This window comes from Dermacentor variabilis, chromosome 1, assembly GCF_050947875.1.
Source record: "Dermacentor variabilis isolate Ectoservices chromosome 1, ASM5094787v1, whole genome shotgun sequence".
NCBI classification, from domain to species: domain Eukaryota; kingdom Metazoa; phylum Arthropoda; class Arachnida; order Ixodida; family Ixodidae; genus Dermacentor; species Dermacentor variabilis.
Window position 1 is genome coordinate 134304046 of NC_134568.1, and position 144179 is coordinate 134448224.

The 144179-nt window shown below is 46.8% G+C and overlaps 1 protein-coding gene across 1 annotated transcript; it reads right to left on the minus strand.

Moving 5' to 3' along the window:
- Nucleotides 1–1353: 1353 nt before the first annotated feature.
- On the minus strand, nucleotides 1354–100015 carry LOC142584854 (O-acyltransferase like protein-like). Its single transcript, XM_075695164.1, has 16 exons — nucleotides 99756–100015; nucleotides 77742–77934; nucleotides 37699–37904; nucleotides 32284–32398; nucleotides 31547–31634; nucleotides 29443–29552; nucleotides 29180–29359; nucleotides 25592–25682; nucleotides 25404–25496; nucleotides 22494–22659; nucleotides 21057–21136; nucleotides 19011–19133; nucleotides 17937–18057; nucleotides 15866–16052; nucleotides 9673–9815; nucleotides 1354–3099 (listed from the first exon to the last, which is right to left on the minus strand). Exons 1-16 carry the CDS (start codon nucleotides 99939–99941, stop codon nucleotides 2857–2859), a joined length of 2325 nt encoding a protein of 774 aa, XP_075551279.1. The 5' UTR covers nucleotides 99942–100015; the 3' UTR covers nucleotides 1354–2856.
- Between the last annotated feature and the right edge of the window lie 44164 nt (nucleotides 100016–144179).

Consider the following 144179-nt stretch of genomic DNA (forward strand, 5'->3'; position numbering starts at 1 on the left):
CGAACTTCGAAGAGCTCTCCAGACATACGGATGCACCTACCACCTGAGTTACCACGACGTGAACAGACCATGCTGTACCGTCTGTGGCTAGGCGTTGCATTTACGAACTCATATGATTTCCTTACTGGAATGGCGAACAGGCCCACGTACGCCACATGCAACATCGATGAGACACTCGCAGATATTATCTGTGTCTGCCCGCGATATAGTGCCCAGAGACAAATGATGTAAAGAGTACTGGACCAGTTGGACAATCTTCCCTTATAAGAACTCAAAGCTTTCGGTCAGTGCTCCCAAAGAACGTTCGCGCTGTCGCGTTATTAAGGTTCCTACGGTCTACGGAGCTTCACGATAGGCTTCAAGAACGCTGCCTCCTACCGCTCTATAAGCACGCGGTTTGTTCGTGCTCGTCTCTCTTTCTGTTTATCTCCCCCTTCCACTCTCTTTGTCTCTTTATCCCCCTTAACCCTTCCCCCCGTGCAGGGTAGCCAACCGGATTTACGTCTGGTTAACCGCCCGGCCTTTCTATGCATCCTTCTCTCTCTCTCTCTCTCGAAAAGCCTGCAGAAATTATTCAAAGGTGATGTACAATTTTATAATTTCAGACCCCCAATATTTTCGTCATCGCCACAGTATGTATATCCCTCCTACAATTACTCGCAATAATTGTTTTAAATACATCTTTCCGAGAGCAATAAAACAATGGAATCTATTATCAGACTCAATAATAAGGACGTCAGCTATACGCGACTTTCTTGAAAATGTCAAAAGCACATGGGTATGCATACCATAACTCGGCCAAATGTTAATACTGCTATCCCCTGGATATTGTATTACATGCTGTATTTGTCATGGTATATACTATCAGTGCATTCCCCAAAATGTACTACGTTTTCTTTATGCAGTAAATATATTTTTGCTTGTATTGTCACCTACCACTCCTGTAACAGCACAAAGTTTGCCTGACAGTATCAATAAATGAAATGAAAATGAAATTGATGAAATGGTGGGTAAATAGTGTTCTTTTTTTTTTGGTTAAGGACACCAGAAATAGGGAATGAGTCACAGCCGACAAAAAAAAAACTGTTCACTTGTATAATACTGAGGTAAAAGCAAAAGCCTCGGAGATATGACATTTCTGTTGTATTTCCATTTAAAAATATATTCCGCGCACGATGTTAGACGTCATGAAAGTATACACACAAATGTACTTATTTATAGAGATTGTTATCAGCCTCCCTTACCTTTGCATCCAGCCATCGCTGGGGATCTCGCTAGAGGTCGGTCGTTATTGCAAATTCTAAGAATTTTATGTGCCGTCAGTTGCAAAGACACTGCACTGTTATCCGCCAGTGCCCGGAAAGAAAATTTATTTGCTCAATAACAAAAAAGCAGATGAGGACCATCAAAATCACGTACAAATTCACCTGCAGACCCCTGGACAATGAATCGAAACAAATATGTTTAATCACAAATGTCGGGCATAACACAGCCTCAAGGTGATTTTCGGCAAATGATGATAATAATAATAATAATAATAATAAAACACTTCATGTGTAACAGTTTTCCCGAGAGAACGTAGGATGACGATGCCGGCTTGATGGTCTTCCGTCTGTTATGCAACAACCTTATGCGTGCAGTTTCATCGGTGATGAACAGATTGTGACACTTCTCCCGAATATTGCATTGCATACGTAGTGTCTTCTCTTATAGTACAGCCTACTGCAATACCTGAACAGTGTGAGCATCAAGTAAACACATCTTACCTAGGACGTATATTGACAAAGTGTAATCATCTCGGCTTCCTAAATTCCCTTTTCCATCCTCTTCGGTGCCGGTAGCCAACCGGATACCCACCCCTGGCTAACCACTCCCTGCATTTCCTGTTCCCAGCTTTGTCACACACAAATACCACGGTGGTCACGTAGACCGTACAACGAGCCCAGTCTTATTCTTTCGTGGCAAAACGGGATCATGCGGCACCATGCATACAAACAGGCACAAATACGATATAGTCGTTACACGAGGGGCAGGCAGCGTCATTTGCGTTTCCCCATGCTGCCGACTTGGAACAGTCGAGTTGAAAAGATTGGTTGAAGGGCATCATCCTGCAGCTAAAATGTGGTTCAAAGACCAGTAAATAATCAGTGCGATTACTACTAAACAAAGTGACCGCCTAGTGTAGAATATACTGTCTGCAATCACTTATTTTTATGCGGATGAAAGCCTCGTGCTTTCTGTTTAACGCTGTGGATGTCGCTAATTGCAATGTTTTGAGCTACAACCTGGCTTTCCTTTCTCTAGGCTCAACGGTACATTACATGGCAATGTAGGAGAAGGCAGCGACTGCTCTTACCACAAGCTTACACAGATATCACAATGAGGACTGAAAGAGGGCAGTTATTCGCGTTATGGGAAAGCAATAGACTCCGTACAAGAGTAAATATTCAACAGCAGTGTTCTAGACGCTTGAGAGATAATCCTTCGTTGGTCCTCAGTAGGATTGAGCAGAGAGTATCATATGACAGAGCCCAGATATATTTCTTTTTCTTTTTTGTCGTCCATCAAATCCGCGTGCCGTTCTGTGAAGGATCCGTGATATCTTTTAGACGGTGGCGATGCGACAGGTACGTTCAAAACGAGACAGCTTATTGACAGTCATGGTTCAATGTGAAGACGCAAGCACTCCTCCAACTCTCACACGGCTCCATGCACACCGCATTTCTTTTCCCCTCATGTAGCACACATTCTTTCGCGACTTTTCAAGTCGGCGTTCCCTCGATGCAGACGAGTGCTCCCTCGACTACGATGAAGTCAACGACGGCACCTATACAGCCATGGAGGTGAGCGTGGCGCCTACGTTATACAGTTAACGTGTCCGAGCCCGGGCTGAGGCGCTGCGGCCGCTCGGTGCCCGTTAGCGGATCCACACACGACCGCCTGCAGTGGCGCCTGGTGTCCCTTGGCGGCCAGCGCCAGCGAAGCTCGCCGGCGCTGCATCAGCAGTGCCTTGAGATTGGCGAACGGAAGCTCCACCGTCACGTGTGCCACGTACGCTAGCAGCACGGAGACTGTCGTGTGCCCCAAGAAACTGTAGCACTGCATGGCGAAAAAAAAAAAAGAAAGAATGTCACGATATACCGGCACGATTAAAAACAGCGGAACAAATGGGTGCAACATTACAAAGCGTACAAAGTAAAGCTTTTAGAAGTTTGGTAGAGAAAGCTGTACATCAGCTACGCAATCTGCAATGGTAAAGCTCTATCGTTTGGCCACGCGAACACAATCTATACAGGTGCTGATTGTGCAAGAAGTGCAATTAGTAAAATTCATCAAACTACTTTCTGTACATTGCCAGCCATACCTAAAGTGAAAAAGTGAAACAAAATTGAAATAATTTGTTATTATAATTTGTTTGTTATTATTTTGAAATCCAGAAAGGTTAACACGGATGGTGCTCAGCATACTGCTCTACACTGACAGGGAAGGGGAGGAGGGAGGTGAAACGTGGGTTATAAAGGTGATAAGTATGCCGCTAATGAAAGCAACTTTTGAAATACCCAGAGCGTACGTATGTCTTCGTATCGTCTCATTACGCACGCGTGAACGGAAACCGAATTGCGTAGCAAATACCCCGTCCTCTCCCCTCCTTATTTTTTTTTTCAATCTGATTGATGTGTGGGTGACCCGTTGTTTTCCTTAACACTTGATACTGATCAGACGATACCTAGTCGCGATACGCAGTCATTATAGTATGCGTTCACGAAGACAAGAGGCGCCGTTCTAAGACAGGCAATACTACCCCAAATTTTGCTTTATACTTTATGGCTTCTGCAGGACGAGTTAGATAAAAGGGATATAAAATAAGAAAGGCAGAGAGGTTAATCAGACCAGCGACCCGTTTTTGGCCCCGTACGGGAGGTAAGGCAAAGGGGAATATAAAAAGTAAAGGAGGGCTATAGAATGAAAACTGCGAACACGACGAAAGATTCAGGCGAGGACTGTAAGTGGTCAGTCGGGCCAGTGCACTTCAATAATTATTCTAGTGCACGACTTGCTTTTTTTGCGCCAGGAACAGATGTGGCCACGGTCCCAGTATTTTTGACTAAGAAAATGGTCTGGAGTCCAACCGGTTAAAGGTTGTCAGGAGGCAAACGCATTGGACGTTGTACTGAGAACAGGTGCAACACAGGTGCTGGGTGGTTTCTTCGCATCTACAGGTCTCGCAGGTAGGGCTATCGGCCATTCCAGTAGGGTAGGCATTAGCAATCGTAAACGTCCCTCCCAGTCATAAGTGGCACAGCAATTTCCTCGCAGAGGGAGAGACTAGTTGGCAATGTAGCCATAGCAAAGGGTCCAGGTTGATTACACAATACATGTAGGTTTGCCTTCTCGAGAGCTGTCGCCTCCAACGCTTGAATTAAAAACTGATTAAAATTCGCAATTAAAAATTTACTGCCGCCTTTCTTCCTGATTATTGTAACATTAAAGAGTTTTCGTAATCGAATATCGCATTCCTGGCGAAATGGCCAGGCTGCGCTTGTGCAGTTTCCCTGCCCCGTTAGAGCTTCCTCTTTATTTAATTATATAATGCTTAACTTAGAACATCCAGCATGCGTAAGCTGCAAGCCGAAGTTCAGACACACCGATAAGCTCATTCCTTTAATACAGCATCCACTTTACTTGAAATCATCAACCAAACCTACAACCCTTTCAAGCCTCCATTGAGGTTCCTGCCACTGTCCACTTCTGAATCCTGAAACTGGTGTGAAAGTCTGATGCTAAAATGAGATTATAAGAGAATCATCAACTCCTTGGCCGAAATTTGAAATAAAATCGGACGGATAAAAAAATAATATTTTGTGGCGTCCCTCAGATTCGAGCGTGGGTCCTCTGTGTCCGAAATAGAGCGCCTTAATCTCTAGACCGTGAAATATAGCGACGGTGACCATGCACTGCATCACCGTATTCTGCTTCACTCCTCAAGTGGCAGGTTTTCGCACGTCATACATCGCTAATTGGCAGAATTGATGCCTGTGCTCCAAGAGCGCAGCCCGTAATACTGTAAAATAACAAAGGAAGGCTAACCCACCGCATTTTTTAGAGCAAAAATTGCAACGACATTATAAACGATAGAAACGTAGCTGTCGTTGCAGTGCTAAAATAATTTAAGAAGGACAATTAAAAGCTTTAAGTTAATGCATTCCCACCACTCGCGCTTTTGGCACAAATGTCACAGAGAAGTATTGCGTACATTTCACGTTTTAGCTTGGTATTAAACGCAAAGATAATACAGCTCGTTTTGTTTTCTTGTTTGAGAAGTTCGAAGGGCGCCGAGAAGCATTTGTTCTGCGACCCGGCAGCCATCTCGATATGTGGGCAAAAGTTTCGTTCTGCTGTCGAGCTTGCGGCTTGACATATTTTGCATTCGCTGGGCTAATCGAGTAACCGACTTCGACAAAAATGCCAACGTCTCTCGACATCTTTTTTTTCGGAGACATTTGCGACATTTCTTGGGGGCAGTTGCAAAGTTTAACTGATGTGCGACTTTATCGCTCATCAGTCGTTATCAGTGGTGGAAATATCTGCATAATTTTATGCCGAACGATGGTAGTGGTGACATTACTGGCTAGACAGGAAACGGCAGTTTTTTAATACAAGACGTTTAAGAGATATCGGCGTCCTAAGTGGCGCAGGCTACTCTTTTTCCCATAAAATTACATTCAATGGAAGGTCACGGGAAGAGATTATTATGGTGATTATTATTATTATTATTATTATTATTATTATTATTATTATTATTATTATTATTATTATTATTATTATTATTATTATTATTATTATTATTATTATTATTATTATTATTATTATTATTATTTTGCATATGAAACATACCTACGAAAAACAGAGCAGGAAATAAAGGAAGAAGCAGCCCCGCAACTGCCACCGCAAGCGTCACAACGCGCTTGGATGCTCTTTAGGAAGCAGGTAATAGAAACAGGAGTTGAAGATACGAAGAAGAGAACTGAAGAGGAAAGAAAGAACAAGATGACAGTGCACAAAAACTAAAGTAAAGCAACGACAAAGAATAGAGTACGCCTCTTGGTACGAAACGGAAACAGAAAAATGTACAGGAACAGCCAAACAACAAAATATTAAAAAACACGAGAACCCGCAGGTTGCACTAATTACAATATAATATACAAAAATAACGAAATAACAGAAAGATCCCATTCCTCATAAAGAAAAAATGCGCTATAAACATGACGCCTAGTCATTTTCTTGAATAGAAAACGGGAAGGGAAAAATCGCATTAAACGCACTCAAACTTGGAAAAATAAGTCAAATTGAATCAATCTTAAAGTCACCTAATAACGCAATATATAGAAAATAAGCGTCACATAAAAAAAGAACACCCAGTTTCCTTGCAAGTGCACTTGTCACAGTGCTACCAACCACCAAAAGCCAGTTGACCCCCTAACTTAGATACAAAAGTTCCATAGAATTTCCTAGATTTCTGCTAAATGTGGTGGATAATTAGTTTGTCAATATTATTTATGCAAATATAATTTCTGTTAGCATTATAAAAATAGACTACACATTTCATCTGCTAAATGTTTTTCTACGCTCGCTTTAAAATATTCATCTAATGGAGTCACTGTACCCTACTTGAAATGATGTCGCAGGGCAAGTTGTTAGACTAACAAGAATGCCTCCTATTTAAGTCATGCTGCTCACAGAAGACCACGCCAGCCCGTTTATAATTGGCTGTATAAACTTGTTTTTTGCACGCAGATCTAAGTGCCGATATTACACGGAACTGTATTCGAATTCTAAGGAAGTTGTGCGCCGGACGTCCCTTAAAGAATTGCCAATGTCAAAAGAGTGTGGCACTTCGTGACACCAATGTAAAAGATGTGAATATACTTTTTTTCATACCCTGTACTGACGTAGCGCCCCCGGGTTTACGCGCTTACAGGTCATTTGCAAGGAAGCACGCAGATACGTGGTCATATTTAATCTTTTCTCCAAAGCAAAAATCGCCCAAGCACATGACCACTGGAACTAAGTCCAAGCTTGTTCTGCCTATGCGAGGTTCCCGGTAAATTTTTGTTAAGCCTGCATAGCCAGCCGTTTAGCAATATCACCGCATTGTCGTTATCGGCGCTATATCTAGGGTGGTGGTGTTTTTTGCAGCAAATTTTTCAATAATCGCCTGTGGCAGATGCCACAGAGTTTCCTACAAAAATTACTAGAGGGAGCTCTGGCGCTAGTGTCTACGGGAGCTGCAATGGGAGTGGTTGTACCAGCTTGGGAAGTACATGGATTGCCTAAACTTCGTCCTTCCGGCTTCAAACGGCTTTGTGACTTTGCTAATTCGTCATTTGCAACAGTGTATTGCGTAGTAAATGATTAAACAAACATTATTAAAGTTCTCCGACGTCAGGATTCGAACACAGGAACTCTAGCACAAAAGTCTGATATTGAAACCATGAAACCACGGACGCATGTATCGACAAGCGAATGAAACGCCCTTATGAATTTATCGCGGGCATGCCAGTGCTTTGAGACGCTTGGCGCGTTTCGATTTCGCCGCCTGGACGAGCTCAATCGTTGCAACTAATAGCCATTGTGCGTGTTCCCGGCGTCTTCTGCACTTCAAAGAGTATAGATTGCGCTGGAATTTACGACAATAACATTTATATAGTGTAATATACAAAGCCCCAAGAACGTCTGAATCCACAAGCGCCAAGATAAGACAAATCCATGTACTTCCCATATTTCCCATGCTGGTACAATCATATAAAGTTTCTCACTACATTACCTAGAGGGAAATCTGGCGCTGCTGCGCTGTGGTATGCATGGGAATGCCGGTATATTGTGACTTCGGATTGGCATCGTTCTCGTAGAGACAGGACACCTTGAAGACGCGCTTGGCAAGTACCGTTCCGTCTGTCACAATGATTCATTTTCTACTAAAACAGCACGTGAAAAGCTGTTTTAGCTTTATTATTACGCGAAAACATGTTTTGCTTAACTATGAGAACTTGTTATTGTGTGTACGACTACATGTTACGTAAGAAGTATCAGCGGGCCGCTAAAGTTGGAGGAACGACGACAAGGTTAGCGCTCGCTTTGAAACAGTTGGTCGTTTGTTCTTGCTTTTCTTCGCTTGGTCATGCATCGTGTGGGTGAGTAAAGATGTAATATGCGTGAATGGAAACATTTTATGAAGATTTTACTTTGAGAACGCGTTATTTGCGTAGCCATATCCACGTTTTAGACGAAGCCTCTTACAACACCAGCCAACACGAGCCTCGCAGACACATATACCGTCATTCCCATGACGGCACGGTGCCCCCTTAAGAAAATCCCATAGACGGTGGCGCCAGATTACCCTCTAGGTGTTATAGTGAGAAACTCTATGGGTACAATGACTGCAGCGCCAGAGTTCCCTCTAGTAATTTTTGTAGGAAACTCTATGGCAGATACCACAATTCTAACCCTGGAACTAAATTACACTATGAGGAGGACATTACTTCGACGAGCAATCAGATGCGTAATTGGCTAATTACTAAGTTTCACTATTTAAGTGTTTAGTGCATAATTTGCAGTGCATACTGCAATTTACGAATTGTGTTTAGTGAGTTTGCAAGGCATATCGATTTTGAAAGAATTCTGAGAATGGCACCGGTGACGTATTTGCGCCGTGACATTTGCGATGAAATTCCAATATTGTTCCACTCACCTTTAGAGAACGCTGTGTTTTGCAATTAATCACAAAAGTAAATGTAATGTCACAGTTAATGTCGCATTTTGTCACACTTCGAAAATTGTGTATCCCGAAATTGGTGTCATTCTTAGGATTCGTGCGTGGATACGCCTTGCGAACTCACCGACTACAATTCGTAAATTGTAATCTGTGCCACTAAATATTTATTGAAATGTTAGTCAGGGTAATTATGTTAATTGTTCAATTAGGCATTTTGATTTCTTTTAGAACCATTGCCCACCTCATCGAGTAATATAATTCAAGTGTTAGGATTGTGCTCTGTTAGGATTGTGCTATCTGCCAAAAGCGACATTTCAAATTTTGGTGCAGCTAAAGAAAAACATCTGGTATGTGTCATCTAGCTTATGCCCAGATTCGCCCGTGCTTTGTTTTGGTGTTGCGGAATACGTTTGTTTCGCCGATAACAGATAAATGTTTTGTTTAGTATGCGCAGAACTCTACAGCACAGCTAGAGGTACGAATGGCAATATCGCAGTCGCAGTACTTCGTTGAAGAAACCAAGGCATCCGCACACTGTCGTTTACTTGGCGATGTGTATTCGCTGCGCCGAGTACGATCAAATCACAGCTTGTGTGCGAAGTATGACGGTAATCTGTGGTGACGGAAATCGAAAAAAAAGCTGTAACGTCATCCTTTCTAATGTTTCAATGCCTCAGCACGAAATTTCCCTGGATTTGAACAAATGTCCTTATTTCCATAAACTTCGCCTAAAATCCCTAGACCTAGGGAAGTCTTCCTAGCGTTGGCAGCACTACCTTATCATATACTTTTTGTCGCGTTCGGCAGCCATTTAAAACACTCGGAAACTGTGTTTCAGGTTCTACAAAAGCGAACGACTGCACATATGGCGTGAAGGTAGATACAATCACTCAACGTACCATGCTGAACTGATCAAGGTTGACAATTTCTCTGGCCGTGGCGACATGCATGTAGATGACCAGTGGGTGGATCAGGTAGATGAGATAGGAGAGAGTGCTGAGCGGCACCAGGCCACCCCATGCCAGAGTCGTGTTGAGGAGTCCTGCAATGTCGTGCAAAGAAGACGAGAGAGAAAGAGTGCTCAGTTCGCAAGCAGTCGCAAAAGAATTTGCATCGTTACTGCGTTTTCAGTTGTCTTGCATATTCATTTGTTCATTTATTTAAAGATACCTTACAGGTCCCTAGAGACATTAATAAGGGATGATGTGTGTGAGGTGTGATACGCCATTATCATAATAAAATAAACCGGTTGCAGTAAGACTTCGATAAATATGGAAAATTAAAGAAAAATAACAAGACAAGGCAAGTAACGCCCTATAATATCAGCGGCTAGCATAAGTATACCTTATAATAAGCGCAAGAAAGAAGTTTGAGGAGTAAATAGAAAAAAATTATGCGGGCATCAGGCACACACTCATGAAACAATATAACATGGGGAAGAGAACATGAGGCAGAAGATTTCTGCGGCGTCCAGCATAGAAATGTAGTCGATAGTTTGACTGAATACCGTCTGGTTAGGTAAAACCATTCTTAGGTAGGGGCCGAATCCACAAAGGTTTTGTTCGTGAGTGTTCGTTGCCGTTGGCCGGCTGCCTTCACTTTACATATGATCATATGATCATATACATGATAAAATCATATATCTTGATCACATACTGTGAACACTGGTGCCTGGAGAGGAATACGTACTGTTCTCGAAACTATGATCAGTGGCCTGGCCTCGTATTCAGAAAAAAAGTGTTTACGCTAAAACGGTTCTTATGAGCAGATTCCAGCAAATCATCATGAGGGCATACAATCAGCGAAGTCGATCGGCCAATGGGAAACAGCAGTTAAGCAAACCAAGAAGGCTTTGTGACTTTGACCTCTGCTTCTTTCCTAACAATATGCTATACCGTGTGTCCCAGCTAACGTTAACGAAGCTGTTCAAATAAAAAGAAAGACTTAAGAAACTCGGTGCCAGATACTATTACCTAGGGTAGTATTCCAGTAGTACAGCTACGGTATACTAATTTAGGGCCTACCTCTGACTACCAAACACCGCACGTGTTATAATTTTATCTTGAACCGTGATTTTTTTAGTCTATCTTTAACAGATTGTCTAATGGTAACATGTGAAATGCAAAAATTACATAAGAATTCAGTGAAACAAACTACGCGTGCAAAACACAAATTACATATGTGCAGCAATACAACAATGACATGTGCAAAACATAGATCCGTAATGAAAACTACACTCGTCAAATAATAGGTATAATAGTCCACCCACGTCAGGCACACTTCATTTCACCCGCATGTCAACAGGGAGCCCACAGAAGCTCATACGAAGTCTTTTTTTTTTAAACTATCAAGCGTCTCAGCACAAACATATTCAGACAAAAGCAGGTCACGTGTTGCGACATTATTTGGGTGAACATAATTTTTTTGTTAACAAATTAAGGTTTCACAGCACAGCCCCCAGGAATCTGGGACATCGGGTTCAGTTCGCCTGTTCCGCCACTAGGCGTCCCTCCAATATGTTCACCCGCCTTCGTTGGAGTCATCGCATCCCTTGAATATCTCCCCCCCCCCCCCGTGTTAGTTTCTTCTTCATTTAATAGTTTTCCCAGAAACTTGTTTGATCCTTATAAGTTCGCAGCACATCTCCTAAGCGCACTTTACACTGCCTTACGCACGTGCTTGCACTTCGGTGGAAAGTTCTCGTTTTGATCATTTGATCATTAGCTTCGAAATTCACCGTTAATGTCCGAAACTCTTACATAGGTAAGATGACAGTACCATTCTCGGTGTAATATATTTCATTGTTTGCTGTATACAGCTTCTGTTATTTGTATATGCGTACTGGTAATCGTAGGGGCGAGTGGCACAGCCGAAAGGGATCGTTTCTATGTTATTTCCACAGCATCTATTTTTTTTAACTTATGCTTTGAGGCCCTTATTGATTTTTATGTGACCCAATTTGTTATTATGATCACTATGTTAGTTCTTGAGCTCTCTGAAGACGAATAAACATCATTGAGCGCCTTCACAGCCCTCTATAGAGGGGCTACGTATATTTCTTGTTTAGCCGAAGAAAAATATAGTATATTTTTCAGTGTCCATATGTGGGTTCATTTCAGGTCCACGTTTCTTCGCCTTTTCGGAACCATGTTGTTGAAGTTTCGAAGAAAACAACTTCGGTAATTAAGTTACGGGGGTCTAAGGTACCAAAACCACTATCTGATCATGAGGCACGCCTTAGCAGCGCGACTCCAGATTAATTTTTCACCTGGCCCCCTCGGGTTCTGTCACGCGCCCCTAAATCTATTACACAAGCATTTTTTTTGCATTTGTATTTCTTCGAAACACCGCCGCCGCGGCCGAGATCGAACCTGCCACCTCGAGCTCATCAACGCAACGTCATGGCCAGTGAGCTACCGTGGCGGGTCGACGAGTTCTACATGCGAATTCTATATGCGAACGTAATATGCGAAAGACGCTTGATAGAACTTGCCGCACAGTATATTCAAGATGCGGAAGGCCTGCTTCTTTCCTGGCTTCCGGAAAGGCTCATTTGCGTAGCGGCGATGTAAAATATTTGCTGGGTTCTCTGACAACTGACCATCGCACACCGGCTGCCCCAACTAAATGTCGCCACGAATTCAAGAACTACAAAAAGTTTTACGCGACCGTCGCCCCCTGTATGTTGATGGGCATTGTTCACGCTAATCATGAACATTCTTTTTTCATTGTGCACAAATATATCTTGAACTTTATTCAGCTAACTCTTAATTAACTGACTTTATCGATAAGACAATGAATTCCGAGAAAACATAGGGCCACTTGACCGATATTTTGAACTGTTAAGGTAGAAATCGTAAGTATACGCGATATGAAAGTGCACGAAATGATAACGAACTTGCCGCAGGTGGGAGCGGAACTCGCGTCTTCCGTATTGCGCGTGCGGTGATGTGCCGACATTCAGCACACCGCGGCGACCACCCTCTCGTCAACTTTACTGGCTGCTTTTCTGTATGTGTAAAAGATTAGCTTCGAGAGTGTCAAGCAGCACCACAGCCGTGAGCGAAGCTGGCTCACACTCCCAGGTCTAATTGCGACGCAGTTGCTAGACAAAAAAAGGCCCAGGGAGGGTCAATGATCTCGGGGAATGAAACCAAACTCGTCGTGTACAAGGAGCGCGTCATAGCTGTCGAGTAAGTAAATTATTTTGAATCGATGTCAGCGAATTTCTAGTAGAGTGAGGACCTCAACGAGGACCTCAGTGAGGATCGGAAGGTGCGGTTGCGGCTTTTAGTTAGGTCAATCGAACGATATTCCACCTATTTCTGCTCGAATTTCGTGGAGCGGAAAAAAAATATAAGTCCGAAGGAGCTTTTGCGGAAAGCCAATAATTCCAATAATTAGACTACCCGAGAGATTTTGTGCTCGGATAATTCTTGTAATTTTTCATTTTCAATTTTAATGTGCTATTTATTAAACTAATATTTTAACCTTCGAAAAATTTTTAATGATGCTCGCTTTTCTCGCAAGACTCGTAAATTTTTTTCCTACTCGGGCAATGAGTACCTACGTTTGATCAGTGTAATGTTAAGCATAACGAATATTAGACGAAGTCGCACTCCGCCTATCACACGTACGCTGGAAAATCATAGAAAAATCAAAGAATAACCTCAATGCAGCCGAGTGGAAACTATTCCGAAAAGCAGGCAAGAAAATATACTTTAAATAAGGTTAACGCAAGGTTGTCCTTTACGTAGGCACGAAGAGCAGGAAGATGAGCAAAGTGTGCTCCAAAGGCGCGCCCTGAAGACAGACAATGGGTAACCCAGATATGCCAGACGTCGACACAAGAGCGTAGCATAAGAGATGCCGAACGCAAAGCGACAAAACGGCAAGCGGAGACAGGTGGTCAAACACTGAAAGTTGGAAGAACTTCCCGCTTCCGGGAGGAAACTGCCACTTCCCGCTTCCAGCAGTGTGCACGAGCAGCAGTTTACCTCAATTCGCTCGAACGACGTGTGCCGTCCGCGCTAGCCCGTCACCCGCCTCAAAGCGTCGCTTTTAAAGGATGAAGAATGAGCTTTCACGATAACTTACGCCTCTATATTAACGAGCGAAATGAGGGGAAAAAAAGACTGCACTTTCGGCTCTCACAATGCGAAGCAGTGACGCGATATATCTGGCGCAATATATGGCGCAATATAGATGGCGTATTGTGCGCAGCAAGAATTGCACAGTGTCGTGTGGTATCGGTTGGAGAAAACATTCCAAGGTGCGCGCGGGCAATCTGCTTCCGAGAAGAAACCTTTAGTGAGTGATGGTGCAAGTCGTGTTCGTTTTTGTAGGTGGCGCTCTCCAGGGATAAAAGGTGTTACATGCATAGGCAAATTTGCAAGATGATGAAGAGATAGGCAGGATGCTAAGCAAAATAGATATAGTAAAACCTAAGTAAAGTAGGCTAGATAAATACTTAGCGCCAACGGCGTTTCAGAGTATGTGCCATTAGAAATCATCATTATCAAAACTGAGGGAGCCGAATCTTTCTGTCTCCTCTTTCCCATCCTGCCTTTCCCGTCTTGCCACTGGCATCGTTTACTATCTTACACCTCGGCGCTAGTTTATGGACAAGCTGCATATCATGGTGCAACCAAACGCTTTAACGAGCGCCCAAGAGGCCAGGCACCGTATCTTCCAGGTGCAGTATTCTTTGCTGCAGCATCGGCAGAGAGGTTGAGAGGTAGAATCTTCGACTAGCAATTTGTGCGTCCAGAGTTGAAATCATCGCGGAGCAGCGCGACATTTTTCTTTTCGAAATTCTGGCAAAGCACTGTGATACTCCGCCGGCGGACATCTAAAATGGAAAATGAAAAATAAAACGCTCGTACTATTGACTGATCTAGGCGGAATGATTACAAAAACGCTGCGCCGTAAGAATATACCGATCATATTGCCCAGCATAGTGGGCACAGTGCTAGCCTTGAAGTGACTTGCTTCCCGTTGTTCCTACTGCTGGTCATGTCAATTGCGATTATTGGGAAGAAATCGCACCTTCGTAGAGCACAGAGAAGATTATTTTGCCGCCTTTCTTCTGCAAATGAGACTGAAAGGTTAAACAGCACGTGCTGCCCAAATAGGCCACACAAAACGAGCGTTATTACACACTGGCTCTTTCGAAGCACACCTCGACACAACTATTTATTTCGCACAAAATCCAATGAGATACTTCTTACTGGCCAATTTAGTGCATTTGTTGTATACCAACTGCAATATATGTAGCGAAATTCGATAAAGTTCAGTTTGTGTTCTTAAGCTGAACTCTCCTAAAATCGATTTTCTAACTCTGGTCTCTTGATCATTTCAGTAACGGACGGTAAAGCATGGAGTTTCGCCTCACAATCTCGCTACCATTTAAACCCTACCAACACCATTCATATCTTCCATGCATTCCTGAAATGGCGCTGAATATTGATGTTTTATTAGTACCCGCCGTGGTTGCTCAGTGGCTTTGGGGTTGCGCTGCTAAGCACGAGGTCGCGGGATCAAATCCCCGATATGGTAGCCGTATTTAGAAGAGGGCAAAATGCAGAAACACCCTGTACTTAGTTTTAGGTGCATATTAAAGAAACCAAAGTAGTCAAAATTAATCCCGGAGTCCTCCACTACGGCGTGCTTCAAAATCAGATCGTGATTTTGGCATGTAAAATGCCATCACTTAAGTTAATTTTAGTGATCTATTATTCTTAGTAAATACATATATCTCATTCAAGGCAGAACAATTTCGTGAGAGTTCGGTTAACTAAATTACAATGTGAGCGGAGCAATATATATAATGCCATCAGACATATTCTCGAAGTGGAGAAATAAAGAAATGGTTTCAGAAGAAAAAAAGAAGAATGAACAAAACATCTGGGCACATATAGCTGCAACGATATCCGAACCACTAAAACACAGTTGTCGGCGCATGAAACTCACACTGCCCTGTAAAAAGGGCTGCAATGGCTTTAGCAACCTGTAGCTTCTCGGTTTCTCATCAATACGTCGTGCATATTCATTATGGCTCGTCAAGTGCATCGGCGGCAAGAAAGCACGCACCTCCATGTCCAACGTGGCAAGCGACGGTAAGCCAGGCGATGGCAGTGCACCATATGGTCCTGTGCAAGGCGGCGTAGCAGGCCACCAGAGCCGGGTGCACGTCGAAGCCCGCTCGGAACGGGTACACGCCCCAAAGGGACACCAGGCCACACAGCAGCGCACACAGCCAGCCTAACCACAGGGTGACCTGCGAATGGGCCTCCCACAGATTGAAGCAGGCATTCGTGTGTCTTATCCGGGCGTTTCTACGATTCTCTTAATTCACAGCTTAAGCGCTCCGAATAGGCAAAACACTGCGTAGATTTCGTTTTCTTTATTGTTAATTCAGCGTACAACAGTGTGGAGACGCCGCTCTGTGCACCGCTTGGCCACCTTGGGAGCAGAGGTGGCTTCTGTGTTTCGATTGTCTGTTGCCGCGTGAGCAATATGTGTGTGCGTAGAGACGTTTTGGATAACGGTAGTACATCCACACTGGCAGAAAAAAAAAACAGGAGCACGGCATATAGCCGGCGTTGCCCCAGAACAAAGACGCCAATGAAATGCGGTGTATTTTGTCACACAACCCACCAAACTATCGCCTCTCTCGACGTAGCCTGGAATAGGCGCCGATCGCAGTGGAGAGAGCGCGCTAACACCAAGCCTCTCACTTCACTGCCGCGGCAGAAAACGCCGCATAGGCGTCCACCACTATGACTATGCGGCGGACCTCCACGCGCGCTTTTTTTCCGAAAGTGTGGTTATAGCATTAGCGCCTATACGTGGAGCGAGCCGATGCGTCTAAACGCTCGCGTACGTGTAAGCCCTAACAAAATTGACGACGGGAGTTAAATCACGACCATCTGGCGCCTTAGTTGACACTTGCCCACGTTCTCACAGAACGCAGCACATATTCCTGAGTTGTCCAGAGGGAAAGAGAATGTCCTGTTTTACAAGTCTCGCTGAATCCGCGACGCCACGGTCATTGTGCTTATTTAATAAGGCTTACTGTGTCATTCCATCGAGCGAAGGTTACATGGAAGGAATAAATATAAATAGAGTAAACAGAAATAAGACACAAACGCTGCGCTACACATCGCAAACACAAGGAATGAAACTACAGAATGTCAATTATCTGAAAAAGAAACGCTACTTGTTTGTCCACTTGACGTGCTGTCCTGTGTTCTGATTTACATCGACCACCTACTGTACCCCTCCCTGCAACTCCGACCTCCACTCGGACTTCCTCGACGTGAAGCTACGTTTCTCTGTCGCCTTTGGTTAGGAGTTGCCTTCACAAAGGCATACTCTACATTAATTGGAGTGGCTGACATTGCAGCATGCGAGGTCTGTGGCACCGAAGAAAACATCGACCACGTGCTGTGCCATTTTCCAAGATATGCCCTAGAGAGACAAGAACTTGCCAAAGCTTTCCAAAAACTGGACAATCGGCCGCTTTCTGTGCAGGTGCCGCTGGAGCACCGCCCCCATCGCCTGTCGGCCCATAAAGCGGTGAAGGCGCTTTTGTGCTTCTTAAGGACGACGGGTTTGTGCGACTATCTGTGACTATTAATGCAATTTCTGTGAGACCACACGCGTCAGAGAACTCACCGCAATTTCTTTCTTTCCTTCCTTCCTCTCTCTCCCTGTGATCTTTGTTTTCCCCTTTCCCATTCCCCCGGTGTAGGGTAGCCAACCGGACTTTATTCTGGTTAACCTCCCTGCCTTCTACTTTTCTCTTTCCTCCTCCTCCCTACAAGAAATTGTCATTTTAGGCCCCTAATGCGTAGTTTTTTTTTCTTTGCAGCGGGGCACATTGCACATGTTCATACGAAGCATACTAGAATCCTCGTATCATTACGAGAACCCCGCCTTTGCCATAGCTCTCGTGTCTTGACATCACTACATCGAGCTGCCACTTCATCATCAGAAGTGTACGCTGAATAAGTGTACAGAAGCAACAGTGTCGCATAAGGTTCTCAAGACAGCACAATTAGTTTTGTCGCTGCGTAATATTGACTACAGTTTGCATATTCCAAAATGAGGCCTGACATTAAACAACTCTTGGCATTTATAAGAGAAGTAAAACTCTTACCTTGCTCATAGTGATTGTCTTGTTCTTGACGAGGTAGTACCCGCACAGCAAGCCCACACAGAAGGGGCCGAAGTGTGTGAACGGCTGGAAATACAGCAGGTTGAGCTGCTGCACTGCTTTGCTGTGGTTGGAAGAAAATACGACGGAGAACCTTCTGTATGTGGGGCGCATCCACAAATCAGCATGATGTCACCAATGCAACCACATCCAAAAAATAGAAAAAAAAACGTCCTACGCAAATGCTTCTACCGCTAATAACACCAAGTAGACTTTGTGTAGTATATAGAAAGGTCAGCATCAATAGAGAACGGAATGATGAACGGAGATATGAGGGAAAAGAATGAAAGGCAATGACGTGAACCAGAGAGATGTCCCTATGGTTATACCCTACAAGGACAGGGTGCGGGTAGTAACCGACAGAGGGATGAGACCACAGATAAACAGTTCACAAACCAATAAATTGGGAACAGATAGCACAAGATACAGGACACGTATCTAAAACTGATAGATTGCTCATATACAGATAGTTTCACAAAGCGATGAAAGCCACCGGGTTGCCAGTGTTTACAAGTGCTGGCATCCTCTGCATTTAAAAGGGCGTGATAGAAAACGGGGTCCAGGGCTAGTTTACAACAGGCGCAGTAGTCCTATACAGATGGACTTATTAATTTTTCAGTGAACTTGAAGGACGTGCATCCTTCCCTCTGAAAAGAAGAAAGAAAAATATTTGGGACGATAGCAAGAATGTTTACTTGACGGCCTATAGTCGATACAAACGACGCACAAGACCACTGCGGTTCGCAAAATGCCTAGCACGCAAGAAGTCAATTGAAGACGAATAAGAGGCAGTCACGAAACAAAACGGCACGTATAAAACATTTCTGCGCTCTCACGGTTTTGGTGCATTGAATCGACGCGCCTGTTCATGGCATTTATACCGTGCTCCTGTCAACAGCTCAGCGTTTTCAGGGCGGTAGCATCTTCTCAGCAAAACTGGAACCGTCTTTAGCGCACACAGGACAGTCACTGGCAGGTCAGAGACGCGAAGCATAATAGACGAGTAGAAACGCGCACCTCCACTCAGAAGTCATGAGTAGCAGAGCCGGCGGCAAGTCGAAGAAGTAGGTGATCAGGCCCACCGCCACGCATGAGCTCAGGCAAAGTGTCACCAACAGCGCCAGGCCCAGGGTCGAGCACCTGCGTGCACGGCAGGCATCGCGCGTGGCCAAGTATTCGTGCCGTGCAGCACTCGACGCCAAGTATAAGAGGCATGCACAGCAGTGGCGCTGATACAATAGCACCAAAATAGTATTCGTTTCCATGCGCATAGCGCGATCGATCATACGCACAACTTAGAGAGACTCCATATTTGCCGCCGTTGCACCTACTTAGTACTCGAGAGTTATGCCTAGTGCAGTGCTTTACGTTTCACTACTCCTCCAATTCAATGTGTATGTAGCGGCAATGTGCGCGGGATATATACATCTTTAGTGTTTAATACTACAAACGACAGCCACGATACAACTTCGGGAAGTAGTAGCTGCAACAGACGATGGAAATTAATCTATATCTCATTGAAGTATCATACAGGCTTTGTTATTGCCTTTTGCTTTTTTTATTTTATTTTGCTTTGCTTTTCCAAAAATCTCAATATCGCCGACAATTACTCTTTTCTTTTTCTAGAAAACAGACTTGCCTGACATATATCATGTCAAGCATGTCAGTTATGTGATGGTCAAGCCACAACATTTTAGAACTTTCCAAGTACGCCTACTATTCAATGTCTTGCACAACATAGCTGGTTCGATTTTTTTTTTGTCTTGATCATTCGCTGATGTTGCTTTGGCACTGTCTCAACTGCTACATTTCGCAAAATGTAGCAGTGGCGGCAGTTATAATGAAAAGTACATACTTACTAAATTTCTATATAACGGCGCTTTCAATACAGTAAAGGGGCTCTTACGCTGTCTCATACCTTAAAATTCCGTATACTTAGATTAATTGGCCCACGTTGAGAAGAGTTTAAATAATTTGCCAAATCGTTAAGTTGGAAAATTCGCTTAATAAATTAAAAGATGATTAATTTGCCCACTTTGACAAGGTGCTACAAGGCGACCTTCAGTATCACTCCCTAAACTCCTACTTTCAAGATTCCCGTGAGGACGCTAACAACTAAGTAATGAATGTTCTCCACATCGACAAATTTAACTAAATATGAGGTTTAAAAAAGAAGGCCACCTCTCCCGACCAGCTACGGCTCACCCCTTCGTCAATTCAAAGATAGGTATGACGGAGCCGAAATCACTTGGATAACATCAACCGGCTTACTTTTGTTGCGGAAAACTGCTGGGCACGTGGTCACACTGGAAACATGTGCACACGTATCAAAAGGCGCATTTCAGACCGCGATAGTATGCTTGAGGAACATGCTGCTTGAAAGAAAGAAGAGCGCAAGCCCTGGAACTATTATAGGAATTCAAGGTGCTTCAGTTCAGTCTAGCTGTTTTCCTCGGAAATCATTATTGCTCTACGCGAAAGATTTGCCACTTTCCTTCGGCTTCTGTGGTCCGGAACATTAAGGATCAAATTTCGGAAACAAGAAACAGCACCGCTACACCAACTATATGCGACCGCGACTATAGGTGCGCGAAAATCATTTCGTACATGGTTCTCCTAGTTCATGTGATCTGTAAGTAAATATTTGCGAAAGACAGCGTTCCAAGATATCGGCACCCCGGCGCCTATAGTTTCCAGCTGGCGGCCAGTAGAAGGGCTGGTTGTTCATGTCTAGAAAATTCCGACAAACTAATACTGTATATTATCTTATCTGAAGAAATACCTCTTAATGGGTTAAATTTCAATATGACAGAGAGGAAAAGACGCAGGAAAACGATAAAACTTATCGGAACGAAGCAACCTCCCAGTGCCATAGTTTAGCCAGACGCACTTGCTAATAAGCAAGTTCAGACACCACCATTAAATATATACGACTACCGTAAAGAAATAAAAACGCAATATTTAGATTTACCCACATTTGACCTTACAAAAGAGCCAAGGGCTGTGTGCGAAGCGATATACCCCCCCCCCCTCCCCGCCCCCAGTTGTTGGTTCCGCACTTACTTGTACACGAAGAGAATCAGGGGCAGAGCCAAGACGAAGAATTGCATGTTCACCGCTTGAAACCAGGTATGCAGGAGACACTGCGAGAGATAGACTTACCATTTCGATCGGTATTTGAAAAGTGGCATCGTTGGGTTCTTGCAAGCTTGCGCTCAATACTAAAAAACGTTTATTGCTAATATTATTGCTTTCTATAAACCTCGAATGAACAGTTCCACTCTTACAATAATTCCACCATAATGTGATCAAAATCGGCGTCTGCTCGTCACATTCTCAGTATTTACGCACTGAAACTCGCATGCAGTTTTGGTGCGAATTTGAGGCCTATAAGGTAAGATCCACTGAACTTTCGAATTAGGAAGCACGGATTGAAAAGTGCAACCCTAAACTACTATGAAAAAAAAAAGTACATCGATACAGTTTTGACATGCACACTTAGACCACTTGGAAGATACTGATCTGACACGATGGGTTGTTTATACAAATAATGAGCCACGGCACTAACGCGCTTTTTGACAACAACAGTGACATATACACGCAGTATACCAGCTATCATGCATCCCGTTTTTGAAAAAGACGGGTCATTTTGCGCGATGATAACCGAGTGCATATTGTTTACAGTAGAGTAGAGCAGCCGGCGGTAATTGTTTTGTTGATGTTATTCAGTTTAATAATTAATCACAATTAGCTAATATTTTCTTAATTACTGTTCCCAATGGCGTACTGTCAGTGAATAATTTGTAGAAAATTAAAAGAAACCTAAAACTGTAGTGTTATCAGCCAGGTGTCTTTGCACGTAAATTTTTTTCAGGCTAATAAAGAAAGCCCGCGAAAACTGAAAAAGATCACGTGACTAATCCTCCGCATGCGCCAAAAGCAGCGCCCTCAAACAAGCCCCACGGGAGTTAGCGAGCGCCCTCTTTCAACAACGCATCAACCACCAGTTATCGGCGCTCTTTCCTCATCCGCACCAAGGCGCCGCGCTGTCGCGGGCGGGGCGCGCCACTAACTGCTATTGAGCTCGCTTGGGGGCGCTGCTTTTTGATGCGGGCTAGGGTGCCGCTAGTGACGTGATTTTTTTCATTTTCCACGGACTTTCTTTATCAGCCGGAAAAAATAAACGGGCGAAAGGTAACTGGCTGAAAACATGCCAGCTTTGAGTTTCTTTCAATTCCCTACAATTTCTTCATTGACAGCACGGTATTCAGAGCAGTAATTAAAGAAATTAGCTCATTGCAATTGATTATTCAATTGAATGGCATCAAAAACAAAATCAGTAGCGGCTACACTACTCGAGTTGTATTATGACGGATTATGGCCCCCTGTGCAAATTCTGGACGCTATGTCCCACTTTCATTTTATTGAATGGGTGTTCTTCGTGAAAAACAACTGACTTGGAGTTTACACAACTGGTAAAACAATGAAGCACCGGCTTACCATCCTATCGTATGGCAGATAGTTGCTAACGTAGAGCAAGTTTGTCCACCAGGATTTTGCGCAGTTCCTCATCAGCGGGTTCATGATCTCGTGCCAGAGTGGTCCCGATCCAAACAACGGCAGCAGCGAAAAGACAGCCATCACCAGGAGGTACGAGGGTGTCATCCTGCAACACAGCGCACGTCCAAAAACTGTACAGCCAGCGTTTCAGGGCGATCCGTAACTTCCCACTCGAGGTCGCGTTAAACGTTCGGACGCTTCTACAATGAAGCGGTGTTCTTTCATCGCATCATTTTTGAAGCACAGTCACACAAATCGAGAGGCGTTTACGTGATTTCTGACGATACTGTCCAGCCCGCTTTCTGAACAGTCATCTTTTTACTCAGAAGTGGTTTTTCCGCGACGTCCAACAGACTTCTGGATGCAACCAAAATTGCTTCATGGCTTAACAAGGCCGCATCTGGCCCGCTTCAGGCCGAACGCGTAGCCTTTGCTAACACGTTTGTACCATTCACGGACTTTCGCTAAGCTTTGCATTACCACGGCAGCAAAGTTCGGGCGTTATCTCGGTGGTCTTCTTAAAATTGGTTCTCGATATCGAGGTGTGAAGGCTTTGACTATGATCTCACACACGCATTTGCCGATGTCACTGCAACGGAACAGTGGCGCCATCTGTCTTCGCTAAGGTGAAACCCGCCGCTCACTTGGCGTGGTGACAAGATGGCGCGCCACTGTTCCGTTGCTGAGACAGCTTCTTTTGAGCAAACCCGTGTCGCCCCAGAGGACACAGGACGACAAGGGGAGCATACGCCAACGTATATGCTCCCCCTGCTCGCACACCAAAGCCTCGGACGCGTCCAATCGGTTTTATAAAATATATTCAATGACTCGACGCATCCTGCGTGTGTGAGCTTCTCCTGACGAAATTTTATACTTCAGTGACGTGTGTGAGGACCCCTGATGCCTCCTTCAGGAGCGATGGCTGCATCGACGGCAAAGAATTCAACGGAACGCTCTAGGTTGTACACCCAGAGGAAGCGTACGGCTGACAAGCCGGAATATATGACCTTACAAAAAAGCAAGGAACGCTGGGACCGGGCTATTTGCTCATACTATGCAGGTTGGCGGCCACGGAATAATACACATTTCAATACCGTATACTGGCGAACCTATTTGTGGCTACTTTTACTGACGACAGCAGCACCTGCTTGACTCCTCGTTGAAGCTTCAATTACCTCTGACCTCTTCCAGCAGTTGCGGTGCAACACTGCTACGTACCCTGTGGCTTTGAGTGACTGTCTCTCGAAAAAAATTTATGTATTTATTTATTTATTTATTTATTCATTTATGTAAAGCTTTACTCGTCAACTGTTCTACAGCATTTGATTGTCAAATGAGCGGACAGAAATAACACGAGGAAATAAAAAAAAACACGCACACGTACAACGACGAACATTATCGAACAATGACGAACGCTGCAGTGGACGTGTCAAAATACCTGTACATTTCCTGTTTTCTTTCGAAAATGTCTGCTTCTTCCTCGCTGGAATAGGTGACGCTCGTCGTACAATAGTTACGGATGAGTGCTTGACTGTCGAACACTTCTCTCTTTCTCTATTTATTTTTCTCTTTCTCAATCCAACTGTACAGGCACAGCATTTTTGGCACAGCATTTTCGAAAGGCCGTGGTCTGCAGTCACTTTCGTCGTTGGTGAAGAAAGTTTCTGTGAAGCTGGTACAGTTTCTCAAGTCGAGGCGATTCAGTGAACGTGCATACTCGAGCTAGGAATGCTCGCTTTCGCTTTAGGTGTTCGTGTTATCTTTTCTATCCCTTCCTGCTCCAATCCTCTATTTCCCTTTGGTAGAGTAGCAAACCAGATAAGAGTGTGGTTGGCTTTCGAGAGAAAAAAACGATGCCTGCTTTCTTTTTTTTTTCGCTCTCGTTCTTGTTACGCACTTACACAGTTCGTTCAAACTTAAAGAGCAAGCGTTAACTCGGGTGCTCCTGTGTAAATACATGCAAAAGGAGAATTCGTTTTTCTCGGCAATCACTGCACCAAACTTGACGAGGTTTGTTGCATTTAAAAGAGAACATAAAATCTAGTGTCTCTTGGTTTCGAATTTTTGATTTAGGTCGTCAGTTCTTTTACTAAAGATTGCCAAATGTCACAGATTTTAAGAAAACGAAACTATCAAGTTTACAACTCCGTAAATAAGCAATGAAAAATGATATCACAATTCTGTGAATTGCATCTCATAGTGCATCTACAATTTGTCTGTTTTGAATGATCTAATGGATGCCGTTTAGAGAATCGCGATATCTGTTCTTGACGGAGAGCTGTTAATTTGTAAACTTCGGGCTTCTACTTTTTTTCAAACTTTCGAATATTTTGAACATTCTTTCAATAAAATGCAGGCCCTAAGTCGGAATCAAGCTTCCAACAGTCACTATAGAATTCAACTTTCTTTCTCAAATACAGCAAACTTCATTAAAATTGGTCCAGGGGTTATCTCAGAAAAACGTTTTTGCGTTTAACATGTATTTTAATAGACCGCGTCGAAGTTGGGCCCGAACTGAAGCTTCCTCTTAAGAACTTTAGAATTTCGCCAAATGCAAGGATTGTTGAAAACTTATCGGTCAGACCAAGAAGGAAATAGAATGACATGGGGCCATGACAAAGAACGAAGTTTTTATACTTTTTGGGTTCTTGAGAGGGAAAAAAAACTCTTTACGACGCGGAAGCAAATAAGCAAGGTAACACCCGTTTGTCAAATCAACAGGGGCGTACACGTATACAAGACGAACAGCGGCACACATCTCAGCGATCTTCAGTTTTCCTGCGTGTTGCTTTTCTGCTTTGTGAATAACGTATATACGTGACCGTAAAGTATACCATGGGAACCGCTTACCTCCAGAATCGTTGAATGAGAGATGAAATGATGTTTAACTTTCCTTTCTTTTTTTCCATTCTCGGCCAGTTGGAGTACACGATTAGAAGGCCACTGAAAGTGGAAAAATCGATCCGTTAAAGAAAAACAAATGCCGCTTAATTATTTCTTTCTCTGCACTTAAACATCTAGTTTGGTCTGAAACATACCTGATAAAGAAGAACGTGTCCACTGGCAGAAAATTTTCGATGGCAGTAAATGGAACGTCAGTATTCAGCTCTTCCAGTGTTTTTAGCCTCTCTGAAAAAAAAGGATTTCCAAACCATCAGTCCTACCACAACTTAATGAACGGAACCGCGACACAAAAATATTTCTTTCTTAACCAGGGTAATTCGATATATATATTTATAACTGCTGTCATAGACGAGTAAACATAAGTTGAACCCCCGTGTGTGTGTAGTTAACCTTATCCGATAAAGGTGGGACGAATCGCCGATTAAGAACGCGAAAGGAGCATCACGTTACTCGTCGGCATCAGATAATCTCGGGCCTTGGGACGCCGCAAGCAAGCTAGCTGCTCGTGGCGCGAGTCGGCGATTCGGTTCGTCGTGCGTGTCGTCTAAGGAGAGGGTTTAGTACGGTTTGAACGTGCCAGGTGCTGGCCCTGTGTCCAAACTTCAGCAACGACAATCAGGGCTTATACTTACAACGCGCACAAGAACGAGACACAAAGAAAGAAACGCACACTTACACATCGCTTACTCGCTACTAAAGGGTCTATTGGCACTGCACGTGATATAAATACGTGTGCAGTTAGATCATTGCAGGAACAAAATATCAAGCACGCAAACGAGAATCGCAATAGTCAAGAGTGGTCTGCAAGTCGTATCGGTTAACAGCGACGACGCCAGACGATAGAAACATGGAGGCAAGCGGCCCATAAAGCAAATAAAGATCAACCTAGGCCTGCCAGTAAGCTGCGATGGCATTGTAACAAGCAGAACAATCAGTGTAGAAGAACAGCACAGCAGATATACAAAATTTGTAACAGCTCGACACCAGCAAAATCAGGTTCGTTCAGCTAGAAAACGGCTTTCTTTTGGTTAGAGCGAAATTGAGGGTGTGCTGACGCATACGTCTCCGGCGAGTGAAAGTTCAGTGAATTCAACAATTTCTCTCATAAAGTGGACTCTGTTAATGAGAGAACATTGCGCCAACCTCTGCTCGCACCACAGTTGCCGCAATGCCAAAATATCCACTGACAACATCAGAAACATCGTAATTGTGTTCTCTTAACCGATCATTCAAGCAGCGTCCCGTTTGCACCACATATTTTATCCCGCATGAAAGTGGCAAAGAGTACACAACAACTTCTGCGCAGGGGACAAATATATTCCGATGCCTCTTGTCACGAACTGCTTTACCTGCGCCGTCCGGATTCAGCTGCTCAAAGGTAATTAACATTTTTTTTGCGGACCTGAAAAGAAAAGAAAAGCACTTTTACATTGCAATGCCTTCCTGTCTTCTTTATTCTGTGCGCCATTCCCATGCGCGTGAGGCGCCATGACCATTTTTTCTTGCTTGCCTTGTATTTCGGTAACCTCATTTTGGACTGAACGACTATAGCCGTCAAAACCCCAGGGCAGAAATTCCGCCACTAGGCCGGAAAACGGGCAGCCACGAGGCGTACTGTTTGTTCCTGGAAACTGGGAAGGATGGGGTGGTGGCGGGACTTTTTCAGTGCATTTTTGTAGAACGATTTTACGATAGCCGTTTTCACTACTTCCGAAAGCGCGGGATCGAACGGTAGTGAGGGCTTGCTTCCGCGTGGTTCGTATTTCCAGCGGACATGCTTTTGAGCAAGAGGGTTTCAAGGCGAGAAGCCCGACTGAACCTTCCTTCCTGTGGCACTTCATTAGCATCCAGAGGCCTCAATTATTCTCAGAATATGTCTTTTATATCCGGCACCATAATTAGAACTCTGTTGGTTCCGTTTTCACTGGTAATATGAAATCATAAACAAACCAGAAATCCTACATAACCAGCGAGTGCTGCGGGCGGCGAAACGAGGTTACTATGTCAAGGCCGGCAAGGAACAAATCCCTATGAATAGGTACTGTGCACGATCCAATGCACACACACCTTGACTTTACAAATAAGTATCGCCGCTCCAAACTATGACAGTTGATCTCAGATAAAAAGACTACACTTTCATATAGCCGTGAACCGACATAGGGGAGTAATTTCGAAACTTCCGACTGCTCCACGTTTATCGATACATTCTTCAATACACTGAAAACGCTCTGCATGCGGGAAGGAGTAATATCAATATTTAATAGCAAATGGACATGCCCAAAACCCGCTATTTCCATGATTTAAAAGAAATCAGTTATCAGTTGGTAATATCTTATTAGAATATGGTCGGCGCATGGATTCCCGTGAAGAGAGAACCACTCCTGCAAATCAAGCCATCTTTAGGCTCATCAAATATGGTTTCTCTCTCTCTCTCTCTCTCTCTCGACTTGTAGCGGCTTCAAGCTGCTCTGAAGATACAAGGCTACTTGCTTTTGCCATGCTTATTGCTCATAGATAATTACCTGTAGCCGACAATCAATCTTATGCCTTTTTGCTGAGAAGAATATTTTAGGTTGAGGTTGCAATGCTCTTTTTCCCACAAGGGATCGACCAAGTTTCCCAAGATTCAGTTTCGCGCAGAGCCTCTCTGTTTCAACTTGTTCATTGGATAGGTAAACAGCATTGTGGCTTTACAAGTGTGTTACGATAGACTCCTCTGCCATAGAAACTAACAGCTTATTTGTGTGTGCTAAGAACCCCCCTTCTTTATCACTAGGAAGCCCTAAAAGCAAATGTTCTTTCAAATATGACACCACCTTCCCGGCAGTCCAGAGTTCGCAGCTAGGGCGTAGACGTCCTCAGCGTAGACGTCTCCAGAAGCCAATCCGCACACTTGTCTGACAACGGCCGAGGGATCCGGCGGAGACAGTTTTGGCTCGATGGTGAGTTTTTGTGCCCTCTACAAGACGTCTTGAATACACTTCGGGATCGAAACGGGATCGAAAGCGCTGGAAACTTATGCGTCAGCACACCTTCAATTTTGTGGTAGCATATATATATATATATATATATATATATATATATATATATAGACACTGATTGCCTCACCGAACGAACCTGGGCCCGTATTCACAAAACGTTCTTACGCTAAAAGTCTTCGTGCCAGCCAATAGCGATGTAGGACATATTATTAGCGAAGGCGATCAGCCAATGGAAAACAGCGCTTACGAACGAAGAGCTTTGTGAATTCGGCCCCTGATTATGATTTTGCCTGATGTCGAGCTCTCACGCATTTTTTATACCTACTGTGGCGCTTTTTCATGTTGTGCTGTCTGTTAGAATGTTATTGCTGTTAAGTTTGCTGGCGAGCATTTGTTAATCTTCATTTGCCTTTTGGACCGCCTTCACCCCCCCCCCCGTCCTTTTTTGTTTTTCTTTACCGTCCAGCATCGTCCCTGTTAACCGAGACGACCTGCAGATTACTTTTGGCAAGCTGTTAAAAAAGCTAGTACAATATACAATCATGCAACCTATACGATATTAGGTCTTCCGTCCTCTTCTTCCACCACGATCATTTTTGTGGGGCACTTGCATGACTATATAGAAATAATGAATTACCCAATTCTTTTTCAGTTTTTCTTTTTACCGAATAAGAGGCGTGACTTCAAATGAGAAAGTTATTAGTGCGTCATCAAACATCCCATTAAGAAGGGCCCACTCACTGAAGCGCACGAAAGTGGTGATGTCGCCGAGGAAGTACGTGTGCCCCAGGATGATCCAGAGGCAGGACACCACGCGGATGCCGTGCAAAACGCCAAGGCTGGAGCTACGCCGTGCCGGCTGGAGCAGCTTACGCGTGTTAGCCAGGAACGAGAACGACAGAGCAAGGTCCCGTGCGAACTCTGCGCGGCAGATCAAGAGTGCAACGTGTCAGTGCGACTTTCGGGCCGTTGACAGAGTCACGCACTGCCACGATTCCACTCACCTAGGGGTGTTTCGTCGCCGCGCGGCTTCTTAGAGTCGTCACGTGGTCCCCAAATGCGATCCACGAGCGTCCCCACCAATACACAAATTGCCAGCACTCCCAGGATGCTCCTACGACAGGTACGTCACACGATTAGTGATATACGTGCCGCGAGCCTTGTAAAACAACTACATTAAAACACTATAGGCAGAAACGTAATGAACTGTAGGACGTCTTGGTTTTCTAAAGTTCTCTTGGTGTCTCCGTATAATTGCTATCAGAAAAATTCACGGGCGATATAACAGTAAATGCGAGAGAAATGCGTTAATATTAAGCCACACCTCCTTGAAGCCCGGAGTCAATGCTTTAAACCGTGTTCACCACATTACGAAGTGTTGTTCAGGAGCTCACTCGACACACGACCTGCCTCTTCGGGAAGCGAACTGCAACTGACAAGTGACAGTGGTTCGGAGCAAACCACAATCAGTTATACTACATATATATTCATATACATATACACATACACGGTTTTCTAAGCTCTTCCATCCCCTCTCTACCTCTATCACGTGACCGGTTTCCCACACTCCACACGCATACACTTTTTACTACTTTGACACTGTTAATGCAAACGATTTAAAATATAAATTAAAGTCAAATTACGTCCACAGCATGTAGCTGCCATTGTTTTTTTTTTTTATGTCATCCTGCATTGGGGGGGGGGGGGGGGGGCTCCAACGGCATAAAACACACTTCTTCGACAGCGGGCTGCGTCGGCCACATTACGACGGCGGCGCAGTGCAATAATGCTCGTATCGTGTGCTTAAATTTAGGCGCACGTGAAAATATCCCAGTCGGTAAAAGTAACAGGAAGTCCTTCACTCCAGCATCTCTCATAGCCCAGGTGTTGTCTCTGGGACGCTAAACCCATTCAATAACAGACTGAAAGAATACTGATCTTACATGTCCTCCCATCGGAAACACAGACCATATAAATGTCACATAGATATCTTCGTCGTTTATTTTATTGGTATTTATTGAACGATAAAACAATCGGAATGCACTTAGTTTTATTTATTATAAAGTAAGGCGCATATGTTTTATTTACATGGTATGAATTTATTTTTAGCTCGCACATGATATCAGAGTTGCGCCCACAACTATTGAACTCACATCAGCTCACGTGCGAAATCATGGAACTTTTCCACACTTAAGAGAAAAAGTCCTTTATATCTCTTTTCAATTTGTACCAGATCATTGCGGTATCATAGGAAATGATGACGCAGATAAGGCAGCTCGAACGTCAAACTAAGACCGCTCCCTCCCCATTCCTCTCTCAAGGACCAACGCCGCGAGACAACTTCGCATTCTAGCACGCACGATCTCCTTAGCAGAGTGGGATACCGCACATACAAGGCACACAAGACTGCACAGACTAAACCCATCACTGCACATCAGACCTACGGCTGGTCTGCACCGACGCGAAGCGTCTCTTCTGTGTCGGTTGTGGCTTGGAGTTGCCTTCCCGAATGCCTACTCAGCACTAATTGGAATAGCTGATAGTCCTGCATGTGACCTTTGCGGATGCGAGGAGAACATCGACCACTTATTGTGCCATTGTCCTCAATTTCACGCGCAAAGAGAATCTTTATCCAACACATTGAGCAAATTAGATGATCGTCCTCTAAGTGAACAGACAGTACTAGAGCACCGTCCCTACCGATCATCGGCTCAGAAGGCAGTGAAGGAACTTTTGTGCTTTCTCAGAACGTCTGGTTTGCGCGAGCGGCTTTAACTCAAGTATACTGTCTGTACACGTCTCTACACCTTCTCTCCCTCTTCCCCTTCTTCATTCCCCCAGCGCAGGGTAGCCAACGAGACTCTTGACTGGTTAACATCCCTGCTTACCTATATTCCTCTCTCTCTTGCGCGCGCCGACAACCTATTTCGTCGCCTCAATATTGCGAGCAAAGTGGTCTCTATTCTACGGCCCAGGATTTGGTGTTTTGACAAAGAAAAACTCAGAGATTCGAACAAACAAGCAGTAAAAGTTAACACTCACTTTCTGTAATGCCGGATACGAGGCTTGTTGACACAAGTGCCGGCTACACGTACAATGTATACTCACATGACGACTAGCTGTATGGTGTTGGTCTCCTTGGGGCCTTCCACTTCACAGGTTCCAACCCAAGACTTCATCCTTGCCCTCTTCACAACTGCATACGTGCGCGAACAAAGGGTCAAGCAGAATGTACGAGCACAAAAACTGAAGGTTTCGCAACCTTTTCATTATGCTGTTCTTTCCGCCTTGAGAAAAAGAAGGCTTACATACACCTTGAAACTTACTACTATATACCCCACTTGTGATCTTGGGTGAAACCTACAAGAGCCTAATATTCTGAGCGAGCACTCCCTCCAACACGTCCGAGCCCACTCTCTTCGTTTTTGAAGACCTTGAATAGTTTTTCTTTTTTGCCGCCATCTTGAATTTGACGTGGACGCAAGCAAGCGCCCACTCCTTGGCTTTTACTCAGTAATCCGCAAGCTTAGGAAGCACACATGCTCCAAAGCTTATGGTATTCATGCAGCGAATATGATTTTGTCCATGCAACCAAAGTAACGTTTACATCCATTCAGAACTTCCTCAACTGTTGGATCATATATCCTCTTAAATGGCTAAGTAGCCAAATGTGCTTAAAGTGAATTTCTTTATTACGTGCGTACTGCAACTGAGCTACTAGGGCTACTGGTAGCCAACAATAAAGCTTTATTTGCAAGCTTAAAAATGTACGCGTCTGGACTCCCGCCTCCAGCCCCCCTCCTCCCTATCCCCGAGCCCGTCATTTGTCACATGGTGTACTGTACCGAGTCTTCCGAGCTTCTCAAGGTCCTCCTTTTCGCAATGCGATGGCAGGCAGACACCTATGCGGATCGGGAAATACTTGATCCACTTGCCGTAGTTGTAGACCCAGTGCATGAACTGTAACACCAAAGAAGAAAGCAAAAGTACGGTGGCAGTTATTAATAAATTATAGAGTCGTTCCATGCCAAGTCCTCCAGCGTTTCTTCGGCGATCATGAATTACAGCGAAAAAAGCGCGCTCGCGCGCGCGTGTCTGTGTGTGTGTGTGTGTGTGTGTGTGTGTGTGCGTGCGTGCGTGCGTGCGTGTGTGTGTGTGTGTGTGTGTGTGTGTGCGCGCGCGCGCGCGTGTTTTCTTCAGAAATCAGTATGCAGTGGTGGCTATTCCTGCAGTGGTATTTTCTGTCACTTATTTATTATAATGCAGTTTTCCGTAAATATGCGAGTTTCTCCCCTGATACCTAAATTATATTTTACTTCAATTAATGAGTTCTTTCAAGCAATCGTGACAAAGGTCGAAATGGATGATCTCAGTACTTTTTCTTCCCAAAATACTAAATCATTCACGTAAAAAAATTATGGAGTAGTTGATATACTTTCAAGAAAACGATATTTAAAAATATATGCTCTGAAACTAGTGTTGCGATGCAGTAGACACTTAATAGGACAGGTCACGAAGCCAAGACGACGATGTGCTACTCAGTTCTGGCGCCAGCTTGTGCTGGCGCCATCTTGGTTATCGGTAGGGCTAGCGTCTGTGCAACACCTTGCTTTCAAAATTGAGAAACCAAGGAAAATGCAGCATTTCAAGTTTGCTGTCATCTATTATGTCATTATGGACTATTAAAAAAGCTTGGGGATTCTCGCCACTGTATTTCTCCATTTTAATTGGCTGCAAAAAAAAAAAGAAAACGCCGTGACAGGATGAAGGAAGCCAGATGAAGAAACAAAGAAAAAAAGGCAACACAAGTTCCCGTGATTTGACCACACCCCCTTCCTCAAACCCCAGAATACCTATGAAACAGGAAGAGATGAAATTCAGCTTCCCAGTTTCATTGACGCAGTTGTTTCTTCTTTTTTGTTGCTTCTTTTTTTAAGCATGCGCTAAACATGTGCAATCAAGCTATAGAAAAAATCGTTTCGATATCGCAGATTGCATTTATTATATTGTTTTACTATAAACATCTAGACAAAATTTTATCACGGCCCTTACAGTCATGATGAAAAACTAACTTCATTTAGAGTATAACTCGATATGGGAAAGAAGCAAAACACGCTCAAGATGTCCCCTCCAAAAGCCCTAAAATTATTTTTATCGATCACAACCTTCGTTGCCGCGCTGTACTGTTTCTATAGTCTTAATTAGAAGGGTATGGATGCGCAGAAAGAAAAGTATCAAGCATGCATGGGTCGCATTTTGTAAGAATTCTTTTCCTTCGATTCTGTTCATTCTTTACCATCCGTCCCTCCGAGGGGACGATCCGGGCGATAGTGGGGACTAGCTTCGTGCGACCTTCGTGCGAGGAAAGGCGGCCGACCAATTACAAACAGCACTTGTGAACTGAAAAATGGGTAGTTTCGCCAGAAGGACGAAGCATTAGAAAGTTTGAGAATAGGGGCCCCAAAAGTTTGCGGTCCCAAAAAGATAACGTCGAAGCCACTGCCCATGCGCCAGACGCAAACTGCGTTTAATTTTCGCGCCGGGCACACTATTTCATTGATTTAGCGGGTGCCCCAGAAGCTGCGCCAAAAGCTTTGCGTCGACAAACATGGCGGCACCTATCGAAGCTACGGATCTAACCTATAGCACCAAATAGGGCTCGATTCGTGGTAACGCGTAAGGTTCGCAAGCTAGGAGAAGTGACTGCGGTTATCGCTTTCTCTAAACTAGCGTGTGTTATGAAGATTAATTAGACGCCACTGATTCCGAATTCGATTGCCGCTTTCATGGTTCGTAGGCCTAACACGGCTTAGCTTGGGTGGTGAAGGCACGTAATGTTGGGGCCCTATAACGTAAAACTACTCCAATCTGTTTTTATTCCAATCTCTTGACGTCAGATTTACGTAATCACCGACGCAAGCATCGGGCGGTAACCCGCAGCATTGTTTGAAAAGCCCAATGAAACACGCGTCTCGTTTGTAGGATGTGTTTTGCTTTCAAAGCGACTATATATATAGCATGGCCTACATTCAGCAGTTTTTCTTGTCTATCTGGCTAAGAAGAGGCGCGAAGTACGCTCAAGTGCAGAGTTTCGATGGGCCGAGCCAGTACAGTGAAACTAGATAGCCGGATGATGAGGGTGGTGCCGGCGCCTGCGATTGGTCCGCTTCCGCTTACTTAGCTTGCGCTGGCTAGCCGAAAATGGAGGCGGCGTGCAACGAAAGTTTAAAAATATGCCGCTAAAACGGATCCTCAGCAAAGAAGAGTTGGCAGAGTGATGTCGTACACATGCCAAAAGGTCTCGATAACGTTATACGGCCACGCAAAAGCTGATATTATGCGCAAATAAGTACATCCTCCCTGGCAGCTCCGAGTAGCCAGTGCCACAGCGATCGGCGGCAGCCATCTTCTATTCCTTTTGGAACGCGCAGTCTCCGGCTATTCAGAAAATATTTCAGTTTTCTTCGCATATTAATGCGTTTTTAACCCGTGGAGGTCACTTTGAGGCGGTGAGTTTTCGCACTTTTGTGACGTCGCGTGGCAGACACGTGAAGTGGGCGCCGCCCGAAAACGTTTGACAAATTGGCCAAACGATGCCTTTATCGCTAATGGTGAAAAAGGCATCGAATCAGGAATTTTCTTTTGTTCGGTTTAATCATGCATAATCAGTGAGCACATATCTTATCAGAAGGGGTGTTTGCGCGGCTTTCGTGACGTTTCTTGACTGACAGGCGCAAGGGGGATGGGTCGAAAATTTTTTTATGAATAGTGAGGGCTGATTGCAGAATTGGAATAGAAAAAATTGGAATAGCTTTACGTTATAGCGCCCTCAGCTCAAAACTAAGCGCAACTAATTGCTTGTTGCTAATAGAATAACCTCTAAATTGTAACTAAACGGGGAAACACGAATGTCAAAATTACTCTTCCTATCATAAAATCATAGGTTTTATTTAATTATTCATAATATATTTTCTTTGACGCCGTAGTGGCGCTGCAAGCGCAGGACACTATGCCCCCAAACGCAAAGCCCTATTCTAACACTCTTCACTCCGGCGTACCCCAACGCTAACACTCGAAAAGCTCTTTTCTAAAACTCTCTATTGAGGGCGACAGGAAGGTTCAGCGTGGCGCTTGATTTCCTCGGACGATATTTTAACTATACGCGACATGCTGGCGCGACGCACCACGCAAGGACGCGGCTACTCTGCAGAAGGAACAGCGCCGCCCCGGCTCCCACCAGGCGTTTCACAACGCTGGCGTAATGAGAAGCGTCGCCATGGAGTGGCATCGGAAGGCGTCGCACCTCGACGAAACGAGAGCGACGGGAAAACGTCGGCGTTAGTCAGCGCCCAGATAAATGTTAGGTAACGTTAGCTTGGCGTTTGACGTCCGCTCCGCTCAGGCCACTGCGTGCACACAGCAGCTCGGCATGGGTCTAACCCCAGTGCGCTTATAGCGTAGCGCGCGCACAAAGCTCATGCCAGCGGCCGAAGGCAGCCCGCTGTCCTGACTCCGAGCCGTTCGAACGGAGGAGCAGTGACCGCGCGTCGACTCTGCTGCGTCGTTTTTTGCAGCCAAGCGCACTCAGCGTATTTCGAGACCCTCCAACCCTCAGCGCTCGATCCGCGAATGCGCCGTCGATAGTGGGACAGCACGACAGCGGCGAGAACATGGCTCGAGCATCCGTTTAATTGCTATCGCAGTATAAACCTGGGAAAAAGGTTCGTTACTCGGCAGGAAGAAATGCAGACCGAACGAACTTTTCTTGAATATCGTGCGCAAATCGCTACGCTGGTGAGTCACTGTGTTGCCAAACACCCGCCGTGGTTGCTCAGTGGCTATGGTGTTGGGCTGCTGAGCACGAGGTCGCGGGATCGAATCCCGGCCACGGCGGCCGCATTTCGATGGGGGCGAAATGCGAAAACACCCGTGTGCTTAGATTTAGGTGCACGTTAAAGAACCCCAGGTGGTCAAAATTTCCGGAGTCCTCCACTACGGCGTGCCTCATAATCAGAAAGTGGTTTTGGCACGTTAAACCCCAAATATTATTATTGTGTTGCCATGCATTTTAACGCGTCTTCGCGTTTGGAGCAGATATTGCTCAACAAAAGTTGCTGCGCGACTGGCCGCTCGAGGAACTTTGCGTGTATTCGCGGGCTTCTTTCACGCTCAGAAAAACACTTTTATGTGGCACGTATTGAGCAACGGAAAGCTGTATCAGGAGTTTTTCATGTTGCTCTACAATTTTCTCATTGATACTTTTAATCTAATTATAATATTTGATAAGCTGATTAATTATTTAGAATAATTATGTAACTAGGGCGAATGCAAAAAAAAATAATGTCCAAGAGACGGCAAACAACGTTACGTTGCTTCTGTCTAGCTACGTGGCATTATTCTATCTTTAAATCTTGATGCACGATACTTGGGGCACCCTGTATATGTAGTAAGCCGTACAGCCATATGCGTATAACACACAACCCTACAGACACACACGCTGAACAAAAACCGCCTAGCCGGGCTTGGAATTCATGTGCAGTTCGCTCTTTCTGGCTTGCCCTCACTAAGGACAGGACAGACCTTCTTTATGTTCCAGGAGAATAATCTAGTATAGTTCAGCTTAAATTAGAAGAGCTTTTAGCTGGGCTAGTTAGTAATCCATCTTGATAAATTGTTGCAGGGCGCAAGAGAACACACTCACATACGCGCACGCACTCACACACACTAACAGGCAAACAAAGGACGTTCCCCGTTTATCACAGGAGTGCTCAAAGCCCTTAAGACAGCTCAACCCATTATATGGGTTTCCATTGGAAGTTCAAAAGAGAATCACGATTACATCGTCACATCCATTTGTTCGCTATAATACGTTCCGTTATAACAAGCGCTTGCACAGGCTGTGCGAATATAGGGGATTAACGATAACTGTCTTGAAGCACAATGAGTATGCTTAAAGCGTCTCGTTCTAAGATTTGGATTGCCTTCTTCAATAACATTGTCTCCTTTTGTTCAGGCGTGTTGGGCAAAAAGGTTGCCTTTCTTTTTCTTTTCCTTTGGACATAATTTTTTTCTGCTTCTACTGACCGCAAACGTAAGACGCCAAAGATAATCCGCGCTGAGTTTCTTTTTTGCTTGTTATCTTCACCTCAGAGTTATCAAAAATGACATCGCCATGAATTTTCGTCTCAGTGCCCGTCCTGCTAACGCTAAACGCTGCAGCTGACGCCGGTGCTAGTTGCAATGAATTGGAGCACGCTCACCGAATCGGGGTCCTTGATGAGCTCCGAAGAGTTCTTGTACGGCCTGGGCAGCCCCGGGAACTGGATGTTCAGCGTGCAGTATCTGCCCACGATTATGTCTCCATCTTCTTCCTCGTGGCGCACCGAGAGGCACTGGTCAAACGAGCCCAGGGTGGCCAGTGAGCCCGTCATGACACCCATCGGCATCTTGCCGCTCGCGTCGGCCACTGCAAGCGGTGCACAGCCAGCGTGTGAGTCGCGGTGGGCACCGGCTGAGTGCCGAATGGCCATCCTGCACACCGTACACACTTGGCGCAATTTCTGCAGCCGACTGGGGAGTGTCCGCTTCACCTGATCGCTCACGATTAACTCACATTTTCGAATAAGCAGTGGAATATACGAGCTGATCAGACATCGCTTGGATGAAGCATTCTGATCAACGAGTTGCCCCCGCGCTGGTAGGAAGCCCGAAAGAACATTGTTTTTTGGGTATGTATCTATACGGTGGGCTATGCGGTCTTTTGAAAGGGGACGAAAGAGACGTGCGCAAGAGGAAAGAAACCAGGAAGAGGGAACACATAAATTCACTTTCACTTGAATGAATTTACTTTCACGTTTTATTGGATTTTCAGATGTTCTCACAGTTTCTTGCAGTTTGTCGAAGTTGAAGAGTCACAGCATTTATCAAAGAAGATCCGGCTGTTTACAAGGGAAAAGTAAGCTGCGAGGAGAAGGACTCACAGCCGACTTCAAAGCTTGTCGCTGATAGAATCGAATGCTGCGGGACGGTTCTCAAGCACTCGCCAGAACAAAGAGCAGCAAGAACATAAAAGAGTAACTTTTCTCTCCTCTCTATCTCGGTGAGCGCTTTGGACAGAAATCATCACATCACAAGACACCTGTCTCCTTTTTCCGGAAAATATTTAAGGTAATACATAACCTAGGTGCCACATGGCGGCTGCAGCGAGTTTCTTCAGTAAGTGGGACTTCAAATGCATCAAACTGTAATTTGAAGGGATCAGTAACAATTCTGCAATAGAGTTGACAACTACCTTGCGCTCAGTGTCCCAAAATAACCAGGATTGATGACCCTGCGCCTCCCCCCTTTTTTTTCTTTTTTTCTTTTCAGGAATTCAAAAGTACGTTGCATAGGTAGGTAACGCTTAAATGAAACCTGAAGCGACAGCAAAAAGGGTTTTGTTTGTCAGGACTTTCGTTTATGCGGAGTACATAAAAATTAACAATAATCGTTTGACAACCGCCGAGTGTTCTTTTTTTAATTTCTTGCAGTGAAAAAAGAAACACGTTATTGTGTACTGCATCGCATATCGTTTCTTGTGAGCAAGGTACGTGTTCACACGTGAAAAGTTTTTCGAAAATTCTGCGCAGCCCTCGCGTTCAAATTAGCGCTGCAGGCTTTCATTAGCATCTCTTCTGTCTGGTCCGAAACATCAACGCGGATGCATGCAGCAGTAATATCACAGATGTCATTTTCAATAGAATCATGGTCTTCCTCACGAAAGTCTATACGATATTATCTTCAACGCTCTCCTCAGAGCAGGTAACGAAAGCATCAGCTAAATTTTCGTATTCCTGCGGCGTGGTAACCTGACTGTAATGTTCTTCCGTGTCAATAGTGTTGTCTGCCTTCTCTGCGACCACGTATTCCCTATATAACGAAGCCCACACGGTGAAAACACCGTTGCAACGTTGACACATTGATTTGACCTCGTCCGCCACTACCCGAGGCAGATTTTCCTTGACTATTTAGCATCACCATTTTGTATGGTTGTCGTACTATCGTGAGCAATGTGAGCGGGAACACGCGAACGCGTGGCAAATAGCCTCGAAACCGAGTTAGCGCGATACGCGGATGGCGCTGTCGAAAGCAGAGGCTAAAGGGGGGCGCTCTTCCGCTAACTGTTTGCATTCCCGCCTCGCTAGCGTTGCTAGGAAACGGCAGCTGATTGCGCTTTACCGGCCGCTAGCGATGATAAGGTGGTTATAGTACGCAGAGCAATCTTTTGCTTATAGTTCTGCGCAAGATCCCCCCCCCCCCCTCTCTCTATGACACGCACGGAACGTCTGGCAGTGATACCGGCTTGATACTAAAGCGTCTGTAATAGCGTTCACGCTTAGGAAAAAGCAGTATTGTTTTTGTACCTATTTTGCTTTATCCTCGTTCGCAGAATGGAGAGAAGTTGCACGCGACAGTCGGTTGAAAAGTTTTACAGCGAAGCTGTATACCTCTACCGTGCAAGGAAATTTTTGTGTCGTTGTTGTAAGCAAAAAACTCCCCATACGTGAGTCGATCCCGGATGCGTTGCAAGTACACCTATCAACATGAATGCTAGTCGTTACTTATCCGTTGATTGCTCCGATTCAGTTTTTTTGCACCCAACAAACGTTTCAGAAATAATATGCAAGTTCTGTGAACTCAATAACAGCAGCGTTTGTGATGTCAATGATATTCAGATTAAGCCTGTGAAATACGTTTTAGATTTGATTGCGCCTGTATTAATGCACGTCTACAATGTCTGCCTTTCTTCCGGTGTATTTCCACGTCAGATGCAAACTGCAAAAGTTTTGGCTTTATTCAAAAAAGGAGATAAGAAATTGTTGACAAATTATAGACCGATTTCTATTCTCCCCGTATTTTCAAAAGGTTTAGAAAAAATTATCTTTCAACGCATTTCTGATTTCCTCGAAAGCAAAAAGTTTTTAACCGATTGTCAGTTTGCCTTTCGTAAAAATAGGTCTACTCAACTTGCCCTGCTTCAGCAAAAAGAATTCATTTTGGATAATTTTGATAAAGGCCTTCTTACTCTAGGCATTTTTATAGACTTTAGCAAGGCCTTTGACTGTATTAACCACGACCTTCTGTTACATAAAATGAATCGTTATGGTATTCGTGGCATCGCTTTAGACCTGATTAGGTCATATCTGCGTCATAGATGCCAATTTGTGCAAATTAATAACATTTCATCCCAAGTTAAACCAGTTTATATTGGCGTTCCGCAGGGTAGCATTTTAGGCCCTCTTCTTTTTAATATCTTTATTAATGATATTGTTAATGTAGATTTCGCCACCAAGTTTATTTTATATGCTGATGATGCAACCGCGTTGTTTTCCTCAAATAATGCTATAACACTGCTTACAGTTGCGAATTGTGTGCTTAAGAAATTATATACTTGGTCTCTCGAAAATGGGTTGAAAATAAACACAGAAAAAACTAAAGCAATTTTATTTCAAGCCAAGAATAAGAATGGTCTCCTGAAGGATGACATTATACTTGGCTCTTCAAAAATCATGCTCGTGAATTCCATTAAAACCTTAGGTGTTTTCTTTGATCATGACATGTCGTGGAACTGTCATACTAATTTTTTAACAAACAAGCTTTCTCAAGTTTCAGGCCTTCTTTTTACTATTAAACAGATTCCACAGAAGGTAAAACTTCTGCTCTATAACTCTTTATTTGTTTGTCACCTGAATTACGGCTGCCTGGTTTGGGGCACAACATCTGCCACTAACATTAATCGTATCTTTCGTCTACAAAAAAGAGCCATTCGTGTTGTGTGCAAAGTGCCATTTGACTTTCCAACTAATTCATTATTTAAAGACTTAAAGATACTTAAAGCTCCTGATCTCTTGAATTTTCGCTTAGCGTTAACATATGGTAAGGAATGCCAGAAAAACATTAACCACGTCAGGTCTATAGCCAACTTGACACGAAATAGAAGCTATTATGCTACAAGATTTCCGGAATATTGGTTTGTGCCATACCCACGTACCAACTATGCGAAACAAAAGCTCTCATATACTTTACCGCATTTATTAAATAAGTTAATGAACGATGGTATTGATGTCTTTTCTTACAGTAAAAACAAGTTAATAAATTACTTTGGTGCCTATTAGCCTTTAATGTCTGTATAACTAGGCTTCTTTTTATTGAGTTATGTATTTTTTCTATTGCTATCTGCTGTATGTACACTTGTATGAGAACGTTTACTGTTTTCTTTTTTTTTTGTTTTTTGTTTTTTTTTTTGCCATGTGTTTGTTTACTGCTGCTGCTGTCACGAGAAGGATTAAGGACTAGTCAAGTTGCTCTTTTGTAACTTTTTTCCTTATATCCTCCATAAACTTGCATATTTATGGAAATAAATTCATTCATTCATTCAGATAGTGCAATGCCGATCCGACCCGCGGTGGAGGTGAAGCAGGCGTTAAGCACTCCCCATACGTGGGCCGAGCCCGATGATGGTGCAATGCCAGGCCGACCCGCGGCGGAGGTGCAGAGTTCACCATTAAGGGGCCCGCATACACAGCTTCGCTGGTCATCCTTCTTCACAGAGTAGAAGGGCACTGAGATATTTTATTTGGCGCTTGCGACATGATAACAAACTTTGAATGCACATAAAAAAGTACCCCATTATATCAGCATTAGCTTGCCCTTTTCTTGCGCGTTTGGTGGGCTAATAACGAACGGGTCATGGCTTCGCCGGCTTCAATGACGGCCTCCATTCTTTCTGACAGAGACCCGTGGAGAGCCTCGACGAAAGCTGTATCATCTTGAGACGTTTCCACTCCTCGTGCATAGCTTCCGACAGGCCATCTGCGGTCGCCAAGTCCAAGGAGAGCGTGGGAAGGTTAGCCTTCATACGTGCCCAAACATGCTCTATTATGTTCATGTCCGCACCCTTCGCGCACCACTCAAGGCGCATTACCCCTCGTTCATCTAAACGATGTGTCACGAACTTGGCTACGTGCGCAGGAGACAAGCCCGGTTGGAATAGATAGTACCCATCCGGGTGTTGACCATTCAAAGCATATGGGATCACCTCGTGCTCCAGCAATGTGCAATACACAGCATTCGTAAATCTCCCAGAGATTCTTACCAAGGTAAATTAGGCCGTCACGCGAAATTGCCGTCCACGCGTTTACTGACGTGCGTCCGCTTGCGGCCACCTCCTTGATGTTCTGCGGACAGCAACGTGTGTTCTCCATGCGCCACGTTCTTCTCTGCTGGTCCCAGCGGCTCGAGAAAGTAGATTCGTCGGAGATGACATATTTCCAATCCGCCACCCTCCAGCTGCGGTGATCGACAGCGAACTTCAGGCGAGCAGTTTTGGCAGCTGTGAGAAGGGTCTTCTGAGCGGCGATGCGACTTCGGAGTGCCGCTTCCCTTAACCTTCGCCGTACCGTGCTCTCACTTACATGTGCCAGGTCGAGAGTACTGCACACGTCCTTCGCCCTTTTGAAATGGCTTCTCATTGACTGCAGCAACAATTTGTAGGTCTTGGTTCATCGACGTGGCGAGGGGTCGCCTCTTGTGTGACGCATCCTTAATGCGTCCTTCATGTCGGTATGCTTGGACTACCCTGTCGACGGTCTGCAAGTGGCAGCCTGTCAAGGCAGCAATGTTACGCTTCGTGTAACGTTTCTTTGACAATTCGACGACTTATTCCCGCTTATGCAAAAGCACTCGCGACATCGTTAGGCGCTGAAACACAGGTGACTGCTAGGCACGGACAGCCGTGGTCTACTCCCACAAAAAAAAAATTCCTCGAAATAACAAAATAAAACAGGCGTATCAATGCTCAGCCAACATCAGCTAGATATAAGCAAATCTTGTGTATCACGGCAGGTTACGTCACGGCCGATCCCTCAGTAGTTACGTAGCCTGATGGGTCGTTGGATGTGGCTGCGCGCGCTAATATGAACTCGTATCATTGCTAGCGGCCGGTGACACGCAATCAGGTGCTGCTTCGTAGCAACACCAGCAAGGCGGGAGTGCAAACAGTTGGCGGAACCACGGCGCCCTTTCCATTTTGTTTCCGACAACGGCCGCCGCGAATCGCCCCACGTCGGGTTCGAGGCTATTTGCCACGTTTTCGCGTGTTCCCGCTCATATTGCTCACGATAGTACTTCTCCTGTTTCATATGTAGCGCTATGGCTGGTGAGCTAAGTGGTCCAGTTCCGTCTAGCAGAAGTTCACAAAAAGGAGCGTTTCGTCTGGCAGAAGTTTCTAAACATTGTGCCTGTGGGAAGCCAACCAAAGTTGATATCCTTGTCCAGTTTATCCGGCGTTTCAGTTTCAGCGAAAGTCGTTTATCCGGCGTCCACTATATGTCCGTTTCACTCAAGACTACATGTGATCAGTTAGCAAGACAGGAACCGCGTTAATACCTGCATTTTGTGGCTGCTAGTCCCGTTGTAACCATTACGAGGCAGGAAAAGTTGAGAGTGGATAAGCATGTGTGCTGTCCCACGCTTTAGTTCACGGGCCTGCCTGTTACTATTCTAAAACGCTTATATATATATATATATATATATATATATATATATATATATATATATATATATATATATATATATATATATATATATATATATATATATATATATATATATATATATATTGTTTCAGTGCCGTGCATCATTAGGAGTCTTCAACGCGGCCATTCAGGATAAAACTGCAACCAGTTGTGCGCTCCAGGATGCGGGCACCTATACTTCCGCAACAACATTTTCCACTTGGCACCGCACGCATTAGCTATCCATTGAGGTTACCGAGTTCAGTGCCCCTTTTACTTGTGGGTCACCCTGACAAATAACCCACAGTTCCGGAAGCGCGCACAACAAAAATGGGCTGGCTAATTTGGTGTCGCTTTTGCGCATATGCTATGCACGTTATACGACGTCACCTCTTGGTAATCGTGAGCCACAGCCGGGCAGAGATTGTCATCGTCTTATGGTTTTACGATTACTGGGTTACAGAGTGATTTCTACTTATTTTCGTAAGCCGCCAGCGACGCGCTTCACAAATGAACAACAGTCCGACTGGTTTGGAAGGAAGCAACTTCCTGGTCAAAGGGGGCGGGGGGAGGAGGAGAGTTCGCTAACCCGCGCCCTGTCCGATTCCGGCGTTTCCCACAGCTGGAACTAGAGCACTGTGCGTGCTTCGAAGCTACACGCACGCAACTGAGCTATAAAGACACAGCCACGCGCATTTTCTCTTCCTCCCTACACCCGCACGAACGGCGCGCTGTGCAATGTAGGCAAACACTTTCCCAGCCAGACGGTATAGCTCACCGGTGCTAGCCGCCTTCGGCAGGTAGGACAAAACGAAAGGGGCGAAAAAGTGAGAACGAAATCCGCAACGCTCAGCCGCGACTATCCATGCGTATGTCGGCGAGAAATGCGATCGGAAAGCTCCGTAATTACATAAGCCCCGTGGTATCTAGAGCTGCAGCATCGGCCATGGCTTCCGTGTAGCCCTTGGCTGCGAGAAAAGCTACACTTTATTGGAGTCAGTGTTAAGGCCGATTTCTACAAGGCAAGGCCTAGCTTATATGATATATACTGTTGCACACTGCTCAACCACGTCGCCAGACGCGAGGCGGGAACGCTGGCCATTCGCTTACAAATGGATACAGGTAGACAACAAGGTGACATTGTAAATCTACAGAAAAGCCTATTTATTATTGTTGAAAATGGATATGTTATAAATTTTCAGTGTTGGTATATCTCTGAGCTGTTGAAGTCTAATCGGTTTATTTGGGCATTTACAATATATGCGTGTGTTAGTATATGTATGTGGGTATATGTCAAAAGTGATAGAAAGGTTTATCATTGCACCAGGCGTAATGAGGAGCACTGCACCATTACGACGCGCAAGACCGAAAGAAGACCGCCGGCGTCTGTCAGCACCCAAAGAAAAGATTAGACAGAATTAGCTTGGCGTTTACCGCCCGTTACGATCGTATCACTGCCTGCACCAAAGTGTGGTATGCACACAGTTGCTCAGAACGATTGCTAGTGCTCATGTCAGCCGCGAAAACCAGAACGATGCCCTATAGCTCCGGCAGAGCCGTTCGAGCGGAGCGTGACCGTGTGCCCACTTTGCTTCGTCGCTTTTGCAGCCAAACGCACTGCGCGACTCTGGAGACCTCCTAACACTCCATGAGTGGGCCACGCGTGCGCATCGATACAACGCTAGCACGACGGCGCCGGATCAAATGCGCCTTGAGCGTCCGTAATTAGTTGCTATCTCAATAAAGCGGACATATATCTACACGCGTAAGCAGGCGTTGTCAATCCGACGGGTATAGTTTTCAAGTCACACTTCGATGTATATCAGTCTTTATGGTCCTTCAACTCGACGAAGGGCGAGCGCTAAAAGCAGCAATAGTCGTGGTAATAAAAATGTTTCCTTTTGAATACATGCGCAGGTAGGACTTCACTTGTTGCTAGTTACCATCTGGGCAGGAAGGTAAAGGGGATAGGGTTCTCTGGAGGGATACAGCAACTGTTCATGGTTCGCACCGCAGAGCACGAGATAGGCCAGAAGCAGTAACGCTCTTCTGCATATGCTAAAAGGTAAGCGAAAGAAATTCACGGCAACGTGGTTCGCGAGCTCCTAAACCTAAAGCTAAAGAGCAAACGCAGTACCATATTCGTGCCATATTCGTGCCGCACCGTGGTGCACGAGGCTCTCGGAAAGCAGCAATAAGGTGGAAGAAGGCAAGAGATAATGACACCCATTAGAGGGAATTAAATCAAATTAAATCAAACCATGCGGATGCATATATGGTGTCCAGCTACTGTGATTTGCGCTGATCTCCGTGAAGTTCTTTTAAAATGGCCTAACGCATGTTCCTAGGCGTTCGCTCCCGAGTGTCGATGAATTTAACTTTCCCTCGTTGGTAGTAATCGCGGCGTATAGAAAAGGTCTCTGCCAAAGCTCTACTATATCCACATTTCGCGATTGTCACTTTATTGTTTGCTCGATTGTATTAAAGCGTATTTTTATGGAGGCTCTTTCATGGATAAATTATGGCCTGCACGTTCAACACAAATATAGCAAGGTAACTCATTAGGTGGAACACTTTGGAACGCAAATACCTGGGCACATTTCTTGGGGAAGCGAGTACATACTTCCAACTCCCTATTTCTTTGCATAGACTGTAACAGTTAAACTGCAGTCGTAATTATTTTTTTCTACGCCTTAGAAACTGCACGTCTGCTTCGAGTATACTGTATAGTTTAATCGAGCAGCGTCACGTCAAATAACAATTAGCTGGGGTGCTGCTGCGGACAAACGACAAAATATGAAAGACGACCATTCTTTTCATCCCGGAAGTGGCGTAGCAAAAAGAAAGGGAAAAAATAAGCAGGAAAGGGAACTACAGAGCCTTCGCCAAGTCGCTCCCGCGCCCTCGCCTACAGTTTACCTCCACAGAAGCACCGTGCCCACGCTGTAGAGGGCGCTAACATTCGCCGAACGCCACGAAAGCGGACCCCCTTGCTCCTGGGCATGCGGACTTATTTATCGAGCGTCACCCGAGAATTAGAAAGCGGCTTGCATGGCAGAAACTCCTGCTGCCCACTGTAACAAGGACGGAAGGTCAGCGGTGGTGGCGTCCTATCGCTAGCGCTCGTGGCGGCTCGCGGAACAGGAAGGAGCCGGCCGGCGGTACGCGGTGTCAGTGGAACACAGCCGGCAGCTCGCAGCCGGCGCCCGCAGGCGCGTCGCGACGGCGCGACCTCGAATATGGGCGACGACGAGAAGGAGCTTCCACGCGCCGCCGTGTTACCAACTTCCGCACCACTCCGGAACTCGCGAGCAGTGGGCCTCGTACCGCGCTTGTCCAGGGCACGCTCGTCCACCTTAGCGAAAGGACCGCTGGCGGCATTAAAGACAACAATCTGGAGAGGGAAAAAAAACGAAAGAAAAACAAAATCCACGACCACGCGCGATCGCCGCCGTGGATGCTTTTTTGTGAGCACCTCGTTTCGTTGGCCCCAGCCACTGCCTCGCGATCAGCACGCTCCAACGATCAAATGTCACATCGAGGCGATGAGATTTCGTCACCTACGGGAGAGCGGCGCTGAACGCGTTCTCATAGCGTGACGAGTCAAAACGGGAAGTCAGGATTCGACGATCGTGGAAACAGTGGGCGTCTGGTAGAATAGTGTATACACGACGCTGCGATAAGGCGACGCTCCATTGAAAGTTAAAACAGGCGCGCGAAAAGCAACGAGGGGCCCGAATACGATGAGGAAACATGCTATGAATAGTTGCCCCTTTCCATCCCGTTTCTTCTTTCTTTTTTTTAATGCACGCTGCAATACGCTGAGCATAATGACAAAATTAAAGAGCATAGAGGAATTGGCGAAAATATATTTGCGTGTCGATCCAGGTGAGGCGGACGAAAATGAGAAGATGCAGCTGCTTCCAAACAAGAGCCTTTATTCTCGTAGTAAAATTCGAAATCGTGACCCCTCATGCGCCTCCCACCCAGAAAAATATCGAAATAAAATTGGTTCTCAAGTAAGTCGCCTCTTTTCTGGAGTAAAGTGTTCACTGGGCGCTCCATGATGAAACAGAAGAGTACGACAAGCGCTTTCTCAGTGGCCCTATCTCAATTCATCACTGTGATACGAGATTTTGAAAAAAGGTTATGCACACCTTAGATTTATTTATTTATTTATTTATTTATTTATTTATTTATTTATTTATTTATTTATACCAAGGCCGTGGATATATGAATGGATTGCGACACACACTTTCCACTTCAAGCGAAGGGACATGACACTGCCAGTCCTTAAATATTCTGCGTATCCCTGCTATACTGGTAGGGTTCAGGGCGTTAGCCTGCCAGTGCGAGGCATGATCAGAGTGCGCGTGGTTACGCGTAACTTCAGGATACTGGGAGCTTCAACCACCGTGCGTGTTGTTTTCAAGCTGAATCTCTGCAGTGAAAACCCAAAAACCTTCCTCTGCTAAGAGTATATCGACGACCGAACACCAAACACGCTGACGAAATTTTAAATAAAGAAAATGCTAATAGTGTCATTCTAGCTTAGCTTAAACTCCTAAAATAACGGTCGTATAAAAGCGAAGAAAGTTACTTAGGAGCGTGGTCAAGAGTATTAAAACGGCAGATATTAAACGTTGCGCATGTCTAGTGTAAACATTTCGACAGAATAACCGTTCGCAATATAGAAACTTTTGGTAAGTGTCTGTCCTTGTTTTAAAAAAAAAGTAAATTGTAAGCGTGTAATCCCAACACTCTCACTCATTGGCGCACTCGTTCTTAATGAGTGGAAGGTACAAAATCTTTTGTGACAGAATCCCAGGTGGCAGATTCGAGTGCACAACTCACTTAATTGCATGGTTTCCTGAAACTTCTCTGAAAAAATACAGAACTCACAGCTTACAGTAACTACTGGCGAACGAATGGCCGTGTACACATTTCAGCTCCTCGACTGGAGTCGCAAAGCGCGCTGCCTAGCCGCTTATACTCTGACGCTTAGGTTACGCGGCGATGGCGGTGCGAACAGCGGGAACGGCCCCACTAGCGAAACATTTCGATGCGGCGAACAGCGGGTAGCGCTTGCCGGTGCGAACATCGGTTGCCGCGATTCGGTCCTCGGTCACCAGTCGCGATCGGTCGCGCTACCTGTGTCAATCGCTGGTGTGAACGCGTCACAAGCGTGTTGGACAAGTCATGCGTATATTTCAGTGCCGCAGTGAAATGAGGCACCGTCCTGTATATCTGAACCACCGCCGCATGGTAAACAGTGGCTTTGTTGAAGAGCTCTAGCCGTTACACGTTTCCGTAATATGGTAATTGCCTGATAATACGTAAACGGCAATCATCCGTCTCGTACCTGTTACGCCCTGCGGGACAGAAACATTTACCGTATATGGTCAGCCCTTCTCCATACAATATTTACATGGCATGGCTAAAAATATCTATTGGCTCATACGGCTGAACCCGACTGCAGTAGTGTGTGCGCGTTGTCTCATCGGGGAGTCGATTACCACGAAACGTTGCTGCAGAAATACTAAAGGCATGCTTCCACGTCGCCGCTAGTTGTGAGACCTGGGCGCGAATCATGTGCACCACCAAACAACAGCTTGACTGGAACGTTTCAGTTTCCATTCGTGGCTGTCTAGTCGTGCAATATCAGAGGAAGCTTTAAAAAAAGTTGTGACGGGATACCTGGCTCAGTATTATGGTCAGTAAGCCTTGCACAGTATCGTGCGATATCGGTGGCAGAAGCGAAGAGAAACCACTTTCTTCCTCATTTTTATCCAGCCTTTAGCTTCCTGCCACTGGTACCAGTTATATTGTTTCATTTCGGCGCTGGTTTGTGAATAAGCAGTGGAGCGTGGAGTCAGCAAATTGTTTTAAAAGGCGCTCAAGAGGCCAGGCACAGTATTTGTTACGGCGGCAACTGCAGCGTGGTTGAGGAGAAAGACGAAGATGCCTTTGCGATAGGTCGCGTTTTTCATCTTCTCAGTCTCAAAGGATTTATGGGCCTCTGGCCGAGGTGGTGCTCAGGCTTCAGCCAGCAGCAGTGGCTACCGTGTCGTGCTACCTCGTCTTCCTACCGTTAAACTGGTTGTGAACTCCGTTTTCCTGCATGCTGACTTAGCTGGTCGACTGCACAAAGCCCAAGACTTCAGAGACGCCCTTTTGAATGCCATTGGCCTAAAGAAAAGTTCCATCGGCCAATTTTAGATGTCGCACGTGTGGATGGTGAAGTGCCAGTCAACAATGACAAATTCAAAGCTAGTCACGTGCGGGGAATTTCCAGTGAAAGGTATACGCTGCATCGTCATTGAGCCTGCGCCCACAGAAGTAAAAATGAACCTTTTATGGCTTCCTGAGCGTTTGGAAGACGCCTGCATTCCACATGCACTCCAGGCTTACAGGAAGGTGAAGTTTATATCAGCTGAAAGCTAGGGATTATTGAAGATGGAACAAATGCGTACCCTAATTTGTGATATGGTGTTGTCTCTTGCCGAAGGAGTCCGCGTGGGTGACGTTCCACATCTCCTACCTGTCTGTAGAGTACAAAGCCTTGTATTGATTCCAGGCAGGCCCCCGCTCTGTCTCCGTTGTAACAAGGTTCGGTACATTCATCGCAACTGCCAGACCTCACGTTGTGAAGGCTGTTGGCGCTTTGGCGACACGGCTGAAGAATGTGCCGTAACATACGCTGACAAGTTACGAAATAGAACATGGCCTCCAGATGAAAGCTTGATAGATCACATAATGCATGCCACGGTGGTCCTCGACGCGACCGGAGACGTTCCATCTACCGTGTAGACCAGTTGTGCCAGCCACTCACCTCTGGATGTTAAAGACAATCGCATCGCAGAAGTGCCCGAGAAAGGAGAGTACTGAATATACAGAAGATCAATCCAATACAGAAGATCAATCAACAACGCAGTGAGGCGCCCGTAACCGCTCAGCCAGTTGCTGCCCAGCAAGCAAATGAGGCAGCCGTCGACTCATCTGCTACAGCCAAGCGTTTCAACGCGTACCTTATGCGCCTAACAGATCGGAATCAAGCACGGACAGCAACACGACCAGTACAAAAAGAACTGCACGTCACCTCATAACATCGAAATACTCGAGAAAGTGCCATCGATCACGGTTCAGGAGGCCTGGCGGGTGTTCGGAGGGAGCTTCATCATTCCCCTCAAGGACCGACGACATAGCTCATTAAGTCCAAATAGTCAGTAGTCACCACGGCGCTGTCCTAACAGTTTCTCTTCACAACTTTGAACGTACGGGTCCTTGGGCCTTTGCAAACTTTTATTTATTATTTATTATTTTATTCAGACTTTTATTTAGGAAGTGCCCTCCACGTCGTCACCGTGCAGGAGACGAAGATTGAGAGTGATGACAGACAGAAAAGGCCTCGCGACCTTTTCTGTCTGACTATATTAGCCCCGAGAATGACCTAGAGGGGCGCTGCGAGCGTCGCTCGCGTGACATCAGGGCACGGACTCGCGCCTGTCGTCTGCTGCAGTTCGGGCAGTGTCCAGACGCCTTCTGCAGTGTTTCCGTTTGTTCGCTCTCGTTCCCAATGCTTGTATACTTATGAGAGGCCGCCCATATATATATTTTACGATGTCTTTGTTCGCGAAAATGTAATCAAGGAGCTTATTTCCTAGACGACAATACATTTCTCGAAGGCAACGCTATAATTAGTGCCACCCGAGGGAACTCAGACCAGACCATTACGGGGTTTTGATGCGCGAATCTACACTTTCCAGTGGTAGCTCACGTGAATAATAAAAGCATAGACGCGAAAGCACAGCACATAAGAATCTAGTTAAGATTCGATACCCACCATGGTGCTATATGCGTGTCACATGCTAAACGCTGACTATATATAACTTCTACAACGTTTATCTTGATTTTAACCCGCTAAAACATGTTTGCTCATGACGAATAGTTCACGGTATAATATCGATTTTTTCTATTTCTTCACAGAAACCCTCGGCAGTAACACGAGGACTTAAATGCCACTGCAGTTGAGATTCGGTCAGCACCACTTGCGTTTTTAACTGGTTCTCAAAATTAGGCCGTACTTCACCTGTTAAATTTAGGTGGCGGTAACTTGAAGCAAAGCTGACTGAGTTTTACAGCTGTTTGCAGCACACAGAAAGGAATGTAGCAATATTTATTCCCTTTCCGTGCTACACGTTCAACTCAACCCGCCGCGGTTGCTCAGTGGCTATGGTGTTGGGCTGCTGAGCACGAGGTCGCGGGATCGAATCCCGGCCACGGCGGCCGCATTTCGATGGGGGCGAAATGCGAAAACACCCGTGTGCTTAGATTTAGGTGCACGTTAAAGAACCCCAGGTGGTCAAAATTTCCGGAGTCCTCCACTACGGCGTGCCTCATAATCAAAAAGTGGTTTTGGCACGTAAAACCCCAAATATTATTATTATTATTACGTTCAACTCACTTGAGAAATTTACTGGTGCTCCTGCTTGAGAAATAGACATGATGAATCTCTTTGGATAAATGACACAGGCTGCTTCGGTCGAATATTTGAGTGAAATATGCATTTTGGACAGGTTCGCTGCAGAGCAAGAAGCCGAAGGCCCATTCATTAGTACTATTGCACATATTGAAGATATCGTTGTTCCCCAGCGGAGGTCAAGTGTTCATGTGAGACTTGTGGTGTCTTTTTTAAGAGGCGGGTACGCGAGGTTTTCTTTTATGCACTGACGAAGCAAATAGTTTTCAGTCTGTTTAATTAAACAACGCAGGATAGAGACATGTTGAGGCAGAATGTGTTTGCATTTTCCACTTCAACGCAGCCTAAGCTGCGCTGTAGTGCCTCGAGTATGCTATAGGCATTGTAATTGGAGCTGTAAAGAGCTCCTTCATGGTTTCCATTCGAAGTTGTAGTGAACTGCTGGGTTTCGCGAACAATGCGCGCCTCGCCATAACGACAGTCGGTTGCTTCCGTTGCGGGAGGGGTGTGCCATATCGTCGATAAAAGCTGCTGAGGATCACTAAGACACATTTCATCGCATGCATTTGATTGCTTCTCGATCTTAAGACGAATTTTTTTTCGTGTGATTACTGTTATGGTATTCGTAATATATATATATATATATATATATATATATATATATATATATATATATATATATATATATATATATATATATATATATATATATATATATATATATATATATATATATATATATATTATACATGATGCGCCGTCGCGTTCACAGCCAATGCGTTTCTGTGTGCTTATTTCAAGGAACGGTGAAAGTAGTACCAAACCTTTTCATGCAAAATGCGCGCCTGACTCTTCCTTGTAGGCCTTAATATAGTTGCCACATTTGACTAAAACAACTCACCAGAGTAATAAGGATCATGATGAAAACTTCCCTAGGCAGTCCTTCTAACACGGATTTATAATGTTGACACTAAATATCAAGGTAGTTCTTCCATGTAAAATGCTATGTCTCTCATACTTCAGTAATAAGGGAATGTTAAGTGTTTAGAGGAGCATCATAAATAACTTTACGTGTTGAACTTGCAGACGTTATACTTAAGCAAAATTTATGAACAGACAGGGCGCATATATGCATTGCAAGACCAGTAGACCTCTTCAGCGCTACATAGCCTGCGATATGCAAGTCGCAAATTTTCATGACTCACGCGGTTTCAAAGAAGAAACTGCGGTCCACGCATGGCAACAGAAATAATCCGAAATAACCTTCTGCAAGTACGGCTCAAGCCGCCAATACCCCAAGCACGCACCAAGAAAACGAGCGCGCGCGGCATCCGAGCGAGCCGGAGCGAGCGGCGTCCTGGCTGTGACGTCACACGCGAGAGGGCGCCACTCCAGATTCTCGCCGCTAATAATGTATGTTTGTCACATGCTCTTGGTTTAGCCGCGGACTGCTTCCTTTTTTCTGAAAGAGAGCCTAGAATGTCCAGCATTTGGTTATCATGTTGAAACTGAAGGTCAATATATATGACGCGATTTTGTGTGGCAGGAAGTGCCATGGTGAATAGTCAACCTCTATGCATTTAATAACGCTGCTAAACGAGTTCTTTTACTCGATACTGGATATAGCCTAATGGACTGTGAACGCTGCATTGTGTTAATGGGAGATTTCAATTGTATATGTGATCAGAGTGATCGAAGCAGGATTAACATTCAGCGGGAGAGGAGTGGCGAAGTTTTGTCAAACGCAATTGAATAAATGCAGTGCTCATTTGTATAGGCGCGTCGGAACAGTTATCTTGCTCTTATACACGAATTCAAGGTCGCTCTTACGCCTGCCTTAATCTTATTTGTCTCTTCATCACTCCTCTACCGAGGACTGTCCTGTATTACCACCCCAGTTTCGTGCTCTGATCATTGTATGGTTATCGCAAAGATTGGGGTGAGACCTGTAGCTAATTTCCGACCACCGTGGGCACTCTGGGAGCTTGTAGCTTTGAGCGCCTAAATGATAATGAATTTAATGATCGTTTCGTATGGCCCTAACAACTTTTTTTTCTACAGACTTGCCTTTATTTGCTGCTTGGGAACTCTTTAAGCAAGAGGTTCGCACAGTGGCTTTAGAAATAGGATCAGTGAAAGCACTTTATAGAAAGGTGAAGAAAAAACACTTCTTAAAAGCCTATGTCGCCTTTACGAGACGTAATGCGAAATGCCAGGCACTTACATCGATGACAGAGAAAATATTGAATGCGAGTACGACCCACTGCGCCACAGAAGCGCGCATTCGACCTCGAAACAGGCGTGCTCTGCACTCTGAGCAGCCAACACTTCAAGTTTTACTTGATGAGCGACGTCACGCTATTTCCGAAGTAATTCCGGAATTATACTCCAAAGGTAGTTTTCTAACAAATACGAATGACATAATTTCACAGTTTGGAAGTTACTACAATGTGTTGCTTAGTGCCCCTCCCGACGATCACGGTGCAAAAGTCTTTGAGAGTTTTCTGTAGCTTGTAATCCCTTTACTGGGGCCAAAGGGGTCAACGACCTGCGGAATGTTTCAAAGGAAGTACAAATCGCAGCGTGCACGGTGCCAGAAATTGAAAGGCAGGGGTGTGCAATTGAAAGAGCTGTGCTTGCAGTGAACAGGGAAATTTTGACGCTAGCTAAGCCAATTAATTTTACGGTCATTCACATCAACCGAGAAGTGCACCGAGCAGGCCGCGAAGGCGCTTTTGTGCGTGACGGGATACATTTTAGCGAAAGTGCAGCAACACTCGTTGGACGTCGATTCGCGGTGCAGGTTGTAGCTTTTTCAGGCGGGCGCTAGTCAATCAGGAAGGAAGATTAAGTATTTACTGAAGCGACACACCGTGGGGGGAGCGGGGGGGGGGGGGGGGGGGGGTTAAGCGCGGAACCATTCTTTCTTGCCGTGGCTCGCACATGCGTTCTGGTCACAAGAACCCCAGACCACAAGACCACAAGAAGGTAGGAAAAGACGCACAAAAGATAAGAATAGAGAAGGTAAAATTCGTTACATAACCATTCATGCTGGTCGCAAGCTGGTAAAATGGCTGGAAATTCAAACGCAGCTGAACGACGAAGTGATTAGCGTGTACGCCTTGACCGAAACGCATCTACCAGATTTGGAGCAGCCGCCTGTTATCGACAGTTTTGTATGGGAAGGGTGCAGCGGAATGACTGGGTCAAGGAAAGGCGGAGGCACAGGCATGCTGATTAGGCGAGATCTGAAGTGGCAGAGGGTGAAAGAGACATGTAAGGAGCGTTTATGGATTACCGGCACATTACAAGGCAAAAAGATGTGGCTGGGAGTAGCTTACCTATGGGCAGGTAGCGATAGCAGAGATAAAAATAAGTACTTGAATGATTGCATTGGAAGCGATATTAATGAGTTCAAGAAAGCGGGCCAGGTGGTATTAGTGGAAGATATGAACGCACACATGCATGATTTAGACGGTTCTCTAGTGGTGGATCTGTGTAATGAACAGCACCTTATAGCAGTTAGCAAGGAGAATAAGTGTCATGGACAGGTAACGTGGCAATACGGAAACAGGCAGTCAGGCATAGACTACGCCTTAGTCTCAGAAATGGTCTACGAACAACTACACCAAATAATAATAGATGAACATGAAAAAGAATAGCCTCGGTAGCGATCATAAACATTTATAATTAAAGTTTGAGAGATACTAGCGCAAAATACGAACCAACAGCACCAGAATTTCTAAAAATGAATGAGAGCAAATAACAGAGATCGTAAAAGACATAGAGAAGAAAATGGAGGCCTTTCCTACAGCAGTCTGAGAATATAAGGAACTGGTGGACGTTATGCAGCAGGAAATACGGCAGACATGGCCAAAAAAAGAAAATGGTGAGATTGGAAAGAGGAAACCACGTAAGTGGTGGAACAAGGAAATAACGCAAGCTATACAATAGCGTAAGCAAGCGTCTAGGGATCATCGGAAAACCAAAAAGTTGGAATTACACGAGGAAAAAGTGCTCTTTAGATGGAACAACTACCAAGAAAATAAAATAGTGGCGAGTGAGCTCGTTCAGGAGAAAATAAATGCGCAAGTGAACGTTGGGTGCATAAAACTCGCAAGAGAGACAAAGGCACCCCAAAATGTTACTGGAACCATATCAGAACACTCGGAGCACCAAATAATAATTCGCAAACGGCTGTAAGGGATGAAGACTGCAACATCTTCGAAGGAGACGGTACGCTGCGGTAGATCACAGACGTTATTGGAGATACCTTCGGTACGAAATAAAGCCTAATTCAGGCTCAAACAGATCCGGCAACAACAGAGAAGCCTGAGAGATCGAAATTTAGCATAGAAAGATTTTATTAGAAAAAAGCAAAAGAAAATACCCCTAATAACACGGCAGCAGGACCCGATGAAATCCCAACACAGCTCATCAACAACCTCGGTCCAAAGAACAAGGCGCTGCTGACTAATGCCATAGAGCAAGTGATTAGAAGGAAGAAAATTCCGGTCGGATGGCGTGAAAGCAAGATGAACCTCGTCTGCAAAGCCAAAGGTGATAAGGATAAGGCGAACTCGTACAGGCCAGTTGCAGTAACGTCGATGATATATACAATGGTAATACAAGCCATAAAATTGAAAATGTCGAAGTGGGCACAGAAAAATGATGTACTGGGGGAACTGCAAAATGAGTTCGGGCCAGGCAGACGCTTAGGGGATAATATGTTTGTACTACCTCACTGCATAGAGATTTCAGTAGCTTAGAATATACCTTTATCGATAGCCTTTCGAGAGAGAGAGAGAGAGAGAGAGAGAGAGAAGCGGAAGACAGAAGAGAGGGGAAAGGCACGGAGGTTAAATAGATGGGAAGATCCGGTTTGCTACTCTACGTAGGGGAGAGAAGGGAGGGGGAGGTAAAGTGATAGCAAAGTAGAAATGAAGAAAAAAAGGAGCACAGACATACAATTACAGTCGGTCACTGTCACCGCATACCTTCACCGCACAGCACAGTAGCCTATGACGACGTAGACAGGTAATTGTTATGGGATATTCCTAAGCACGAAGAAGAACAAATTTGTTGAATTCCAAAAGTGTGGGCACTTTGCAATTGTATACGTTATTTATGTTAAATAAACTTTCAAACTTTCAAGGCATAGAAGACGATTTCGTGGAGCATGCTGAGGGAGGTATAAGAGACCACCGAGTACAATTTGTATGAGAAGGTCGAAAAGGTACTGAAGTGGTGGGAATTCACCAAGGACTGAAGCAAGGACGTCCTATCTCTCCATTGTTGTTCACGCTTTATGTTAAGGGCACAGAAAGACGACTGGAAAACAGCGAATTAGGATTTGATTTATCCTACATGCGTAATGGACAAAGGGTCAGTCCCTGGACTGATGTATGCGGACGACATAGTGCTACGAGCGGACAATGCAAGAGCTTTACAGACACTTGAGAAGATGTGTGGCAACGCAGCGACAAATCCAGGCCTCAAGTTTAGCAAAGAGAAATCGGGAATTATTATCTGTAACGAAGCAACGAGTAATTACGTGATGTCAATTCAACAACAAGTCATACCCAAAGTCAAGCAATACAAATACCTCGACGCATACATAAACGAAGGAAATACTTACTCAAGCACCCATTAAGAAAATCTCAAAATAGAGGGGAGGCGGAATGCTGCAGTAATAAAACAGAGCACTGTGGGGCCACAATATGCATAAGGCAGTACGTGGAATCTGGAAAGGAGTTATGGAGCCAGCATTAACGTTCGCAAATTACATTCTATGCTTAAAATCGGATATCACGTCAGGGTTGGAAGTTAATCAAAGATTGGTAGGCCGGTTGGCTTTGGGAGCCCACGGCAAAACTACAAATGAGGTAGCGCAGGGTGACATGGGTTTTGAAGTCAGAGAAGCACAGAGCAAAATTAGTCTTGAAGAAAGAATGACGAACATGAATGAAAATAAATGGGCGGCTAAAGTACACAAGTATCTGTACTTGAAGAGCGTGGACAGAGAATGGAGGAAGAGGTCAAGAAAGTTGGCAACCGAGTACAGGGTAGTTGAAACTGTAAATAGACAAACATGAGTCTTCAAAAAGAATGTGAGGGAAACAGGCAGTACATTCGATGCAAATAATGAAAACAAGAAGGGCCGCGGAGATTTACAAGAATGAGAAGAAAGAAGTTAGAAGGAGAAATCTGTACGATAACACAAAGGGCAGTGCAATCCTATTTGAGCATCGAGCCGGTTGCCTAAAGACATGTAGCGCCAGCGACATGTCTTTAGGCAACCTCGTCTTCTTTCATGGTCGCCCTATGAAAGAAGACGAGGTCAGGCGATGGCACGAGCGGCGCGGAAGCTTAATTGGCATACAAGATCAAATATTCAGAAGTAGAGGAGGCATGTGTACGCTGCAGCGAAAATCCGGGGACCACTCAGCACATCCTAAAGGAATGCGAAGGAATTCACCCAGTGATAATCGTATGCAACGCATGCCTTCCCGAAGCGCTTGGGTTTAAAGTGGACAGAAGCGGTCAACCGGTCAGCAGTCGAGATAATCAAGAGAAATTTAGTGTATTGGTGGAAAAAAACGCAGGGAAGATGTTGATACGACCAGATCTCTTTCAGTCATACAGGTACAACAGAGTCGTCATAGCATAGGCTTGAGATTTGCGTGTTACGCGTGACATTTTGTCGAGGCACATCATTTAGGATGTATTCGCCGAGTTACTGCAAAGCGTCATTAAAGCAGGAGGCAACAGTACGCGCTTCACCTTGTCTGTCTTCTTGACCACTCTCAGCAGTCTTTTGTTATGCCTGAAGCAGTGCGTCTCAGCCATGATGTTTCACCAACTAGCTCCCGTCGCAGCATTACTAGCATCAATACCACAGTATACAGATATGTGCTTAAGCGTCGGTTTACACAACAGTCTTTACGCGGTCTCTATCTATAAGCATTGCTGAAGCAGGAAGTGAAAACAAAAAAAAAAAAGAAGGATTCGCAGCGGCGCGTCTCCTACGGCCATTCACTGTATTCGTCCTTTGTAGTACATCATTGGGACGGGCTGCCGTAGTCTTTTTCTCTAATCTCCGAACAAATAGCTGGACTATTCGCTGCGTGTGGACATGTTTGCCGACCTCGAGAGAAATGTCAGAACCGGAAGATACACATCGTCTGGGGGATCACTGCACCGGTGTGGGAATGTGTGGCTCAGTCCCTTAATGGAAAGGACTCAGGCAAGTGCGAACTTCAAGGACTCGCCCTCAAAATGTCCGTCAAGGAACAACAATGGCCATCGCGCTCGCGGTTTCAGATGGCAGAGGACAGTCCGACGCTGCACTAAGCGATGCAATGGCGTCCATTCGGCAAACACGCCGACCAACCACGCGTAACGTCTTGTGTGTGGCCCACAGAGTGGCTAGAGTGGTACCACTTCGGAACTCGGCGTGCATCGGGGGCAAGGACGAGACGGCAAGCATGCTGTCCCACGGAGCGAAGACGAGCTTTTCCTGCCCTGCCCACCCGAGTGGCACGATGCTTCCCATCACAGCACGCTTACGGTTAAAGTTGCCACACTGCAGACTGTAACGGGTGCATGTATGTCGGTATACTGTAACTCGGTATATCTCGGGCAAATACGGCAAAATGGACTTTAAACATTGACAAGGTAATCAGTGAGCTGTCATCGCCCCATAAAAGTACGGGAAACCCACGCCCTGGATACGTGTGTAGCTATGCAGGGTGTCCCACGTAACTTGAGCCAAACTTTGAAAATATGCAAATGCCACGTAGCTGGACCACACCAAGGTATTGTTGTTTGCCGTCGCTTGCAGATACTCAGATTATTTGCTTGCATTCTGCCTAATCAGACGATCAGTCTTACTTAATTAATGAACTTCTCAAATATTATAAGTAGATGAAAAGTGTCAATGAGAAAATTGTAGAGCCACATGAAAAACTCCCGATACAGCTTTGTGTTGCTCCATACGTGCTACACAAAAGTGTTTTTCCGAGCTGGAAAGAAGCCCGCGAATACACGCAAAATTGCTGCGCGACTGGCGGCTCGAGGCACTTTGCATGCATTTGCGGGCTTTTTTCACGCTCAGAAAAACACTTCTATGACGCATGTATTGAGCAACAGAAAGCTGCATCGGAAGTTTCTCATGTTGCTCTACAATTTTCTCGTTGATACTTTTCATCAAATTATAATTAATAATTTGACCATTAATTAAGACTAATTATATTATTAGGCAGAATGCAAAAAATAATCTGAGTATCTCCAAGCGACGGCAAACAACATTACCTTGGTTCGGTCCAGCTACGCGGCATTTGCATATATTTAATGTCTGGCTCAAGTTACGTGGGACACCCTGTATACTGTAAAAACACATGTGCAAAATAATAATATCAAAATATTATCGGTATTGTGCCCCACCCTATTGGTGTTACTTAAGATTGCTGTATTCTTTCTTTATTCTACCATTTATTTGCTGCTCGTGACATCAACTGTCGTGTCTCTAAGAAGTCTTTCTCCATTTGTACGAGTAGCGCATAAAAGCCACTACAAGACGTATGCGAGCAATCTCCCGTCGATAATCTAGCACATAAATGCACATTGCAACAGAGGGAACTTGCCTAAAATTGCCATTTGACCGGCACTTGACCGTCTGTTGAAGAACATTTTGCCCTAAGACCACAGTTATTGCCTTTCTCCGACAAACGTGTCTTGAGCACTTTGTCCAGCCGCTTACGAGCTCTCGTATTTATAGTGTAGTTCTGAAGTCGCAAGTTTAACTTCCCTGTCTTACAGGCAAGACTCTTCGAGCAAGGTTTTCAGCAGTGGCCCTCCAGGTGCTCTTTTGTACCTGCATGATTATCGCGTACAGTATCCGGTGTTCTTATACTATCAACTGCCCCAAAAAGTTGTGTTTACCGCTTGTTTGTCCTCGTTCAAACTCACAAGTAAAAACGATGTTGTGCGCCGACTGTTCTCATCGTGCATCGGTCCTGCGGCACCGCTCACTGACCCGCGGCACCAGTCTATGACCCACGGCACGGGGCATAAATATACGGTGGTTGTTGGACGATTTTCGTCTGTAAACCCCAGTGACGAGGAGAGAAGCTCCTAGCAAATAGTGTCATGGGAAGGTAATACAGACGCTTCAAGCAGCCCAAGCCAAGTCAAAGTGGGCCAGCTAATTGCCAAGCCCGCAACGAGTCAACGCACGTCGACTGAGAGGGGTGGGGGCTCCCCTATTGATGACTTGTGCGCCTTTGTCTTATCCTTCCCATATCTGAGACGACTAAGGAAAGAGCGAACTGGACGCGGAGGCCCTCATGGATTACCAAGGGGCCCGAGCTGCCACGCCTGTCTCTGAGACGAGGTCATTGTATGTCCTCGGTGTGTTTCCCTGCTCATGCATAGTGAAGTGCGTGTGTTTTGGGCTAAGCTCTCCTCGGAGGGAAATGGCTGCAAACTTCCTGATTGGTAGAAGATACACCTTTCATTTAACATTGGATTGGAGGAAGCTGACCTGAGCGATACAGGTTCACGAAGGCAATTCGTGACCTGAGAATGGCACGGCGAACACAGAAGGAAATCCAGCGCCATTTCTACAAATTGCAGGAACAACGCTGGAAGTCCCTTTGTGAATCACTGGACCCTCACAAACCACTTCCATACATCTGGCGGACTGTTAGTGGCCTGCGCTCGTCTCCGCAACAGCGACACCCTTTCATGAACTTAGCCCTACATCACTGCCAGGCGCAAGTTGAGGTGGCGAATGATTTTTGTGCGTGGATCGCTGGCGTGTGTGCCACACCCAACGCCGAAAACGTGAGTGTTGTCCCTGTATCTCGAATACTAGAAATGGAAATTCTATTGACTATGGAAGAAGTGGACGCCTCCTGGGCTGCTTCTCGACGTTCATCCTCCCCAGGGCCCGACGGCATCACTTGTGCAGCTGTTGCCCATCTTGGACAAGAGGACAGGCAAGAGCTGTTAAATTACTGCAAGCGCTCATGACATGAAGGCATTGTTCCTCAGCAATGGAAGATTACTAGTCTCGTACCGCTACTCAAACAAGGAAAGTCACCTTTCAACCTGACGTCATATCGCCCTATTTCCCTGGCAAGCTGCACAGGGAAAGTAATGGAAAAGATGATCCTTATACGCCTGGAATGGTACATTAAACGCCACAACGTGTACCCTGTACCCTTGTCACCCTGACTCCATGACAAGTTTCAAGCGAGGCAGGTCATCAGTAGAAAATTTTATTGACCTCACAACATTTATACAACAAAAATGCCTCAAGCGCATATCAGTGGCGCTCTTTCTTGATAAGAAAGGGGCGTACGATAATGTTAAACAGGAAGCGATGCTCGAGTCATTAGAGGCTGTTGGAATTGGTGTCCGAATGTTTAAGTGGATCCGCGACTATTTGACCAGAAGGTCCTTCGTGCTTTTGCATAGATTTTGCGTATGCATTTTGCATACGGTGGCGTCCCACAGAGCGGGGCATTGAGCCCTAATCTTTTTATCCTAGCTGTGGTTGGCCTTGCTGGAATATTACCGAAGACAATTCACCTCTCAACTTACACCGATGATATTTGGCCTTGGTCTTCTGTGGTGACTCGTTTTCAATTGCGCGCAAGAATTCAGCGGGCAGCCACCCTAATTTCTCCGTATGTCCGCAAACAAGGCCTTACTGTGCCCATCGAAAATGCGCGTTAATCGCGTTTACGCGCAAACCCATGGCGCCGTACCCTGTTGCTCTCAATGGCCAGGCTATCAAACGCCAGAAGTTTCACCGCTTCTTAGGTGTGATTATTGACAGAGACCGTTCATGGAACTCCCCCCGCCCCCTGCATCTACCTGAAGCGGAGACTAATTTCGATTGTACATATACTGAGGTTCCTGTGCGGGGATACCTGGGGCACGTTGGTACGGTCCATGCTGCAGCTGTACAGAGCACTGTTTCTGGGCTTTTTACGGCACAGCTTGCCGGTTTTTGGCGACCCCATGTAAAACAAACTTTCGTACCCTCGAAAGTTTGCAAGGCCAGGCTCTACGGACATGTCTTGGACAACCACGATGCCACTCGACTCACGCAACAATCATGATTGCTAAAGACTACTTGGTTCAAACATATATAACGATTGATAACCTTAGAGCACACATTCGACATCTCCGTCGCGTACTCAGTCACTATATTGCTGTAGCACGAAGACGACAAGCCACATTAAGCCACATTTTTCGAACTTGTTGCGACACATGAAGGCTACCTTCCGTCGGACTTTACAGCAGCAGAACCAATGTTACCCCTGTGGTGCTTACCACAGCCACAAGTACGCCTCACGATTTCGGGAATTACGAAGAGGACCCGTCATTCTACAGTGGCTCTACGTCAGTTCCTGCTGTCATTACTGAACGAGGCACATGAACAAAGCACGCAAATTTACACCGATGGGTATGTCTCAGCCACCAGCTCCACATGCGCTGTTATCCTCCCGGCCTTACAAGTCACAATTACACTCAAAGTGTCCCATATAACAGCCTCTACGGTAACAGAACTTCCTGCTCTACGTGCAACTGTGTTGCCATTCCTCTTTCGAGGGCCGACGCAGCGAAAAAACTTTCCGCACTTGCGCGTGACCTGACATTAGCCCAACATCCGATTTCACAAGTGCACGCCTCCATACCCTGGACCCTAAATTACAGCTCCATATTCCGCTCGAGCTTCCACGACGTGACTACACCCTTCTTGTCCGTCTATGGCTTGGAGTAGCATTTTCAAATGCCTACTCTTTCCTTATCGGAATGGCCAACAGCCCACTGTGTAACTTCTGCGGGAGCAACGAAACGATCGAGCATCTTCTTTGTCAGTGCTCTCGTTTTAACCCACAAAGAGCAGTCCTCTCAGCCACCTTAGACAAACTGGACAAGCGCCCAATGGCCGAAAACAAGATCCTTGGAACCTGGCCTACGCGAACATCAACGCGATCCGCTATGAAGGCGCTGCTCCGATACTTGAAAGACACGGGACTTTCTGAAAAATTGTGAATATACACTGTGTGACGTAGGGCTGTACGGTGACACTGCGTAAGACTAGGAACGCCTTTGCGGGCTGCGTGACAGTGCCCACAGAAATAGTTCGTGTGTACGTGCGTGTGTGTGCTTAGGTTTTTTCCCTTTTTTTATCCTTCTTTCTTTCTCACCTATTGCATCCCCTTGCCCCTCCCACAGTACAGGGTAGCCAACCGGAGATAATCTCTGGTTAACCTCCCTGTCATTCCTTTGCCTTTCTCTCTCTCTCTCTCTCTCTGCTCTACGTGCCTCTGTTAGTTACACCTCACAACTCATGAGTCACAACTTGTTGTGACTCATCAAGGCTACCTTCCGTCGGGGTTTACACCAGCAGCAAGACCACTGTTACCTCTGTTGTTCCTAAGACAACCACAGAAACGCCTCACGATTCAGGGAATAACAAAGAAGACCCGTCATTCAAAAGTCGCTGTACGTCAGTTCACACTGTCATTACTGAACGAGGCATATGAACAAAGAACGCACATTTACACCGATGGATCTGACTCAGCCACCAGCTCCGAAGGCGCTGTTATCACCCCGGCCTTACAAATAACAATTACTTTCACAGTGTTCTATATAACGATCTCTACAGCAACAGAACTTGCCGCTCTACGTGCCGCTGTTAATTACATCGCACAAGCCAAACCTCAAAAGTGGTTCATTTTTTCTGACTCCAAGGCAGCCCTTCAGAGTATGCAGTCAGCCTTACGACGCAAAACCCATGACCAACTGGTGTTTGACACCAGAGAGGTTCTTCATCAAGCCCTCATAAACGGACATGACATCATCTTCCAATGGCTTCCGGGGCACTGTGGCATCGTTGGAAATGACCTTGCTGATGATGCCGCCCTGTCAGTCCACGAAAAATCCCTGACACTTCCTATACCCCTTTCAAGGACAGACGCTGCGAGGGATCTTCGTTTACTTGCTCAAAACAAGACCGAAACTTTGTGGAACACCCCGATTTTCTCCAACTGCCGTCTCCACCAACTAGATGCTACATTGAAGCTGCATATTCCATCAAATTTCTCCCGCCGTGATGCAACTTTACTGCGCCGCCTCTGGTTAGGAGTGCCATTTAAGAAAGCCTACTCATTCCTTATTGGAATACTGGACACACCGATTTGTGACTCGTGCAACTGTGAAATACGATCGAGTACATTTTGTGTTTTTGTAATCTCTGTGAGGTCGAACGCGACGTTCTTCAGAGGGTGTTACACTGATTAGACAGCAGACCATTTTCAGAGACTAAGATTATCGGACCATGGCCCGACGCGTCGCAGGTTTACAAAGCGACACCGGCACTGTTACGTTTGATGAAATCGGCTGGCCTCAGTGACCGATTATAGGCGTGAAGTTATGGACAACCGCACGTATTCACACTGATAGTACCTTCTTCCCTCCCTCTCCTTTCTTTCCTTCTCTTAAACCCCTTCCCCCGTGTAGGGTAGCAAACCGGACGTGCGTCTGGTTGACCTTCCTACCTTTCCTTCCTTCTTTTCTTCTTCCTCCTCTTCCTCCTACTGACCTGAGCGGGAAGACGGAAGGGACATAAGACTAGATGATTGCTTTATTGAGGATCGGCAGCTTGAAATCAAACTGAACTTCTCATGATCGTGATTCCAATATTCTTGTACATATTGTAAATATAAACATCGTGCTTAAAACTTCCTCGACGTCAGGTCAAGACCTATGATCTCGACTCCCTCTTGGTGCGTGAACGTCCCACGTCTTCGGACCCCCGGTCACTACACCACATAGCAATCGGATAAACAAACTGCTGCGGAAATGTGCACATGTTTCGTCGCATGTCGGCAACTGAATGTCCGGACAAACTTAGCAACTAAGCAAAGTGTTATGGAACAATGCGGGAGCGAAACGAAAGTTGAACGAAAACGTAGTAGGGGTTATGCGAAAATCTCCTTTTAAAGAAGATTAGCAAGAAATGCTGCAGAAACTCTGCGAATCATATGCTAATGCGTAAGCATTCTTAAGCTCGGCTGTTATTTCGCTTTTGCTTACTTATGTTGCCAGCTTATTCATGTCTGCCCATCGCTTTATACGGAGTCAAATAATGCTTACGCATTACTGGACAATTCTCAGGATTTCTGTAGAACTTTTTTATCGAGCGGCGCCGTATAACGTCCTTTCCGATCCGCTTCTGAACTTTTCCTTTCTCTTCTTGCTGTTGGTTATCTCTTAGTTCCTGTCGCTGTCCTCGTTGTTCCTTCTGGCGAGTACCACATTCCCCTTGTCGTTCAGCGTTGGTAGGCCGCGTCTTCGTTTCACCGAGCTTACCTTTCTTTGGTGCCATTGCAAGCCTTCGTCCCGGCACATCCGACCCCTTCGAAGCGATCGTATAAACTGAGCCTAAACGCTACCACAACGCGTTTTCTTGCCAAACCACACCTACCGATCGGTTATTGCGATCATTTTATACTTTTTTATTGCATCAATTGACTACGTCGAGGCGGCGACGTAGTGACTACTTTTTGTTTTTATTGATTCCAAAGCGACCAATTGCCTACAGTTACACTATTATAACAATTAAATGTCTTAACTTGATCAATTACGCACTTATTTCCCAATTACACGGCCTCACGAGACAGACACAGTTTATCCGGGGTATTCGCCAAAGAATGCGTACGCATTAAAATTTTGCATTTCGATTTTTAAAATTTTTTTATTATGGTAGCTTTCGACTCCGCAATAACTGTGTGACGCCTCAATTACTCGAGCGCGCAACAAATAAACAAATATACAATGCATTAATGGGGCCAGTCCAAAACGTGCAAAAAGCACAGCGTGGCTTCTAGTTTCAAGCAGGCGTCCTTGTAACAACACGAAGACTGGAGTTCGTGAGCATGCGATATCACAATCCGCTGACCTGTGCGTTAGTCAGCCCGGTACAGTGGTTGCAGGCGACAGCAGGATCGTCATCGTAATGAGTCCTTAAGTGAGCATAAAAAGATAAGGAACCAACAAGGCCGTGATATAAACGGAACTAGAAATATGTATTACGAAAATAAGTTTAGAAGTGTTCCTAAGATCTGGACCATGTGGGAAAAACCTGTTGCCGTGAAATGAGCAAATCACTCTTGCTGAATTTGTAATCGGTGGCGTACATCATATGCATGGATCCTGCTAGGTAATAAGCTTAATAAGTATTTCTCCCCCCTCTGTTCTGTCTCTCTTTTTTGTCTCCCTGCTCCTTCCAACTGTGCAAGGTAGCCAACCGTAACTACCTCTGTTCAACCTCCCTGCCTTTAGTTGCACCCTTTCTCTCTCTCTTCGAATCTGGAGCATCAAAAGTCTTCTACACCAAAATTCTAATTGCAGGTCATTCCTCACACACAACACTATGAAGTCACTTTTCCTCGCGCCGACCACACTGAATGAAGCCACAACCCTATTGCTAAAATTAAAGAGTGCGCGCGCATGTCGCGATGATGGGATAATAGCCGAACCGATAAGAGCGGTGGTTCAATATACCAGCAAGTCTTTGCTGCACTTATGTAACCTTATTTTGTCCATCTGGTGCATTCACTCATAAACTAAAGATCGCGAGAGTATCCGCAATGTTTAAATGAGATGATAGTAATGACATCAGCTACTACACATCAATATGGTTTCTCCCAATTTTTTCATATGTTATAGAGCCAGTTATCAATACACAAATTCTTAATGACTGCACCAAAAATGACGTACTTACATAGAAACAGTATGATATCCAAAAACAATGATTCCGCTGAAATGACGCTTCTGATAAGTAAAAAAAGTGATAATTTCCGAGGATAAATTATATACTGTAGGAGTACTTAACGATTTCAGAAATGTGTTTCACTCTATTAAGCATGACATCCTAGTGTAAAAATTAAACGGGCATGATATTAGGGAAGCTTCTCTCGAACTAATGCGTAGTTATTTATCAGACCACTATCAGTGCACAGACACTCACCCCAAGTCAGTTTTGGGAGAAAGTAAATATGGAGTTCCTCAAGGCTACATTCTTGTCCCACCTCTCTTTCTTTTAGTGTACATAAATGACATTATCAACGTTCCAGTTAGTCTAGACATAATTCTGTACATCGATGATACAAATCTATTTTTTTAGGATAAAGCTTTAATATTCTTCAGCTGTAGGCTATTAAACGGCTAGATAATCTAAGTAGTTTAGTGAAAAGAAACTCAAACTAAACAATAAAAGAACTTAGTAGATAATTTTTTGTCCCCGAAACACGTTTACCGAGAAAAAGACGCTTCTGAAATTCCGCGGTGAAGTCATAGAAATTATTTGCATTGCAGAAGTTTCTCGGCGTTCTAGTAAAAGAAATATGAACTAGTCCCCATCATGTTGACAACGTCAGAAGCCGTATTTCCCGTTCAATCTGCATCATTCGTAGACTAAGGCAACTTTCGCCTCTATGATTAGAAATACATTTTTATACTGCATACTAGGCAATCTAAGTTTACACTAGTGCCTCCTTATGTGGGGCACAACAAAAACGAATGTCAATAAGCTGTGTACACGACGAAAACTAATAATGCGAGCGATTGAAAACGCGCTTTATCGAAGTCACTCTGCACTATTCTTCAAAGCGAACAACGTATTAACGATTCAACACACAATAAATAGAAAAATACCAATTGCGATTTACCGTGAAAGTAGACTAAATAAATATAGTATTTTCCAATTTTTTTTAGGAAACATGGTTAATACACGAAGAAAGTTAATTTAACACTCGAGCTTTATACTTAGCAACTATGGTGCAAGAGCAATCCTACATAATGGCAAATTTCCTAAACCATCGCCCTGTTGTCATCGATATCGTACAATAGTTCATGCACTTAAAATATTTCAGCAAAACAATTGTGCTTACCATTTATCAATTCAGGAATGACTGCTGGTCTGTACTGCGCCACGTCCACCTTTCTTACATTCTTTTTTTTATTGTAGTGAAATAGCAGTCCAGATTATAAATTTGTGTGCATTGTTGCGACCCGTGTAGCGTTTAGGCCAGGATCTACCCGGGACATGGATGAGTACATCCGGTGGTAGGAACGAAAGAAAAAGGGTAATCAGAGACTCTCCGTAGATAGACTTGTGCATAAGCAAAAACAGGAAGGTCATTCCGATACGTCCCTTCTCCGAGACCTGGCAAGAAAGTATCTTCCGGTAGGAAAGGATGAACTACGGGAATGCCCTCAATACGTGGGGGAGGACGCCCCAAAGCTTGATGATCCGTTTTCTGAGGCAGATATCAGGGAGGTGCTCTACAATCTCAATGGTAGGTCGGCCCCTGGGCCGGATGGGTTAACCAACCGGGTTTTGAGGAACCTGGACGACCGGTCCATTAGCACCATTACAAAGGAAATCAACAAGGTATGGGAGGAAGGTAGTGTTCCGGACTCGTGGAAGCAGGCGACGGTGGTACTGATTCCTAAGCCTGGAAAGCCCCCAAGCCTGGACAACCTCCGGCCCATTTCGCTAACGTCATGTTTAGGTAAGGTTGCCGAACACGTTATACATAACAGGATCTCAAAACACATAGAGCGGGAGGGGTTGTTCTCGTACAATATGGTAGGGTTTAGACCATCTCTTTCCACGCAGGACGTCATGCTACTGCTAAAAAGACAGGTTATTGACAACAGGACTAGAGACGTCAGGGGCATTCTTACACTAGACTTGTCCAAAGCCTTCGACACCGTATCGCACGCCTTCATATTAAATAAGATTTCGGCATTGAACTTGGGAGGTAGATTTTTCGCGTTTGTGGAGTCCTTCCTGAGGGGCAGGACGGCGGTCGTCAAGGTGGGGCAGACCAAATCAGAACCATTCCCGCTAGGAAACAGAGGCACGCCACAAGGGGCGGTGATCTCCCCCCTCCTATTTAACATTGCAATGCACGGACTCTCGAAGCGGCTGGCCGCCGTGCCAAACGTGGGACATGCGCTGTACGCCGATGACATTACGATCTGGTGTCCGGGAGGCTCGGAGGCGGCCGTGGAACAGGCACTCCAGGAGGCCTTGGACGTGACCGAGTCCTTCCTGGAGGGCACGGGTCTCCAACTCTCCCCGACCAAGTCAGAGCTCATGTTATACAGACCGGCAAGGCAGGGGGTTCGGGGGCTCGTGCCGCTCGAGCAACTCCCCATAGATGTATACACGCGAGACGGCCAGAAGATCCCCAGGGTGAATTCGATTAGAGTTCTAGGATTGTTGCTCGATGCCAGGGGCTGTAATGCCAAAACCATTGCGCATCTGACCGCCAAAACCGAGAATATTCTCAGATTAATCATGAGAGTCTCCAATAAGAAGGGGGGCCTAGGCGAGGACAACCTACTTAGGGTGCATCACGCTTTTCTTATGAGCCACATCAACTATGTGGTCTCGGCCCTGCAGTGGACAAAGACTGAAAGGGACAAGCTTGACACGTTGATGCGGAAAAGCGTCAAGAAGGTACTGGGTATTCCGATCACGGCGAGCACGGACAGGCTAATGCAGCTCGGCGTTCATAACACGGCCCTCGAACTCATAGAGGCGCAACGAGCGGCGCAGATCACGAGGCTTTCGGGCTCCAGCGCCGGTAGGCGCCTCTTGGAGGCTGCGGGCTTGCAGCCGCGTTTCAGTCACAGCGAGGCGGTTCAGCTGAACGAGAACTCCAGAGGGACCTACGTCGTCAGTCCCTTCCCTAGAAACGTTCACCCGCAACATAATGCGGGCAGGCGAGCAGCTCGTGCCAGGGCGATATTGAAGAAAACGGTCGGCATGGAAGCCTTCGTGGACGCAGCTCAATATGGGCGCTCCGGTAAATTCACGGTCACGGCGGTAAGCGAAAAGGGCGAGCTCCTATCTGCGGCCTCGGTAGGCGCTGTGACGGCCGACGTGGCAGAACAGGTGGCGGTGGCGCTGGCGATGCAGGATTCAAAAAGGCCGTATATCTACACTGACTCACGCGCGGCCGTCAGGGCATTCGCTACGGGAATGGTTGCGAAACAGGTGGAGGTGATTCTGAAAAACAAGTCCAGAACTAATTGTGACCCCGTGCATTATATTATATGGTTCCCAGCTCACATGGGCGACAACGTGCTGCCGGGCCAGTTGAACCCCAATGAAATTGCTCACCGCCGTGCGCGAGAATTAACGCGCCGCGACGGCGATGGGGCTACATTGGATCCGGAGGAGCTCGGCCACAGCGACCCGTTATTAACATTTCACGAGATCGTCTCACATTATAAAGAGGAACGCAGGCGCTTCCCGCCTCCGCATCCAAATCTATGCAGATCACAATCGATCACGCTTAGGATGCTTCAGACGAGGTCATATCCCTCGCGAAGTTTCTTAAGCAGGATTTATCCAGAAATTGACCGACAGTGCCCGGATTGTGGGGAGGTTAGCACTCTACCTCATATGCTCTGGCAGTTTCCTGCGTTACGGGATACGTCCCTCACCAGCGAACGGGACTGGGACGAGGCCATATCTAGCACGCAACTTAAGCTCCAGTCCATGGCCGTCCAGAGGGCCCATGAAAGAGCGGAGAGGCTTGGCCTCCCGATTCCGACATGGGAGCAGCCAGCGGCGAGCCGGGGGCCCCAACGGGTCTCCACCGGCTAGTCCCTCAGGACCTGAATAAAAGTTCATTGTCTGTCTGTCTGTTTTACATTATTCACACTGGCTCCAGCTACAGAAGCCCACTCCATGTAGGAGCATGTTAAAGGACTGAGTTCACATCAGGACACGTCAGCCCAGACTGCGCCAACGGTCTACACATTTAAAGCCGTCGTCGTCGAGAATCTGATGACTGTATCTCGGCCAATCACAATCGTCCAATCGGCTGCAAAATCCCTCCCATAATGTCACAACGTTCCGCAGGACTCCGCCTCCTATGTTGTACCTTCGCCCCCGCATATTGCCCAAGCGCGTAGCAACCTGGGAATCTGAAGTCGACGCTGTTCCCACGGTAGTCCTCGACGTTGGCCCCTTTCATCAAATAGTTCAGCTTGTCAGGGTCAGGTTCAGGTAGAGGGGTCTTCGCGGTAATTACCGCTGCCACGGAGGACGGCAGTTGCCGTCGCCTCGGAGTGAGTTCTTCTGCGCGTCACAGTCCACGCCAGGCCTCGTCGCCGTCTGGGCGCGCGCTGATGAAAGGACGGCCTCGTGGGAAACGTCCAAGGAAGGCTCATCGCCGTACTGAGACGTCACAGTATGCTTGTATTCACATGTATGCGTATATGCATGTATGTAGATATACGTATCATATATTGAAGTGAATTTGTGTATATATTTCCTATCGCTGCTTTTGTGTACTGCTTTGATTAAAACTCATGTTATATGAAATTGCACCTGTTGACTGGGCGATGTGTGTATGAGTAAGGAATATGATACTTTGTCAGTCATTCTTGGCTTCTTATAAACCTCCTAGACAAGATTAATACACTTTTTTTTCTTTTGATGTTGTCTCAATAAACAATGATAGAAGCAGTCAAACGATATATGCCGTGATGCTGAACGCCACTTTACGTGACTGAAAACGCTGCTCAAAAAACAACAGACGTTTAAACGTATATCGGAACGGCAGCCCCTTAGTCCTTTTTCAAGCATCAGCGTTTCTTGACTACTAAAGCATTTTTCTTTAGTGCATAAGCACAGGACCTGCCGAAAGTGCATCGCTTAGAAAATGAGCAAATCCGTGACCGATCGCAATTCGTGGTTGGCTCCGAAAATGTTATACGCGTCTAGGAAATGCACAGCCTCAGAAAAAAATTTAATACTATTGTGCGAGAGTCGACCGCACCGCGTGTCAGCGGCCTTGTAGCGGCGAATGGCGGCTGCATAGGCGACAGTATGCGCGGGCGTGCAAGGCGATTTCCAGTTTAAGTGCTATCTGTTGTACTGTTCGCTTTAGAAGTGCCCCTTGCCGCTACAACGCCGCTCACACGCCGTGCAGTCGACGCTCCCATGATATCATAAAATTTGGGAGAGGCTGTATGCCGTATTACTTGGCCTTCTGCACCATAGGAGAAGAGTTAGGAACCAACCCCCGGCTCCTTCTCATGCTCATAGAACCTGTGAACGAGGAGCTAGGTTGAGGCAGCATCATTACCGAATAATTAAAAAAAAAGGAAAGAAAGAAGACAACAGATACAAGCATCGACTTCCAAGTAAGGAAGTTCGCGTTGTCGCCTTATTTCTTTCAGTCCATGCCTAAGTTGGCATTTCGTATCCTTATGATGCACCACCAGTCAGCCCAAACCTGTACCGTATCTCCAGCTTGCTTCAGTGGTTTGCAATTTTATGATCGCAACTGCTTTTTTTTTCGCTCTATCTGTACTCAACTAACACAGTGGACCTATTAAGTTAAAAGCATGTCCTCGGCGACTCCCTGCAGTAATCCCGCACCATATGCTTACTCCCTACGCCATGCGCTTTACCTCTGTACACAGGACTGTCGCAGATGCGGCTAAAGCAAGCCAAGGTGACCTCGGTACCTAAAATAACTGAGGAGCCCGCAAAGCGCACTACGCTCATGAAGACTCTCTCTCTCTCTCTCTCTCTCTCCACTCGCCTGCGGGTGCGATTATTCAGAAGTTTCGGAACACGTCTCTTACAGGGGTCGCACAAACGCGAAATAGCTGGCAGCACAAAGCGAGCAGAGCGGCCCGGGCGCGTTTTAAAGCAAAATGAGTGAGAGTAAAGCGGATCTTGCTGTATGGTTGCGGACATACTATGTACGGCGAGCGTACACACGATTGATTTCACCACAGCGCCACCGCTCGCAAGGCAAGCCAGGTAGTAAAGCAGCCTCTGCTCCCTTTCCCACCCGTCGTACTACTATGCACGATCCGCGCCTTCCGCAATTTTGGGGGGAGCACATGCGCGCGCTCGCCACACAACATTCCGCGCGGCCCCCTGGCGGCGCGACGCCGCCGCTGATAGGGCACGTCCGCGCGAGTCGACGCGCCGTTTCTCTGAGCCACGGGGACGATGGCCAGCGCGCAAGGGGCCAGTGGCGGAGGCATACACCGGCTCGGTCACGTAAGCCAGTGCCAGAATGGCCAACGCTAAAGAAACAGACATCCCCTCTCGGAGTCCCCCCCCAGTGCAAACCCTTGGCGGGAGCCCCACGCTGCCGGTCAATGGCCGCGGTCGTCCGGGTTGACGTTTTCAGCTCTCATTACGTCCTTCACCTTACGTAAGGTGCGCAGAGCGGGTGCACGCACGCGACCTTCAAGGCTGCCAAAGGACAAACGGCACGTTTTCGGGAGCACGCACCCGCTACTCGGCCGAGAGAAAGTAGTCGAGGGGAGCCCCCGTCAGAGGCTCCCACCGGGTGGATGCTGCGGGCCGTAACATTTGTGGATTCTGATGCAGCGCATCGATGTGGAGTGCCCTCGCCTTCACGAGCGAGTTGGGGTTGTTGCTCGGCAGGAACGCTGTTGCTTGGCAGGAAAATGAGCCAGAAGGATTTTAATTTTACTGGGAGCAGTCATGGGCCGATTACACTCGACGAGAAGAGGTGACTGCGCTGACATTTTATTTTCTAAAAGTTCGCTTCCACAAGAGTATTCGGAGCTCCACGAATTACCGGGACCGAACGGGTACGGCAGTGCTACCCTTCAGGGCGAATTGCGGCCGTGGGTCAGTCTTGTCTGTTTGGTGCCTTATAGCCTCGACTGCAATGCTGCCACAGCCGCGCATGAATAGTATGCAAATAAGGAAAGTAGAGTAAATGTTTGTAGAAACAAGTGTGTGTGTGTGTGTGTGTGTGTGTGTGTGTGTGTGTGTGTGTGTGTGTGTGTGTGTGTGTGTGTGTGTGTGTGTGTGTGTGTGTGTGTGTGTGTGTGTGTGTGTGTGTGTGTTGTTTGTTTTTTGGTTTTAAGATTAGCCCCACCCCTTTCCTTTTTGTCATTAGTATTCCTGCCAGTCAACATTTTTTTGGACCGTGCAAAACAAAGTCTTTAAGGCTTTATGTGTTGGTGTTCTAAGGTTCCCGCTGCTCTCTGACGATGGCGAAGCAAGCTAGGGATTACTATTGTATGCGTGGTTGTACGCTTTTAAAACGTCATAGCGCAGCATGCTTGCGGCGCATAAATACGTTGAAATTTTCATATATGATGAAGTGTCAAGTGGTTTTTGTTTCCTTTAAGCTTACCGTTCAAGGTGACATATATACAAGCTCTACATGAAAGATGCGTCATCCTATATGTAAACGTCCACGGAAGGCATTCAAACACAAGATGACTCTCATCGTGGTAAACAATCCATGGGTGCGCTCGATGTTCGAGCGCAAGTAGACTCATTAAGGGGCCCTGAAGCATTTTTATGGAAGTAGAGAAATGTGTTTGACGTTAAAGTACACTATTTCAGAAATACTTTGTAGCAAAAGGTACTTCAATGAGTTCAGCAGAAGTACAACGCCTTTGATCCCCTTCGCGGTGTTCCCGCTCCTTCTTCAATGCCTTGCACTGCGAAGGCTACGGCTGAGCGGGCGGTGCCCATAACGCTGCGCTTACGCTTACAATTGAGTTCACGATGTCGCATCGCTTCGCAGTGTTACAGTGTACTAGACAGTACACAGACAGGCTGTGTTTTCTCGCACCGAGTGCCATCAGTAGCGCATTTCCTTTCACGCTTATATGTCCATCCGATTCACCTGCACTTTCTAAACTAGTTCACGAAGTGCTGCACTTCGTTATTCGTTCCACCAGTTCAGCGTGGCGGGGTCTGCACGTCGCCATTCTTTTCACTCAGTGAAGGCTTCGCGCAAGACGAGTTCACAGCACTCCTTGCACTTGTCAAAAAGATAGCGCAGCATTCGTGCAGCAGGTGCCGTGCCGGTTCTACACGCGCAAGGACTGGTACTGATCTGGCGGGAACTATAGTTCACGAAATGCAGGGTAAATCGAATGGACCTTATCTCAACGGCAATCAAACAATATCCGAGGGTCTAATGAAACGTCGTCTTCATGTTCGCTCGTGCGAGTACATCGGCAGCGCGCACAGCGATGGATGCCGCGCTCCGAACTCGCGTTGAAAGGATTCCTAATGTAACGAGATTCTATCATGTTGGAGACGCACCTTGGAGTTATGCAACTCTGGAAGCAGACTACCTGTTCCATTCAGATGTTGGCGCTCGGGCACTCAGGCCGGCTTGCCACCAGCCTGGAGACGCGTCACCCACAGAGATCAATCAGAGCCCATCAGTGAGCCGCAGCGAGCTCAGCGATGGTGCTCATGGCGGCACCCCGCGGGGGCCGCGGTGTCTACGCTACGCGGAAGACGCAGCTACATGCAAGTGTAGTGGCTGACTACGTTTGCGATGTGCACGACAGGGTTGGAGTGCGCGCTCGCGCTCATGTGTTCCAGTCTGGCCGTGCTACGAGGTGTGGACTGGCTTTGTATTGGGCCAGCTTGACCTACGAATGGTAGCCAGATCCAAATTGCGCATTTTGAAGCGCTGTAAATAGCTCAATACAGAGCCATGTCTGCCAAGGCGTCTAGACATGAGCGGCCACAATGAGTACGCGCTGCCAAGAGTACGTGTGGTCTGATCTTAAGCTTCACGGAGTTCGAGGCTAGCTGAGTGTTCAAAACTAATTGAAATGAGAGAGACTGAATGTCTACGATACCGATGAGCAGGGTGGCCAAAGTTTAATTCCTATGCCGGCGGCCGCGGTCGAGCAGGAGCGTACGATAGTCGGCTTCTTCCAGAATTATGTAATTCTCATCGGAATTTGAAAGCACATTTTCGCTTACTTCAGTTTAGTTATTAAACTGCGTGAATAAATATACGCAATAACAGTAGGAAGAAGGGGAGTAATCCATTCAGCCTTCTTCACTGATGTCAGCTGTCAGCCAACAGCAGCCGTCTATGAGAATGTTGCATGTGACGACATATGCAAGCCGCCAGCATCTTTGAAGCGGGTGAGAAGAACATCTCCTTTGAAAAGACAGTGTTTGAGAAAAAGACGGCTTCGGCGCCCTGCTTGTGAGCTCTACGCGCCGAGCACGACTGCAAAATTTGTCTAGGACGTTCACAGCAGCGCATGCTATCCACAGACTTGTGTGGATAACATCAACAAGCCCTAAGGATGGTTCAGGACCCCTTTGACGATACTGTAACATTCGTTTCCGCGATGGTAAAGCGATTGGTTGGGATGTCATGACACTCACGGCGGATGGCCCAGTCCCGCAGGCGCCTGACTCCAAGAATGACCTTCAGAAGCGCCGCCTGGCAGTCCCCGGAGAGCTCGGCTTCACTGCTGACCCTCACCAGCGCCGGGAACACCGTCTGCACCACCTTCTCAGCCGTCGTGCGCAGTGCAGCCTCCATCGAAGCCCATTCCCGGTACATTGACTCCGTGTCCTGCGCACACATGCAAAAGAAGGTACACACGTGCATCAGGGAAGTGAATCCTCCAGCTGCAGGGAATTGTGTCGGTCAAGTACTGCGTGAAATTAATCATATTTCGTCTCAATGTCCCACTGGTCAATATGCACAACAACTGCACAGGTGTCAGTGGCAGGTAGGCCTGCCCTTGGAGAGTCGGTCCATTGAGTTTAGCGGCAGATCGTTCACTACGCAACATAACTGTGTCGAAAGCCCGTTCAACCGCCGGTCTATTGCCTCCAGATACTTTTAAACGCTACACTTTTCTTTCTGTGCGCAGCAGCGCGAAACAAATGGGCAGCGCGAAACAACATCGCCCGACTTTCGAACAGGCGATTTCTATACGAAATCATCAAGCACAAATTGCATGTTTGAAATGAAGGCACAGCGAACCACCGTTCGCCGCATACCTAATTAAGCGAATGCGAAATCCTCCCAACAATGATATCTTTCCTATAGCTGCGAAGTACATGAGAACGAGAAGCTCTCCATCACACTCTCCATAGTGCGGTAATGTAGAGCTGCTGTGTTTCTCTTACGACGGCATCTTTGCTTCTGCCCTTCATCGTGCAAGACGGTCACAGTGCGTCGCAGTCCCTTTACAACGTGTCTGTCCACTCAGAAAAAAATTGTCGCCATACAGTGGTGTTTGATCCTGCCTCTCTCTTTATGTCGTGTGTGCTTCTGTAAATTCGCACTCGATCTCTACTAGGACATATTAGCGCCAACTCGCTCAAAGAAAAGTTCAGTGAGGTTACAGCAGCTGTTGCGAAACTTCCTGGCATGTGACCGTTGGTATATGCGCGCACGTGGTTGCCGCACAGCTCACGCAAAAGGAATGTAGGGTAAGCTGCTTGAGAACGGGCGACAAGTCCGCATTTTCTTTATTTCCGAATCCCAGTTATAGCGATGTGCGCTTGAGACAAATCAGACACAAAGGAAGGATCGCCGGTTTTGCTGTAACCGTGAGGCATGACGGTAACCACTCCCAACGCGAAAAAACGCCGTTCGGTACAGTGAAGTTTGTGGACGCAGGTATAGAGAAGCGGGCTAAATGGGCGGGATCCGTGAGAGGCGTGAATTGTATTCCACAATGTTTCCACGGCATTTTGGGTCGTGATGAAGTGGTGCCGGGCAAACGCAGAATGTGTCGCCGTGGATGGAACATGTTAAAATGCTTGTGAATGGCTAATATTTATGGTATGGGATCGTGAATATAGTTATCGACCTCGGTTTATTGTGTGTCACGGAAAAAAACCACCTCGAGTTCTAGTGAATTTCCAGTAATCAGGAGTTCCAATCAGTCGGCCGAAGTGAACTGACGTGTCGTCGGCGCGCTGCAACGCGACCTTCACCGACCGCCCTTGACCGCCCTTGCCCGGGCCGCTTTCGCCGGGAGTCACATGGGAAGCGGCTTTCTCGCCGTTTCCCACCAACGCCTTTTCTTCCCGGGACTTTCTTGCCGCTCCCCGCGCCTCTACAGCTCTGAAGCAGTTCCAACGCTGCTGCCCCTGCCGGAGCCATTGCTGCCTTGGCGTGTTTTCTACACCATGAACCAAAAGCGCCAAGCGACCAGCTCTTCCGAGGCCCATGTTCTAAACGGGCGTGCAAAGGGCCTTCGACCAATTCACCGCTCTGTTTCGATGGAGCATTTGTCTACCGCAACGTCATTTTCCAACGAGCAGAAGATGCAATCGGCGACGGAGAACCCCGCCGCGCGTTCCTCAACAACAACAAAGACGCCCGAGGTGGATACCGCGGGAGTGGCCGCCGATCCCATCGTCGCCAATTTTCCCTCCCATCAGCGAGAGGTGGACACTCCGACCCGGGAAAGGATGGAGGAAGATGCTGCCCCGAACATTTACGACGACAAAGCTGACGACGACACAGGTGGCTGTTGGAAGACATTTATACATAAGCGACGCATCCGTCAAACGCGCGCTAAGACGCAACCCTCCGAGAATATCTTGGGCATTCCGGACGCCTCCCAGAATACGCAAGCGCATTCGGAATCAGAACCTGCGTCAACTTCCTTTGCACGATGAAAAGACAATTCTGCGGCCTCACGGAGGACTTTGTCTCGATAAGTGGACGCGCCCAGAACTCGCCAGTGCTCTATGGAGTGCAGCCGGCTTGACCACCGAGGATCTTCAGGACATCATATTCCGACTGCGACCTCAGCAGAACTTGGCAATCATCAGCACACCCCAGTCACACGTAGCCGACGCATTGTACAAGGTGAGGGAGCTGAACCTTGGTCAGCGGGTCTATCCCATCACGACATATTTTGCGGCCCCAGACAACTCGTGCAAGGGAATTGTTCCTGGCCTTTTGCCCGGTACACCGTATTCCAAGCTAGTGGATGAGCTTGTGGCTCCTGGAACTCAAATACTTCAAGCACCAATGATGGCTCAAACCAACGTTGCGTTGGTAACATTTGAAGGACTTAAAGTGCCTCGCTACGTGCGTTTCTATGGCGCAGAACTCCGCTACTACCCCCATCGACCCCGCCAACTGGTTTGCAAGATATGTCACAAGCTCGGCCATTGGGCTGATTACTGTCCTACGCCGCACGTGGTCATTTGCGCGACTTGCGAGACTGACAACCCCACCCCGTCACATCCGTGCACCCTACACTGCAGATCCTGTGACGGGACCCACCCTACAGCGGATCCAAACTGCCCGCAGCGTGCTAGGCAGACACTGAACAAAGCTTGGGTGCAGAAAGCTCTCGAGAAAGAGCAGCGTGAACTCCAACCCTCCAGCGACCCGACCACTACCACAGATACGGCGGAGACCCGAACGTCGCGCGCCCCAACGAAGGAGACCAGAAAAGTCCGGTCGGAGACCCGTTTGAGATCCCGTCGCAAGTTCCGGACCCGCTCCAAGTCTCGGTCCCGATCCCGCGAGGCATCGGTGCGCCTCCCAGAGAAGCGCCCTCCTTCCCCATCTTCCCAACAACCCTACAAGAAGGCCCTGCAGACCAACGCCCCAGCGAAGTTGACCCTGGTCCCTTCAGGGGTGCAGCGGACCCCGGAGAAGAAAACAGCAATGGAGGCGCCTCGGGAGGTATAGGTCGGGCGGAGGTTCCCCCACAGCTCGCTCCGCCCCGTAAATCTCTCCCTACCCCTTCCCCTATTACCAATTCCTTAACAAATCCGGATCCTCTAATAGAAATGGAAAATGGAGGCGCGCTGTGAGCGCCTGCAAAAACAAATGGACGCGCTGGTGGCAGACATGAGCACTAGTATGCAGGCGGCTCTGGACAGGATAGAACGCCATATGGAGGCCCTTCAAATAGGGATTACGGAGCAAGTGAAATCATGTATAGAGTGCACTTTCGCACGCATGCAAGTTCCTGGGCTTAGCGGTAACAACGAAAGCGCGCTTTCCGACCAAGGCTCTCGGCCGCAACCTTCAAATGTGGGCACCCGGCGCCCGCATCCCTATGCACGACCGCCTGCTTCCTCTCGCGATGATGATGGCGCTGCGTAACGCGGAGCAACTAGCGGTGTGGCAGTGGAATTGTAGGGGATTCCGCCGAAAACGAGGCTCCCTACAGCAGTATATCGCCACCATGCCATCCTCTTACAGGAAGTCAATTGCACCCCTTCTTTATCCGGCTACAGCACGCTCTCGGGTGTCTCTCCTATTGTGGGAGCCTTAGTTTCGAAACATGTTACATGTCGCATGCATACCACTAACATTGACATTCCTCACCAAATATTGGAAATAATTACGCAAGGTAAACGCAGCGAGAGTCTGTTTATACTCAATGCGTACAGTTCCCCCCGTTCGCGAACGCACTGTTTTCAGCACCTACTAACAGAATTTGGTAGGTTTGGGCGGGTTTGTGTGGTGGCCGGCGACTTTAACGCTCCGCATACTGCATGGGGTTACGTTAAATCGCAGGCTAAAGGGACCCGCTTATGGAATGCCATCTGTAACATGAGATACACACTGCTTACCGACCCAGAACACCCCACTCGGATGCGCAACAGCGTATCTCGTGACACCTGCCCTGACCTTACCTTCGTGCGCAATACTGGCCCAGTCGTTGCGCACGGGCCTTTAGAGGAGCACCTTGGTAGTGACCACTACATTGTGGCGACCACCTTGTCATTACGGGGTGCGCGCAGGCCCGAGCGAAATGTGCGTATAACGGATTGGGCGAAATTCAGGGAACGTCGCCAGGGCCCACCTGAGCGCCAAAGGTACGAACGCTGGCTTGACTCTCGCACAACATCTAGAGGCCACCACGAGCACACTGCGCACCACAACCGAGACACCAGACATAGACCCGCATTTACTTCATCTTTGGAACGCCCGCAGAGGGTTGACACGACGATGGAAACGACAACGCCTCAACCGCAAACTTAGGAAACTTATAGATTAAATTACACGGGAATTTCAGGAGTATGCAGAGATCCTTACGAAGAATAACTGGCGAGGATTTTGCGACCACCTCTCAGGCACATTGAGCACAGCAAAAATGTGGTCGATTCTTCGCTCACTCACAGATCCCACCACAAAAAAAGTGAAAAACATTTCAACAGCTGCACATCCTAATGCACGAGCACAGGGACGATGTCTCGACACTCCTCAGAGAGCTAGAGAAGCATTTAATACCCACAGGCCCGCCGCCGCAGTACCCTGACTATCCTTATGTAGGCGAGGCGAACGAATTGCTCGATGCAGACATCACATCTGACGAGGTGCGGGTGGTCCTACAAGACCTACGCCGCAACACGGCACCGGGAGCCGACCACATCCGATTCGCCACTCTTCGTAACCTCAGTGACGCGGATATTAACCACCTCCCCCATATATTCAATGATTGCTGGCGCAAGGGCATGCTTCCCCAAGCATGGCGACACGCCGACATCACACTGATCCCCAAACCGGCCAAGCCTGTTAAGGTTGAAAACTTACGACCCATCTCCCTAACATCCTGCATTGGTAAGCTCATGGAGCATGTACTCTTGCGGCGTCTGCAGCCCTTCCTCGAAGAAAAATCATTCTTTTCTAACTCTCAATTCGGATATCGGGCTCATCTGTCTGCCAAAGATGTGCTTTTACAATTGCGGGAGGAAGTCATAGGACCTCCGTCGTCCGCCCAAACGAGAGCACTCATCGCCTTAGACCTAAAAGGGGCATTCGATAATGTTGAACATGACCTCATGCTTCGCAACGTTGCAGATTCACACTGTGGAATTCGCATGTACAACTATATCCGCGCATTTCTTCGAGATCGCACAGCCACCGTAGGAATGGGACCGCATCGATCCGGTACAATTCGCCTTGTAGGACGTGGGACACCCCAGGGCTCAGTTCTTTCCCCTACTCTATTCAATATCGCGCTCGCAGGGCTCCCCCGGCTACTCGACCAGATCCCTGATGTCGCCCACGCTATTTATGCGGACGACATTACTATATGGTCGACACGGGGTTCCGACGGAGCCATCGAGGACCGATTGCAGCAAGCAGTCGATACAGTTTCCGAGTACGCGAGAAAATGCGGCTTAAGATGTGCTCCGGAAAAGTCGGAGCTCATAATCACTCGCCCCCGGAGCCGTTCCTCTACTCCCCCTATCACTGTGCACGTGGATGGCACACCGATACCACAGGTTAATCGTGCTCGTATCCTCGGCCTACACGTCCAAGCGGATGGCAGGTCAAACTACACTGTTTCCCTTCTATCCAGACAGATTGAGCAAATTCTGGACATGATCCGGAGGGTCTCCAACAGGCGCTTGGGCCTTCGAGAAGAGGACTTGCTGCGCTTGGTGGAGGCATGCGTGATCAGCCACCTTACATACCATCTCCCATTTCAGCGGTTGACCCGAGCGCAACAACTTCGCATAGACGCAATGATTCGCAAAGCGACGAAGCTGGCCCATGGCCTCCCGAACTATACTTCCACACACCGTCTCCTTAACTTAGGGACACATAACACACTAGGCGAGCTGCTAGAGGCACATTGGGTCAGCCATCGCCAGCGCCTCCTACTCACTCCTACTGGCCGCCATCTTCTCACACGGCTAGGATACTCTGTCCCACGCCTTGAGTCTGAAACCCGTCCAACGATCTTGTCGTCAGCGATACGCCAAGCACTAAGTATTGATCCATTGCCACGTAATATGCACCCCGAGCATGACAAAGGGCAGCGCTAAGCCCATGTACGATACATTGGCCGCATACTTGCAAACATCCCGGAAACACATACTTTATACACGGACACATCACGCACTCAAGAGGGCTATACCTCGGTAGTGTTGGATGGCACCGAATCCCTGAGAGACTCTGCTGCAATGCGCGGAACAAATGCCGCTTACGGAGAAATTCTCGGTGTTGCTCTTGCAATTCGATACGCCATCCGTGTTCCTCAGGAAGTGTATATATTGACGGACTCGCAACAGGCATGCCAGGCGTTCCTATCAGGACATGGCATCCCGAGAGCGGCGCACCAAATTCTCAAACAGATCCCGCAAAATACACCAGCCACACCTCCCCGCATTCACTTACTCTGGACCCCTGGTCATACCTCGCTGCCGGGTAACGAACGTGCACATGCGGTTGCCCGAGAAATTTCCCTCCGGGCGTCTCGGCGTGGTGAGGCGACTAGTTCAAAGTGGGGGGATCCCTTGCTCCGTTACAGAGACATACTCCGTCATTATACACGCATTCTTCGCACCCACGCCGCACCACCGCCGTCCTTCTCGCGGGAGGAAGCAGTGGCATTATGCCAGTTACAAACCGCAACTTTTCCTAATCTTGTCTCTCTCAATAAATTCTACCCACACTGTTATGCATATCGTTACCGTGGCTGTGGCAGCTCGCCCACAATCTTCTACGTCACGACTGAGTGCTCTGCAAACCTCTTTCCTCCCTTGCCAACTCTCCTTTACCCCCTACGCAACAAAGAGCTGTGGGACGATGCCCTCCGCGACGGACCTCCCGAGGTCCTCCGAGCTGTGATACAACGGGCTCGAAACATCGCCGGAATCATCTTAGGGACCCTGGACTGAGGGTACCTCCCACACTGCTCTCGGCATTCAAATATTATTAATAAAGATGTTTTACTCTCTCTCTCCAGTAATCAATTTTGCCTTACAAGAAACGGCCTTCATCTTTGCGCATACTACAAGCTTTAAGAGATTTACGAAAGCGTAACCCAAGCTTCGAAAATAGAAAGCCACGCAACGAAGCGCACAATGGAATATTCTTGCCGCACGCTTCTCCATGCATCGTCAGTCACGACTCCGTGCGCTCCGCCGTCGTAACATAAACGTCAGCTGTCCTGCTCAGCCAAAGCCGGGGGTCAACCCAATTTACCGTCCCATTACTCGGCAAAGTGCGCTTTGCGTCGCGAACGCCCATCCATACAGATACCCGGAACGGACGTCTTTCCACTTCGCTGCTTCCAGCATCAGCCGCGAGCAAACGGAATTGAGACAATCTGCTTGCGCTCGCGGAAGACATCGCGTGCATGCCGTGCTACTACACGGAACAAGAAAGCGGCACGCCGTCACTACACAACTTAAGCATTCTGCGACAATCATCCAGCCCCGGCCAGTGCGCCACCCGCCCGGCGGTGCCGGAGGTATGCGCTCTTTCTCTTTCCGCCCGACCGCCATCCTCCGAAATCGATTCGAACCGGACATCAGAGCGAGTGCGAACTTGCGGGTTCGCGCGCGCGGCCCTTCCGTTCTGACACTTCCGGGTGGTCGTCACTTCCAGCAAGCAGGGTCGCTGTCGGAAGTGGACGGCCGGAAACGCGAAACCGAAGAGAAGGCAACAAACCCGGTCCGAGTGCATTCGTTGCCCCGCGGTGCGAATCCAGACCCCTTCGCTCTCTTGGGTATACGCCGCAGACCACGTATAGTGCATGCGTGAGCCGCCACTGTGTCAAAGGCCCCGTGCGCGCTAAGGATGCGCACTCTCACGCCCTTTCCTTGTGTGTATGCGGTTGCAATTTCGTGCGTAGTGCAGAAGCACGTACGGGGAAGCATAAAAGCACTCGAAACGGGCTGTTATGACCGCCGCAATAAAGCCGAGGCTCGTCCGACCAGCGTCCGCGCGGTTAGAAAAGTCACGCGATGAACAATACGGAAGGAAGGAGGAAAGGAAGGAAGGCCACTAGTCGCTGTGGCGACGTCGACTGCGGAAGCGCATTAAGTCCACAGACTCAAGTTCCGGGGCGTCCGCGCTGAGATTTCCCGCGCTGACGCATTTGGCACGGTGCTTCGCGGCCCGTCGCCGCCATCTTTGTACGCTGGACAGATATGTTTCCGTTTCAAGCGCAGACAGAATGCGGATGGAATGAAGTCTGATGCCAACCCGATACGCGGGCGTTATGATTTTTATTTTAGGGTGGAGCGTTAGTTTCGACACTTTTTAAACTTAATGAATGTGCTATATTGCTCGCAACATGTTTCCACGGCGCGGTTAAGAAGCTGAACTGCCCCATGGATCATTTCTTTTTTATTTTGTATTGCGAAAGCACGCAAAATGCCTCCAAAAAGAAGTGTACACATAAAATTACTGCTAGATGTTCTTACAAGCATGTAATCCGTTTGAACACTGAGCGGAATGGTTGCTTACGAGCGGTGATCCCACATATCGCAGAGCTTGCGATGCAGATAGGATATTTCTTCCTACTTTTCCACCTCCAACACACCTACCATTTTTCCATTAACACTTTAACAAGTTCTAACGGCCACGGAAGCACACCACGTAATGCTCCAAATCGGATCATATAAAAATATTTAACACACATATGAAAAACAAATACAAAACCAAAGGAAAAATATTTCCTCTTGCTATGCCATGCCCAATCAATAGACGCAGTAACCATGTATTTTGAGTAAAAGTCTGGTTTTTTTTAACACTTGACCAGGCAGTTTAACTCTGAAGCCGAATTTTGACACGCAAAAAAAAGCGACTTTGGACACCGAAGAAGGCTTCGATCTCATTACAACGTCCTTGGTTTGTGTGCTACAATACAGTGGTACATTCTAGATGAATTTAGATATTTTATAAAATTATAAATGTTCGGGAGGCTTGTAGTGTTGATGACGAGATAGTTATTTCACAACAGTTGATTTTTGCCGCCAGAAGCAATAACTACGTACTCGCACGATATGTTAGGTCCATGGGAGTGGTCTTTCGTAGACGACAGGTAGTAAAGATAAAATGTACACTGGGCAAAAATAATCGTCGCCGACTTTTTGCAATGAGTTGAGAAAAGACACATCGACATTAACTTGTTAAAATGACCTGCGTATGTGTTGAAGTTATTCAGAAGTCCTTGATATTAAATTATGACCTCAGGAAGTTCGTTGCACTAAATAAACGCAACTTGCCTTCAGAACGGCAGAGTTCACGTCAAAACACAAAGGTTGGTCTTTGACAATTCCATAAGTGGCGAACTTTTTTATACTCTTGTTGTGCGGTGTAAGAATGGTAAAGAGGATAGCAGAAAACTTTCGCAGCGAACGTACGAAATAGTTACAACGATAGCGGTTTAGAGGCGCGCATTTCATGCCTGTTTCGTTGGTGCTGCCCTCCAGCGACAACGGCAGTTACTATGACACTTTCATCATGGCTGTGAGCAATTGGTAAACCACGTTAAGTAATCCGCATGATCTGCTTGCAACAGTAGTCCATTCTGGACACCAACAGTTCCTTTTTCCTTGGTCGAATATCTATCTCATACAATCCGGCCTCTGGGGTCGTATTCACAAAGATTTTGATCGTAAGTGCTCTTTATGATTGCCCGGCTGCCTTCGCTAATGATATCTCCAGCATAAGGATTGGCTGATTTTTGCTCCTACGTACAATTCTAGCGCAAGAGCTTTTTGTGAACAGCGGTCCTGGGACCGAATTCACAAAGATTTTAGCTCGTAAGCGCTTTTTGTCAGTGGTGTTTGCCTTCACTAATCCCATGTTCACCTTCATATCGGCTGATATTTGCTATTGGGAACAATTCTAGCTAACAGCTTTTTGCGAGTACGGACCAGGTACGTAGTAACAAGTATTATATTACGAGGGCGAATCAAAGTCTTTTCCTCTATTCTTTTAGCCAAATTACGGCTGTAAATGCGAAGTCAACTTATCCATTCCCAGCGGTGGACCTTTCTTGGACCGGCCCGGCCTTATCTGCCGGTAGCTCCGCGGCACGGCGCTGCTGTCAGTTGTTGAAGATGGCGGCTAGCTTCGCAAGTCCACGGCGTACGAGCAACCAAGTGCGATTCGTTTCCTATGGAGCAAGGGACGAATGCCAATCGAAATCCACAGGGAAATGCAGCCCACGTATGGGGAAAGGTGTCTCGCTTTGAGAAGTGTGAGGTGGTGGTGTTGTGAGCTCGCAAAAGGCTGTGAAGCTAAGACAGCAGTTCGACGGCGGTTCCACAGTGAGCCTGACGCATTATACCACAGGGGCGTCTCAAATTTTGCACTGCGATGGGGCAAATGTCTGAACCGATGTGGGGACTATGTGGAAAAATAATATAAGGTACGTGGAATAGTACGTATATTTGTAATTGCCTGTATGTACCATATTTAGGCTTATAGAAAATAGGGGCAAAAACTTTCTGATTCGCCCTCGTAAATTATTTAGGGCGCTCTGGCGCTCGCGCGTATTTTTGCCTATGGTTTAGAGGGTTTGGACCTTCAGTTAACGTAAAAAAAATGAGAATTCGTTAATGTCATGTCAGTACTCATTACGGCTGTGTTCCAATACTCGCCGTAGACGGCAAAGTAGACAGCTTAGCGAAGACAGCATCGAAGTCAAAAACGATGCAGGCTACTTTCCTGCCCAAACAAGATGGCGGCGGAGCAGGACGCTCGGAAAGCCGACATGAAGGTTGTCTGCGCATATGAAAACGTAGACACGCTATTCTACGCTCTTATATTAAGCTACGTCGTGTTTTTTGGAAGTTAGCGGCCGCAAAGACTTAAAATGCAGAAATAATGTGTGCTTTTCTCAACTTTTTCTCGTCGCTGCGAGGGGGTGTCATGTCGCAGACGCGTCTCCCTTACGTCATCCAGAGAGCTCGAAACGCGTTCCATTGCATGGCATCGCAGCTGTCTCCAGCTGTCTCCTTGGCTGTCTACGTAGTCTCCGGCCAGAATTGGAACACACCCTAAGAGTGTTATATGATATCCTATGTACGAACACGACAGCGTTCGAATGCGGATGCTCGCGCTCCCTCTCGTGTTTGAGCGCGGCCGAGATGATGTGACTCGCATTTTTTTTTGTGCGCGTGCGTGAGCGCGCGCGGGTGTGTGTTTGTGCGTGTGTGTATGTGTGTGTGTTTGTGTGTATGTGTGTGTGTTTGTGCATGGGCGTGCACGTGTGTGTGTTTGCATGCGTGTGTGCGTGCATGTGTGTCTTTAGCCCTCGCTTTTCCCGCCGCTTTGCTAGCTGAACGTGGCTTCTGCTTTTTATGAGCTGGCTGACTGACCACTAGAGAAGATGGGCTAATGGCACAGTTGAATACAGGAAATCAGCCGATAGCCCTCGAGTGCACCATTAATATCGAGAGACTCAAAGAAGGTTGATAATAATTGAATGAACCTGAATAAAAAGCACGCAATTATCAGAGCGGCATGGCCCTGTCTGTTGCAACAACCACAACAACGCTATTGTAAGTTCCCTGCTATGTGTAAGCCACTTATATCTCGCTCAGGCGTTCGGTAAATTCGGTAAAGCATTCTCAATAGGTGAAGCGAATTGGAGAGCTATAACGTAGCATTCTCAAAAAGAAGTATTACAATGCCTCTTTAAGTGACCTTTCTTTTTTCGCGCTTCTGTCTTTTCGGAAGACAGCAGGCGGCCGCGAGCCCAAAGCAATTTACATCTAGAGGATTATCGAAATGTGACGTGTTCTCTCCTTTGTCACCAGGTAGCGGCCCGCTTCATTTAAGCTACGAGCGACAACGCTTTTCAACAGTATCGTGGTATACACGGAAATGATTCTCCCCTGATTTTTTTATTTACTTTTCTTGCGTGTCTCAAACAAAAGGAAACTCAACCCCGAGGTTGACGCCAGCACAACATCCTCCTCCTCGCGCCGTACCATTATAGCCGTTGTCGACCGCCTGAAAGGCCCGCAACTCGTATAAACCTCCCGTACGGTTCTGACCATCGCGAAGGAAAAAAATTAAGGTTGGAAACAAATTTAAAACAACCAAAGCTTGGGCAGCGAATACACATGGCCTTCTAAAGTGTGAATCGTGCAAGTTGAATGGCAGTAAAAGACGTGAGAAGGGGGATAAAGGTTGGGGGGGAGGGGGATTGTTGGAGGTGGTGTAGTTCACGCGTGCAATGCTTGCAGGAACGTGACGAGCGCAAATGCTCCCCCGCGTCGCGTTCTGTTGTTGGGCCACAAATATAGCACACGTACCACCGCCGCGACTCCTGCAGGACGGCTTCTTTTTCGGCCGGCGTTTAGGTTGTTACCCGGCGCGGAAACGACTCGGCATGGAGGCACGAGCAGTTGCGGCTACGTCCTTCCCGCGAGACGGCAACTGCACAAAACTCGAACGACTTGGGAAAACGGTGAGGATGGAGACAGAGAATACAAAATGACGCTCGTCCCTTTCCCCTCCTCCGCTGCGGCGGCCGCAGAGCAGCAGCGGACCCAGTGACCTGCATCCCACAACCCGGCCGGCTTGTTAGCAGTGCTCGCGGTCAACGCGCTTTCTGCTCCTGTTTCCTTTCAGGCTTGCCGAGGATGATGGGCACCGCGCCTACGCCGCTGCTGGGCGAAAGTGTCGTAGCGAGCAATGTGAGCGGGCTGGTTAGTCCACAGCTAGGAGTAGCGTAAACGGGAAAACAAGACGATCGGCGGAGGGAACGGACACAAGCGCTACTTTCAACTAAGGCTTATTGAAACGCAGGCTGGCCGCTATGTCCATAGTGTGTAGTTGCTGTTCGCAATCACATCACACATTTTATATCTATGTTACTTCCTCTTCCTGCTCTTCTGGTTTTAGTGATAGCTGATTGCCTATATAACTGCCAACCTGTGTTGCAATAAGCCTAAGTTGAAAGTAGCGCTTCTCCATGGAGGGGGGGGGGGGGGGGGGGAGGGCCGTCCCTTTGTTCACTCCTTTTATTTTGCCGAGATGAGATAGTATATAGTGGGCACACACATCGACGACCGGTGACAAGTTGAGTGCGATGCATCGACGCCAACACATCGTTACTGCAACAGCCTACGAGTGCCGTATATATCAGCGCTCGGTGCAGTAAATTAACACTCGAAAGAAAAACATATACTAGAGGGAGGCGCGACGGCTTTTGTTCCCGTGCTGTAGCCTCGCGGGGGTACACGAATGTGTCAAGGAAGTATATATAGCACGCCGCAGAGGTGCCATAGCGCTTTCGCTTGTACCTGTTTGTAATAGTACGAACGCAATGCTTTTAAACGAGAAACATGCCTAAGATAAGCAGACGACTTTCTTCCACCTCTCGTAAATAGTATAGAATGCAGTAACTATTTCGTCCATGCATGCCATAAATGTTTTATAGAATTTTGAGTACTTTTCGGATGCTCTTCAATAACCTGCACACTACGTCAACGCGAAGTGCAATGCAAGTGCTGGATGCTCTCAGTTCAGTACTTGCAAGTCTTGAGCAAGCATCATGACTCACCCACAGCATTATATTCGCACTGAAGTCAAAAAGGCTGCGGTTTACCCTAACAATATACTGCCACGTACTACAACGTACTGCTGACGACCACCGGCTCCTTGGTCTTCACAGGTGACTTAAACGTGCATCGCCAGCTATGGAGAAGCACCAAGATTAGCTTCAGACAGCAGAATGACGAGAGCCTAACGTATCGGCGGAGCACTAGCTTGGATTTGACTGATTTCAAGGCGCTTTGCTGCGTGCACACACATTGTTTCCTCTATCCCGCTTTCCTCTTTCTCTTCCCGCTATCCCTTCCCCCAGTGTAGGGTAGCAAACCGGACGCTCGTCTGGATGGCCTCCCTGTCTTTCCTCTCTTTGCTATCTCTTTCTCTCTCTTTCCTGTCGTAACACACGAGCCTTTCTGGACTGTGCAGTGATTTTTAAGTAGCGTTCTACTTGACGTGGCACATTAGTATCCATGGAAGGTTGCGGCACGTTTACACAGCTTAGCACAAGGAAGTGAGATTGCAGAGAAGATGGATGCGATGTTTGCTTAACGGAGTGACGCCCGCGGCTTGTTGACACATGTATACCCAGCGACAATTTTTCTCAGCTTTACTTACGTCTCCTCCCATTCGGTCCATCATGGAACCATGTGCGGACGCTTATATATATATATATATATATATATATATATATATATATATATATATATATATATATATATATATATATATATATATATATATATATATATATATCACCTGGAACTGTACAAGGAGGTTTCTTCTGTCATATCTGGGCAAACTGCGCGTGCTCAATGCATACGCATACATTGAAATACCTGAGAGCAAATTAACAAACCAAGAGGAGATTCTTGGGCCTCCTGACACCGGTGTAAAGAGCCCAAACGAATTGGAGGCCGTATCGCAAAGGTTCTCAGAATTCGTAGGTCCTGCTGGTTAGTGGTCTGTCACCTTTGCTAGCAGCATGCATGCTTGCTCTCACTCTCACGATTGGCGGGCGCCCTTTCTTACTCAATTCTCTAGCGTATAGGAAATACTTCGCGAAATACGATTTCGGTTTCTTACGCAGAATGCCAAGACCCAATCTGAAAGTGCAGTATGCTTCTGCGAACAACAAGAGCTCCTGCTCAAAAGTGATATATAACAGGGAAAATGTGCTTCTCAAGCTACTGCAACAGCTGAAATCATGATTGTAGAGATAAGCCTGCTCTATATCACTGCATCCCTGCTGCAGCTTAAGCAAAAACTTGTGTTTCTCACTATTTTTTCGCTACACATTCTATCTGGTTCTTCTTTCCATAGTGCTTGGTTTTCCGTGCCGATAGTTGGCCAATCACACAACTATATATACAGTAAACATATTGCAGAGAAAACGTTGTCAGTGATTACAAGCGAGTACCAGTATCAGTGACTGACTATACTTATACTTATCGAAGTGTACTCACTGTGCTGCGCGGAGTTATCAACAGATTAAATTCCTGAATAGTGCTCATTCCTTAAGTCGACCTTGTGAGCGGACGCGGGCGCGTGTCTGTTGGCACGGGGTCGGGGTTTCGGCAGGCGGATGATGACATAGAGGCGGAGAAACGCGCGCTCAGTAATCCTGCCACGTGCCACTAAGATAAAAAGCAATATCCACATCCTCTCATCTCTTTCCTCCGTAGATATACAGTAGAAAATCAGAAGTATGCAAACGCTTCCGGAAGGGTCGAGATGAAGACGGCAGTACTGACCATGCACTGGTTGCAAAAGGCAATCGTTGACCGCGCTTCAAGAACCTTGCATAATGCCTCGTTGAGCAGCGTCATCTGCAGCTTTTGGTGGAGGTAATGGTGCTTTTCATGGATTCGGGCGCTTGTCCACTACCCTCATATAAGGTTAAGCAGCTAAATAAGTAATTGTTTCACCCGGTACCACTGTAATCCTTCGTGTATACGTGTAAAATTTGCGGGAAATTGAATGCGATTGCAGCTGCGTACGCTCGCTTGCAGAAGAAACCGCCTGAATATGAAATAAGACATCTTCAAGAAAAGAGTCAAATCAGTTGATGTGGCCATAGCAGTCTACGATTCATCCCGTGTCGCACCGGTCCCCTCAGCAATGAGGAAAGGCGGGAAGTCGTGCAGTGCGACTACTCGCTTACAGGTTTGCCCTCGTTTAAATTCTGACCCACTGTAGAGAAGAGACAGAGAGAAAACTCTTTATCGAACAGCAGAGTGTTTAGCCAGTGTATATTCATCTATATGTTACTCCGCAGGGAATGAGACGAAGGGAAAGAAAGACAATAAAAGAAGGTGAACAGAAGAATAGAACATTAAAGAAAGGTCTTGCGATCTTGCCAGCAGCAGAGCAAATGTCCTAGGCGACGAATGCACGTAATTCTAGTAACGCTCAAAAGTTTGTCGAAAACGATAAAATTCTTGATGAGATGAAATGGCTTGGTCATACTTTAGAGAGCGAAACGATCATTTGCATAGGGAAAGAATTGGCTCATCGGAAATGCAGACGCATGCTCGTAATTACTGCGCAGTATACGCGGCGTCTCAGACGAAAACGTGAAGGCCGCGACCTGCCACGTCGGCGGTTCCCTGCTTCCCGCGTCCAGTGCCGGCATTCATCCATCATTCGTCACCGTTGCAACGGTTGCAAGTCTTGCGTGTAGCAGCGGAGCGAGACACCACTTTCACTCGACTAGATTTCCATTGCGGCTACGACGGTGCGCGAAGATGCGCTCCGCAGGTCTTTGGAGGGCAGCTTCCGCAGAGCGGCGTGCCGCCACTGAAACAGGCGGCCTGAGAGATAAAAAATAAATAAAGAAAACAAGCGCCGAGGAACGCGATAGGGCGTTTAGGGCTCCAAGAAGAGACCCGCAACCTTGACACGTTAGCTACAGATGAGCCGTCCATCTATCTGTACACACACTCACGCGTCTCACGGCCATCGTGCGAGTTCCCAGCACTCACGCATGTTTGACTGTGTGCGTCTGCGTGTGCGCGTGTTGGAACAAGACAGAGAGATTTTCCAGCGACGACACGACGCAGTGCGCCAAGCCCATACATGAATACCTCGTCAGCCGAACTGTCTAATCGACTGCCTCTCTCAGAACGAGAGGCGAGGTCAGAGTCCTTGGACGAAACCTTGAATCTGTATGCACCCGTTTCCTATCGGGCGGGCATGCATTTTCATGCACATTTCGGTGAAACCGACGAAACCGTACCAGGCGATTGGCTTGCTATGCGCCGGCCTAGCCTCGTGCGACGGGTGCGTTGCGCTGTCTAGCAGGATGACAAGATGCGCACGTACGTATATGCATACATGCCACGCGCATGTGCGAGGCACGCGCGTGGGAGACGCGCGCGCTTCATTACAGCTGCGCTGAGCGAGAACTTCGCAATGTTACGAAACGTGCCTCGAGACGGCGAAACATGCCGGCAGCACCCGCTGAACGCGAGAGAGGCCAGCGGACGCGCACACATGTGCAGGCCGCCCATCCGACGAGCGGATCAAGTAGCGCACAAGTATGCGAAAATAAAATCAGTAGAGAACGGAGGAGTCTTCGAGTGGAAAATGTGTAGCTGCGTGAAGGTGGGCTGGAGAGAGATGATGTCGATCGATTTAATGGTTCGTGGCTTTGCACAAGCCACAATTCATGCGCGCAAACGCCGAAAATCTCGCCAGAGGTGAAAAACCAACGTGCAAATAGAGCCATCCTCAAAAATTGATTGGTGAAAATTAAAAGCTGCACACAAATAAAGTGTGCGCGCTTACTTCAGTACGCAGATAGAGAGCATCGCAGACACGTTCTATACCATGCCAGTCAGTCATATATATATATATATATATATATATATATATATATATACACTGTGTAAGACGGTGTTCACACCCACATCTAAGTTGCCCTCCTATGCATTCGAATGATTAAGTATATAAAAAACTGTGCAAATTGCCGTTCCAGACAACCCAATTTTTGTCTGCTTCCTGTAAGTGAGGCTTCACTATAGATCGACCATACCTATATTAGTACGATCAAGGTCGGTCACGCTCCTACGATCTCACATATATCGTCTCAATGCGCGCTTTGGCAGACGAGTTCTGCATAAGTGCCGAAATACTTCTCTACAGAGCACATTAGCTTTGGTCGAATGACGTCAACTGCATTGAACATGCAAAGCTGTCAGAAGGACACTCAAGTTCTCTCTCGTTTGCATAAGTGCTTCATTACTTCCTTCTTCCTCATTGCGATTGCTGTGGATATAGGACCACGTGAAGCAGGCTCAAGGCGCGCCGTATACTCGGGCAGTGATAGGAAACCATGAGGCACTAGTTTTTTAATCTTCTTTTCGCTATGATAATCTTTGCTTCGAGACCTAGGGCTGAGTTTACGAACCTTCACGTTCGTTAGATTATTTCATAGGCTGGCAGCTTTCGCTCGCAGAACATTCGCTACATCATGATTAGCCAACTCCTGCTCTTATATGAACTGCTCTCAAGCATGCGAACTGCTTTGGGAATACGAGCCCAGATGCTTAACGCTACTATTTCCTAAATTCGAAAGGTATACGGAAAGACGCATGTATAGCTGCAGTATACCTCAGAAAGCGGAAAAACCTTCTCACATCTCCGGAAAGCAACGGGCCCTTGGCAACAAATATTACATTCCACGCGGAACATATTCTATACCAGCAGTCACTACAACACACTTTCAAACGACCTAAAAGCATTGAATATGATCTACAAACAGCCTCAGCAGTCTCATTCAGCAAGCTTTAACAAGGAACATCGCACTGTCCGGAACTAGAAATGTCGTCGTGTAAATCAAACAAGAATACGCACAGCAGCGTTTAGCGCGCTTCTCAAACTCTTCAAGCTGAACACAACAGAACCATCCGTCACTCTGGTAGCGTTTATTTATTTGTTTCTTTGTTTCGTTTTGTTTTTTACCTTTTTTTTTTCATTGGACGCTGAATCTTCTTTTTTCATTTCCTGCTGAAATTTTTTCGCGCTTGTTCGAGAGAGGACGTTTGCCATATGTTATACGGGGTATTTTTTGTTTATACTATGCAGAACGTTTCAAAATCACCTGTGACAGATAGAATAATTGTAGGCCTTGACCTATATTACTCGAAGCGGCGGACATCACTTTCACGTGAAATTGAGGTGCATATTGCACTGATGCAAAAAAAAATAACACTAATCAGTTTTTTAACTAATTACTTTACAGCACATATTACAATTTACGAATTGTAGCAGGTGAGCTTGCAAGTCACATCCATTCGGAATATATTCGGAAGATGGCACGGGTTTCGATATACGCGCCATCAGACTTGTCGTAAAAATGCACTGTTGTTCCACTCACGTTATTTTTTTAATAAAACGTCCTTTTTTGCAATGAGGCAAGAAAAGTAACTGAAACGCTCATGTATTTCGTCGCACACTTTCGGAATGAATATCTCAAACCTGGTGTCATCCTGAAAATTCGCTCCAAGTGGATAAACCTTGCGAACTCACCGGCTAAAATTCGTAACTTGCGATATGTGCCGTAAAGTAATTAATTAAAGGTAACTAACACCTTTTTGTTAATGCGTCAACTTTGTATTTCGATTTCTCGTGCAGATAATGTCCGAATCCTCTAGTAATCCAACACTATGACTAAATCTAGGCAGTCTGCCACAGGTGATGTTTAAAAATTCTGTATACAGTCTATAAAAAGAAACATCCAGCATATGTACCGGAATAAAGCCGTTCGGAGCACCGCCTCAGCTTTCCGCTTCTAATAACGCAGCGGCATTCGGCGAGCCAGGGCATACGTCACCGTAAGAAGTGATATAAGTGACATGGCGAAATTATGGGTTTATATGCGGCAAGATGCGTCTCTTGCACTTACACTTCTCATAACGTCACGCTCAAATAAACAATATATATATATATATATATATATATATATATATATATATATATATATATATATATATATATATATATATATAAATTTAACGCCGCAATTCTTGCGCCTTCCCCTTCTTTGAGTTCGAAGCACTAATATATTCCTTACTAAACGTACCTCCTCGTTGGGCCATAAATCAGTGCAACGCTGACACAACGCGCTTCACGTTACACAAAATGCCACCATCGCATTTCGCTTTGAACATTTGCTCGAGCAAACAACGCTTTCCGCCCGCAATCTGTTCTACTTTTTTCGGCGCGCCTCGCGGCGGAAAACTTCCGCCCGTGCAGTAATCGGTCAGCGCCGATCGCCGCACTTCCGGCTGTCGATGTCTGGCCCCACCACACGGCACGGTTCTAATGTTATGCGCACGCCGTACGCAAGATCCATCGCGTAAGAGGCCTACGCACTGGGATGGTGCGCAGTGCTAATTTCTGCCATGCGTGCGTGTCGTATCGACGAGCCGGAAGAGAGCGCGCCTCGAAAGTTCCAGAGACGACTACCGCGTTGAGCAGCAATGAGCTGGTTGTCTCAGGCTGCGGTCAGGTGTCCGCAAAATCGCACAAAGTCATATAAGGCGGTACTGGATGTTGAACTGGTGCTTCCTCAGTATCCTACATTGCCACCAGCAATCCCGACTAACAGATGAAAGAGCTAGAGGGTTCACGAGAACAAAGGCACATATCAGAACGTAGTGACAACGATTCATTCGAAAGAGCCGTAGGAACAAGGAAGTCTATCCACTACCAACGAAGTTACCAGACGACAGAGATTCAGCTGGCGTTATTTTCCCCTAAAGGAACGCTACATAACGCACTACACTTAATTCGGTTTATATGCGGCCTTTGGTGCCTTCAACAACCATAATGCTGCACTTCAGTACATACAAAATCTGGAGAAAAAGACGCATGCTAGTGCACGTACTGCCACAAATATGTTATGGTAGCGTCCGTGAAGTTACTTTTGCCTCAACGCGAGTGACTTCTCTCTTTCCTTTTTTTTTTTTTTTCTCGTCTGGCAAATCGACCAAGAGAGACATTTCAAAATTTTGGTCACTTGAAGGCCGCTCAATTCTATTGAAATGTCAGAAATCTAGCCTAGGAAACAAAGTTTTGACAGCAAACTCATGCAAAAACAAGCAAGAACCGCGTGCTTAGGTCAATGCCATCTCATAGCAAGAAGGCGCGCCATTCCGCCACTCTCTTGTCAGGTGGGTGAGCCAGTTTGTGGATGAAAATCGAAGCCAGTGTACTGGAAAATTAGCAACATGGACACCTTTAAAATTTGCTTGCTGATTTTCCCCCAGAGGGAATAGCGACATCATCATGTCCGGTAAATGGAATCTCTAGCGCGAGCACGGGATGTCACCGATCCCTAGCTCGCGCAGATGATATCCAGCCGATAATCGAGCTACGTATCAATGCAAACAACGAAAAGACAAGGATGTGACAACTCCAGCGACTTTCTCACTATATGTTAGCGTCAATTAATCATTGGTAAAACTATATTGGAGCACAGTTCGACGCGTCCATGAGAGGTACCACCTGTCCCCGTTCACGTGAGCATGCTCGCTCGTAAGTATAGAAAGCATCAAATAGGACACGGAAAGGAAAGAAAAGACGAGGAAGAGACAGTCACGAAAGCTCTTTAACGAGTTGTTGGCCCCAGATGGCTACTTCCTAGCAACTTTACGCGTTGGCACTTGTGGCTCCGCGTTGATTAACAGCCCGGAGGACTGGCAATGAGGATTAATCCTCCAGCGCTTCAGGGCCAATGTGCGTTCATTGTGTAGGCTGAGAAAAAATGCACAAACGCAGCAGCGGCGGATACCGTCGCCTCTGGTACGCAGCAAACGTTAGACGCTAGAAAGAATCACACTTTTTCTACTCGCTTCCGATTTCTACTGGCCGCGACTGGCGACAAGCGAGAGTGAGCGGCGCAGCCTTTCTTTTACCGGTTCGTCCAGCGTGCGAGACGGGCTAAACTTGGCTTCTAAAACTTCTAGAACAGGCCGCCACTCGTGCCACCGAAATCACAAAACGACTATCCTTGCCCGCGTTTATTCTTGCCCCACTTCCTCTTGCTAAAAAAAAAAAAAAGAAAGGTTCGATAGACGGTACGCACTCGCTTCTCACGACCACGATGGCAACGAAGCGTGGTACTCCAGAGTCGTGCTCACCTGCTTCTTCGGATCTGTCACCGGCGGGTTGTCGGAGGATGCGCCGGATGCGGCGGCGGTCGTCGAGGATGACTCGGCATCCTGCTGCGTCCCGCTCGCCGGTACCAGCACCAGCTGCGGGACGAGCAGTAGAAGCAGTAGCAGCGGCCGAGCCGGCCGGAGCAGCGCCGCCGGAGACGTTCGCATAGTGGAACGGCTTGAGATTCGACTGGGCCTGCCGCCGAAATGGGGTCGGTCTCTTCCGTATATACGGCGCCGGCAGCAACCGCGCGGCGCTTTCTCCAAAACGCGGCAGCAGTGCGCAGGAGAGGGAAGGGGGAGAGGGCGGACCAGCGCGTCGCACGTGGTTTGCCCAAGAGGAGGCCAAGAGGAAAGGGGCACCCAATGCGGTCGTTTTCACGTAAAGACGGAGAACGAGAGGATGGGCGCAGTCAGCATCCGAGAAAGGACTCCACTCGCTACAGATCTTTCATTACGGCTGCGCTCGGGGTTCTAGCCCGGGTTGCATCTGGTTTATACGCCTGCTTGGCCTTTTCTGTCTTCTACTCCCCGCAGGGTTTACTTCTTATTATTCGTTCATTTCGCAGAAATATCGAGGATAAATATATATGAGCAGGGATTTTATTTGCTTATTAATGTCCAAGCCCACAAGATTTATATAAATATTTCTGTCATTTCTCGTCTGAAGTTCATCATCCTGCTACAGACGCAGTCAGGGCTCTTGACTGTATCAGTAGGAGGCATCCGTCGGCTGAAGCTTATACGTAACCATCGGTCCCAGCATGCACTATTTATGCACCGCTATGCAAATTTAGATCGCTGCGGCTTGGACGAAGGGGAACCATATGATCGCTTGAGCTTTTTGGATAGCTTTTAGAGGTGCAGATGTTAATTAATTTATTTATTTATCATACCCTCAGGGCCAGAGGCATTATAGAGGAGAGTGTTACAAAAGAAAATGTGGTACATCGGAAGTAAACAAAACGCAGTGATTAATATTAACAAAACACAACGCTAGAATAAAATAGGTTTCTTTCTATACAATGTAAGCTGCTGTGTCACAAAAAAGAAATTCCTGGTTATACAATGTTAGCTAAAGTTTCACGAAAAAGGCTGTTATCAGTAGTAGTTATATCAGCGGGAAGGTGGTTCCAGTCTATAGAGGTGCGAAAGAAAAAACACCGGGAAAAATGCTTTGTGTGGCATAGACAGGTCCCACCTTTATGACAGTGATCAACACGCTGTGATACATAATGGGGTCTTGTAAAGAATTGCGTCTGCCGTGTAGGATGATAATAAATCCTATGAAAGAGTGCTAGACATGCAAATCTACGTCGAACAGATCGCAAAGAAAGACTAAAATTATGTTTCATGGAAGAGATGCTCGCAGTTATGTTATAATTAGAAAAGATAAATCGAACTGAGTTATTTTGGACAAGTTCTAAGGCAGTTGCAGGTTATCCTGGCCGGGATTCCATACAGAAGTAGCGTATTCCAATTTAGGACGTATTAGAGTTTTATAGAGTAAGAGTTTTAGGCTAGAAGGGGAACTAGCGAAGTTACGGCGCAAGTAGCTTAACATACGGTTAGCGTTGTTAATAACGTATTCGGTGTGGATTGACCATGACAGGTTTGTGGTTACATGGACACCTAAGCTTTTGTAAGAGTTCACTGTTTCTAAAGGAAAGCTGTTTAAGTGGTAAGCGGCATGTTGGCGAAAAACACGGGATGCATGTAGTACTTTACATTTGGTAATATTTCGTTCCATTAACCACAAGTCACACCCGTTAGATATTGCCTCAAGGTCGAGTTGCAACCTGTTAACGTCGGTTTCATTCGTTATTTCGCGAAAAATAACACAGTCATCAGCGAACAAGTGCAAGTCAGAAGCGGGTGTAGCAGGAAGGTCGTTAATATAAATGAGAAAAAGGAGATCACCCGCAACTCATCCTTGGGGTACCCCACAATGTACATCGCTGAAAGAAGAATGAAAGCCATTACCTGTAACAAACTGAGTGCGGTTTGTCAGAAAGAGCTTAATCCACGTGAGAAGGTTAGGATCTAGATTTAGTTTACTTAATTTGTACAAGAGAAGTATATGGCAAACCTTGTCAAACGCTTTAGAGAAATCTAAGAAAATACAGTCGGCAAAAGAAGAACGATCCAAAATTTGACGTAGCTCGTGAGTGAATGAAGCCAGTTGTGTTTCACAAGAGAAAGCTTTGCGAAAGCCATTCTGAGCTGGGGTAAAAAATTATACTTGAGGAATTTAACAAGGTTAGAAAAAAATATATGTTCAAGTAGTTTACAACACATGCTAGTCAACGAAATAAGAGAGTAGTTATTTGGTGAATTGTTGTTACCTGACTTATGTATGGGAACCACCTTCCCGATCGTCTGTTCCTTAGGTAGAGTGGACGTATCTATAGGGACTGCTGAAAAAGTTTTGTAAGAATAAGTCAGCCAACAGAATTAGTACTTCTTAGGAATTTTGTGTTAATTGAGTCATAGCCGGGAGAAGAGTTAAATCGAGGATGAGGATGAAAAGGAAGGAAGGAAAGGCAGGGAGGTCAACCAGACGCACGTCCAGTTTGCTACCCTACACAGGGGAAGGGGTTTAACGGAAGAAAAGAAAGGAGAGAGACGGAGAAAGGTACTATCGGTGTGAGTACATGCGGATGCCCATAACTTCACGCCTATAATCGGTCGCTGAGGCCAGTCGCTTTCATGAAGCGTAGCAATGCCCGTATCGCTTTGTAAGCCTGCGACGCATGGGGCCATGGTCCGATAATCTTAGTCTCTGAAAATGGTCTGCTGTCTAATCAGTTTAACACCCTCTGAAGAACGTCGCGTTCGACCTCACAGAGATTACAAAAACACAAAATGTACTCGATCGTCTTTCACAGTTGCACGAGTCACAAGTCGGTGTGTCGGGTATTCCAATAAGGAATGAGTAGGCTTTCTTAAATGACACTCCTAACCAGAGGCGGCGCAGTAAAGTCGAATCACGGCGGTAGAAGTTCGACGGAATATGCAGCTTCAATGTAGGATCCAGCCGGTGGAGACGGCAGTTGGAGAAAATCGGGGGTGTTCCACAAAGTTTCGGTCTCGTTTTGAGCAAGTAAACGAAGATCGCTCGCAGCGTCTGTCCTTGAAAAGGGTATAGGAAGTGTCAGGGATTCTTCGTGGATTGACAGGGCGGCATCATCAGCAAGGTCATTTCCGACGATGCCACAGTGCCTCGGAAGCCATTGGATGATGATGTCATGTCCGTATATGAGGGCTTGATGGAGAACCTCTCTGGTCTCACACACCAGTTGGTCATGGGTCTTGTGTTGAAAGGCTGACTGCATACTCTGAAGGGTTGCCTTGTAGTCACATAAAACAACCCACTTTCGAGGTTTGGCTTGTGCGATGTAATTAACAGCGGCACGTAGAGCGGCAAGTTCTGTTGCTGTAGAGATCGTTATATAGAACACTGTGAAAGTAATTGTTATTTGTAAGGCCGGGGTGATAACAGCGCCTTCGGAGCTGGTGGCTGAGACAGATCCATCGGTGTAAATGTGCGTTCTTTGTTCATATCCCTCGTTCAGTAATGACAGTGTGAACTGACGTACAGCGACTTTTGAATGACGGGTCTTCTTTGTTATTCCCGCAATCGTGAGGCGTTTTTGTGGTTGTCTTAGGAACAACAGAGGTAACAGTGGTCTTGCTGCTGGTGTAAACCCCGACGGAAGGTAGCCTTGATGAGCCACAACAAGTTTAGAAAAATAAAATGTGGCTTGAGGTCTTTGTTCTGGCAAACCAGCATTTTAATGACTGGGTACGCGACACAGATGTCGATTGTGTGCTCTAAGGCTGTCTATCGTTATATATGTTGGAACCAAGTAGTCGCTTGCAATCATGGTTGTTGTGTGAGTCGAAGCGCATCGTGGTAGTCCAAGACATGTCCGTAGAGCCTGGCCTTGTAAACTTTCGAGGGTACGAATGTTTGTTTTACATGTGTTCGCTAAAACCGGCAAACAGTACCGTAAAATGCCCAGAAACAGCGCTCTACCGTACCGACGTGCCCCAGGTTTTTCCGCACAGGAACCTCAGTATATGTACAATCGAAATTAATCTCCGCTTCAGGTAGATGCATGGGGGGGGGGGGGGGGTTCCATGAACGGTCTCTGTCAATAATCACACCTAAGAAGCGGTGAAACTTTTGGCGTTTGATAGCCTGGCTATTGAGAGAAACAGGGTACGGTGCCATGGGTTTGCGCGTAAACGCGATTAACGCGCATTTTTCGATGGACACACTAAGGCCTTGTTTGCGGAGATATGAACAAGTTTGGGTGGCTGCCCGCTGAATTCTTGCGCGCAATTGAAAACGAGTCACCACAGAAGACCAAAGACAAATATCATAAGTGTACACTGAGACGAAAATTGTCTTGGGTAATACTCCAGCAAGGCCAACCACAGTTAGGTTAAAGAGATTACTGCTCAATGCTCCGCCCTGTAGGACGCCACCGTATGCAAAATAGTTGGCAGTCGGACCATCTTTGGCCAGCAAGAAGGACCTTCTGGTCAAAGAGTCGCGGATCCACTTAAACATTCGGCCACCAATTCCAACAGCCTCTAATGACTCGAGTATCGCTTCATATGTAACATTATCGTACGCCCCTTTCTTATCAAGAAAGAGCGCCACTGATATGCGCTTGAGGCATTTTTGTTGTATAAATGTTGTGAGGTCAATAACATTTTCTGCTGATGACCTGCCTCACGAAAACTTGTCATGGAGTCAGGGTACACATTGTGGCGTTCAATATACCATTCCAGCCGTATAAGGATCATCTTTTCCATTACTTTCCCTGTGCAGCTTGCCAGGGAAATAGGGCGATATGACGTCAGGTTGAAAGGTGACTTTCCTTGTTTGAGTAGCGGTACGAGACTAGTAATCTTCCATTGCTGAGGAACAATGCCTTCATGCCATGAGGGCTTGCAGTAATTTAACAGCTCTTGCCTGTCCTCTTGTCCAAGATGGGCAACAGCTGGATAGGTGATGCCGTCGGGCCCTGGTGAAGATGAACGTCGAGGAGCAGCCCAGGAGGCGTCCACTTCTTCCATAGTCAATGGAATTTCCATTTCTAGTACGCGAGACACAGGGACGACGCTCACGTCTTCGGCGTTGAGGGTGACACACATGCCAGCGATCCACGCACAAAAATCATGCGCCTCCTCAACTTGCGCCTGGCAGTGATGATTTAAGGCTATGAAAGGATGTCGCTATTGCGGAGACGAGCGCAGGCCACTAACAGTCCTCCAGATGTATGGAAGTGGTTTGCGAAAGTCCAGTGATTCACAAAAGGACTTCCAGCGTTGTTCCTGCAAGTTGTCCAAACGGCGCTGGATTTTTTTCTGTGTTCTTCGTGCCATTCTCAGGTCACAAACTACCTTCGTGCGCCTGTATCTGATTTCAGCTCGTCGTCGAAGTACGGTTAGCCTCTCCAGTTCTACGTCAAATTGGGAACGGTTTGTTGTCAACCTTAGGAGGCATGAAGGTTCCCTCATCGCCTCTGTGGTGGTATACACCCGGCTGCGGCCAAGGTCTTCTCTGCATGCATTTTTCATGCGTAGCTTAAATTTAGTCCAGTTGATTCTTAGTACTGCATTCGATGAGGTAAAATTGTTTAGCCCCCTGATCCGCAAATATGTAGGGATATGGTAACTTCCATCTGTTTCTATGCCTGAAAACACCTAAACTTGTGAACTGAAGCATCGTGATACCAAAGTCAAATCCAGGCAACTGCTCTACTTAAGACCTCGCAGGTATGTAGGACTGCCATCATTTATAACACAAAAGTCGTGATCAGAGGCGAACGACACCAGATTCTTGCCTCTGGAATTGATTGCCGAGCTACCCACAGTAAGTCATGGGCGTTGAAATAACCCGTTAGAATCCACGGACCACTGGTCTGCAACATTATGTCTCGAAGTGTGTCGCGTTAAAATAGACCTGACGGGGATATGTAGACACCAATGAGGGTGAATGACACTTGCTTCTTTCTTATACGTAGGCAGACATATTGATTGTTATCATGTGGTTGCACTGCATCATGCATATCGTAAAATCTGTGCGGATGTACACGATAACTTTGCTGCGCTCTTCGCACGTGGACAAGAGAAATGGTTCGTACCCTGACAATTTGATGAGAGTAAGTACGTTGGGTTCGCAAATAACGATTATGGGAATACGATTTCTGAAAATATATTGACAGAAGGATGAGATGCGGGACCTCAACCCTTTGGCGTTCCACTGTAAAATCGAAGCTTGTCTGACCTCATTGCGAAATTACAGTATTGGACGAGCCATGGTGTGACTCAAGGCTTGCAAGTACTGGACTTAGAGCATCCAGTACCTGAAGTGCACTCTGAGCTGAGGGCGTTTTTAGCTTGCTGAGGAGCACGCGAATGGCATTCATCAGTGATCGAAGTATTACGACCACTTGTTTGTCCTCTTCCGGTAATTTATCGGCGGGAAGTCCAGAATTCAAAGTTACCAATGTTCACAGTGAATTTGCAGGTGGCTGTGGCATTGACAACCTTGGCCAAGCTGCATCAGCCACAGCCTGGCTTTTTTCAGCATTCTGGTTCCTATCAGCCGCGACCGGTCTGGGCTGCAAGGTAGATGGAGTAGCAGTGCATGTGAAGGACGCGGTAGAGGCACCGATTTTCTTTAACGAACATCGGTTGTTGGTTAGTTCGTTTACTTTAGCAACGAACAAGTTCCAGTTAGTTTGGACTGAACGTTTGTTAAAAGCAGGGAGGAAGTCGTCTAGAAAACAGGTTAATTCTCTGTTAATTCTCGCATTTGGTCAGTCATTCATACCTCGCACCTCGAAAGAATGGAATAATCTGCCATCGCACATTGTCACCGAAACAAATGCCTTAAAATTTACAGACGCTCTACGCAGTACCATGAATACCTAATATATCACGTCTGACTCTCTGATTTGTAAACATATTTTTTTTTCTTTTTTGTTTGTTAATGCGCCGTTAACCAAGCTTCCACGACAGTGTCACATTGTGTACAAACCATTTAGAGTTGCTGTACTGATAACTATCATTATTTTTTGTGTTTGTACGTTGATGCACTGTAATTAATTTTTCCCAGTTTTGTTTTTCCATTGTATTTACATTACGCACTGTTCACCTCACCTATGTAACATTTACCCTATGTAATACCCTCCCTAGAGGGCCTTTAGGGTTATTGTGAAATAAATAAATAAATAAATAAATAAATAGCGTCAAAGTCGGCCTTCTTGTAATCGTGTATGTACTTCCATTGTTTAGGGGTTTTGGGACTAGTTGAGTTGAAAGCGAAATGAAGAATACAATGATCGATTATGCCAGGTAAATGTTTGATTGAAGATATCAGGCCAGGATAAGAGGTTAGAAATAAGTCAAGTGTATTTGATGCATTGGCAGAGGATCGCGTAGGATCCGTAACGAGTGAACGCGAAAAAACAGAACATGCGTCTAAAAACTCTTTAGCTTGTTGGGAAAAAGGCGACAGCGAAGGTTGGTCGTTGTTCCACGTAATGTTTGGAAAGTTGAAGTCAACAATGACTACTATGGGCGATGAAGGAAACCGATTGCGTACGTGGTAAATAGTGTCATGGAATTCATTGGCAAATAAAGATGACGTAGAGGGTGGGAAGTCGAACACTCATATTATTATAGCTTGATGACCAAGGGTAATGGAAGTCCAGACCGTTTCCAGGGCGCCGATAACGCTGATGGGAGATGAACGTATGTCTTTTGATAACGGCCAAAAGAACACCGCCTCGTCTGTGCGCAGTGGGATCGCAACTGTATAAAATGTAGTCCTGTGCACAATGAAAACGTTCAGCGTCACTGACATGAGGTGGCAACTATGTTTCGGTTAAGGCAACTGTTTGGGCGTCGCATGAGTCTATTGCGGATGATAAGGGGCCGTATTTGTTAAGAATGCTGCGAACGTTGGTAAACAGGACTGATGCCAGAGGACGGGATGACGGTAGACAGCCATTACTCCTCGTGTTTTCCTACGATGATACACGTGTCGTATGTGGTGAATGATTGTCAGTGCTGATTTTGTTGTCGCGATCTGTCAAGAATTCTCGAACGGAGGCAGTAGCAGCCTTAAAAAAAAATAGCACTTTCCATTCAGATACAGCTTGTCGTGGCGATGCTTGAAAGGTTCAGAAGAACAAGCCTGGCTTTTACCAAAATCAAAAAGTTTCTTTCAAGCGATGCGTGTAGCAGTCGAAAAGTCTTCGCTCATAGTCATGCCTTTTTGTTTAAACAGGTTCCACATTGAAAGAATTCTTTCTTTGGGTTTAAAACAACTCAACTTTATAATTATTGGCCGATATTTATTTGGTGCAAAACAACGAATTCGATGTGCTCGCTCGATGAGATTAGAAGAAAAGCATTCAAGAACCGACGTAAAAGTTGCAACTATTTTCTGTTAACTTTTTTGCCAAGTTTAGTTGGCGTCCGGCAGACCATAAATGATTAAATTGTCACGACGTGACCGGTCTTCTTGTTCATTCAGTCGAAATTCTAAGAGTTCGTTTCTAGTGGTGAGCTCTTCAAGCGATTTGTGCATTGTTACGAGTTGTTCCTTGTACCGGTCTAGTGTTTTTCTTCTTTCTTCAAGCACGTCTAGTTTTTTGTTCATTCCACTAATTTTAGTATCTAAGCTTTTCAGTCCATCCTTAACCGTTTTAATATCTGCAAAAAATTCAGCTTGGAACCTGTTACCTTAATGTGGGCGGTTATGCACATCTTTTATAAGGTCAAAGAGAACCTTCATTTGTTCAGCGGGGTCATTAGGGAGGGAATCGATTACTAAAAGGGATTCGGAACGAGTATGAGGGCCAGGTTTAGTCTCAATGTCACCGGAGGATAATAGTATAAAAGTCGTAGAAAAGCATTCACATAACGTCTCGTGCAATACTCGTGGGCACAGGAACAGTAGCAGACACAAGGAAATTAGATCGATTAGCTTATAACGATAATTGTGCACCAACCTGCATCACGAAAGGGAAACGATTAAGAGCCTTGCCGGTAGCGCTGTTCGCGAGCCCACTGAAGTTGACTGGTGCAAGCGGCGTATTTATATCATCGGTTTGTACTCAATACGTTCGCGATGACTGAACTGGAGTGAACGAGCCCGCCAGGTAAAGGCGCACTCAGGAAAGGCGCCATCTTGTCGATGTCGCGGATCAGCATTTGCATGCATAAGGGTTGTGAAGGAGATAGTGGCGTAGCATGGTAATCAGCTGTCAGACCGACGAAAAGCACGGCGATAAAGGCCTGCATCACGAAGGGGAAATGATGAAGAGCCTTGCCGGTTGCGCTGTTAGCGTGCCAACTGTTAAACCGGTTTATTTTATATATTTTTGTAGGTTTGTAATGATTCTGCAGACAGCAGGTAAAATTACACGCCACATACGTCATAAATACTCTTGCATGTAAGCTAAAATATTTAGTAGCATTAAGGGCTGTAGCGTTAAAAAAACGCCATGAGAGCATATAACACACGCGCGACGGGCGTGATCTGGACGATTATGTGGCGTATATCAAAGCGTGAAACAAACAATGATCGATACTCTGCGAGTACACTTGTTCGCGTCCAGTTCCGTGTCGGCCATTCAATGCCGATTACCTGCGCTTAGTCGGAACAGAGTGCGGACTGTCGAGAAGCGAGCCCACGGGATCATAAATGATTCTCAGGACATCATGCATAAGGGCGTATTCATACCGGGCCAGCAACTTGGCCAATACTGTTGGTAACCACACGAGAAGATTATGTCACTCCAGTTGTGACAAGAATATGCAACACTGAAAGACATGTTTCGAAAATCACGAATGGCACAAGTTGGCTTCCACTTTGTCTTACCGCGTCTCCGTGCATCACAAATTTCTTGCGACGAAATGCCGCATTACTAATGGATGCATCTTCACTTTGAGCGTGCCTTATTGTGCGCGCACCATATGCCCTGACACGTGACACAGAAGGAGTCATTGCAGATCGTATAAAATATAATATGAAAATCAAGCAAGGTATACGCGGCTTCACCGGGGAGATACGCGAGAAGAGCTCGGGGTGGCAGCGCCTTACATGACGGAAAGATCGTCAGAATGTTTTGTAGAAAACGACATGGAGGGTCAGGCGTTGCCTTCTGAAATAATCCATGCCTACACAATGACACACGTCGCGTTTGAGCGCCTCACAAACAGGACGAAAGGGGAAATGTTAGAAGTACATAGCACACGCCATGAGGCGTGCACGGAATAACAAAAAACAAATAGATAAAACGCACGTGCTTCCTGTCGCCGAAACATAGTCGCTCGCTTTTGTTGCTGCAAGCTGCCACAGTGAGCAACACCGTTACCATTGGCAGCACATATGCTGACCGACCTGTTGATCAGCACGTTGATAAACGTGTTGGTAAGTTGGGGCGCTATAACGTAAAGCTATTCCATTTTTTTCTCTTCAAGTTCTGCAATCAGCCCTCCATGATTGGTCAAAAAAATTTTAAGTGACCACCCACTGCACCTGTATGTCACGCGACGCCACGAAAACTGCGAAAACGCCCTATCTAATATGATATGTGCGCATTGATTATGAATTATTAGGCCGAACGGAAGAAAAATAATAATTTCTCATTCGACGCTTTTTATGCCATTAGCGAAAAAGGCATCGTTTTACCACTTGCTATTGGTCAAACGTTTTTGGGCTGCGCCCACTTGTCTCACGCGGCGTCACAAAACAACGAAAGCTCACTACTGTTGTGATCGGCCGTTCACCCCGCGACAACTTCCGGTCACGGCTAGTGCGATTATGGGGAACGGGCCCACGGCCTCGTCAAAATGGTTTCCAAAACGGATGATTTATGGCCAGCAAGGGAGTACCTCGGTCAGGAGAGGTTTGAGCAATTAGCAAGGATACGGTCCTTCGCCTGTCAGCCGCCCAAATTGGCACGTACACGCCGGAGATGTGGTCAGTGCAAGGATACGGTCCATCACCTGTTTGCCGCCCAAAGTGGCGCGCCCACGCCGGAGACTGAGTCAGTGTACGATCCCCCTTTCCCTGTTTGTGCCCAGTGATCTGCGTGTGTTTCCCACAAAGCTCCCATCGGAGGGAAAGGGCAACAGACCTTCGGATCGGTGGGACCTGATGTCACCGGTCTCGTCTCCTGACGCCGGATTGGGGGAGGCGACTGAACAATGACCACGCCGGGGATAAAAAGAGCGAAGGACGCCTGGAGAGATCGGCTGCTACAATTTCTTCTTGAACTCTTTATGTATTACTTTTAATTTCCTTGTAAATATGTAATATAAACTTGTTTGTAAAACGTCCTGGATATCGGGCCCAGCCCCACCTTCTCTTACTCCTCCACGAGCAAAGTACATTCAACATCTTCGGACCCCCCGTGAAATAGTCTGCGCAGCGCTTCGACTTCGGTATGGTTAGTGCACGACCTTTTCTCCTTGAAAGTTGCCATGCTTAACGTGGCTCTTCCTGGTAAGAAGGGTATTAGAAGGCTTGTTGAAATATACCTTGCTTCTACACTTAATTCCTTGAGAAACTTGTCGGCAAAAGAAAGGTAGCCATGGATTATAGGAAGTTGCGCAGAACGGGACTTAAACACGATATGCGAGGAATTCGGGATCGAGTATGGGGAGCAGCGAAAGAAGGCGGGGGTCATCGATGCGATAGAGGCAAGCGGCAGAGATGTCGAGGAGATCGCGGAGGCTTGGGAGGATATTCAGGGCCAGAGGGAACGCGAACGCGAAAGGAAAGAGTACCAGAGCAAGCAAGAGCAGGATGAATGCTTAAGGCAGCATAAAGAACGCAATAGGGAAGAGTATGAGCGAAAGCGACAGCACAGAATACGGATGGAGGAAATTTACAGGGAAATCCAGTATGTCAGGGCGCTGCGTGCACGGTCTAAGCTGCACGTATTCGAGAACGGCGAAAAGATAGAATGTTTTCTAGATTTTTTCGATAATGTTTGCACTGAGGTACAGCTGGACCGTGACTTTGGTCTGTAGGTTGTTTGGGGTACTTCTCTGTAACGTGTCCTGTTGCTTAGCACGCCTTTCTGATGTCGACTTCAAGAGGTACGATCTGGCTAAACAGGCCTTGTTGCGCCATTTCGGTATTTCTGTGGAGATCGAGAGACAAGATCAAAGTGACCAGTGCAAAGTTTGCACTTTGGAAGAGACTGAGGTTGCGCCAGTGAAAGAAGAGCATGAAAAGTGCGAGGTGGAGAAACCCTCACAGACAGAGCGTGAGGAAAGCGAGGCCGTCGCCGGTCTAAAAAGAGGGGCCATTCCAAAGGGCGTCCCTTGCGAATACGGGGCTTGTTCCAGTAGCGATGACAAGGTCAACGAGGCACTGGAGACCTTCCTTGTATCAAAGCAGATGGGCGACCTTCCGGAATCGTCCAGGTTAGATCAGGATACGGTGAAGGCCGAGCCGAGAAAAGATCTGACGCAGCAGAACGGGGCGGAGATGGTGGTGGTGGTGGTCGCTCAGGGCTCCAGCATCGGTGACTGCTCAATGCAGTCGAACGCGGACCCCGAGACAGCGGCCATCCCGAAGAGCCCCCCTGCAGGGCGAGGCTTGTTCCAACAACCCTGTGAGGGTCAGTGTAGGGCTGGATACCTTCCTGGTGCCCCAGCACTTGAGTGGCTCCCTGGCATATTGCCGAGAATAGAGAGTGAAGAAGAGACAGTGGCGATTCAGAAAGCCGTTCCTTGCGGGGACGAGGCTCGTTTCAGTAGCCCTAACAGTGTAAAGGAGGAGCTGCAAACCTACCTCGTACCACCGCACTTGAGCGACGTTCCGGAATCGCCAAATGGAGAGAATTCCAGGGTGACCAAGCAGGGCAGAAACTCGACGCTCGGTGTTTTCAGCGACATTCGTTGACCACTCGGCAAGGCAAAATTTTTTCATACTACACAGGGTCAAAATAGCTAAGTGTTCGGCGCATCGAAAACTAGCGGAAGATGCCACATCGCAGCGCGTGAGCCAGAGGAACAGGCCATCGCGCAGAGCCGAGAAGCGTTCATTGTGGCGATTCAGAAAACGGAGGCGTCGCGAAAGGATGATTACGACAGAAGAGGGCGCGTTTCTACGAGTAAGGGTGCGGCGGAAAAGTTCAACTTGGCTGAGACATGCGATTTGGAACCGGGTAAGTCGAACAGTCACTGAGGTAAAATGCACCGCGAGAGCGAGGATGAAGGGAGAATGGGTATTCTGCTAGCGTTTACGGCCTCCCCCTAAGGGACGAGACAGCAAGCCGCGAGCACACGGAGAGGCAGGTCACGGCAGAGAGCAATGTAGGTCTTACACCCATTGTGCTCACCGTGGTCCAAAGGCTGTCTGTCCGCGACCCAATCGACCGCGCATTAATAGAGAGTCCATCTCTCTCTTAATGATATTCCATCTGGTCCCGAGGATGAAGAATGCCTGCATAGAGCAAGAGCCGCTTCTAGTTCCTCCATTATGAAAGTCAAATCAATGCGGCATGTCACGCGAAACAGGGATGTCACTGGGGACTGGAGTGTCTGGACCGGTTGCTTGGCCAGCGATCCTTGCACAAAAGTCTTCTACAACATGAGCATCCAGTCGCCTCTGAAAGAGCGCCAGTGCTTTGAATGGGAAGCGTAGTTCAGGGAGGGAACGCAAACCACGTATGGTTCTCCAGATATGGGAAAGTGGCTTTCGGGGGTCTAGTGACTGGCAAAACATTGTCTAACATCGAGATGCCAATCTATCTATGCGACGTTGAATTGTCTTTTGTAGTGGGCTGGCTGCCCTAAGGTGCTTTTGTACGCCGGTATCGCCGCTCCGCACGACGACGGAGTGCACGAAGCCGCTCCAACTCTATATCCAAATCTGTGTGCTTCGACGAAACCATGACCGTGCACGTGGCGTCTCGCATTGCAGACTTGAATGTTTCCTCTAATCCAGAGGACAAGCCTTCTCGACAAGTACCGAAGCTCCGGTGTCCCCCCTTACGGACAATAAAAGTTCTCACACACACATACACACAGAGGATCTTCCATGGCAGAAGTGAAATTAGTCCCGTCAATTAATGGAATGGTGTTCCGTGGGAAGGATCTGGACACCCCTTTGATGATAAGGTGTGTGAGAATGTGATCGCTCCCGTGTGTCTCGATATCCAAGAACCATTTAACACATCTTATGAAAGAGCTGGAAACGAAAGCTGGGTCAAGACAGCTGCCATAATTCACGCATCGTATAAACGTTGGGCTGTCGTCATTCAGGAATGAAAGGCCATGATTGCAGGCGTAGTTTGCTAGTCTTTGCCCTCTTGCATTTGTCCTTGTGCTTCCCCGTGCCATATGATGTGCATCAAAATATCCAATGATTACATATGGAGCAGGACACACCGACAAGATGTTCGTTAATCTTTTGGAATCAAAGTTACTTGAAGGCGATATACGAACGCCTACAAGGGTAAACACAAGTTTGTCCTTTTAAATTGTTAAGCAAACATATTGGTTGTCATTGTTAGGCGGAATCGGCTGGCGAACACAAGTCAGTTCACGACGAATAAAAACCATGACTTTGCTGCATGCATCGGTTGTTGCAGATATAACAGCTTCCTAGCCCGATAATCTGACTGGTTTTGACACGTTAGGCTCACATATGACAATCATTGGGAACAAATTAGTATATCTATACTGACGAAAGTCTGAAAGGCGTGACTTTAGTCTTCTTGCGTTTCACTGTATGATTGACGCTGCCTTGACTTCTCGAAAGGATGGGCGATGGTTGGCCATGTCTCTATTCGAGTGATTCAAGCACTGGACTTAAGGCTTCCAGTACTTTCAGTGCACTTCGAGCAGACGCAATTCCAAGGTTCGACAAAATCAGTCGAATGGCATCTATGCGGGTACGCAGCATTGAAATAACTTGATGATCTGCTTTGGGCGTGTCATCAGCGGCAGGAGTAGGCTCCCGAGCGGGCTTGACAGTCCTTTGGGAATTGCTTGCTCAGAAGCGCAAGCCATTCTTCTTGAGAAAGATTCTTTTCAGCTGACGTTCTTGTGCTGTCCAGCCCCTTTGTGGCCTGTCTGAAGAATGTAAGTGCTACAATGGAAGGGCCCCTCTCCTTTTGTGTCTCTTCCTTTTTTGAGAAGGTTCGGTGACGCCGACATCGACACCGGATCGTTTGAGCAGCCTCCCTGTGTGACGAATTGTACTGAGCCATTTGCTTGAGAACTGCGACCTCTTTCTCGGTGCGAGGGCAGTGCCTAGACGACGTAACATGACAACCGTTATAGCTGCCGCACTTTAGGACAGTAGACCGGCAAGTGTCCTCCGCGTGAGGTTCAGCACACCGGCGACACAGTAATGAGTTTGGACAGAACCCCTTGACATGTCCAAGCCTAAAGCACTGATCGCATTGAAGAGGCTTTTGTACGAATGGTCGAACAGGGTGTCGCAAGTGACCGACTTTGACGTGAGGTGGTATGCAATCTCCTTTGAAAATCAGTTTGACGCAGCGCGAAGTTCCAAGGCGGCTCACATACGTGATGACAACACCTTCACTTGCTGGTTTGAGGAGGGCGTGCAAGTCCGCGTGGGGAATGGTGACATCAATCTCATAAATTACACCTGCTGTAGATGCATCGTCCATCGAGGTATAGGAACGCACTTTGATGCGTCCTACCCCCGAGATTTGCTTCAGTTCTTCGAGCGCACTCCCGTCGGAAACATCGATTGCGAGGACATCTTTGCGCGTATTTATCCGAATGTCCTTAATTTCATTCGGCAAGACCCCTTCCAAGAAAACAGATAGTTCTTTCCTGTTCAGCAATCGGAGGTTGCTTGAGGGTTTCTCACGCACGAACACGATGGCGTGAGGCCAGCGTTCAGGCCTTGGCTTCAGAGTCGCCATGCTCGCTTGCGTTGATGTATTCGCCGTGACAATCCTCCTTTTAGCCCTCTTTCTGCGGACAAAGATGAAGCTATCATCCGACGAGTCTAAGCCCGACACGGAGTACAGCTCAGTGTCCTCGGTGTCACTGAGCATGCTTCCTCTCTTCCTCGTGAAGGACGGCCGTGATGACCTCTGGCCAGGAGGGCCTCTAGAAGGCTCCGCGTCCATGGCCACAAGAGCGGGAGCCGAGGCACCAGGAAATTCCGAAGAGTTCGCCAGAAACCAGAGAACACAGATAGAAGCGTTCTACCAAGAAGACGCTTCGCCGTGGTCCCGAATCTTCTTGTAAATATGTAATATAAACTTGTTTGTAAAACGCCCTGGATATCGGGCCCAGCCTCACGTTCCATTACTCCTCCACGAGCAAAGCAATTTCCACATCTTCGGAGCCCCAGTCACAACACCACATCAAAATGACGTGTACGCGTTAAAGACGCATTAAGATGCCGAACAACAGTGAGTTTTTCTGAATAGCCGGAGACTGCTCCGTTCCAAAAGGAATAGAAGATGGCTGTCGCCAATCGCTGTGGCACTGACTACTCGGATCTGCCGGGAAGCATGGATTTATTTGCGTATAAGATTTTGCGTGCCATTATAACGTTCTCGAGACCTTATGGCACCTATACGACATTGCTCTGCCAACTCTACTTTGCTGAGGATCCGTTTTAATGACATTTTTAACCTTCCGTTGCACGCCGCCGCGATTTTCGACCAGCCACCGCAAGCTAAGTATGGGGAAGCATACCAATCGCAGACGCCGGCATCACCCTCCTCGTCCGGCTATCTACTTTCACTGCGCTGGCTCGGCCCCCACGAAACTCTCTCCACTTGAGCGTGCTCTCCGCCTCGTCACAGCCAATTCGATAAGAAAAACTGCTCAGTGTAGGCAATGCTATTCGCTTTGAAAGCAAAAGAAAGTGGTATCCTATAAACGAGAAGCGCGTGTGATTGGGCTTTTCAAACAACGCTGCAGGTTACCGCCCGATGCCTGTGTCGGGGGTTACGTAAATTTGACGTCAGGGGATTAGTATAAAAATGTATTGGAATAGTTTACGTTATAGGGCCCTTGTTTGGAAACGTGTTCTGCGTTGTGAATGGGCACTTGTGTGGGCAAAGCCTGAAACTTGAACTGGACATAAACTCAGCCTCGCTCCATCTTGTATTATTATTTCTCTACAACATTACTCTATTCCGCTGTCCCCAATATGCAAACTAAATCTAAAAGTTATAAAAGTTATTAAATTACGGGGTTTAATGCGCGAAAACCCCTTTCTGATTATGAGGCACGCCGTAGTGGAGGACTCCGGAAATTTCGACCACCTGGAGTTGTTTAGCATGTACCTAAATCTAAGCACACGGGTGTTTTCGCATTTCGCCCCGATCGAAATGCGGCCCCCGTGGCCGGGATTCAATCACGCGACCTCCGTGCTCAGCAGCCCAATACCATAGTCACTGAGCAACCACGGCGGGTACATACTAAATCTGTCGTGGAACAAAAAGGTGCAATTGTAGAAGCAGGTCCATCGTTATTTTGAGGATTACTTAGCTCAATGTTTGAAACTTTACGACGAGAAAGAGAAATACTGCCGACACGGTGAAAAAAAACAGGATCAATATTCCTTCCGTTTAAGAAGCAAGATGGAAAGGAGGCAATGCAAGGCAACTAGGATAAGGGCTCAATATCCGGAGAAGAGAAGTGCCATCGAGCAAAGGAGGAATGGAGTATAGATTCATCTGTCAGGGCATATTAAAGAGAAACTAATTGGAGTTTACAAAAAGAACGAAAGAATGGAGGCACTGAAGCTGGATGTGGGTATGACATGCATGTGAATAGTGTGCAGGCATGTCCAGTAGCTCCATGATGCGGCCGAGAGACTTGAACTCCCGGTTCCCAGGTGGGAGCGGCCCGCTTCGTGGTGACTCACGACCTGCAGGACCTCAATAAAGTTTTACCATATCATGCCATACCATTGCAAGTCGGTGTGAGCAGCGGGAAGGAAAAGAGGTTTCTAAAACAATAAGGCCAAAACACAAAACGCAAGGCATCTATGTGTGGACTCCGTCGTTATATGGTTTCATGGGATCTGCACGGTCACGCTGGCTCAAGCAAGGAAGGCATAAGTAGTGTATGCCTACTCGGAGGACACGAATTGCCTAATGAAGAACTTACGCGACATGTCTTAAGGGTATTGGTAGCACCACTGGAAATGATGAAAAAATTGTAGAGTGCTGCTCAAAGAAAACTGACAGTGAAAACGAAAGTATGGCTGGCCGAAATGTGGGCCTTCTCTCTTTGGCTAGCTCAGTTGCATTTACTTCCAACGCTACACATTATATTCACTGAAACCTGACATGCTACTTCGCCTGCCACCCGGTTTCTCCCGTCGTGAAGCAACTTCAGTGTGACGTCTATGGTTGCGCGTCGCATTCACGAACGTTTATTCATTCCTCCTTGGAATGGCCAACAGCGCCGCATGCAACTCTTGCGTGCGGGATGAGACCACAGAACGCACTCTGTGCCATTGTGCAACCTGCAACTCCTCAACAAGGTGTTCTGCGTATGAGTCTTAGCTGCTTAGACAATAGATCGTTCTCGGAAGCTAAGATCCTGGGACCTTGGCCACAGACCTCTAGTGTGCTCAAGATCACCAAAGCGCTAATGCGCTATTTGAAGCCAACCGGACTATGTGAGTGCTTGTGAGTGAACATTCATCATCAGTGAACATATACGTGAGTGAACTTTCATCTGCGAGTTCACGCACAATGACTCTCCTTCTTCCTTCTTATCTTTTCTATTTTCCCTTCCCCACGTGTAGGGCAGCCAACCGGGCAAAACATTGGTTAACCTCCCTGCTTTTCCTTCTTGTCTATCTATCTATCTATCTATCTATCTATCTATCTATCTATCTATCTATCTATCTATCTATCTATCTATCTATCTATCTATCTATCTATCTATCTATCTATCTATCTATCTATCTCGTTGCATTTGCTGTAAACCATACGTTCGGGTCAGCTAGATTCGCTCTAACTATAGCTCGTTGTTGGGGAAGCCCCATGCTAGATGGGTTGTTGCCATTTAGCCTTATGCGTAGCATAAAGTCAGGAGGGTTTATAACTCCTGCTGTTCGAGCGCTGACAACACCATGAAGAAAAGCACTCAGAAATCCTTGGCGCGGCGCCACCAGCAGAGAACATAACAATATGCGAACTCCGCGCCCACGCCTGTGCGTTGCTCAAGCTTAACTAACGCGCATTTATTCAATACGTTCTATTGCACCTGCCGCCAACATATTACTATGCTAAACACCTGTGTAATCTTGATGGTGCAGATGTACGAATAGACTAATTCAGAACTCGAAAATCCCGTAACTGCTGGCTCTTTCAAATGGAAAAACGGATGAACCAGACGGCATCCCAGCGGAAGCCTACACAAGCGCTTAGAGGAGAAAGAAGTGATACATCGCGTAACGTGTTGACAAAGATTTACGGGTGAGAACATGTCCCAAAATAATGGCGAGACAACACCGTCGTCCCCACTCATTAGAGTAAGATTCAGGGCCACAAGAACTACACAAATACTGTGCCACATCCCATGAAGAATTTTGAACGGACCTCGAACAAAATGACATTACGAGAAATAAGTATAGGGCCCTAAAAGTTTGTATTCCCACCTGGGAAGTCACTACAAATGCAATATTTGGCTTCGGGGCATAGATGGGTACACTGTAAAAGCCAACCGTCATTTTAACGGTGATGTTTTTATCGTTTTTGGCAAGCCATCAACGTCATACCGTTAAGACGTACGTTTCTATCACTGTGAACAAGGAGGAAAGGAGAGACTGGCGAATACAACGAGACAAAAAATATGCTCGTGATAATAATGCGATTTGATTGGCTGCTGTGTGGAGTATTTCGTGGTGTACGCCTTATAATATGACGACCTGCCGTCCCCTCGACAGTTTAATGCTTGGAAATAAAGCTCCCAAGATATTTCCTGTCGTTTACAGTAATTTCTTGCCGTGTATGTATAAAGAAGATAAAGGACGGCTGTCCTTTATCTTCGCGGCATCCAGCTCACTCAGACGATGGACTGCTCATGAAACGAATGATTCTGTGAGCCTCAGCTGGGGAACGATCTACATAAGAATCCACTAAGTGCTCCTGAGGATCATTATGGATGGATGGATGGATGGATGGATGGATGGATGGATGTATGTATGTATGTATGTATGTATGTATGTATGTATGTATGTATGTATGTATGTATGTATGTATGTATGTATGTATGTATGTATGTATGTATGTATGTATGTATGTATGTATGTATGTTATGGGCGTCCCCTTTGAATCGGGGCGGTGGGTTGCGCCACCAAGCTCTTGCCATTACACTGCCTAATGTCCTACCTAAGTTAAACAATAAAAAAAATAAACACTATGAACTCCCACACCCAAATTTTCTGATCCCCTATTGCAAACTGTGCTTTTGTACGTTTCCGTCTTTTGTCGTTTCCCTGGTTTTCTTCCACCAATCCTCCAATCGCCTCTTACTAATGTCTATTGCGGACATGTTTGCTTTACCACTGCTCCCGCTGAACCCAAGGGCTTCAAGGAGGCCAGTGGTGCCTAAATCGACCACGGGGTAGACATCTTCACATTCTAATAAAACATGCTCCGTAGTTTCCTTAGCTTTACCGCAGCAAGCACATGCTTCTTCTTCCTTCTTATATCTCGTTTTAGAGGTGCTTGTTCTAAGACAGCCCGATCTCGCTTCGAAAAGTAATGAGCTTCCCTTTGAGTTATGGTAAATGGTTTCTTTCCTGATTTCGTTTTTTCCTCTTAAGTAGTTACTCATGGCAGGTTTCTTTTCCATTGCCGCCCCCCATGAGATTAATTCAGCCTCTCTGACTTTCCGCTTGACCTTTGTTGCTGTGTTGCCCACCCTACAGGCCGCATACTTGCTGGTAAGCTTCCTAGTTCTTTTCCTCCACTCTGAATCAATGTTTTCCCTGTACAGATACCTGAACACTCTCCCAGCCCGTTTACTTTCTTCCATATTCCTCAGCCGTTCTTCATACTCAATTTTACTGCGAGCTTCCCTCACTTCAAAACTAGTCCAGCCCATATCACCCTGCACAGTTTCATTTGTAGTCTTCCCGTGAGCGCCCAATGCGAGGCGACCCACTGACCTTTGGTTCCCGTCGAGTCCTGATTGTACCCCTGATTTATAGCAAACAACCGCATTTCCAAAAGTTAGTTCTGGAACCATTACACCTTTCCACATACCTCGGAGGACCTCGTACCTATTGTATCCCCATAGCGCTATGTGCTTCATTATGGCTGCATTTCTCTTCCCCTTTACTGTTATGGTTTTTTCCTGTGTTTCCATATATCCATTGCCTTCGTTTATCCATATACCAAGGTATTTATATTCTGTTACCCGAGGTATTTCTTGGCCCTGTATCTCTACTGTCTGTTCACTGTTTTCATTGAATACCATAACACCTGATTTTCTAACACTAAATTTCAAACCTAAATTTGTGCCTTTCTGTCCACAGATATTAGCCAGACGTTGTAAATCACTTTGCTTGTTAGCTAGCAACACAATGTCGTCCGCATAAAATAAACCTGGGAGTTGCTGCTCTATTGGAAGAAGAAGAGGTGCCGAGCAGTGCAGACGTATCCGCGTCGGCTCCCGCGTTCTTAAATAGTTTTGGGCGTCTTTCCAAGAAGAAGCCTGGATATATATACCTCATCGGAACCGCCAAGTTTCAAGGAATCCACCGATGCCAGAGTTTCATCGGTGGGTGGACTTTTCGTCATATTCTGAGGCTTTTGCTCTACGATCACGCCGACGAGGGAGCTAGCCCTAACGGGCACAGCCTGCTCTCGGCGCGGCGGTGCAGGCAGGCCTGCCTGTAGAGGCAGTCCCACGCTTGCGTTTTCCCGTCTCTGTGCTCGACTGAAGCGACGACACGTGCGTTCATCGAAAGCGACGCCATGCCCGAAGTCGTAACTGTGGAAGGTATGGACATTACCCAAGAAGATCTCAACGGTGCGGGGTGGATCACTGCCCTCAGCAACCGTAAAAAGCAGGAGACGAAGAGGCCGCCATTACGAGATGGCCAACGTGGTACGGTGAACAAGACGGTTGGCTACCGTACTGCCAAGGAACCGGCTAAAAGTCTGTTGTCGCAAGTAACGGCAGCTTCGCGACTTCCGAAGCTCCCGAAGGAACAGATCAAGGTTATCGTGCGCCCCAAGGGAGGCCTCGACGTATCAAAAGCCAACGTAGTACTGCTCGCTCAAGCCCTGGCCATGGCGGCGGCCCTTCCTGAGCATCAAACGAAGGAAGACACCGTGTGCCCAAACAAGGTACAGAATATTTTAATCATCGCCACTCCGCACGCCTCTAATGCTAGAGCCTATGCGAGACTAAATAAAATCCATACCAAGTACCGCGCCTACGAAGTCTCGGCGTACGTCGCCGCCCCGAAGATACGTGCAAAGGCGTAATAAAGCACATCGACCCCTGTCACGGTGAAGGCACGCTTAGAAACATGATTGTGAATGAAAGAAATCCCACGGCACTAGAAGCCAGACGAATCAAAGACTCGCACGTAGTCGTGATTTTATTCAGAGGCATGCGTGTGCCCAACCACGTGATCTGCGGCACGGCCTTGTTGCCATGTTCTTTATACCGACGGCAAGTCGACGTTTGCCATGCTTGCGGCCACGTAGGCCGTCGTGCCGACGTTTGCATCAGCAGCGAGGAAGAGAGAAGTAAATGTCGCGGTTGCGGAAAAGCAAAATCGGACAACGAAGAATAACATCAATGCACCCCCAAGTGCGAGGCGTGCGGCGGGCCCCACGTCACCGGGGACCGAACGTTCAAAAAGCGCTATCAAATCCCATACATCGTACGACGCCGACGCCGAAGACGCCGACAAAGAGCAAGGAAGGCACAACTGGACGAAGAATCTGACGTCACCGACGTAATTGGCGACATCTCGCCGGCTGCACCAGCTGCGCGTAGCGGTTCCATCCTAGGTACCCGATCTCTATCCGGAGGGCGCTCACGCTCGAGAAGGAGAGAACCCAAACCGAGGCAAGGCTCCTACAGATCGAGATCCTGGTCTCGCTCCCAGTCCGTCAAGCGGGCCACGTGGGCCGACAAGGTCAAGGGAGCGACGCAGCCGCCTGGGAAGAAGAACGCATCAAGCAAAGAAACGACAGGTGAGGCACAGCCAGAGCATAGGATCGATCCCCGTATCCAAGCGCTCGAAGCGGAAAATAGGGAACTTAGACGCGAGCTCGCAGAGCTTAAGGAATCATTTAACAGCATGAAAGGAAAACTTATAAACCGGCATGAGGTTAGCAACAGTAACCCAGGCCCGTTAGCCGGGCAGTCGAAACGCAAGGCGCCCAACCCGGAACCCTTTAGCGACACAGAGGAGGAAGAAGAGGGCGACATAACCGAGGTCAACGAGACCCCGTCCGCCGCCTCGGCTTCCCCCGTCAAAAACGAGGGTAAACTGGAGAAGACCCTGAGTAGGATTATGGAAATGCTTTCCGCCATAGAGTCGAGAGTAACGCTATTAGAAAGACCTAGGGCTCAGCCCAAAGTAGACAAACAACACATACTGAACCGCTCCCGACCGGATCAAATCCCGACGGGGGCACCAAAGGTTTCTAAAATTTCACAATAAACAAGATGGCTATCACAAATAACAATACCGTTAAAATTTGGCAGTGGAACTGCGCTAGCTTCCAGAGGCGCAAGGCTCCGTTAGGTCAGCTCGTCAGATCGGTGACAGACAAGCCACAAGTCATTTTACTGCAGGAGACGCTCGCGGAGAAGGATATTACTCTGTCGGGATATCGTGCAGTAGCGTACAAAGGCGAAACGGGGAGAGGCATCGCCGCCTTAGTTAAAAAGAGCGTCTCTTTTGTGGAGCACACCGTTCCAAAATATCGTAGCGGACTAGAAGCACAACTGATCGAGCTCGTGCCCAGTAGATCGAGCAACGCGAATGTCTTTATTCTTAACGTCTGCAGTTCGCCTGCAGATAAGAACAGGGACTTTAATGTACTATTCCATTCCGCAATCAGGGCAGCCAGAGACGCGCCCCTCTTAATTGCTGGGGACTTCAACGCTCCTAACACGGAATGGGGATACGGGTTTAACAGCAAGAAGGGCACTAACTTAGCCGGATGTGCAGCCTATTTTAACCTCACGCTTGTTACAGATCCTAGGTTTCCCACTAGAAGGGGTAATTCGGTCAGTCGAGACACAACGCCAGACCTCACATTCTTCCGAAATATCGAGGGCGCGTGGGATAATCTTGAAGAGAACTTGGGTAGTGACCACTACGTTCTCGATATCGCGGTGCAGGTCAAACCCAAACCTCCGGTCAAATACGAATACGTAGATTGGGATCTTTTCCGGAAAATTCGAGCCGAAACAGCCCCCACAAGCGAATCCTACAAAGAACTAATTTCAAATCTTAAACAGGCCGTCAAAAACGCGACCAAAGAAATTAGCACAGAACTTGAAGTCCCCAAAATGGACTCGCGGTTAGCGCATCTCCTGGAGGCTAAACACGCTCTTAGAGAGAGGTGGAAAATACAGAAATTAAATCGCCGACTACGAGCAAAACTAACGTCACTAAACAAGGAAATAGAGTGGTATTCCAGACAAATGGCCCTGCAACAGTGGGACGAAACGTGCAACGAAACGGACGGTCGCATAAGAAGAGGTAGTAAGTGGAATCTGCTTAAAAGCCTCCTAAACGACAAACAGTCCCGGAATGCGCTAAATCTTGCCGTCGATAGGCTCATACATAAGCAGGTCACCTCGGGCCTCACAAACGATGTGATTGTCAACGACCTGGCGCGAACTTACCTACCCGACAAGGAAGGAGGTTCGCAAGGCATAAGCGCGAGAGCGGTTTACACGGGGCTAGACAGGCCAGAATTAGACGAACCTTTTACGATTTCAGAAATCAGAGACGTACTCTTCAACCTAAATGGAAGATCGGCCCCGGGGCCAGACGGGGTCACCAACAAGCTCCTCCGGAACCTGGACGACAAGGCCATCGAAATCCTAACGGCAGAGATAAACGAGATGTGGAGCTCGGGGCAGGTCCCGTCGGAATGGCGCACCGCCAAGGTGGTGCTCATCCCCAAACCAGGGAAACCTCCGCACATAAATAACCTGCGTCTCATTTCTCTAACATCGTGCATTTGCAAAGTGTCAGAACATGCAGTACACAATCGAATCGTCGAACACGTAGAGAACCACGAACTATTTAGGCATAATCTATTAGGTTTTAGAAAGGGACTCTCCACACAGGACGCAATGCTCCTCCTGAAAAGATCTACATTCGATAACGAGACGCGGGACGTACGAGGTATCATTGCACTCGACCTCGCTAAGGCCTTTGATAAGGTGGCTCACGAACACATCTTGACCGAAATTTCCAATTTCAACCTAGGGCGGAAATTCTTTAATTTCACTCTCTCGTTCCTATCGGAAAGGAAAGCGCTCCTTCGACTGGGCACGATCTCGGGCGGTCCTTACGAACTGGGCAACTTCGGAACCCCTCAGGGCTCGGTCCTATCCCCGCTGCTATTTAATATCGCCATGCATAAACTCTCCGAAAGGCTGGCCGCACTCCCAAAAATAGGCCACGCAATCTATGCAGACGATATCACAATCTGGTCCCCGGGGGGATCTCTGGCCGATCTAGAGCAATCTCTCCAGGCGGCCATAGATGCAACGGAAGACTTTCTTACAAGCACGGGTCTCAAGCTGTCACCGACCAAATCCGAACTCCTCTTCTACAGACAGTCGAGGCAGGGCGTTAGGAACCTCTAGCCTCTGGAAACGCTGCCAGTCGAAATTACAACACGAGAAGGGCACCCCATTCCGAGGGTGAACTCCATCAAAATTTTAGGACTTCTAATCGACGCCAAAGGCTGTAATGCAGAAGCTCTAAACAAGCTCGGTGCGCAGGCGAAAAACATATTAAGACTCATAACTAGAATCGCAAGCAAAAGGGGGGGGGGGGGGGGGGGGACTCGAGGAGGACAACCTACTCAGGGTCTTCCAAGCTTTCTTCATCTGTCACATTACTCACACGGCACCGTACCTGAAATGGAGCAAAATTGAAAATAACAAACTCGACACGCTCATCAGGTCCGGCATCAAAAGAATAATCGGTATTGCACAATCCGCTAGCACAGTAAAACTACTTCAATTCGGAATTCACAATACCACAGACGAATTAATTGAAGCGCAGTTTATTGCACAGATCTCCAGGCTTTCGTCAACTAAGCCGGGAATCAAAATTCTTGATGAAACTGGTCAACTCCCTATACAGGCACCGCTCGACAGACACCCCTGTCTAAATTAGCCCGTGATGGTATAAAGGTTGAGCCCGTGCCGAGGAACGTACATCCACCCAATATATAACGAAGGTCGCAGAAGAGCGCGGGCTAGAACCATCCTTCGACGAATCGATCCTTACGGGGCAGATGCATTCTTCGTCGACGCCGCCAAATATGGCAGCGAAGACAGGTTTGCAATCACGGTCGTTGACGCGCGCGGAACACTTATCAGCGCCGCATCAATTTACGCTAAACACGCGAACGAGGCGGAGGAAACCGCGATAGCCTTGGCTCTTCAAGCCGCAAAAGGCCCGGCGACCATTTTCTCCGACTCGCGCACGGCGGTCAGGGCTTTCTCGTCCGCTCTAGTTTGTAAACACGCAGCTGATATCGTCAACAGATCCTTTCGTACTACTACGTGAGAAGACACTGGAGGTCATACATTAGCGTGGTTCCCGGCGCACATGAATGATATAACTAACCAAGCGGGTTGCAACCCTAACGAGCGGGCCAACTGCCTGGCGCGTGAATTCACGAACCGCGCCCGAGCTAACGGCCCGGCTCTGCCGCAGGATTGCCCCTTCAAAGATAATCTTACGACCTTTCATGAAATTGCGTCACATTACAGGCACAGCAGGAGAAAATTCCCTCCCCCCAGCCCGAAACTGAACAGGGCTCAGACTGTTACTTTCAGGCTTTTACAGACGAGATCCTACCCCCCCCCCCCCCCCAGAGCGCTTAGTTGGATAGACCCGAACTTCCCGCGTTCGTGCTCCAAATGCGGTCACGCGTGCTGCTCCTTCGACCACATGCTCTGGCTGTGCCCGTACAACGCGGGCTCCGACTTTCATAACAAGTCCAAGTGGGACGCCTTGCTGAAGAGCTCGGATTTCACAAACCAGCTACAGGCCGTCCAGAGGGCCCGCGACGTCGCGGAGAGTCACCACCTCCCTGTCCCGTCGTGGGCGGAGCCACCAACTTGATCGGGGAGCTTTCGGTCCCCCGAATCGAGTTCCTCAGGACACTCTAATAAAGTTCTTGTCACTGTCACTGCTGCTCTATCACTGTACCAGCCTGTTTGTATGAGAGATTAAACCCGATATTACTTCCTTCTAGCGCCCTCTCCATCCTCACCATGTACATCAACGTCGTAAAGACAACCATGATAAGCGACCCCCTGTGGCTGTGTGGTGAACTTTTGCGTGCGTGCGCTCATTAACTGCCTTTTCTGTCTTTCTCATTTCTGCGATCCCGTTTGCTTTTCTCCAAGAGAGAGAGAGAGAATACAGAGGAAGGCAGGGAGGTTAAGCAGAGGTAGTTCCGGTTGGCTACCCTGCATGGGGGGAAGGGTTAAGGGGGATAAAAAGAGAAATAGAGGGGAAGGGGGAGATAGAGAGAAAGCGAGACGAGCACTAACAAAACGCGTACACTATAGAGCGGTAGTGGGCGACGTTCTTAAAGTCTATCGTTAAGCTCCGTAGATCGCATGAACCTTAATAACGCGAGTAAGGCCTTCATCGCGGATGTTCTTTCAGAGCACTGACCTAAAGCTTGAAGTTCTGATAGTGGACGACTGTCCAACTGGTCCAGTACTCTGCACATTACTTGTCTCTGGGCACTATATCCAACGTAGTGTAAACAAATGGGCACAATCATGCCCAACCTTCCTGTCCTTTTTTTTCTGCTCTTTTCCACTTCCCCTTCGGCGGTGATAACTACATTCTCTCTCGCTTACTGTACTCTAATTTCGCCCAGTTCACACGTATCGTGTGTTTGGCGCAGCATAGCCTTAGCCGCTCTTGCGCCATTAAACCCCATTTAACTAACTAACTCACACGTATCGTATCTACGGATTTAGTTTAACTTCTAACATATCTCATTATTCCAATCCACTGTGGTTACCATTCATCTACTGTCCATTGCCACTTTTACGTATAATTTTGCTGCTGTTGTCTTTTTGGTTCGTAGCGATGTACGATTATTGTCTGTTTACCTTTTTAGTTTTTCTTTGTACTTTGTTGTCAAATAAAATCCAATTAATCCTCCTGATAAACTGCACTTCGCTTTCCTAGTGTTGCCGTCCGGTCCTTCTTTCATTGTTTGTGTTCTTTTCTTTGTTAACATGCAGATGGTGACGTTGAATGTCTCTAATGGGTGAGAAAGTAAATGTAATGCGCAAAGTTCAACACGACAACGTAGTAAGAGACACGGACCAGCGCTAACCTTCAACTAACTTTGTTCCTCGTCGCTCGTCAATGTATGCGCTTAATCGCACGTGCGTGAAACCATGTGATCACATTGTCACGAACACAGCTTATAATAGCAAGCCGCGCAAAAAAAAACACTTCTCACTATTCATTAGAGAAATTGATCTGCCACTTACGCATTCTTTCCCTCTGAGAGGTATATAGAAAGATTCTATCAGCTCCAGGGAAACAGCCATCCTGGCTTTTACCCAAAATCTTGATTTCTTAGAAATCTCGAACGCACATGCAAGCTTGACAACTTGCAGGCAAATGCGCATTCCCTTTATTTCTAATTGAAAGCTCATGTTCCCTTGCACGATCCTTTACACACCATCCGGTTTGTCCTACATATGACTTTCCACAAGGTAGCGGTATCTTGTAGACAATGCCAGTCGCGCATCTCTGATATATTTCCGCGAAGTATACATACCTTGCGATTTTTTAACCAGAACACGCGAGAATCGATTGCATGTCGTATCAGTTGCCTTGTAGCGGTGAGGGGCGGCGGGATCAGAGACAGTAGGTGCGGGCGCGCAATGCGATTCCCAGTTCGTATGTATTCTGCTGCGCTGGCCGCTTCAGAAGTTCCCCTTGCCACTACAAGGCACCTGACAAGCCGTGCAGTCGACGCCCTCGTGCGTTCTGGTTAGGAGTTTGCAAAGGTGTACGTAAGTCCTCCTGCGAATAAATCAGCAGTTGATAGCCAGCGCTTGTCTTGTTTTGTCTTTCATTGATCCTGCTGCTGCGCTGTTTTCCTCGGAATGTCTAACCAACTAGCCCGACTTCGCCCTCTTGTCAAATGAATCTTATGATGACGGATCTCGCGGGACGACCGCTGCACCAGCTGAGCTTGTGCCGGACATACCTTCGAAAACGCGATGGCGTTCACTGTGCCTTTCATGTAGTGATCGAGAAGAAAGGGGGTTAACCGAGGGACCCGATTTTTATGAGTCATATCATGAGAAGCTAACAAACACTGACACCAAGGACAACATAGGGGAAATTACTTGTGCTTAATAAATGAAATGAAGTAACGATAAATTAATGGAAATTAAAGTGGATGAAAAAAACAACTTGCCGCAGGTGGTAATCGATCCCACAACCTTGACATATCGCGTGCGATGCTCTACCAATTGAGCTACCAAAGCGGCGTTTCCCCATCCACTTTCTTGGGTATTTATGTGTCCTAGTAGAACCCTGGGAGTGTTAGCCAGCGCCACCACTCACAGACCTTGGCGGCGGACGTGGAACGTCCTTTTTGCCGCAGGCGTCATGAGAACGTGATCTCTTTGGGTGAAGACAACTGGTCAATAAACCCACATATGCTGCCTGAAGGCATCAATGTTGCCGGATTCGCGACCCTCGTTATATAATAAACGAGAAGAAAGGGGGTTGCCTTCCAGTTGCCTTCACCCAAAAAGATCCCGTTCTCGTGACGCCTGCGGCAAAAAGGACGTTCCACGTCCGCCGTCAAGTTCTGTGAGTGCTGGCGCTGGCTAACACTCCCAGGGTTCTACTAGTACACATAAATACCCAACAAAATGGATGGGGAAACGCCGCCGTTGTAGCTCAATTGGTAGAGCATCGCACGCGAAATGCGAAGGTTGTGGGTTTGGTTCCCACCTGCGGCAAGTTGTTTTTTCATCCACTTTAATTTCCATTAGTTTATTGCTACTTCATTTCATTTATTAAGCACAAGTAATTTCCCCTATGTTGTCCTTGGTGTCAGTGTTTGTTGGCTTCTCATGTCATGTAGTGATAGTAGCACGGTTATTTAAAAGGGCCACAGATGACATCTCATCTTTTTTTCTGACTCCAGGAATGCTGATGTTGGCTTGGTGAGTGCAGGCACCGCAATGTGGTAAAGACGGTCTAGCTGCAGGCTTGAAGCTCGACGGTAACGTTACACGGTGGGCAGCGATAATACCGGTAAATACCGTTATTATCCGCAATAACAGACGCCAGATGGTGTGGTTGAAGACGAGCGCTGTATCTTATGTGCATTCTCAAAGCGCCGACAAGAACATACGTCTTGAGGGGATAATCCTGAGCGATCTTGGACTATTGATACTGCCGTGTATGCACAGCTGGGAAGGCCAGGACATGTTCGTAAAGCTTGAGCATGCACAGAGGGGAGGACACGAAGGCCGCTGCTACAGCTCCCACCACTCAGCACAGGTAAGCTATAGCGTAGGAAACCCATTAACACTGCGTTGTCCAAGTTGAATCGCTCGCACGGAAGGCAACTCGTGCCCCACGATTTTCCCGCGAAAAATCTTAGGACGTTAGTGGTCATAGGGCTCTATAACGTAAAACTATTCCAATATGTTTTTCCAATCTCCTGATGTCGAATTTGCGTAACCGCCGACGCAAGTATCGGACGGTGACCCGCACGGTTATCTGAAGGGACCAATCAAACGCTCTCCTCATTTATAGGATGTCACTTTTGTTTGCTTTAAAAACGAATAACATTGCCTACACGGAGCGGCTTGTCTTATCTGATTGGCTTACAAGAGGCGAGGAGCACGCTCAAGTAGCACTTTCGGCATGGCCCGTAACCTCTGCTTCTGTCATGTGCAGGCTGCTATCGCACTCCTGCTAGCGCTATCAACGGACACACTCACCGACTTAGAATGCGTTTCCGCGCATCTTCCTGACGCAATTTTTGCTTACATCGATGTCGACGCGCATTTTCCTGCTGTGGTGCCATCAGCAAGGCTTGTCTTCCATGCGCCAACCACACCGACCGCTGCATCATCCATCAAGGCACACTTAAATGGCTTCCCTGGAAACTTCACCTTCAGTGGGCACTCGAGCAGCACTTTCGGCATGGCCCGTAACCTCTGCTTCTGTTCTGTGCAGGTGTGTACTAAACTTTTCCTATACGTGAGAAAAAGTCATGACCGCTTTTAGTGCTGTTCCCGTGCCCACGGGTGTTGTGCGAGACCATTTGTGAATGCTTGACTTCGTCGTTTGCCTTACTGTTGAACTGTTCAGGGGATGTTGAGACAAACCCTGGGCCTAATACTAGGGCGGACAGACTTTTTGATATTGAAGCACTGACTGGGACGACCCTGCAGAACAAATGAAGATAATGTTTCGCTTTATTAAAGACATACACACACCCGCTCACTCCAGTCCTCAAAAACTTTAGCCGAAGAAGCCGCCGATATTAAAACTATCAAGAATGGCCAAAGAAACATGGGAGCGAAATTCACGGTATTGAGCAAACGGATGGACGGTATGGAAGAAAAATGCAATAACATCGAGGCACAGTGTGTAGTACTGTCTACTATTAAGAGCACTGTGGGGCCCTAAAAGAAAGAAACGCAATTCTGCAGGCTCGCGCCAATGAGCTTGAAGACAGGTGTCGGCGAAATAACCTAATCATTCGCAGCATTCCAGACGCTAAAGAAACATGGCAACAAACCGAGAACAAGGTTATATCTGCTTTGAAAACCATACTTCCATCTTTTTCATCCGACTCAATTGAACGTGCTCATCGCTTAGGCGTTTTTTCACCGGGAAAATGTCGACCCGTAATTGTAAATTTCTCGAGTTTTAAAATGAAAGAAAATGTTCTTTCAGTACGTAATAATCTCAAAACAAGCAATATCACTCTTAACGAAGATTGCTCCCCCGCAATCCGTCTCACTCGGGGAAATCTTATCCAGTTTGGAAAAAATCAGCCCGGCGCATCTGCGTTTAATCTAAGATACGACAACGTTTTTGACGCCGAGATTAAATGCGTGAAAGAAAAACTGTCGGTCGCAGGGCCAACGCGCAAGGAACATAGTTCCTGCGGGTAATTTCACCTAGCGGAGCGAGAGGGGAAGTGGACAGACTCCACAACACCATGTGTCCATCTTTTTTACTTACATTAGAAGTGTGCTGAACAAATATTTTTTTATTATTCTCAGCGATTGACACGTGTTCTTCACACATTGTTGCCCTAACAGAAACGTGGCTTTCGAACAACATTAATGATTCTGAAATCTTTGAGGATGCCCATCGCTTCGCTATTTATAGGGAGGATCGTGCTGTGAGTCGTGGAGGCGGCGTCCTACTTGCCATTTCTAACGACATTCCTTCTTCACAAATTTCTGTTGCTACTGGCCTCGAAATGTCCTGGACTTCATTTACCATTCATCACCAGAAGGCAGTTATAGGCGTATGCTACGGATCTCCTTCTTCCTCGCCCACATTCGTTAGTGAATTGCGTGATGTAATTAATAACGTATCATCAGGCTTTCCATCATCGCTCCCTTACTTATTAGGCAACTTTAACTTTCCGAACATTAAATGGAACACTCAGCCTCCTTCATTACTCTTTTTTTCGTCTCAGGCCAAGACATTTTTAGATTTATATCTCACTTTTTCCTTTTCGGAAGTGGTCACTCAACCAACTCGGAGTAGTACTACTGTCTCAAACACTCTCCACCTAGAACTTACAACTGAACCCAAACTAACTTCCAACATTACATTCCTTCCGCCTTTGAATGACCATTCTGCTATGCATTTTACCATTAGTGCCAACCATCCAAAAAATATCAAGAAAAAGAAAACAATACTCAACTGTAGGAGAGCGAACTTCGAGGCCATTAATAGATAATTACATACGTTTCTTGACACATTCCTGATTAACTTTGGCAACCGTTCTGTGCAAACTAATTGGGACCTGTTTGCTCATAAAGTAAATGAACTAATGAACAAATATGTTCCCAGCCGTATCTCAACTTCTAACCCACAAGCCCCCTGGTAGAACACTCGCATTAAACGACTTTCTAACCATAAAAAGCGTATCTACCGCTCAGATAAGTTGTCCTCGAGTGCTTCTCGTTGGACGGCATACATGCAAGGCGGCTTCTAACGAATATATTAAAGCATTAAAACTTGCTAAACGTACTTTTCTTGCTGTTACTCTTCGGTCTATTCTTAAAACTAGCATTAAAAAATTTGGGAAAATAATTAGACCTGTTCCTGATAACTTAATCTTATTAAACGACTCTACTGGGCAGCCCATTCCTAAAAATGGTGCTGCAACTCACCTTAACGAAGCCTTTCTCAAGAATCTTTCGAGAGCTCTAAATAAGCAGCTTCCTGAGTTACGTAACTATCCAGTCCTGTTTCCAGTAATAATTCATACATCTGGTGTTGCTAAACTTATTGACAAGCTCGACTGCAATTCTTCACCTGGCTTTGACTCAATTAACACAAAGTTCCTAAAGAAACACTTCCGCATACAGTTCTAGTACACTAACCAAAATTTTTCAACAATCGCTCAACACAGGCGCTTTACCTTATCAGTGGAAGGTCGGGAAAGTGGTTCCGCTCCACAAATCTAGTAATAAAAACATGGCAACCAACTATCGCCCCATCTCAATTAGCAGCACGTGCTGCAAACTGCTAGAACACATTGTATTCACAAACCTCGTCGACTTTCTTGAAGATAACATATTTTTTTCACCTGCACAATATGGCTTTAGGAAATCATACTCGTGCGAGACTCAACTCGTATCCTTCACTCATCAGTTGCATCGAATTCTTGATGGTTCATCATGTGCCGGCTGCATATTTTTAGACCCATTTGAATATTGATGCTAATGTTTTAAAATGGATCGAATTGTTTCTTGTTCATCGCTCACAATACGTTACTGCTAACGGCTGCAATTCACCGGTGTACTCTGTTGCTTCCGGAGTGCCCCAAGCATCGTTTCTCGGTCCTTTGTTGTTCTTAATATATATTAACGACCTTCCTTCACAAGTAACTTCTAACATTCATCTCTTCGCGGATGATTGTGTTATCTTTAGAGAAATAACTACGGATTGTGATACTAACCATCTTCAATCGGACCTTGATATAATATCTAACTGGTGCAGTTTATGGCTAATGGAATTAAATGTTAACAAGTGTAAAGTTATGCATGTATCTGGGACACTTAATGTATCTCAGGGATACTATTTAAATTACCTTCATTTAGAACAGGTAACTTCGTACAAATACTTAGGAATTCATATTAGATACGACCTTACCTGGGAAAGTCACATTACTAATATTGTGAACAATGCTAACCGCGCCCTTGTTTACTTAAGGCAAAACTTTTTTAAGGCTCCACACTCTTTGAAATTATTGCTTTATAAAACACTAATACGGCCGAAATTAGAATACGCTACATTAGTCTGGGACTCTAATAACCTAAACTTAATTAACGCATTAGAATTAGTTCAGAATAACGCTGCTCGTTTTATTCTTTCGAATTATAACAGAACTGTCAGCGTAACAGCCATAAAAACTAGCCTTTCTCTTCCATCTCTTGCAGCTCGACGTAAAGTTTCCCGTTTATCATTATTTCACAAAATTTTTCACCACACAACACTTCGTGATGTATTCATCCATACTCCACACTACGTATCTCGTCGCATCGATCATTCTCACAAGGTTCACGTCCCTTCTTGCAGCACAAATACATTTTCCCAGTCATTCATACCTCGGACATCACTAGAGTGAAACCACCTTCCCGCCAACATTGTATCCATCAGCAATAATCTTTTGTATCTTGATGCCTTAACCAACATTACTTGTTAGAATGCTGTTTAACGTGCTTGTATATCTTGTTCTTTTTTGTAATAACTTTTGTAATTGCTCATTGCAAACGTACTTAATTTGTCAAATTGTATTTTTATGTTGTATATTTTTCTCTTGTAAGACTTAATGTTTGAATTCACTTGTAACCCATTCCCCTCCGTAAAGCCTTCACAGGCTTTGAGGGTATAGTAAATAATATGAAATAAAATGAAAGTGGAGAGGGATTCGATGGGGCCGAGCCACTGCACTGAAAATCGATAACCGAATGAAGAGGGTTGTGCCGGCGCCTGGGATTGGTCCGCTTTCCCTTACTTAGCTTGTGGTGGCTGGTCGAAAATCGCGGCGGCATGCAACGGAAGGTTAAGAATACTGCTAAGACGGATCCTCAGCAAAGAAGAGTTGGCAGAGCGAGGTAGTAAACGTGCCGAATGTGCTCGTGGGACGATACACGGTCACGCAAAAAGTTTTATTTTACGCAAATAAATCCATGCTCTCCGGCAGGTGCGAATAGCCAGTGCCTGAGCAATCGGCGGCAGCCATATTTTACTCCTTTCGGAACGGGGCAGCCTGCGGCTATTCAGAAAAAAAATCAGTTTCATTCGGCATATCAATGCACCTTTCACACGTACACGTCACTCTGATGTGGTGAGTTTTCGCGGTTTTGTGACATCGCGTGACAGGCAGGTGAAGTGGGTGCAGCCCTAAAACTTTTGACCAATAGCCGAGGGTCAATGGCGGAAAGGCGTCGAATCAGAAATAACCATTTTTTTTTATTCGGCAGTCCAATCATGCATAATCAGTGTGCAACGTCATATCAGATGGGGAGCTATCGCGGTTTTCGTGACATCATGTGACATACAGGCTTGGTGTGGGTGGTCCAAACAATTTCCTAACCAATCGCGGAGGGCTGATTGCAGAATTGGAAAAGTTTGGAATAGCTTTACGTTACAGCGCCCATAGTTTCTTTTTTCAACTAGTAGGCAAGAGAGCTTTAGGGCAGGTTCCGATCAATTTTTACTCCTAGAAAGTGATGCACCTTTGCATAGATAATTACTTATCAATTAATTCAAATGCCTTACGCTCGCATTACATTGCGCGCGACAGCAGCTACAAAGCAGTTCTCGGAGGACACATCCAGAGTTCGTCCTCGAACGTAGTCTGACGTTAATCTGGCCACTTTCTGGATTCTAACACTCACCCGAGACGCGTTATCCCGGACGCCCAAAGGTAGATATCGTCTACATAGAGCGACACATTAACGGACTGTGGAAGGCAGTCAACGAGGCCACCAGCTCTGGGTCAAACAGCGTGGGGCCACATAGTGGTACACTCCAGCAGGTGCCATGGTGTGATGTCGCACCATCCTCTGTTTGAATAAAGTATGAGCTGTACTTGAAATAGCTGCATATCCATTAAAAGACACATCAACCTAAGCATAAGGCTAAATGATGACTGGATGAGTATATGCAGTGTCTATAGTCGGGTACTACTTAAGAAGGCAGCAGGGGTAGCAGAGGCAGCAGAGCAAGCCGCCTAGATGACCGAAGTGCGGCAGCCGATTTCCTCCGCGACTAAAGAAATAGTCCAGCTGAAAAGTCCGGGCCAATTCGAAGCGCGGGCGGCCTTGTTCTCCGTTGGCGGGGCCACCAGCTGCCCGGCTCATGACCTCAGTCTAGAGTGCGCGCCCATTAGCGGAAGCTCGTGTGCATCCGCCTTGGAGGGCAAATGCCGCTGCCTTCTAATGTTGTACCCGACTATAAGCGGCTCCAACGATCCAAGTAATCGCCACCAACAATCTTAATAGCTTTTCTTTTTTTGAAATGAAACAGAGTCAATTAAGTTATCTCCAAATAAGAAGTTCCTGTCGAAACCGGCCATGGCGTCAGGGTATACATTGCGCGTCCGCAATATAGTGCTCATAATCATAGGGTTAACTGCGAAACTTCCGAATTAAAGACACCTGTAGAACTAAAAAACCTAAATGCGAATTCAATTTGTCCTAGACCTTCCGCCATCGAGCACTGCCGCTTGACGGATAGCGATTGCAACGAAGTCGCAGTCAGGATACTAATCACTAGCTGTGTTGAGAGAGAGGAAGACATTACGGCATTTTTTTTTCTATATTTGCTCAGCATCAGCGCCACAAGTTATCGGAAATGTTGCCACTGAGAAACGGGAGTAATTTACATTCGCAACTGGTTGGGTACGGATCAGTCGTTCCCATTGTTGAACACAACGATCAGTCACTGTCGTGATGGATATATCCAGAGGTACTAGTTCTCATATATATCGAGGGTATGAAGAAACATTCTAAAGTTTCGCAAATCGTTGTGGCACAATTAGTATTTCCAATGTGCAACAATATGCCGGCGCAATTCAGAAGTACACAGATGGCTCGTGTACTAAAGACACTTCAGCGTGTGCCTTTGCTATCCCGACATTCCATCTAAACATAAATGTTAATAAGACGAAAGGTGTAATATTTAGACCTAAATCGAGGCAGCTAAATTTTCATGTAAGCTTAAGTTATGGTGGCGCTCACCAATAGAAATCACAAATAATATTAAAATTCTGGGTGTTACATTTTCTCAGAACATGCTATGGTATAGTCACATTGATGCTGTTCTAACTAAGTTAGCTCGAGCAGTCGGCATTATTTCTCATTACAGATCATATCTCCCGTATCAAGTAAAGATCCTGCTTTATAATTCCCTATTTTACTCTCATCTTAATTACTGTTTCTTGGTCTGGGGCACAACCACGTATACAAATTTGCAAAGGATCTTTATACTTCAAAAAAAGCTTATCAGAGTACTTTTTAATCTCATACAACAGTCACTCGCAAGGTCTTTTCTCCAAGGCATGCATAATACCAGTATTCAATCTTTACAATTATAAGTTAGCACTTGCATTCCAGCGCGAACTAAAAAATCATCTTGAATCTCTGCATGAGTTGTCATCACTGAAAAAGAGCACTGTGTGTTACACTACCCGTCATAGAGAGGAGTGGATTGTACCAACTCCTAGAACCAATTACACAATGGAAAAATTATCCTTCACACTTCCAACTCTATTAAACTACTGCAAAAAAATCCGGGACTGACCTACTTAAAATATCTAAACGTGAATTACGACAGCTTCACTGCACACATTCCTAGTAACTCCACCTGTATTCCTATAATGTGTATACTTAATCCTGTGTTTATTGTACAGCTTTATACCCTCTGCACTTATTGTATTGATTGTTGTTCTATTTTCCTTGTTTCTATTTTATTTCATTTATGAAATGATCCTGTTATTTTTGGCTCTGCTAAATCGCAAAGAGATTATATGCATACTTGTGTGTGTCTTTCCCTGCTTTGCTGTTGTTGCCCTGTAGAAGGGGGCTGTGGGCCTTTGTCAAGCTGCCGTTTACGAGCAGCTTTTACCCCCAACCTCCTCCATCATCCCGATGGAAATAAAGATTATTATTATTAAGCGTACAACGCATATTTCAGCTCTGTCTTGTTGCTACACCAACGAAGGCAAAACTCTATGTAATATTGAAAGCGACAAAGTTTATTGCGACTAGTCAGCCTCCACATAAATAGGTCGTGTGCACAGATTCACAGTCTGCACTTGAGCTGCTTTTCAACGTTCAGGCAAAAAGTGTACGCAGTAAGATAATCGTGTGAATTGCCGAGCTGACACAAGTTGCGGAAACTCGCGGTCACGAAATTGCACATCACTGGGTTCCCCGTCATACCGGCACAACTGGAAATAAACGAGCGGTCGAACTTGCGAAACGTGCACACGAACATGGAGAAGAATACAACATTGCACTGTTCCAGAAAATGAAGTTGGAAACACATTACGAAAACACTCAGCGAGGAGATCATCTGCGACGATGGTTCGGTGAAGAATCCAAAAGATCAATTTTGTATGCCGTAGACTGTCGGCTGAAACTCGGTGTATATGGGAAGATACCGCGAAGTGTGGAAGCGTTGTTCCACCGCTTTCGCCTTGGTGTAAGCTCCGAGTCTTGTTGCTGTGGAGTGGCGGATGAGGACAGAGCCCACGTCCTGATGGACTCCCCATTATACGTCCAGCAAAGGCAACAGATGCGCTTCAAACTTATGGTTCAGGGAAATCATCCATTGTCCCTTGGGACAATGCTTGGGCCATACTTAGCTAGTAGCCTTGGAAGAACCGCTTTCAGCGCAGTAAAACTTTTTTATAAGTACGGACATGCGCGCGAAATACTATATAGGGACGGTTTTGTGCAGTGACTCGCCTTTGTTGTTATGTTTCGTTTGTTTTTTCTTTCACGTGTGAGCGTTTGCGGGCCCTAAATTATTTTTTTTTACACCGACGCTGTATATGGCTAGCCGATTCATCCGTCCGTCCGTCTGTCACCTGTAGGCCGAAAACTCCTTCGGCGCAACCCCATGCGCATGCGCGAAAAAAAAAAACGGTGAAAGAGAGGCGCGCGATTGGCTGCACCAGTAGTGACGTCTTTGCTGTCCATCGCAGCCAAGCGCGGGCGCAGCAGTTTTTCTCCGGCTTCGAAATGGGTGGCCACGCGTCATACGTACTCCTGAGGAGCAGGAAGCTTTCGATCAGCAACGCCGCGAGCAGAACTGGGAACAACCTCATCTGCACCGCGCTGATGCTGCAGCCCGGGCACAAGAACAGGCTCGTGCAGCTGAGCGCAAGCAGGAACTGCGTACCGAGGATCTGGCAGCCTGCCAAGCCGTCATTTAATGATTTAATGAACCGTCGGGATTAGCCCAGTGATAAACACCGAGGCCACACATTTCAGCTTCACTGGTTAACCATCTTTACGGAGTGCTTGGGCAGTGATGTTTTTATATTTGGTTATTATTCTTTTTAATTTTAAAATATATTTTTTGCATATAAGTGACATGGAGTAGCCAGAGGCGTACTGCTTCCAACCTCTTACCTTTCAAACCCCATTTAGGCATATTTACCTACTAAGGATAGTGGGATCGCTACGGAGTTTCAGCTGTTTCGAGGGGATGCTTCGGTTACAACAAGCTGTACGGGGTCATGATATTGTTACGTGGTTAAAAACAGTCAGACGTGTATTTACAGAATATTTACAATAATTATATCAGCTGACAAGATGGTAGCCAGCGCGCGAAGCCCAGAACATCGTCTTCTTCCGACGATAATTAAAACATCTTCTTCGTCAGCGTGTCACATGATCCCCGGCGGCTGAAGCACCGGCTCGGTGCTGGTTAGGAGGCAGGCGAGTGATACAACTTAAGACGCGCGACGTGGACCACGTCGGAGCGATGCGGAGCCACGGTTTGCTCAAGAGGGGCGATTTCGTACGAGACGTCAGTTACTTGACGCAAGACACGGTGAGGGCCGCAGTAGCGTGAAAGTAACTTCTCCGAGAGGCCAACGCGTCGCGACGGCGACCAAAGGAGAACCAGGGCGCCCGGTGTGTAATGGACGTCACGATGGCGGGCGTCATATAAGCGCCGCTGATTGTCCTGCGACTCCACAAGTCGACGTCGAGCAATATGGTGTGCTTCTTGTGCTTTGAGGATGGCTTCACGGGCGTACTCGGATGTGGAATTCAGACTGGCAGGCAGAACGGTGTCGTAAGGTAACGTAGGGTCATGGCCAAACAAGAGGAAGAATGTAGAGAAGCCTGCGGTATCATGGCGAGACGAATTATAGGCGAAAGTAACGAACGGCAGCGCAACGTCCCAGTCGCGATGGTCATCGGAGACATATATGGACAGCATGTCAGTAAGGGTGCGGTTAAGGCACTCGGTTAGACCGTTCGTTTGTGGATGGTAAGCAGTAGCAAGTTTGTGCTTAGTCGCGCACAAGTGTCGAATGTCATTGACAACTTTAGAAAGAAAGTAGCGGCCTCGGTCGGTGAGGAGCTGTCGAGGGCGCCGTAGTGAAGGATGACGTTTTCTAGGAGGAAGTCGGCGACATCGGTTGCACAGCATGTCGGAAGAGCCCGTGTGATTGCATATCGGGTGGCGTAGTCTGTTACTAAAGCAATCCACTTGTTTCCCGAAGCAGACGTAGGGAAAGGGCCTAAAAGATCAACACGTACTCGGAAGAATGGCTCTGATGGTACGTCAAGTGGTTGAAGGCGACCAGCAGGGAGTGTGGCCGGCTTTTTGCGTCTTTGACAGAGATCAAATGCAGCGACATAACGGCAGACGTCACGGTATAGACCAGGCCAAAAGAAGCGCCGATGAACGCGGTCATAAGTCCGTTACACGCCAAGGTGACCTGCGGTCGGTACATCATGAGGGCAGGCGAGAACAGTCTCACGCAGATGCTCAGGCACGACGAAGAGTCGGGCAGGGCCATCCGGGCGCATGTTAGAGCGGTTCAACATAACATCTTGAAGTTCAAACATGCGAAGGATCGGGCGTCGTTGAAGTGAGCCGTTGAATAAGGTGTTGCAAGGAGGGCTCCCGACGTTGTTCGGCTCCAATGTCGCGAAATGCAGCCAGAGAGAACGGTGACAGGTATGCCGGCCGCAGAAACATCAGGAGGGTCGACAGGATGGCGCGAAAAGCAGTCCGCATCTTGATGTAACCGGCCAGTCTTGTATACAACGGAATAGTTGTATTCTTGGAGGCGCAGAGCCTAGCGGCCAAGGCGCCCTGAAGGATCTTTGAGGGACGAAAGCCAACACAGAGCGTGGGGGTCAGTGATGACTGTGAATTGGCGGCCGTACAAATAGGGGCGGAATTTACCCACTGCCCAAACGAGAGCCAGACACTCGCGTTCGGTAATAGAATAATTGGTCTCCGCAGAGGAAAGAAGGCGGCTGGCGTAGGCAATAACACGTTCTCGCCCTTGTTGTTTCTGTGCCAAGATAGCTCCAATGCCGTTGCCACTGGCATCGGTACGGACTTCTGTTGGAGCTGACGCGTCAAAGTGAGCGAGAATGGGCGGGGACGTAAGCAGCCCAATCAGCTCGGTGAAAGCACCAGCTTGCTCAGGGCCCCAAATGAATGCAGCGTCTTTCTTGAGGAGCTGATTGAGAGGGCGCGCAACGTTCGCAACATTTCGGACAAACCGACGGAAGTAGGAGCAAAGCAAGAAGCTGCGAACATCCTTGGCACATGTTGGCACGGAAAAGTCTTTGACTGTCCGTATTTTATCGTGATCAGGGCGTACACCAGAAAAATCAACGAGATGCCCAAGCACAGAAATTTCACGACGACCGAAGTGGCACTTGGGCGAATTTAGTTGTAGCCCCTCCTGACGGAAAACAGATAGGATCGTCGACAGGCGCTCGATGTGTGTCGCAAAAGCCGGAGAAAAAACGATCACGTCGTCCAGGTAACAGAGGCAGATGGACCACTTGAAACTGTGTAGGAGGGCGTCCATCATTCGTTCAAAGGTGGCCGGGGTATTACATAAACCGAAAGGCATCACTTTGAACTGATACAGGCCATCGGGAGTAATAAAAGCTGTCTTCTCGCGGTCCATGTCATCGACAGCAATTTGCCAGTAGCCGGAGCGAAGGTCGATGGACGAAAAATATTGTGCTCAATGCAGGCAATCCAGGGCATCCTCAATGCGTGGTAGCAGATAGACATCTTTCTTTGTTACCTTGCTGAGGTGTCGATAATCGACGCAAAATCGCCAACTGTTGTCCTTCTTTTTAACTATTACTACAGGGGATGCCCATGGGCTGCAAGAAGGTTCGATGATGTCTCGTGAAAGCATCTTGTCAACTTCGTGTTGGATGATATATCGCTCAGTAGGCGAGACGCGGTAGGGTCGCCGATGGATCGGGTTCGCATCGCCGGTGTTTATTCGATGTTTTACGACAGATGTTTGTCCTAGAGGGCGTTCTCCAAGGTCGAATATGTCCCAGTATGAGGCAAGGAGGCAATGTAGTTCTTGAGCACGCTTGGGAGGAAGGTCGGGAGTAATCATTTTTGTTAGGGCATTCAAATCTGAAGGGACAGGGGGCGAAGCAAGCGTTGAACACGAGGAGCTGTCACAAGTTAAAGCCGAAATGTGGTAGTCTCTGGCTGGCGTTATTTGCGCCAGGGATATTCCGCGCGGGAGTACTTGTGTACAGAGTCCAAAGTTCACAAGCGGAAGGCAGGATGTGTTGTCCGAAATGGTAACGACGGTGTGAGGGAAAGCGACGTTATGCAAGAGCAGGACATCCGGATTAGGAGATACGATGTAATCACCGTCTGGGACAGGTAGAACGGGGGAGACATCTATGTAGGTAACGGCACGGTGAGGGAGGCGAATATGCTCCGTGGAACATAACCGTATCGGAGCACTATCGGGAGGGTCAATAGCAGCAGGTAGAGCGAGCAGAACAGTCTATCAAAGCGGAATGTGTAGACAGAAAGTCAAGGCCCAGGATGAAGTCGCGAGGTCAGTGCTCTAGTACATAACATAAAACAGAAGTATGATGTCCGGCGACACTCACGCGAGCCGGACACATGCCAATAGCGGCTGGTGTTCCACCGTCGGCGACTTGGACCACAGGAGAAGGGGCAGGAGTGAGGACTTTCTTGAGACGATTCCGAAGCTGAGCATTCATCCTAGATACGTGCGCGCCAGTGTCAATCAGAGCCGTAACAGGTACACCATCCATGTTCACGTTAATGAGGTTCCGATGCGTGGGCAAGGTCAAAAGAGGATTTTTGCGTCGGGTCAGTTTGGCAGCATCACCTCCAGGTGCTGCACCCGTTAGTTTTCCGGAAGGGTGCGCCGGAAGGAACTAGGGGACGGTGATCGGCGAGATGGGGGCGATCGGGAGAAGCGGCGACGTGGCGAAGGAGAGCGGCTAGAGCGGATAGGACGAGAAGTGTCGCCAGAATTTGCTGGCTGCGTTTGCGGGGCGAACCGGGGAGCAGCACGAGGGCCGTGGGATGGGTGGTAGGACCAGGGGGTCGAATTCCACGAAGACCGGCAGTGACGTGAAATATGGCCGATACGGCCACAAGTGAAGCATATAGGCCTGTCGTCTGGAGCACGCCATTCGGCCGGGTTGCGATACCGCGTTGGGGCATTCAGGCTGCGGGTGCGTATGACAGTGCTGGACGGAGTGTAGTCAGACCGATTAACTGAGCAGACGTTGGTCAAGCCAACGTTGGCCAATTCTTGGCGCACGACGGACTGTATCAATGAGGCGGTCGCCTGGCAATTGTCGGGGCCATGGGTT

Excerpts from the sequence above, each read along its gene's own strand:
- LOC142584854 (XM_075695164.1), bottom strand. The coding sequence starts at position 99,941 with ATGCGAACGTCTCCGGCGGCGCTGCTCCGGCCGGCTCGGCCGCTGCTA. Across the intron at positions 25,497-25,591 it reads GACACGTTCTTCTTTATCAG|TGGCCTTCTAATCGTGTACT; the intron begins GTATGTTTCAGA and ends TTCCACTTTCAG. Across the intron at positions 18,058-19,010 it reads CTCATGACTTCTGAGTGGAG|CAAAGCAGTGCAGCAGCTCA; the intron begins GTGCGCGTTTCT and ends TTCCAACCACAG.